The sequence below is a fragment of the Geotrypetes seraphini genome, chromosome 10 (genome assembly GCF_902459505.1).
Source record: "Geotrypetes seraphini chromosome 10, aGeoSer1.1, whole genome shotgun sequence".
Taxonomy (NCBI): Eukaryota; Metazoa; Chordata; class Amphibia; order Gymnophiona; family Dermophiidae; genus Geotrypetes; species Geotrypetes seraphini.
The window spans coordinates 141,689,991-141,830,455 of NC_047093.1; the positions used below are offsets into that span (position 1 = coordinate 141,689,991).

Consider the following 140,465-nt stretch of genomic DNA (forward strand, 5'->3'; position numbering starts at 1 on the left):
TGGTTTTTTTATATCAATGTGTTTATTTGCAGAGTTAAATTCAGCCCTGCACACTTGACAGATGGAGTAATAGCTCCACGCTTAAAACTTTATGTTTTGTCTGTGTCATGTCTACTTGTTTTAGTTTAGTGGGTACCCCAGGATACATATTATTGGCCACTTCTAGAGCTCTTTTTCCACTTCTTACTAACCTAACTGCGCAATGTTCTTTTACTTATAGCTTTTATATTCTGAATATAGTTTAGTTAAGGGTTATATGTTTAAGAAAAAGTTTTACTTTATACAGCGTTTATTTCGTGGTGTTCCCTACATATGATCCATACATTTCTGAATACATTCAGTACATCAGTATGGTCTCTCTGAAGTGCATAATAGTTATATGCAGCACGAAAAAACATATCCTTTTGGATTGTTCAATTAAGAACCTTAAGTAACTGAGTATTGTCTCTCTTTTGCCATAGCTATATCAAATACATGAATTGGTATTGTTACATGTTGCCACATTCAGTACAGGCAACATGGTTTCTCTTGTTTTCTATCTCTTATTTGGATCACATTGGAGTACAGCTGCTGAATGATATTTGGAATGCTTTCCAAGCATCTCTTTCTGTATGCACAGACATCTGGCTGCTCTCCCTTTGAGGTTCTCACGGGATGACCTTTCCCCGCCCCATGGGTAGATTTTCCCTTGATACAGGAGGAATACGTCCAAAAGCTAATTGAAATATTAGGGCTTGTTCAAAGAAACGTGTCTTGCACTTCTCCTTTCTCTCCACAGATTCCTACCCATTTTTTCCAGCCTGGTGATTATCCAGCAGCTTTCCAAGGTTCGGAAGCAGACGGATTTCCCCTTTGGCCTTCCCACTACTGTGATCGCTGTGACCAGGCCCGCTGCACTCACTGAGGAGTTTATCCACACAAGTCGCTTGAAGAGGGTTAACCTAAAACCCCAGAAGCAAGTCTTCCCTGCGCAGATTTCACCTCCTCCAGTGGAACAACATGATGATCTCATTGCAGCATTCTACCAACTTTATCATTCTCTTACTGGCACCGCTGCTGCTAGTTTTTCTCCCTGTATGGATCATTTCTAACTGGGTCTACAGGGATGATGTGTTCTGGGTCCACGACACTTTCTGCCCATACCCATTTGTAAATGACACTCCTGCTGTAAACAGCACCCCCGACACCTCTTTGCGAACACGACGTCAAGCTGGACTACTCCCTCGCAAAGGCTGTCCTTCAATTGGAATCCAGAAAAGACCGATAGTATGCTACCCTTTGGTATAATTCCAGCAGTGTGCAAGTTGCCACCTTCTCCTTTGAGTATTGTGACATTGTGGACTGTTCATCAATTGATATCCCAAGGCTGTGCCATTGGTCCTCAGAGATTCCTAAAACTAAGGACATATATATATATGTTACTGACTCACGTTGGGGGGATAAGTGTGCATTCTGGGGAGTGGTAGGGTGGAATATTGATACTGACTGGGTTTATAAACTAGAAAATACCCTGAAAAACAGTGGACCAAAATGGTAAATCACTGCTTACTTGTATGACCTTTCATAAGGTTGGACACTGTTATAGGAAAAGTGTTCCTGTACAAATTATTAAGCTTTCTCTTACTATTGACAACCCTAGACCTACTGATGAAGGTATGTACATTATGGACATGTGGTTTAAGGGTGGGTCTAGCTATCCGACCCATCAGTTTTCTTACGGGATCTATCTACCTCCACTCATCTTCTCCCGCCATTTTGTGGGGGCCCCAAAAAATACTAACCCACTGGCCCCTACATTCAATAAACTTACTGACATGATGGCTATTGCCAATCCCACTTTTGAAGATATTGTGGCTGTTGAGGTAGGGTTTTCAGAACGTAACCTTTGGTTAGAATGGATGAAATTCACTGCTGATCAACATAATAAGAGTAATTGTTACATATGTGCTCAAGCTAGACCCCATCTAGGAACCGTACATCTGGACCTCCCTCCTGGTATCCAACCATGCTTTTTTGGGTTATTTACCTATCCTCTTTGTGCACTGCAGTGTTCTAAATACCCTTTGTTGCCAGGACAGCAAAAGCTTGATATTGCCGTTACCATCTATAAGGGCAATTACACATGTCATGTTTCTAATCTGACACAGAGTAGTTTTGTAGGTAATTTACCCCCAGGTTATTGTTCTGTCTTGGCTCATAGGTATGCCCCATTGTTGCTGCATCAGATTTGATATTTACTGGCTTTATGGAGACTTTTGGCTCCCTGTTAAGCTACCCAGCCAGTGGATAGGCCAGTGCACTTTAGTTAAGGTTACTATGCTCCTGCATATTTTTCTGAAAGGCATCCTTCCTATTCACATGGTTTTTCCTTTTATTTGTCTCGATATAAATCTGATCACATGTATACATAGATATTATAGGGGTCCCAAGAGGGGTTCCAGATGAATTTAAGGCCCGAGCTCAGGTTAAGGCTGGGTTTGAGTTCCTTATTCCCTTTATTACTATTAATAAGAATGTTGATTGGATTAGTTAAAATTATTATAATCAGCAACGCTTTGTGAACTATTCTAGGGACGCCTTGCAAGGTATTACTGATCAATTAGGCTCCACTTCTCAGATGGTTCTCAAAATCATATGGCCCTAGATATGATTCTAGCTGAGAATTCTGTTAAATTCTCCTCAGTATTTTATGCTGTTGTACTGTTCTTTCTGACAATATAGGTCCTCCTATGGACATTCAGAAATTAGCAGACCTCTTTGCTGAGCTCAAATGTAACTCTGATTTATCTAATTCTTGGGATCAGCACTTTAGTTGAATGCAGTGTTGGGAAAAAAAAAAAAACCTTTTTATTGTTATAATCTCTTATTATTTGCACTCTTATCTTGACTGCTCATGTACTGTGTTATTCGTATTACAGCTCCTAAAAAACCCCTCCTTGAGAGACATATCTAGAGTATCACTCCCTTCCAGCTCATGCTGTGTATTTATGACGGAATTGAACGGACACGTATCAGAACTTTAGTAAGTGTCCTTAGGCATATGTTGTTTAAAGATGCAAAGGTAGGCCCTGTTTATCTTTCCCTTCTTTGAAGACGGTATAAGGACAGGAATGTTTAAACAGAGATGTTGTAAAGTGAATTCAATTGTTTTGTTAAGCCGTATTTACAGACAGACTTAGATTAGGGGCTCTGCTGGTTAAGGCTTTTTCTGACCCTCAGTGGACTTCAATCTCCAGATAGGAAAAATGCTGATGTGTTTAAAGTTTCATGTGACCTGTGTCCATATATGGTTTGCATTTACGTCACATGCTGACACATGCTGACAAACCTGATTCGTATAAAAGATGTGAAACTCATAATAAAATTTGGACATGTTTTGGAAGACGATTTCTGGTCTTTAAGATGTGTCCCCAGGTACCTGACTTCCAAATGACAGAGACAGAGAAAGTATGGGGCAGGAATTGGGACCTAAATCCTTTTCAGGTGGGACCAGCAGCAACAGTTAATCCTCCTGCTGACCCACTCCTCTCTCAGCGGGCAACACTCCCCCCAATGCCCCCCCTTTAGAGGGAGCCACGCACAACAACATGGCGCGTTCCAGCAGCATGCCATGCACCCAAACAACGGAGCAACAAGCAACACACCAGCCTCCAGCCACGCCCCGAGTCACCACCCACAAAAATAAATAAATAAATAAATAACTAAAAAAAAAGAAAACCCACAAACGAGGACTCACCCCAAGTCCCTCCAGAAACTCACAGCCATTCTCAAGATCCACGTGGGTGGACAACAAGTACCCAAGACAGAGTACTACAAGGCCTGAACTACCAGTACCAGTACTTCACGCAGGCAGTGGCGATTCCAGTGCACAAGAACCTCCTGGACTGTAGAGACGAGATTTGGCTGACTCCCTCTTCTGGGCAACCAACATCAAGGAGACTGGGACTGAAGTACCAGATCTTTCCGGCCCGGGGATTCGACAACCCGCAGCAGCCATACATGGACATTGCGGTAGCCTTGGCGCTTAAGAGAAACAGGGCAGCACGACCCCCCCCCCCTCAAATGCCCCGTCAGGGAAGGACCTGAAAAACCCTGGATTCCACGGGGGAAAAGACCTTTGAGGGCGCAATGCTGAGCACACGAATTGCTGCGCTCCAGTTCCAGACGCGGCTTTATCAGGAGGCCAGTGAAAGAAAATAAATAAATAAAATAAAATAGGGACTCCAGCTCACCACTGAGCCAGTCCACACTGGCAGCAGTCTGTGCCCCAGCACTCGCAACAGTAACATAACTGCTACGCAAACAAGCACTGGCCGAGGGGCAGTGGCATCCAAGGGCAACCCTCTACCCAAGACAAAAACAACCTTGACCACCCTCCGGCCCAGCAGGATCAGATTGTCTGCGAAGGCTTGGCCCAGGATCACTATCGACCAGTGGGACCTCAGCATCATCAAGCAGGGATTCCGAATTCGTCTCCACTCCCGCCCCCCCACCGAGTGGGTGGGGTACCCTCCATCTGACGACCCAAATTTCTTGCAGCAAGGAGAGGACCTGCTTCGGCAGAATCAATAGAGGTAGTGACGAACAGAGGAGATCACCAAGGGGTTTCTACTCCAGGACCCCCGCGTCACCATGGACAAGGACAACGCTCGTTCCTGGATCTCTGCAAGCTCAACAGGTGCATACACAAGGTCCAGATGCACTCTCTGGGTAAAGTCTTGGCCCTGTTACAGTTCGAGTATTGGCTAGTATCCCTGGACTTACATGATGCATACACTCACGTGCCCATGCACCCAGCCCACAGGAGGCATCGTCGCTTCTAAAGCCAAGACAGACGCCTCCAGTACAAGGTCCTACCCCTTGGATTCTCAATGGCTCCAAGAGCGTTCACAAAGTGCGTGGCAGTGGCACATCAAGTTTCAAGTTTCAAGTTTTATTGATTTTGATATACCAACCATCAAATTAATATCTAGCTGGTTAACAATCGAATTAAAAAGATAGGGAAAATTGAGAAAAATAAAAATGTGTGAACATTTAATAAAACAAACAAACAAACGAACAAACAATTACCAGACGTACTGGAATGTGAGGTTAGAATAAAGGGATGGGTAAAGTTACATATTAAAGAAGAAGAAAGGAGATAGTAGGGGTTGGGTAGTACATAAAGGGAGGGGTTGCTTTGTCAAAGAGATTGTAGTGAAAAGGAAGAAAAAGAATAATAGTTCTAATGATTATTAAATGCATCACCGAATAGGAGAGTTTTAAGACCAGTCTTAAATTTGTCAAGTCGAAGTTCATCACGGAGATGATGTGGTAGGGAATTCCAAAGAGTAGGTGCAGTTACTGCGAAGTTTACTTTCCGTGTGTAGTAGAAATCTTTTAAGGAGGGGATGAAAAGAAGTTTTTGGTCAGTTGATCTTAGTGTGCGTGGAGAACTTTGAGGAATAAGAAGTTTATCTAGGAACGAGGGCAGATGATAGAGTTTTATTTTAAAGGAAAGTAAGATGATTTTTTAGGTGATGCGATGAGTGACAGGGAGCCAATGTTCTTTTTTTAAAAGAGGAGTGACATGGTCATATTTACCTATTTTATATATAAGTTTTATTGCAGTATTTTGTATTAGTTGTAGGCGTCTGATTTCTTTTTGAGGGAGACCATTAAGGAGTGAATTGCAGTAATCTAAATGGGAAATTACTAATGAATGAACCAGAATAATGATTGAACTGGTTTCTAGTACAGAAGTTAGAGATCGAATAATACGTAATTTAAAAAAGCAGGTTTTAACAATTGAACTTATATGGTCATGAAAAGAGAGTTCCCTGTCAATAGTGACGCCTAAAAGATATCCTCGCCTTCAAGGGGTGTGCGTCCTATCTTATCTCGACAGCTGGCAGCTCTGACAACAACCATAACCCTCCTCCAAGAACAGGGGTTCCTCATCAACTACATGAAATCTCACCTGATACCCACCCAGGGGATATCGTTCATCTGGGCAGTCATCGACACCACACAGACCAAGGCCGTCCTACGGGACTACCAGATCGACGCCATGACATCCCTGGCCCAGTGCATTCCTGCCAGCAGCTCATCGTCAGCACGCTCCCTCCTGTGTCTCGGCTGCGGTCTTTGTTGTCCAGCACACCAGACTATACATGAGATCCCTGAAAGGGCACCTCAGACGTCACTGGGACCAGTGTACCCAGCCTCTAACCACCCAGATACCCATTCGCCAGCCCATACACAAGACGCTTCACTGATGAATGGCCCGAGATAACTTAGCGAAAGGGAAACCAGACCACCATCTCACCAGCTGGTGGCCACCATGGATGCCTCCAAACATGGAGGGGGGACACACCTTCTCGATCTTCGCACAGGCGTCCTCACTCCATATTTACATACTGGAGCTCAGGGCCATAGGGAATGCCCTTGAAACCTTCAAACAATGGGTGACAGGCAGGGCAGTCCTCACCCAAACAGAAAACCAGGTGGCCATGCACTATATCAGCAAGCAGGGAGGGACAGGGTCAGCCTTGCTATGCAAGGAACCTTGCCGCATGTGGGATTCACCAACTCTATTCAATGCCCCATCCAGGCAACTTACCTCCCGGGGGAGCAGAACGACCTGGCAGAAAGCCTCAGCCACCAGCTGGATCCCGATGAGTGGTGTCTCAACCCAGCGGCGACGAAGAAGATCTTCAGTACCTGGGGCACACCGAGCATCGACCTGTTTGCAACCGAACCGAACTCAAAATACTCAACCTTCTGCGCAAAGAGATCAACCCATCGCCGTCTCAGCCCCGACGGTCTGTCTGTGAGTTGGAACCACGGACTCTTATACGCCTACCCGCCATACCCTAAGTCCTGCAGAAGATCCTTCAGGACAGAGCAACGGTGATCATGATTGCCCTGTCTGGGCCCCTGCAACTATGGTTCCCGTTCCGGCAAGGGATAGCGGTTCACCCACCTCTCCCCCCTCCCGATCAGTGCAGTTCTCATAACACAATGCGGGAACCTTACCCTCCACCACGACCTGCGTTCCTTAGCCCTGACCGCATGGATGATGAGAGGATGAACCTACCACAAGACGTGGAGCACACTCTTATGGCAGCCAGAAGACCTTCAACCAGAAAACGCTATGGGTTGAAATGGAGAAGGTTCCGCTACCGGTGCACAGACACGCAGCAAGACCCCTACAACTGTCCCATACCGGACATCCTGCAGTACATACTGAGCTTATCTCAGTGGGATCTAAAAACCACTTCCATCAAGGTCCACCTAAGTGCAATTGCGGCATACCACACTGGCCTAGACAACAAACCAGTGTTGAGGCATCCAGTAATCACAAAATTTCATGAAGGGACTGTTCAATCTGCACCCACCGGTCAGACCACCACCGCCCGGATGGGACCTCAACTTGGTGCCGCATCAGCTCACCTCGACCCCTTCAAACCTTTGGGGTAGGCAGATCCCGTATTCCTGGCCGGGAAAACCCTGACCATCGTGTCGGCCGACAAACTCCTCCATGAGAACAGGGTGGTACCCAGAACCCACCCCCGATTCTTGCCCAAGGTGGCTTCAGCATGCGTCCCGGCACTCTACATCTCCCCACAGGGAGGCACACAGCCATCTCAGAAACACCTCCTGGACTGTGTGCGGGCCCTGACTATGCAGCAGATTAGACAAGCCTCAATTGTTCGTCTCCTACGACCAAAACAGACCAGCACTTCCGGCCACCAAACGCAGGCGCTCGTACTAGATATACAAGTGCATCCAATTCACCTATAGAAAAGTGCAGCATCAACCACAGGTGGGAGCCCACGCCCACCAGTGCAGAGCCATAGCCACCCCAACGGCTCATCTGCACCACACACCAATAGGGGACATCTGCGATGCAGCCACTTGGTCCTCCATGCACACCTTCACCAAGCACTACTGCCTCGACATAGCATTCCACGCTCCAAATGCATTCGGCCGAGCAGTCTTGGAAGTGGCTCTTCCCTCCCGGGAGGGACAGCAACCACTAGCACAGCCTTGACAAACACTGATCAAGTAGGGTGTTATAAATATCGACAAACACTGATCAAGTAGGATGTTATAGATATTGATTAAGTAGGTCTTCCAGCACTCATGCCTAGACTGAATGTGGAATAGGCAAGTATGAATTCTCATATGCAAGTACGAATTGTCACTGTTGACCAGTTGGTTTTCTCACTGTTCATTGATTGACATTGACCAGTTTCGCTGTTCTGTGAGTTAAGTAGGTCTTCCAGCACTCCTGTCTAGACTGAATGTCCAATAGGCAAGTATGAATTCTCACATGCAAGTACGAATGGTCATGTTGACCAGTTGGTTTCTCACTGTTCATTGATTGTCATTGACCAGTTCACTGTTCTGTGAGTACTATTACTCAGTTAACATAGCACTTTATCTAAAACCTTGTTTCCACAACTTCACCTGCTTTGCCTGATTACCCTGCCCGGCTCGGCCTCCACAGCCAGGCGAGGGATGCACAAAGCGCTAAGGCGCAGGTCCAGTCGGTACATCCCTCGGCTAGGGAGTCACCCATATGTGGCTGACTCATCCTGCTTGTCCTAGGAGAAAGTGTAGTTACTTACCTGTAACGTAGGTTCTCCGTGGACAGCAGGATAGTCAGCCACACAACCCACCCGCCTCCCCATACGGCCGACCCGGCCACAGCTAGGAACATCCTGGGGATTAGGGGGAAGCAGGAGGAAATGGGTAGGGCTCGGGCATGCCCAGTGGGGCCCGGGCACTGCACGTGCTCAGAGAAAAAAAAAAAAAAATCTCTCTGAGCTATTGGACAGCTTATCCGCAAATTGGGAGGTGTTGGGACAACACCCACATGTGGCTGACTATCCTGCTGTCCACGGAGAACCTACGTTACAGGTAAGTAACTACACTTTTCTCCACTGCGAGCCTGCAGCTGGTCTTCATTGCCACCTTGAAAGATGATTTGGGGGTGTTGGCTGTTTCCCCTTTGCAGATTATCAATCAGTTTGTCACATTCATCCTTTGGTGTATGTCATGTGTTCTGTTGCAAGAAGCCAAAGAGATTCATGCCTTGAGCTCTGAAGAACTAATGACACGGGTTTGTCCACATCACGTGTCATTCTTTAGTGTCTGTCTATCTCATCCTCAGTCCTTCTACACTAGCATTCTTCAATGCAAGACTTGAGGGTCAGTGGCTGTGCCCAGTCATACTCTGACCCTTCCCTCTCTCCTTCAAGAATGACACGGGAGTGGTTTCCCGTGGTTATCTGCGGGGACAAGGACGGTGACAAATTCTAGAGAATGACACAGTGACAGAATTTGTCCCCGTGGATAACCGAAGGAAATCATCCCATGTCATTCTTAAGTGTCTATCTCAACCTCAGTCCTTCTCCACCACAGTTATCCACGGGGACAAATTCAGTCACCGTGTCAAATACTTTCTTCCTCTGATTCTGCATAGGTCACTCAAATTTGAGGGCAGAGCCCCGATGCACCCACAAAATCAGTTGAGTTGTAACAATTAATTATTGGTATTAAAGAATGACATGGGATGTTTCCCAGCCACTGACCCTCAAACCTTGCCAAATATGCTGGCCTGAACTACAACCAATCACCTACCCACTGACACTAGAGTGTGATAATCCTGTGGAGATGTTTTGGGTCTGGTGCCCTGGAGTGTCGGAGTTCTGTGGAAAGATTATATTTCAGTCTTGAGGATGGGCTGTAAGCATTAAGTAGAATACCACAGCTGCTTGTACGGCATGACAGAGTTAGACAGCTGGCGTAACCCCTTTAGGAGATCTCTCATTCTCGGGCAGAGGCCCCTTGATGTTCGTCAGCTGCTTTCTGCTTGCTGTCTTTGTGAGTAGGAGGTGGAGGGCAGAAATCCACTGGACGGATTCTGCGTGTCTCAGCAGGAATGTCTGTTTATTTTTCTGTTGGGATGGCCAGGCAGCCTCTATCTGCACAGAGACCTCTTATCGTAAAGAAAGGACCTGTTTATTTAGTCCTGCAAATTAAAAAGATAAGCCATACGTTCACAATAAGTCCTCCCCAAGAAAAGGCTAAAGTTTCAGAGTTATATCTGGGTTCCAATTCAGCTCCCAGCACCATCTTTTAACATATTCCTCTCTTATGGGGAGAGCTTGGTGGGAGGTTATAGCGAGGGCTAGCTAAAGACATCTTAGTGCCTGAACAGCACAGGCCACGTGAAAACATTCCTTCGGTATTGTCCATGGACTCTGAAGGTCATCCTTAGCTTTATCTGACCTCTAAAACTCATCATTGTTAATAATAATAATCCATTTATATACCGCAATACCTTTCAGGTTGTGGTTTACAAAAGAATTAAGAAGACTGTACATGCACAGTAGATTATAAATTCATTTATAAAATTTATCACATAAATGAGTCTTCAACATCTTTCTAAAAACCTGATAGGAACTAGAACCTAATATCAACTTACTAAACCCCTCTTTTACGAATGCATAGTGCGTGTTTTACCGCCAGCAGGTGCGGTAACTGCTCCAACGCTAAAACCTGTGCTATGCGTTCGTAAAAGACGGGGTAAGACTCTTGTCCCAGTGCGCCACTTTATAGGCTAAGATTCTCTGGAAAAATCGCTTTTAGGAACAACCTTTAACTGTAGGAAACGAAAATATAGTAATTTTACGCAATGATGGTTTTCTATCTGCAGATTTGAAATGGTCAATTAAATAAATTGGAACCAGACCATACAGTGCTTTTGTAACAGAAACAGCCCATTTAAAAAAGTATCCTTGCTTCGACCGGAAGCCAATGATAGTACTTAGTCACATGAACAAATCTTTTCAAATTAAAGATCAAACGTATTGAATTGTTTGGCTACTGCCCTTTAAAACAGATTTCAGACAGGTCTTGAATACATTTCTGAAGGAATGTGTTCTATTCCTGGTCTCTCTTCTTCCCAACACTCCACCCTCACCCGTAAAGAAACAGGTGACATGAAAACTCCCCAGAAGGAGGAAAGCAACATAAGAAGTAAGTTTAACTGAGAAAAGAGCAGACCCACAAGGTGAAGACACTTTAACTCAGTGGTCTCAAACTCAAACCCTTTGCAGGGCCACATTTGGTTTTGTAGGAACTTGGAGGGCCTCAGAAAAAAATAGTTAATATCTTATTAAAGAAATGACAATTTTGCATGAGGTTAAACTCTTTATAGTTTATAAATCTTTCTATTTGGCTAAGTCTTAATAATAATATTGTAATTTATAGCTAAAGAGACATATGAAACATAGAAAGATAGAAAGATGACGGCAGAAAAGGGCTATAGCCCATCAAGTCTGCCCACTCTACTGACCCACCCCAATAAGTCTAGATGCTAGTGACTCATCCTACGTAGGGATCCCACGTAAATGTCCCATTTACTCTTAAAGTTGAGCACGCTGGTGGCCTCGACCACCTGCACCGGAAGCTTATTCCAGTGATCTACCACCCTTTCCGTGAAAAAATACTTCCTGGTGTCACTACTAAATTTCCCCCCTCTGAGTTTAAGCGGATGCCCTCTTGTGGTCGAGGGTCCTTTGGGGAAGAGGATGTCATCTTCCACCTCGACACGTCCTGTGATGTATGATCAAGAAACTGTTTTATTTTACTTTTGTGATTATGATAAACATACCGAGGGCCTCAAAATAGTACCTGGCGGGCCGCGTGTTTGAGACCACTGCTTTAACTCCTGGGTGACGTCTGTTCTATGACTTCCTGTGGGCACTGCCCATGTACAACTGAACTCTCTGATTCACTGCTACAAATATGTTCAGTTTTAAAAGTTAAAAAGCAATTTTTCCTTCACTCAGCTCAAGATGTGTTCTGTGGTACATTTCACATCTTTCCCCAGCAATATGTCAGTGTACAAGAATGATGCCTTGGGTGCAATATGCATTTTTCTCTTCTCTGAATCCTAGTTCATTTTCCTTCTTGTACATTTAGCTTCTGCAGTGAGGAAGTGGCATCTAATGCTTAGGATGTGTTTTTATTTACAGTAAAAACTTGGATTGCAAGTAACTTGGTTTGCAAGTGTTTTGCAAGACAAGCAAAACATTTTATTTGCAAAACTGTTTATTGGTCAGAAGCACAATCAAAAACCACCAGGCAGAATAATACAGCATAGACCAAATTTCAAAACCATAAAAACCTCCCCCACCCCCCACCCAAAAGAAAAAAAAAAAAAAAAAAGGGAATATAAAGAAATAAAAGACATGGAGCCTGCAGATACAGGGGACACAGGGGGATAAAGCAACTCACCCCAGGGTCACATACAGAGTCAGTGACCGAGCTGAAGCGGACAGGGATACACAGTGGATACAGGGATACAGGATCAGTAGATCTGATCCTTAGTAACCCATCTGGCTACGGGCCTCAGCCCTTCCCTCTCTCCAGCTGCAGGACTGGGTCCCAGACTGGTAAGAAACACGCATTCCTTTCAGTGATTGTCAGAGCTACAAATGGGAATGTGTGTGTGTTGGGGGGAGAACCTCCAGATTTCATAGTAATGGGTAAGCACAGCTGTACCACTGGAAACAGGGCAAGAAAAAGCAGCACCTGTTTGAAGAAAGACAGACAGCAGCTGTGAAAGTGATCCCCACCTCCCACCATCACCACAAGACCCTGGAACAACTCGCACCAGCCTGAGGAGAGTTCAAAGTTACATGAGGCTGTGGTACTGGCCTGGGGAAGACTCAGCTTGGGGCAGTGAGTGTGGGACCTGGTAAGCCCCACTACTCCTTGTGTTTACTCTCGGAGACCGTGGTAAGTGGTCTCATTTAATTATATTTACTTATTGTCTATTTTATGGGGGCCCATAAATCTAAAGAGTGAGCTACAGGGAGGACTCCACTCTGGACAGTATGTGTGAGAGCTGTGCTGTGAAAAGGGGAGGATTCAGCTCGGGGCAGTGAGTGTGGGACTGGTAAGACACTAGCACTGGGGAGGACTCAGTCAGGGCACTGAGCGTGGGACCTCTGTGCTGCGACTGCTAGAAGGCTGACAGGAGCTTACCAGGAAAGATGAAGCCAGGCGAGGCACTCAGAGAGATTAAATATCCATCACCCCAGGAGAGACTCAGCCAGTCCCCACCCACGGTCACAAATGGAGTGGAGAGGTACTTTTGTTTTCCTACCCTGAAGGAAAAAACACAGGCCGGGGACAGAGAGAGAACATTGCGTTCCAGCCCTGGCTGCGCTCAGTTACCCTAGTCCTAGAGACCCTGGGGTGCAGCAACTGTTCTGGTTTCAGTTCTGGTAGTGATGTCCTAGGACTCAGGGTGTTTTGAGAAATGAGGGGATATTGTGTCCAGAGTGGGTTTAAGTTTTCTTTTTGAGATGTGGCGTGTATCAGGTCCCAGAGAGAGATTTGTGCCCAGCTAAAGAAGTTGGGGGGGGGGGTCCCTGGCATATGCCCAGCGCCTCTCAGCATCTGGCATATGCTCCTGACCCAGATCCATCCTACTTCCGGCTCAGTACACCCTGCTTTAGAGCTGCCAAGCTACTCAGTTCTAAGAGGGAGACTCTGGCCAATCCTAGTTTTAAACTTCCATCCCAAAGCATTATGGGATTTGTTGTCCCTGACCCTAGCCATTGCCATCCTCACTACAGATCCGACAGTGCCTCAGGAAATCCAAGACTGGTCTGAAATCTCCCTTCTGAAGCTGGGTACTTGGCAGCTCTTGTTCGGTGGTGGCATGCCGTTGCCTGGACTGCACTGTCCCATATCGCCTGGCTATGAATGGGGCATTCAGCCTCTCCTCAGCTTGGTCTCTGACCCCTGACTTGTAGATATCCTGTTGGAGGTGGGGGGAAGCATTCCCCAGATTGCTGAAGGGTCCTTGTTCTGCAGCCTCCTACACACCAGCCATCATCGCCCTCTATCCAAATGATTTCACCTCTGACAGTGAGCTTCCCCTCAGCAGTGTCCTGAGAGAAAGACTTTGACAATGTGAACTTCCCCTCAGCAGTGTCTTGAGAGACAGACTCTGCCATTGCCACTGCCCAAGAGACACCAGCTGTGTGTGAACCTCTCTGCAGTAGTGTCCTGTGAGACTCTAGAAGCGTGAGCAGTGCCCTGAGAGACAGATTTCCTGCAGCGTGACCTTCCCTTCAGCAGTGCCCTGAGAGAAAGATGCTAGGAGTGTGAGCTTTTTCCTCAACAATGTGAACTTCTCAGCAGTGCCCTGAGAAACAGAGTGTGACCTGCCCCACAACAATGTCCGAAGAGACTCCAGCAGTGTGAACCTCTCCTCAGTGGTGTCCTGAGAAACTCCACCAGTGTGAGCAGTGACCTGATAGACAGATTTCCTGCAATGTGAGCTTCTCCTCAGCAGTGTCCTGAGAGACACACTCTAACACTGTGTGCCTCTCCCCATCTCTTAAGCATTTCTTTTCTTGGCTGTACATCTGTTTGAGTTTTCTGGCAGCTGGTGGAGGGACGAGAGGCAGTGCAGAATCCAGAGCGGGGGTGGAGAGAACCAGTAGCAGAGAACAATCCGGGGCTGTGTGCTGGGAACAGACGGCTATCTGACCTTCACACTCTTGAGTTGCCAGAGAAATACCACTTCCCTAAGTCGAATAGCCAGAGAAAGACTTGGTACAGTTCGCACAAGCGCATTCCCACTCTGAACACCCACCCCAGCTCCCTCTGTCACCTGCTATCAATGCCCACTGTGTTACTCTTTGGATTTGTCTTTTGAAGGTGTGTGAAGTGAAGAGCCATGTCAGAGGTGGAACGACCCCGGAGTGGGCTCAGTGTAGCCAGCAGCGTGACTACCATCTCCTCTATGACCCTTGAATCAAAGGTAAGTGGCAACTTCGGGGAGGAGCGGGAGGGTCTGCGTTAGACATGCTGGGGCCCAGAGCAGAAATTTGCAAGGGAACCCCAAAGCCTATCAGCAGGCTGTACTGGCTTCACTTTTGGGCAGGCTTAGGGGCCCTGCTGGCAAGGCAGCTCAGGGCAAATTTTTTGATACGCTTTACTGCTGTTGGCTTTTTTTGGCGAACTTGATACACACAGGCATCCCGTTGAGATTCTTCATTTTTTGTGGCATTTTTTAGCCCCCCCTATTTTACCATGGACCCCTGACGACGGTTTGTCCGAAACACGGACCGTGTCGGGTCCCTTTATTGGTAAAAGGGTTTTATATATTGTGTTCTTGTCATATTAAAATTTGCCTGCATCTTTTACACAGTCTGCAGTTTTGTTTTGGTAGCTCAGGGCAAATGCCATGTTCACCAGCTCTTGGGGGGGGGGGGGCAGAGGGGAGGTCATTGGCAATCAGAACATAATTTCCCTAGATGATGTGCAGTGTCAAGGTGTGGGTGAGCTATGCATGCCCAGCACTGGTCAGCATCCTTCCACCTCTCAGACAAAAACTAGCAATTTTGGTTCCTGCCTGTTGAAGAAAATTGTAACCTTCCAAACCTCACTGCAGTTTTCCTTAGACCTAAGTCAGAGATAAGATCCGCTGATCTCAGTTCCAGCTGATAAAGAAGACCTAAGCTCCCAGCCTTACTGCAGTTTTCCTGCTAAACCACAGATAAGATCCATTAATTTCAGCTCCAGCAGATAGAGAAAACCACAACCTCCCAGCCCTCACTACAGCTTTCAGGAATGTTTTATGTGGGCACTTATGGAAACAATAAATAGTGCAGATTTTTGGCTGGTTCTCAGTTTAGGGAACAAGCTACTGGCCACATTGGATTACCCTTAGAATTTAAGTAAGGAGGCTTCCACTCACAAAGCTCTTTTTTGTGAATCTTTTGGACCCATGGGAGTTTAAAATGATAGGCCAGCGTCTCTATGTATTATAGGTATTTGTGCTGCAGGTCCCTGATGTTATAGTTTAGGGTTTTATATTGTGTCTCTCGTGATTGTTTTGAGTGTGGGGTCTTCATCTTGCTTATTTTCTTGTAGTTCTCTGTTTTGTGTTATGTAATCTTTTGGGGTTTGTAAAACCGCTGTAACGTGAGCAGCGTGGTGGTACAGTAAATTCTTGAATAAACCTAAATTTCCCTCCCCCCCTCCCGCCAGTCTATCCGATCAGTGAAGAAGGTGCACACCTTTGGGAAGAGGGAGAACGCCATCAAGAGAGACCAGAATGCCCCAGTGGTGGTACGCGGATGGCTTTGCAAGCAGGTACAAGGCACGAGCCGCTCCTGTGTCCTCATGGGATGGGGGGAGTACTTTGCTTTCCTCATTTTTATATTCTGTCTACACCGATTGCAGGTTCGGGGCGGATTACAATAAGCAAAAAGAGGAGAATATAACAAATATCATCTAATCAGAATCATACAATAAAAACAACTTAAAACACAATTCAAGGAGAAGCACACTTGTATTTTCAGAATGACATAGTCTTGATTGTTCCGCAGAACTAAGCACAAACGTATGTTTGCATTACTGAAACTGAGTGAAGATTCCATAATTTACCAGACAATAGGAAAACAGAAAAAAAATCTATTTTTAAAAAATCTGATACCCGTAGTAGAGGAAAATTTTAGTTTTAATTGATTATATGTAACAGAATTAAAGTGAAACCCCGCCCCCCTGCCCACAGACCTATACAAATATATTGGGGCCTGGCCATGAAGAATTTTGAAAATAAAACTCAATTCTGGCCTCCAGTGGTAGGCAATGAAGTTACATATAACAATTCTTACTAGCGGTAATTCTATCAGATTTTTTGTGTGAACAAATCTAGCGCTGTGTTTTCGACAGGGTGCAACCTTTTAAGTAAATATTTAGGACAACCTAAATAGCTAAAAATATAGTATTTACAGTAGTCCAATTTTGATAAACTCAGCGCTTGTACTATAAGCCGAAATCGATCTTGGCTAAAACACTTACAAATTCGTTTGTGGTTGTGTATGGTCCAAAAACAATTCTTACTAGATAGACTATCTGTAATTCCAGAGATATAGTCCTGATACAGTTCATCCTGCCCTCTCCCCCACCAACGCACACACACACACACACACACAAACTCTGACAGAGCTGGAGAGGAAAGTGAAAATATCAGTTTGAATAGGCCTGGACCCAGCTGATCTATGTCTGGTACTGTTAAACTTTGCACTCTCCACCCAAAGGAGAGCCATCTCAGCACTGGCATGAAAAGCCAAGATAAATAATTCAGAAGTTCAGGAATGACCTGTGCAGAAGAGTTTACAATCTCACTTAGGATGGGAGATAAAGGGGGTAGTCCACAACCAGAAGGCATATTGGTGGTGGGATTTGAATCTGGGTTTCCTGGATTCTCAGGGCTTTGTTTAGGCATGAGGTCACTCCTACATCCTCTGAGGTGGGTCCCAAGGGGTCAGTAGATGAATTTAGGGGTGTGCGAGATGAAAATGTTTCTTGAAAGGGGTTTTAAAAGAATCTTTTCTCATTTCGGGTGGGGGGAAGTTTTTTTTCCTATTCTTTTGGGTTGAAATCAACATAGTGACCAATGGGGTTTTCAGGCTATCCATAATAAATATGAATCAGTTAAATTCATGCATATTCAATGTGGATATCCTGAAAAACCTGATTAGCTGGGTGTGCCCTGAGGACTGGGATGAGAAGCGCTGGACTAAGGCATAATGCATTCACATAGTGAAGGGAGAGGATGGGGTTAAACCAGATGTGAATCTCTGTGCCCCCTCTCCAGTGGGATAAAATTTGAGGAGCAGGGTGTCTGACATCTCACTCCACTAACACCCGTCTGTGTCCCCTGTAACAGGACAGTGCAGGCCTGAGGCTCTGGAAAAGGAGGTGGTTCGTCCTGTCCAATTTCTGCCTTTTCTATTATCGAGGTAAGCTCTTCCTCCTGCATGTTAACCTCCAGACATGCCCGGGTTTACCCTGCCTTCTCTCTCACTTGATGTGCAAGCAGTGGCATCGCAGCACATTTGCTGAATTTGGATTTTTAATTTCCTATCTTTCCAAATCCGATCGTGAAGCAAGTCATGCCCCATATTTCCACCTGCCAGAGGGAAGGAGGTCCAGGGCATCCTGGGCAAACCTCAACCCTGCTCTCCAGACCCCTAGCCTATCCCCCTCATCCAAGATTTTGATAAATAAACTCAATGATAATGATTGTCTTGCAATTATCCTATAAAAAACATAATCAGAAATCATACCTTTATTAAGTATTAAATTTTGCTCCTCCCCTCTTCCCCCCTCCCCCCCGTTTGCAGGAAGTTGCTACCCTAGGTGACTGCCTAATTTTGCCTAACTGTTACACCAGCCCCAAAGAAGGGGAGGAAAATGTGTAAATAGAAAAAAGTCTATAACTTTTGGGGGTGAGGAGGGTGAAGGCATGCTAAGCTTGTCCTGGCGCATTCTGAGACTTGTAGTGTTCATGTGCAACGAAAGGATCATGGCCTACAAACTTTCTTCACAGTCTTAGGCAGTTTTGAAGCCATGGTTTGCATGGGAGAGGTGAGATGGAGACTTCCACAGCTGACTCTCTCTTTTTCCCATCCTGTAGACAGCCGTGAAGAGACGGTGCTGGGCAGTATCCTGCTCCCCAGCTATGAGATTTTAGCAGCCAGCACCAAGGAGACCAAGAATCGCAAGTTCGCTTTCAAGGTGAGAAACCGAGTGCCTGGGACTCTTTCCCACCACTGGGTCACCTTCTGCTCCTCTCCCCTATCATGCTGCCAGGCACTACACTCTACAGGTGGTTCGTTGCACTTGATTCTGAAATTCCAAATTACCAAATATTTTTGTTTCATGTTAGGATATAAAGTTGGTATCAGAGAATCTGATTATTACTATCATAGTGGATAGGAGGACAGAGGATATACAGATTCATTGGCTTTTGGTTGGGGTAGGGGTGGGTGGGAAGACAGGACAGGAGATAAAGCTGAAGTTTGGCAGCTAAAATTTGATGCAAAGAAATGCAAAGTCATGCATTTGGGCTGCAAAGACCAGAGGGAACGGTACAATTTAGGGGGTGAAGAACTTATGTGCACGACGGAAGAGGGGGTTTTGGGTGTGATTGTATGTGATGATCTTAAGGTGGCCAAACAGGTTGAAAAGATGACAGTGAAATCTAGAAGGATGCTAGGTTGCATAGGGAGAGGTAGGGCCAGTAGAAAAAAGGAGGTATCGATGCCAATGAATAAGACGCTGGTGAGCCCTCATTTAGAATATTGTGTACAATTCTGGAGGCCGCATCTTCAAAAAGATATAAAAAGAATGGAGTCGGTCCAGAGAAAGGCTACTAAAATGGTGTGTGGTCTTCGTGATAAGACATATGGGGACAGACTTAAAGATCTCAATCTGTAAACTTTGGTGGAAAGGCGGGAGAGGAGAGATATGATAGAGACGTTTAAATACCTACATAATGTAAATGCGCATGAGTTGAGTCTCTTTCATTTGAAAGGAAGCTCTGGAATGAGAGGGCATAGGATGAAGTTAAGAGGCGATAGGCTCTGGAGTAATCTGAGGAAATACTTTTTTACAGAAAGGGTGGTAGATGCGTGGAACAGTCTCCCGGTAGAGGTGGTGGAAACAGAGACTGTGTCTGAATTCAAGAAAGCCTGGGATAGGCATGTGGGATTTCACAGAGAGAGGAAGAGATAATGGCTACTGCAGATGGGCAGACTGGATGGGCCATTTGGCCTTTATCTGCCATCATGTTTTTATGTTTCTATTTCCAGAAGGGCAAAGATAATCGCCTTTCCTCTCTGCCCCCAACCCCACCCCATCTACACTTTCGCAGGCAGAGCACCCTGGTATGAGGACCTACTATTTCAGTGCTGACACCCAGGAGGACATGAACAGCTGGATCCGGGCTATGAACCAGTCAGCGCTGGCTGTGGGCGACAGCAATAACAAGTAAGGCCGATGCAGTCCCTCTGCTTCCTGCAGAGAGGAAGGGGATGCAGATGCTGAGTCTGTGTTCTATCCACCATTGCCTGCTGACACTTAAGTTTCATAACAGTGTTGGCTATAGAGAAAGTAACCACTCCCTCCCCTGTGTGCTGCCAGAAAGGCTGATACACTTTTTTAAAGCTGTGAAGAGAGGCAGAAATAATAAAAGCAGAGGAGGGACAGCCTTTATGAACTGGAGTTTATTTATTTAAAGTTCTTTAAGCTATGTTTGGGTAATTGTAACAACGGTGAAACTAAGGGGTTCTTTTACTAAGGCGTGCTTCAATTTGAACGGCATGGACAACATTGTGGCAGGAATGAATTGTCTGTCAGCAATTGTGAGTTGCAATTGAAGCAGGCCATTCAGGCAGGGTTCCCTGAATGGAAAACTCTTAATACTCAGTACAGTATGGAATTTTTATGTTTTCAGGCGGACTTTCTGGGTCACCAGGCTGCGCAATGGTATAAAACTATTAATGATCTGATTTTAAAAAAGCCTAAAAATGGTCTTAGGGATATTTGGAGCATTGAGATTAAGCATCAGATTTCAGCATCTCAATGGCCACAAATTTGGTCTTGGAGAATGAGATGTACAATATCAGCGTCTATGAGGCAGACTTGTTTTTTTTCTGTTACATAGAGCTTTTTGGACCCCAGTTAGATTACAAAAATGAAATAGTTTCTTGTCTAATAGATGCTGGCATTGTAATCTGGATGTAGGGACTTTGGATCATCTTTTGTATTACTGTCCCCCATATCTTAGCCTTTTGGACCTCAATCTGGGATCAAATAAATTGTTTATTGGAAAATCATGTAGCGTTATCATATGATACTGTGATATTTGGAATGTCCGTGAGAAAAAAGAGTCAGATATCATCGAGTAACAATAAACTTTTATTGATCATGACAGGAGTTGCCATCCAACATATTACTAATAACTGGAAAGACCACAGTAGACTTAATTTTAATTTCTAGTGGAATTCGTTGTGTCACTTATATAGAATGGAAAGATCACTGGCGGTACAGAATAGAAAGTATAAAAGTTTTATAAAAATATGGGAGCCATTAACATCTTTTTGTCTTGATTATATGCCATTTTTCTATTAATTATACACCCCTTAGTGATGAAAGAGGGCAAGGGTTTAATGAGAGGGTTTATGATCTTATAATGAATAATGGGCTTAGAGGGAGGGTTGCATTTATATTTAGAAGATACAATGATAAGATGTTCAAGTGGTCTAATGAATAGTGTTTATTATGATTTCTGTACACTTGATGAAAGTTTAAAAACGAATAAAGAATGAATGGATCAATTAGTGTCTCCTGACAGTTTAAATATTTCTCAATTCTTGGACTCATCGAAGGATTTTATAGCCAAAAGAGCAACACTGTTGGTCACTTTCAAAACTGACATAGAAAAACAGGACATTCTTAAATTATATTTTTTAAATAAGAATGCCTTGTTTTGTGGTCAACAGATAAACGTCTTTCCAGATGTCTCCAAACAAACACAATACAGGAGGAAACAATTCCTACAACTCAAGACTCGAGTCTTGGGTGTAGGAGCTTCTTTTTTCCTTAAATTCCCATGCAAATGTTTGGTGACATATCAAAATGTTAGATATGTTTTTGTAGATCCAGCTCATTTAGAGAATTTTCTTCAAGATAAAAATAAAGTAAATATATTACCTGAAACTAATACAGAGATTGAGGTTGAGTGAAATATAGAAGTTCTTTCTTTTGCCTGACTTGAAGGTTATTGAATAATTTCTTGTTAAAAATTTTTTTTACTTATTATTTGGTGATGCCAATAGAATAAGCAGCCCTCATATAATGTGGACTTGAATTAGATTTTCTTTTATTTTGATGTATTTTCCTTGATTATTCATTTTCATGGAATTGTTATAAGTTGTAACAATTGAATAAATTTATAAATATAAAAAAAAAAAAGAATTAAAAAAAAAAAAAAAAAAAAAGTAATTGTGAGATAAGTACTCTTTTGTTCATGATAACACTGGACATTTTTTCACATTGATTCAGTATTGAAAGAGGACATTTTTGGGAGTTGATATTACCATTTAGGACTTTATAGCATTTTTGCACATAATACACTGGAGAGTTTAATATCGATGAATGTTTTGTGTTTTTGCACATTTTCACAAAATTTACAATGGGTCCAGGGATGTTACACCTGTGATAAAACCCTGTTGGGTTATGCTCTCTCAACTCCATATTACAGGCTGGTCCTGATTGTGAGTTGTGTAAACTGAGGACCCATCACCATGATTTAAATTATTAATATACAGTGGTGCCTCGCATAACGAACGCCTCGCACAGCGAATGCTGCGCACAACGAACTTCATGTCTTGCTTCCTACAACGAACTTCGTTTCACACAACGAAGTCGCCCGAGCTGCATCCTTCCGCGCAGGCACTGCGCTTAACTGCCCTCTCTCCGCCTGGCTCCCTGTGCAGTGGCGGACCGTCGGCTCGCAGGGGCCCGGCGCCTACTGCTGATGCGTTGGGGGGGGCGGAGCTACTCTCGCCGCTTCCCCGATGCTAGAAAAAAAAAAATGAACAGTTAAGTCCCAGTTTTTGCCGCTGAGACTCTGCCCTCTCTCACTGTAAAATTAGACTCTACTTAGTCTGTCTTTAAATTTAAAAAATGTGTGTTGTTTTAAAAAACAATTATGTTTTTAGATGTATCTAAATAAAAATAATAACAAAAAATGTATCTTTTTTTATGTCATCTTAGCATATTTTATGCTACAGAACGAATTATTTTTTTTAACATGTATTGTTATGGGAAAACGCGTTTCACATAACGAACTTTTCGCATAACAAACTTGCTCCTGGAACGAATTAAGTTCGTTGTGTGAGGCACCACTGTATATAATTATTATCGTTTAATGTCTGGTATTCATTCTTGATGGTGATCTCCCAGTGTATTTGTTATTTATGGGAGGAATTTTTTCATATCCTATATGATTTTAAAAGCCAGCAGAAGGGTTTTGTATGTGTTGCCGTTCTGTAGCATCCAGAGCAGCGAGCTGATGCTCACTGAATGCTTTTGCTGTTTTCTCCCTATAGGCTCTCCTATACCCTCCCAGGCAGGACCAGGGGTCTGCCTCTCAGCTGTCCCCCACTAGTCACCTTCCATTCAACTTACCAGGACTTCCAACCCTGTAGCCTGGCCCCGAGCTGTGAATATGCAAGAAGTGCCGAATCACTGGAGATTGCGAATCTCTCTGAGTCCCAGTCAGTAGAGCAGGATGAGTCTGGTACCAGCTCAGGGCAGGGGCCTACTCAAGATGCTGCAGCCCCCCTGTCTACCCCTATTAACGGGTCTGGAAAAGTGGAGGCCACGGCAGAGAATGGAAGGTGCGAAGCAAGCAGAGCACGCTGTGCGACCCTTTTATTAATATCAGCAATTTGTATTAATAATGATTCTTTTCTCTGTATCTTTCAGCTCTTATTACCCCAGGATCCCAAGCAATCAGCTTTCCCAGGGCTTAGATTATCCCCATGACAGTTACCCTTCCCCTCCCATCCCCAGGGCCCTCAGTCCACGAGAAGCCCTTTCCCCACCCCATATGTACAGCCTGGAAGGGGCAGAGAGGGACTGGGAGAGGCAACAGGACAGAGCCCCAGCCCTATGCTCAAACTCCATTTCCGGCCACCAAATAGCCCCACATCAGTACCTGAGGACCTACCCCGAGCCGCCAGCATCCCCTCCCAGCGAGAGAACCTCCGTTATTAGGCCCTTGAGGTCCTATTCCCTCCCCACCACACCTTCAAATCTCTCAAGGCCCCGGACCCTGACCACCTCTCCATCGACAAGAAGGAGTGAAGCTCTCGGAGCAGTGGCTAGAAAGGCAGCACTGTTGACCCCCAGGCTGCACCAGAAGGCCAGTGCGTCTCTTGGACACTGCCAGGCAGTCTCCTGTGAGGAGCTTTCTCTGATGGACTCCCCAACCCTAAACAACCGCTCACTGACCAGGCCCCACACCCCAGTTGGACGGGTAGACATCCTGCCTGACAGCGAGATGGTGCTGAATCCTGCTTCCAGTAACCACGGCAAAGAGCGACTGGCCGACAGCTCCAGGAGCCAGCTGGGGACATCTTACACAAGGCCTCAGACCCCGTCAGACCGGTATGATGTCCTGCCCTTTGATGACCCGTATCTGTCCCTGGCGAGACCCGTGGGACATGTGGGAAGGTACTCCAAGAGGTTACATGTCTTGGCTGTGGCAGAACAGGAGCGACTGGCAGGAGGGGATAGAGCAAGTTTCCCCCACAGGATGCAGCGAGCTTCCAACAGCAGGCTGCAGGTGATTGGCAGCACCCCGGGGAGGAAGGGGGGATGAGAGACAGGGGACTAAGCAAGCCCTTGGGACAGACACGTAGACACGTATAGATTCCCAAACACAGAGAATATGACACATGTACACATGCATGTCTAAAATTTCACTGGGGTACATATAAAGATAGAACCCCCCCCCCCCCGAAAGTCTGAGCTAGGGAAATGGGCAGATCGAGGTGCAGGTATCAGTATATGTTTTAATGAAGTGACTTTCTGGGGTGCAGAGGGGACCCCCTTCTCCTGAGCCCTCTATCCAATTCTACCGAGGGGATGGGGCTGAAGTGTAGTCTTGGGGAAGGATGGCCATGTGTTGCAGCTTGTGTCGACTTGGATGAATTGTAAATGTGTACTACCATTTGGGGGATCCCAGACTAGAGTCAGCAGGCTGAACGGGGTCCTTCATCGCCAGGGAATGCCAAGTCTAGAGTCCCTGGGAGTTGAAACCAGGTCTGGCTCAGCCTGCCTGTAAGGACCAGAGTCCTCAAATCTTGGGCCTCTGGAACTGGGACTGGGGTGCAAATGAAATCTTACCGCCTCCTCCTATATGTCTCCCCAGGTCTCCCATCATCCCATCTCACCCAGTTTCTCCCAGTTACCGCCTCTGCCTCCGATTTCCAGCCATCCCACATCGCACCTGACACCTGGGAAGCGGCTCTCGCTGTCTGCTCTGGTATGGTCTGGGTCTCTTTGTTTTACAGATGGTAAAGGCTGGGGGTGGGGGCTATGAACTGAACAGCACTGACCGGCAGGAACGGGCAGCTGACCTATATTCTCCGCTCTCTCAGGCCCCCGGATCCAGATCATACACAGAGAGGATGCTGCAGCTGAGCCGGAGGACAGAAAGTGACGTGGATGTAAGTGACGCCCAAAGGGGTCTCTCGTTCACAAGGGAAGCTTTGAAATGACCAAAAAGGAGGGGGGAATACATTTTGGGTGTTTGAGGGTCTCCATCTAGGGTTACCAGATTTCCTCTTAAAAAAAAAAAAAAAAAAAAAGAGGACGTATGACCAAGTTGACAACTATGAAGCATCATAGACTGGGTTGGTTTCACCCATCTATACTATCTCTTTGTCTGTGACCTAAAATGTACTGTAACTCTTCTACTTTACACCCGATTTAAACGACCGAGTTGCCATGTATTACCTCTGCAAAATGCATTATCTTCTGTTATATGTAATAACTTCTGTGATAAGTATTATCTTCTGTGAACTTGAAGTATCATAACTCTTTACTGTTACTGTAATATACTCCTATCCTGAAATGTAATTCTACTGGAACTGCCCAGATATCTTCCATAATGTAATCCGCCTAGAACCGCAAGGCACAGGCGGAATAGAAATCCCTAATGTAATGTAATGTAATGTTTCTGCTCCGGTGGAAGTCATATATTGTCTGGTAGGAGTTTTTGTCTATAAAGGTGCCTGCAGGTCTTTAGTGTTGTATCCAGAACCTGGGGGGTAGGGGGGAGGATGTGGGTGAGACTATAGTATGTTTTCTTGCTACGTTGGTTGCCTTGTTTCAAAGAGTCATGTAACAACTGTTTTGGTCTGTACTTGTTTCTCTCTGTTGGTTTGAAAATATTTCAATAAAAAATATTTTAAAAAATAAGAGAACACTTGGCTCCGCCCCAGCCCCACCCTGTTCTGCCCCCCATCCTTGCCCCCCACACAAACCTCGTGTCTCCTTCCCCAAGCTCGGGGCCACGTCTGGAGGACCTTTGCGCATGCACGAATGTCAGCGCGATGACATCATAAGCATGCACGTGACGTCATCAGGTCGATGTCTGCGCATGCACAGAGACCCTCCAGATGGGGGCCCCGAGTTCAGGGCCTTCCAAAACCCGGACAAACTGCTGGGTGTTGGAACTCCCTCTGAGCACCTGGACAGTCCTCTAAAAAAAGAACGTGGCCGGGTTTTCCCAGACTTCTGGTAACCCTTTCCGCGCCCCTATCCTCCAGAAGGCATTCTCCAGAATCTATAGAAAGCACTCAAAACCGCTTTGGGTGTGCTCTCAATTTACACATGTAGTTCAATTGAGTAATGAGCCAATTAACAGCAGTAACAATTACTAGCAGGAATTGGCAAAAATGTGGATTTGTTAGGTGGAGCGTCCTAAGCGCTATTCTATAAAGAGGCGCGTGCTGGAAAGGGGACATGGCCATAGGAGGAGCATGGCGGGTCAAGGATGTTCACTAAAGGTGTGCACGCAGTTTTATGGAATTGGGGGGGATACGTGCAAGCATTTATAGCAGGATTCATTGGCGCAAAGTTTCAAGTTTATTTTTAATTTGATATACCGCCTATCTATAAGTCTGGCGGTGTACATGCATAGTGAAAATAAATATAAGTTAAAATGTCTTAAGTAGGCTAGTGGGTGGGCTAGCGAACCGTAGAGAGGAGGAGCCAGGCCCATAAGCCACTCTTAACTACTTGCGAGCCCACCAAAACCCTACTATAGTGGCTTATAGGTTCTACCTGCAGCCATAAGGGCTATTGGGGTGAAAGACAGGTGGGTATAGCAGATATCGGGGGAGTTCAGGGTTGTGGGAAGCAAGAGGGTGACTCATAGCCCCCCCTTTTGTTTTTTAGCTCCGGCCGCGGCAGTAACAGCTCCGACGGTCATAGAATTCCTATGAGCGATGGAGCTATTGCCGCTGCTATAATCCGCACTATGGTTTGTAAAAAAAAAAAAAAAAAAAAGTGGGGGTTAATTGTCAACAGTTTCCTGCTCTCTTTCTCACCTTTGCCCCTCTCGCCCATCTTCTCTGTATTCTCCCTCCCTCCCCACCCATTGTTCTCAGGCACTGCTGACGAGATTGTGTGGCCAGGACAAACTCTTGATAAACTTGGAAGGGGACTGGGGCCAGCTGCAAGCTGAGAAGGTAACCATATCCCCCACCCTAATTGTGAGATACAGAGAGAGGGGGGTGGAGGGTTGAATGGGGGAGTCTCTCTTTGCGCCCTTGCTTGGGAATCCACGTTCAGCCTTGCAATGTGATCCTAACCTTGCCCAGGGTGATCCGCTGGCGAGTTGATGTGAGGGGGGAGATGACACTGCACCATCAAAGTCTGCCGTGGGAGAGGTGTATTTTGACACATCCGAGGAGCAGGGATAGCCAGTCAGAGCGCTTTTTCCCCCCTCTCCCTCCATCCTCCGCCCTTTTTCAAAATGCCCTCTGGTTGCTGTGCTGACGCTCTCTCCTGGTGTTGGCAGGAGGCATTGGAGAACGCTCTGGACTTGACACGTCTGCACCTAGAGGAGCTCCAGGGTCGGGAGCCTGAGCTGATGGAGAAGATCTGGGTTCAGCAGAGGATGCTACAAGATGACCTGGTCCATGTGCGAGCCAGGATATGTGATCTTGCACTGGTGAGCCCAGTGCTGATAGAGGGAGGGAGGCAGTGCCAAGATCCCCGTCTCATGCCAGAGGTGGGGAGGTACAAGAGAGGCAGGGAGGAGAAGAGATTGGCCCAAAGCAAGGAAACCAGTTGCTTTATATGTAAAATGAAGGAGTTCAGAATTGGAGGTGGTTAGAATCCTAAGCATCAGCTGATGAACCAACATCAAAGATAAAAAATATCCTAATTTAAAGATAGATGGGAGGGGGGGCCGGTAAAAAGGGATAGAGGGGACCTAAAAAGAGATGGAGGGGCAGGGGCTAGCAACCTTTTTTCAGCAAAGAGCCAATTTATCCAAAATGCTTGACCCATTTTACAAAGAGCCGCAAGGTGTAGCTTCTCTTCTCTCCATCCCTTTGCAGGTCTCTGCACTTCTCATCCCTCCCTCCCTTCACTGCCTGTTGCCCTCCCCCAGCTCGTAGCCAAGGTTCTCTCCACTCTCCAGGCCCAGACCTTGTAATCTCCCTCCCAACCCCACAGTTTCCTCCCCTCCACTCCCCCCCCCCCCACACACACACATACCCTGGGTCTGCTGAGGTACTTGGTGGTCTAGCAGGAGTCTTTGTGGCAGGAGCATGGCCTTCTCGTTCCTGCCTCCTCAAGGCTGCCGCGACCTCTTGTGGTAGCTCATGCTACTACAAGAAATGCTGGGGACAGCTGCGAGAGTTTGCGGCAGCTGTTTTAGAAGGCAGCTGTGAGGAGGAAAGAACAAGTGAGCTACATTCCTGCCACAAAGACCCCCACTGGACCACTGGGTACCTCGATAGGAGGGGGGTGGGGTATTGTGAGGTTGAGAGGGAGATTAAAGGGTCAAGGCCTGGAGAGCTGCAGCCACATGCAAGAAGAGCTGCATGTGGCACAGGAGCCACAGGTTGCTGATCTCTGGGATAGGGGAAGCATTGCAGAGAGAGAGATGGAGGGAGAGAAGACACATGGGAAGTACAGGCATGATGAGAAATCCCATCCCAAGCCTTTGAGTGCAGTCTTATCTTTGGGTCCACTGGATCTCTGAATCCCTTACTCAATTGCCCTATTCTCCTGCAGGAAATGGAGGGTGCATGGCAGGAGTACCAAGTCCTGGAACAGGAGCTGCATGCCCTAAGAGATAGCCTGGAGCATCTCCAGCAAACGGGACACCCCCAGGTACTCATCTGCAACCCCACCCCCATACCCTGCTTGAAGTCCTCTCTGGACACATCTGTAGAGATCGACGTGATGGTGGTACAGCATGCCTCAAGGACATTTGCTGCTTTGTGTCATGGTAAAGCATTCATGGGCTGGAGAGAGAGATGGGGCTATCATGTCCCATCTTGAGGCATGCCCTCAATTCACAACTGCTTCCTTCTCCTTTCTCAGGAGCAGGTGGCAGCCCGGCGAGACCTGTGGATGATCGATGACATTGTGTCGGGTCTCAAAGCCAACAAGAATAACTTCCACATGGTCCGTGAGCATGCAAGACCCCCCCGTGAGTACACTGGTGTTTGTTCTGCTAAGCTAAGTAGAGAATGGCACAGGGACAAATTTTTCTCCGTTCCCGTGGGAACTCATTTCCCCATTCCGTCCTGGCGAGTTCTTTTCCTGTCCCTGCCCCATTCCTGCAAGCTCCGTCCTTATCTGCACAAGCCTCAAACACTTTAAAATCATAAGTGTTCGAGGCTTGTACGGTTAAGGCAGAGCTTACAGGAATGGGGCAGGGACAGTGACAAAACTCATGGAGATGGGACGGAGAAATTGAGTTCCTACTGGTGATATGCTAAGATCATTGTAGATCAGATTATTGCATGGGGAATTAGTTGAGATCCCTCTGGGCCCAGTTTGGGAAAGGGGGATTTATTGAGATCACTCTAGCTCAGATTAGTATATGATATATGTAAACCGCTTTGATTTGATATTATTGAATGAGAGCAACCAAGAAAGGGACTTGGGGGTAATGGTGGACATGACAATGAAGCCGACGGCACAGTGCGCAACAGCCGCTAAGAAAGCAAATAGAATGCTAGGCATAATCAAGAAGGGTATTACAACAAGGACAAAAGAAGTTATCCTGCCATTGTATCGGGCGATGGTGCGCCCGCATCTGGAATACTGCGTCCAATATTGGTCTCCGTACCTTAGGAAGGATATGGCGTTACTCGAGAGGGTTCAGAGGAGAGCGACACGCTTGATAAAAGGGATGGAAAACCTCTCATACGCTGAGAGATTGGAGAAACTGGGTCTCTTTTCCCTGGAGAAGAGGAGACTTAGAGGGGATATGATAGAGACTTATAAGATCATGAAGGGCATAGAGAGAGTAGAGAAGGACAGATTCTTCAAACTTTCGAAAAATAAAAGAACAAGAGGACACTTGGAAAAGTTGAAAGGGGACAGATTTAAAACGAATGCTAGGAAGTTCTTCTTTACCCAACGAGTGGTGAACACCTGGAATGCGCTTCCAGAGGGCGTAATAGGGCAGAGTACAGTACAGGGGTTTAAGAAAGGATTGGACATTTTCCTGCTGGAAAAGGGGATAGAAGGGTATAGATAGAGGATTACTGCACAGGTCCTGGACCTGTTGGGCCACCGCGTGTGCGGACTGCTGGGCACGATGGACCTCTGGTCTGACCCAGCAGAGGCATTGCTTATGTTCTTATGTTCTTATGTACCATAGTATACCAAATTCCTCTCTCTTCTCCGTTCCTTTCCATTAGAACATGTGGGATTGGTGGAAGCCAATCTGGATCATTTGAAGCATGGTGGTATTAGGTTCAGATCACTCTGGATTAGGTTAGAACATGGGAGGATGGGCTAAGATCACGCTGGATCAGGTTAGACCATGAAGAGCTGAGACTGGATTGGTTGAAATTACTTTTTAATTTGAGGGTGAAACAACAGACTTGGTCACTTATGTATTGACCTGTTGTCTTTTTCCTCTGGGGATGGGGTTTATTCTGCAGCATTATTCATCCCAGCCACCCCAGTCCTCGATGAGCCTTTTGCTCCTCAGAAGGGCTTCCTGCAACTGGCAGACCTGGAACCACCCGCCCCGAGAAAAAAACCCAGGGTAAGAAGCAGAATCTCCATTTCTCCACACGGGTGGCGCAATTCTACCCTCCTACCACTTTCCATCCCCTTTCTCTCTTAACTCTTCCCTTCTCTGGGTCTTTCACAGTGGCTTACCTCAATATCATTCTTGAGATGAGGAGGGTCACTGTATGATTCCTCCATTGGATCTCCTTTCCATGATCACCACTGGTATCTTTGTGTTTTGTGACTTCAGGGACCAGAAGATCATGGCAGCAATGAGTTCATGGTGGAGGCCGGTAGGATCCAGTTGGTGGAGAATACCAGACAGATCACTGGAGGAGGTAGGATCCCCAATCCCCCCGCCCCCGCTCTAGGGATGGGGCACTAATTGGGATATCTCTGGGGGTGTTAAGGTAACTTGCCAAGTAAGTGAAAGCCTGCATGAAGACAGGGATCTGTAAATGTTTATCCTCTGTCTGTTAACTCTCCTCCCACATCAGACCGTCTCAGCAAATCCAGCCAGGGTCCAGCTTCCAACTGTGTCTCTCTTCAGCCCTGCAGCCTGCTTCCTGGAAATACCTGTCCACAGGTAGATGGAAATCCCGATGCTAAGGTGAGAACCTTTAAAATGAGCTGGAAATGGCTGTGTCGTAAGGTGTGTCTCCTGGCTCGCAGGTGTATTATGCAGCAATGGACCTCATCCAATCCTCCGTCTTTTTGGCATTGGAGGGCTCACCTCCATGCATTAGTTCTGTGGGAGGCGCGTGAGGTGGGGGGCTCCCTTAAACGTCGTCGGAGATTTATTGCTTCTTTGGGACCCCTATTTACGTTCCTTGTCCCCTAGGGGACGCAGCCTTCTTCTTAATACCCTGGCTTAATGGTGCGCTCTCCTGGCCGGTTCTGGATCCCGGCATCTCTCTGCTCTGGGGGGGGGGGGATTGTTTATGGAGGGGTTGCCTTGTTCATTTAGGTGCCCTGGGGTCATCAGAGTCCAGACCCTGGGGGAAATTTGGTCTGTGGTTTGGTTTTCTTATTTGAGCCCTTGCATTCCTCTCCATTTCGGGAAGGGGGGGATGGTGAGTGTGACTTGCGGGATGGGGGGAACAAAAGGGGGGGGGGGTCGGGGGTTTATGGGTGGATATAATTGACACATGTTTTGTCATGCTGTACTTTGTTATGCAGATTTTTGCCTCTGTTCATTATGTTCTGTTACTTATTGTTTTCTTTGTTCTGCTGGTGTTTTCATGTCAATAAAAATTGTTTACAATCTAAAATGAGCTGGAAAAAAAAAAAAAGCCATTGAAAGCATCCATGTGCAGACAGTTTAAAATCTGTTCTCTCAGGGTTTCCGCAGCTGCCGTCGCGCTTGTTGCAGGTTTCCAGGTCTTGCTGCGTCTTGTCAGGTAGAACGCAATGTTTTAGCCTTCTACCTGACAAGACGCAGCGAGACCCGGAAACATGCAACCAGCACGACGGCAGCTGCAGAAGCCCTGAGAGAACATCTAACCCAGTTTCACAGAGATAGGGGTCACCAGAATTGTCCCCGAAGGAAAATCTAGACCAATGACCATGCTCCCCAGGCCCGCCCCCTTAACCTGTTTGTGCGTTGGAATAGCATCCACGCCTGCGATGCTTTGACATCACTTCATTGCATCTGCGTGTTCGCGGATGATGTCCCGACATCAGAAGCTTTTCCAAAACCTGAACAAAGTGCTGGGTTTTGAAAAGCCGTTCAGACCCCCGGACATGCAAAAGGAGAACATGTCCGGGGAAATCTGGACTTCTGGGAACCCTACACAGGGAGAACTTCTTTAAACTCGCCCTTTTATACTCTAGCGGGGGTAAAAAGACCAACTGATTTTCCCACCAAAATTGAAATTGGTGACCAACGAACTGCCCTGTTTCCCAGTCAGGTCAGTGGACCCACTATTTACAGAGACAACCTGCAGACCTCACAGCATACCGTGAAGAAAACCACAGCTTTCTACCTGACCAAGACGCAGCGAGACCCGGAAACATGCAACAAGCACGACGGCAGCTGCAGAAGCCCTGAGAGAACATCTAACCCAGTTTCACAGAGATAGGGGTCACCAGAATTGTCCCCGAAGGAAAATCTAGACCAATGACCATGCTCCCCAGGCCCGCCCCCTTAACCTGTTTGTGCGTTGGAATAGCATCCACGCCTGCGATGCTTTGACATCACTTCATTGCATCTGCGTGTTCGCGGATGATGTCCCGACATCAGAAGCTTTTCCAAAACCTGAACAAAGTGCTGGGTTTTGAAAAGCCGTTCAGACCCCCGGACATGCAAAAGGAGAACATGTCCGGGGAAATCTGGACTTCCGGGAATCCTACACAGGGAGAACTTCTTTAAACTCGCCCTTTTATACTCTAGCGGGGGTAAAAAGACCAACTGATTTTCCCACCAAAATTGAAATTGGTGACCAACGAACTGCCCTGTTTCCCAGTCAGGTCAGTGGACCCACTATTTACAGAGACAACCTGCAGACCTCACAGCATACCGTGAAGAAAACCACAGCTTTCTACCTGACCAAGTCGCAGCGAGACCTGGAAAGCTGCAACAAGCAGTTTAAAATCTGTCTCTTCTTGTCCCCTGCCCACCTTCTCCCAGTCTGTCTACCTGGTCATACATGTGTCATATTCTGTCTTCAAAGCTGGGCCCAGTAAGTGGGAATTCTTGCTTGCAAGGGTGATGAGCAGGGGTGCTCAGATCTGTGGCCTTTAACCATCTCTGCTTTCTCTCGGGTTGTGCTTCTTTCTCAAGTGCTGTGGGGGCAGGGAAGGAAGCACAGGCTGCCAGTTGTACACGACGTGGTTAACGGATGACCTGCCGCCAATGTGGTCCTTTTTTCCCACAAGTCACTCAGCTGGTTGGCATTTATGGCAGGGGTGGGGTAGGGTGGGGAGAAGATACTACTGCAAAACATGGCCTATCACAGCCTGTTTTGTGGAAGTATTTATTGTTAATTGTGTATGTATTGTTGATGTAATTTTATAGTTTTGTATGTAAGTTTGTAACCCCCCCTCACATTCAGGCCTACTTCCCACGACTCCCATCCATAGAATTTCACTCTCCTACATCATCTGCTTTTGCTGGCCACTGGCCAACCTGCAATTTCTCACATCTGTCTCAGCCACGAACACCAGTGTGAATGCTGTTTAACATGAAAATGCATCCTAGTGGTTGCAAATGCCACCCCTGAGGCCAGGCTCTTGTCCTCCTCCTCCTCTTCAGAGGCTACTAGGAAAATCTATATTGCAACGGTGTCTCTCTGTCCACCCTGTTCTGCAGGCCTCTCCTCCGAGCCGCAGCCAACGACAGCGTATGAGCGCTGAGGAGCAGCTGGAGCGGATGCGGCGTCACCAGGAGGCCCAGATTCCAGAACGAGTCAAGCCCCCCAGACGGAGAGTCCCACCTCTGAGGAGTCCAGTGGGCAACTGCCGGGTAAAAGATCTTCATTTTCAAAATTATTTTTCAGTTGAGAAAACCCATATGGGTCACTCTTCAGTCAGCAGAGCTCAGCGTTTTTAAAATTCTGACCACTGCTGGTTAAAATAGACCCAAATACTCAATGCTGGGCCACATCTGGGCACCAGCACCATATATTCAGGTCTTTGGCAACACCCGGAAATGATGCAGGTACGGCTAATATTCTGTGTGATGCCTGCACAGCTAGCTGAGCAATTGCTCTTTAAGTCCAACATGCCTGGTTAGCTGATTGGTTCTGCTTAGACTCTGCCTTCAGGTCATTCCAGCAGTAATCAGGGAAACCCACAGTGGTCAGAGGGGATATTCTGCAACCCTGCCTGGGTGCCACTGAATATCTGCTCCCCAACTTGCTCAGTGCTTCTCCTGCCTGCTTAAATCATTTTGAATATGGTTTAAAAAACACAGTTTGTAAAAATGCCAGGTCCTGGCACCTTAAGGGTCTCTAAGTAAGTTCTCTTACAATCAAAATTCTACAGGGGGTGGAGGGCAGGATTGGAAAATTAATACAGAGTTTTCTAGTTTGTTACTGTTGAGGCACCTAAATACACCATAGGTTATATGTTTCCTCTCGAGTTCAGATTTTCTGTAAGGTACTCTTATTAAAGTAAACCTCTCCCTCCCTCCCTCTCTCCCTGTCGATCTCTCTCCCCCATCTTTCTCCTTCTGTTTTCTATTTTTCCAGTCAAAGTTAACAGATCCCCAACCTGCAGGGTGTAATGGCACCCAGCTGGACCAGCTCACCACAGGGTCACCAGATGCTCAGAAACCAACGTTGGTGACAGTCACAGCATCCTACCTCCCTCTTGCCATGGTAGCACCAGGGGAAACTGGAGTGGCGGTGAGACTCCAGGGCCAGAGTGAGGGTCGAGTGATGCCGGTCATGTTGGAAGGTAGTCCATCATCATGCAGATGCCACCAGGAGATAATGCCAGCAGCCTCAATGGTCAGGACCAGCAACGATGACCCAGCTGCCCCTCTAAACATGTCGGAGGTTACAGTCAGTCTAAGCCAAGAAAGCAAGGCTACACCAGAGGTGAGCAAGGGGGACTTTGTAGTCACTGATGCAACATGACAGACCTTGGCAAAATGCCCCCTTCCATTAAATAGACACTTGGCCCTCATCCTTCTAAGAACTTCAAATGGGGATTTCAGTTCTTTTATTTATAAAGCAATCACTGGGTTGTTCTGTGCTCCAGCTCAGGCTGAACCGGTACCAAGTGACGCCCTCCTGCTGTGTAGGTCCCAACCTGCCTCCGGCCCCCCGGCAGCTGGAGGCCAGGAGGAAACTTGTGGATGGGATGGCAACCACGGTGCTGCAGAGCAGGTGAGGGCAGCGGACATTTCTAGGGGCTGGGGAGGGGGGAGAAGGTCAAAGAAGACTGATAAAGATCAAGAGGTCAACCCTCTTGCAAAAGAACAGTCCATTCCGGAGGGTGCAGTACTGGACATTTTTAAGTCTTTCCCTGATATTGGCCAATGCTGTCTGAGGTTCTGATTTATCAAAGGGGTGGAGGGGTTATTATTGATAAACTGGCTTCTCGGCTATGATGCTTACACTCAGGTTGGCCACTTGGCCCCCTTAGTGGAGAGGGGGAGGATTTGTGAGGTAAGAAGGAGGCATTGTCACTTTTTACCAACCGTTGCCCCTCATTCCATCCCATTGATCCCCCTCCCCTTGCAATCAATATCTTCCCCACTCACCCACCCCATTGTTTCACATTTCAGATCTGGGACATCACTGGAGAGCCACGGCGACTGCATTGCACTAGAGCAGGAGCGGGTCATCAGTCTGTCCTATGTCCTGGCAAACGAAGCCTCGCAGTTCAGCAAACTCATGACAGGTAAGCAATGTGCCTTCAAAGGGGATTGCAGCCTTGTACTCTCTCTCCCTGAGAACAACAAGGCCCCCTCAAAATATTGCTATGAGCTCATGCATAAGAGCTGCCACGCCAGTTAGACCAAAGGGCCATTTGGCTCATTGTCCTATCTCCCATAAGAACATAACATAAGAACATAACATAAGCAATGCCTCCTCTGGGTCAGACCTGAGGTCCATCGTGCCTAGCAGTCTGCTCACGCGGCGGCCCAACAGGTCCAGAACCTGTGCAGTAATCCTCTATCTATACCCCTCTATCCCTTTTTCCAGCAGGAAATTGTCCAATCCTTTCTTGAACCCCAGTACCGTCCTCTGCCCTATTACGCCCTCTGGAAGCGCATTCCAGGTGTCCACCACACGTTGGGTAAAGAAAAACTTCCTAGCATTCGTTTTGAATTTGTCCCCTTTCAACTTTTCTGAATGCCCTCTTGTTCTCTTATTTTTCGAAAGTTTGAAGAATCTGTCCCTCTCTACTCTCTCTATGCCCTTCATGATCTTGTAAGACTCTTATCATATCCCCTCTAAGTCTCCTCTTCTCCAGGAAAAAGAGTCCCAGTTTCTTCAACCTCTCAGCATATGAAAGGTTTTCCGTCCCTTTTATCAGACGTGTCGCTCTCCTCTGAACCCTCTCGAGTAAAGCCATATCCTGAGTAGATGCCCAGAGGACATTTACAATAAATGGGTTATATGTGGAAGTGTCTGTTACATCTTTCCAATATCCACTAGTTAAGGATTTGGGTGTGCCCTGAACCCATGTTGACACCTCTACCAATGATTTTGTAACTTACCTTGAGTTCATTAGGAACAGGGTATGACAAACCAACATGTATGATATTTGAAATTGACGGACCCTCCATAAACAAAAAAATTAAAAAAACTTTCAATCCAGGAATTTCCATGTTTATTTATTACTTATATACCGTCTAAGTTGTTTTTACATTCAGGTACTCAAACATTTTCCCCTATCTGTCCCTGAAGGCTCACAATCCACTTAATGTACCTGGAGCAATGGAGGGTTAAGGAGCAGCACAGGGCTTGAACCCACAAGAGGCTACAGTTCTAATCATTAGGCCACTCTTCCTTTCTAAGATAAGGTGTTTTATAATTAAAGTTTTTAAGGTATACAGTGGTTGAGTGGAACGGACTCGACATGTGCTGTGTTTCAGCACAACAGCCTTTATCAGGAGTCCAATAAACATACTTATGAGCCAAACTATGAATAAAAAGAGAACAAAGCGTGATGGATGAATAAATACGCTAATGTAAAAAAAAAAAAAAAAAAAAAAAAAAAATGTAGATAAAAACGCAGGACAATTGTGGTATGATAGAAGGAAAACCAATTTCCAAATCTGCATAGTACTCTACAAATCTGTGAGACGTATAAGACATGACCACTGTGAAGAGAAACCTGTGGAATGATCCATAGAGATCACACATAAGTCATCAATGCTCTAAGACAGAGAGTGCACACCGTGCGGTTAAATTTCTCAACAACTTATTAAAACAGAAAGACAAAGCCTACCCAATAAAGGTGTGTAATAGGGTAGACACCCTAGAGAGTGTGAGAGATCTAGCAAAGCTTAAAGAATGGTCCAGAAATTGGAAACTAGGATTTCATGCTAAAAAATACAGGGTTATGCACTTGGGCTACAAAAATCCAGAATGGTATAGTATAGGAGGTGAAGCACTTCTGTGAAGGAAAGATGAGCAGAATTTGGGGGTGATTGAGTCTGATGATCTCAAGGTGGCAAAACAGGTAGAAAAGGCGACAGTCAAAGCTAGGAGGATGCTCAGGTGCATAGGGAGTGGAATGGCCAGTAGGAAAAAGGAGACCCCCCACTTTTAAAAAGATATAAACAGAATGGAGTTGGTCCAGAGGGCCGCTACAAAATGAGTTAGTGGTCTTTGTCAAAAATCGTATGGGGACAGACTTAGAGTCCTCAATATCTATACTCTGGAAAAAAGGTGGGAGAGAGGGGATATGATACAGACATTTAAATATCTCTGTGGCATTAAGGTACAGGAGGTTAGCCTTTTTCAAATGAAGGAAAACTCTGGAAGGAGAGGGCATAGGATGAAGTAACGAAGTGACAGGTTCAGGAGTAATGTAAGGAAATACTTTTTTCCCAGAAAGGTTGGTAGATGCGTGGAATAGTCTCCCAGTGGAGATGGTGGAGACAAAGACTGTGTCACTCTGAATTCAAGAAAGCATGGGACAGCAATGTGGGATCTCTTTGGGAGAGGAGGAGATAGTGGATGCTGTGGATGGGCAGACTGGAAGGGCCATTTGGCCTTTATCTGCCCTCATGTTTCTATAACCATAAAGCTCTTTGACCTCACAATGCAAGTGTTAAGAGCCTTAGCCTATAGGGAGAGGAGGAGATAGTGGATGCTGCGGATGGGCCATTTCATCTTTATCTGCCATCATGTTTCTATATTTCTATAAAGCTGAAAAAAATATTGAAGCAATCTTCTATATGGCAAAAACACACAGATGCAAAAAGGGTGGAAAATGATAAATAATACATTGAGCGAGAGCGTACGTTACTTTACATTACATTTATCAATTTCTATTCCACCATATCCTTACAGGTCTAGGCGGATAACAACAAGAAAAATCACAAAATCATAAATTAGCATATTTCCTAAATAGCAATTTTTAATCTTTTCATCCGAAAGACTTTATAATCTGGCGTAGAAAGTAAAATTCTGAATACAGTTTCTTCCAGTTTTAAGGCTTCCTTCTAGCATGTGTAATATTAAATTTAAAAAACTAACATGTGAGAAGATACTAAATGAAAGGGAAGTGTTTATACAGTACCAGCAAAAAATAACTTATGCAATTTACAGACATAAAGTATGAGAACTGAAAGAACGAACCTTGTGAAAAGTGGGTGACCGCTAACCACAATATCACAGGGTTCAACCTTACTGCTATTTCATGAAAGGTTTGCCAGTAGGAAAAGTGAACATAAGAATAGCCTTACTGGGTCAGACCAATGGTCCATCAAGCTCAGTAGCCCGTTCTCACGGTGGCCAATCCAGGTCACTAGTACCTGGCCAAAACCCAAGCTGTAGCAATATTCCATGCTACCAATACAGGGCAAGCAGTGACTTCCCCCATGTCTTTCTCAATAACAGACTATGGACTTTTCCTCCAGGAACTTGTCCAAACCTTTCTTAAAACCAGCTGGGATACAAATATTTTAAAAACATGTTACTGATATTGATTTTTTTTTCAATGGTCTGTATGGATTTTTATATTCTTTCTTAATTATTTATTGGACTCAACAAAAGCTATAGTGCCGAAACACATCCTGTGTCGAGTCCATACCACTCTACCATTGTACATTATAAGGTGTTTTAGAAGGAAAGTTTTTATCCTGACCCCCAGTGACACTAAATTCTTCCAAATTCCCCATGGCAAGGAGTTCATCAGTCTATTTGCATTGCATAAAAAGATGAGAGGCAGTGGGATAAAGGCACAGCTTTTCATGCCTTGGCTCATGTTTCTTATGCACTCTGCTCTGTGAATTGATATATAAAGTCATTTTTTGTGGCCTGAATTTAAAAATCTGTATCTCCCTTCTTGTCTCTTGCAGCCAGAGCTTTAACTAATGATTCTAGCACCGAGAATGACTCCTGGACACTGGAGAGATCCAAATGTTGGAGGCCCACTTCACAGCAACCTGACCCACAGTCTGGAGCCACAATCCGTCCTACAGAGGCAGAATATGAAAACTTGTACAGTCAAACCACAGAAAGCGACCCTCAGCTTTTCCAGTGCTTGGATGGCATTAACAGCATTCCCGATGAGGAGGGTCCTAAAGATTTTGATGCTAACAGAGGCTATTGCCAAGAGCAGATTATGGAGAAAGGAAGCAGGGGTCAGGAAGGCGCAGTGATGGGGGGAGAGTTGGACCAGGTTGCTAAATGGGTCTCAGAATGCAATGGAGAGGGTGGGCCTGGCAGTCTCCATTGGGAGGATACAGGCCCTACTTGGATGAAATTAGACAAAGCGCTTGGGTACCTGAAAGATATAGGGGAACACCCAGTCCGGGTCACCCTACTTCAGTCCAGCTTCTAGCGGGCTGTCTGATGAGCTGTGAGAGAAGAGGGGAACAGAAGAAACAGGTGTTTGAGAGGGAGTGTGTCTGAGAGAAATTTAGGAGGGAGCAAGTTTGAGAAATGGGAAAAATGAAACAAGTAGAGAAAGATGGACAGAGTGAGAGTGAGAGTGTGTCAGATAGAGAAAGAGAATGTGTTAGAGTTTGAAAGAGGAAACGTGAAGCAGAAAGGCAGAAAGTGTATTTGAGAAAGACAGAGAGAGAGGATGAGGCACATATATTCTCCATTGTGAATGAAAGATAGAGGGGTTGAGGTAAACCATTTGGGGAGAGGCTTTAATTACCAGGGAATAAAGGTGCAACTCTTTAGGAAAATGTGAGATGGGGAGGATTATAAGAAAATAATAAAATGGAAGTAGTACTGGAGGAGAGCACATACTGTATATACAGTATATAGAGGAAGTGTGTTGAGGCTGCTCTAGATCTGAGATAGGCCAATTCCCAACGTGTCATGAGGACCGACTTTGACACCTGTGATCTAGGGTGTTCAAAGCAGAGTTGCCGGTAGAGAGGTTCAACACAGAGAACGACGGAAGCAGACATGTGCTGTGGGTTGTGGCTTTTTTTTTTTTAATGATAATCTGAGGCAGTGGTTTCGGTACAATGCCTTTCATGATGTGTGCTTGCCAAGTTAAAGTGAAAGAGAGGAAATCAATAGCAAGAAGACTTCCTACTGTGGATAATGTTTCTGGGTCATGTGAGATGAGCTGGTCCCTGGTGTGCCTGTTCCCCTGTCACATCCAAGAAGGTGGAAGGAACACACCTTGAAATGATTCCTAACTCTAATCCCATTTGCTCAAGGATTGGACTCACAAGCAGAACCAGTGGATGGAAAATTTGTATAGAGAATAAAACCTCATCCAGGTGCTGACCCTGAGCCCAGGGCTGCTGGAGTCAGTGTCTCCGCATTTGCTACTGCCCTCTCTGATGGCTTGTTGGCCTCTAGCACTTCACCCAACTTCCAGACAACCTGGCCTTTAACATTTTGCTGACAAAATGGTGTTTTTCTTAGTATTGTAAACAGTGATTGGGGAATAAAAGGCTTTCGCTCCCCTCCTCACCTGTCCTCCCTCCAAAGTCCTTTATCCTGTGTGAAGATGGAGGGAAGTTGGTGAGAGAGGAAAGACGGACAGAGGCAATTTGGACAGTTCAATACTCTGTTTCTTATACATTTTAGTTTCTGTTGCTGAAATAAATCAGTATTGTGTGTTGAAAAGTGGTTGTGATATCAAATATTTTCCATGGAATGGGAATTGGGATTTGGCTGGAGAGAAGCCTCATCCTGGCCCTCCCTGAATGAACTCTGTCCCAGGAGTGATGAATCCCCTGGTGCTGTGCCAGCTGGTGTCAACTGGGGGAGGCTCTTTGGAGACTGCTGGAGGATGAAGGATATGGGGCAGAGCTGCCAAGCTCCTCATTGCAGGAGGGAGGCTTTTTGGCCAGTCCTGGATTTGAAGAGCTAGAATCAGGGCCTACAAAAGGACACTTGCTTAAATCCAGTACTGGCATAAAGGTGTCCCTCCTGGAACAGGTAACTTGTCTGCACACACAGCTGCCCCTCACTGTGTTGTCTACAGGTAGTTTCAGAAATGCCAAGTTGCCCAGTTCCAGCTGTAGGCTTTTTGGCCAGTCCTGGGATGAAACTTCCGTCCCAAAGCAGTGTGGGATTTGTAGTGCCTGATCCTGCTCAGTGTGCAAGTCCCACAAGGCATCCCATGATGGAGGTGGTGAAAAATCCAGGACTGCCCCAATCTCCAACCTGGAACTGAGGAATTTGGCATCTCTCAGAGTTTGTCGTTCTCTTCCGGACTCCATTTCCCGTCCTGCCCCGGGCCTTCGAGTCTGGGCTGGCATTTTGCCGTCCCTTCCGGACTCGGCTTCCCGTCCTGCCCTGGGCGGACGTTTCCCGGCGCTTCCGGACTCCATTTCCCGTCCTGCCCAGGGCCTCCGAGTCTGGGCTGGCATTTTGTCGTTGCTTCCGGACTCGGCTTCCCGCCCTGCTCTGCGGCGCTCAGCTGATTCCTCGTGATCTGCTCCGTCCAAAGTCCTCGCTCATGGCTTCAGCTGCTGCCGCCGGTCGGCGGTACTCGGAGCGCGTTGCCCTGGTGACGGGCGGCACTGGCGGCATAGGACGGGCCGTGGTGCGGCTCTTCGGTGAGAAGCTGCCGCCCCCGGGGCGCGCGGCAAACAGAGGTGGCACGCGGGGAGGGGGAGCTGCAGAGCACCCTATGGGGTCCCTGGGAGCAGTTGGACGGGTATCTAGGTGTCTGGGGGAAGATGGATTGTTGTTGTCCTGGGGGGACGGGGGGTGTTGGTGTTTATGTCTGGGAGGGGGGGCAGGTGTGGGTTTCTGTCTGGAGGAAGGGAGTATATGAGTGTTTTTGTCTGGGGGAGGGAGTGGGTTTGAATCTGGGAGAAAAGGGATGGGTGGGGTGGGGTGGATTTGTGTCTGGAGGAAGGGAATATATGAATGTTTTGTCTGGGGGAGGGAGTGGGTTTGAATCTGGGAGAAAAGGGATGGGTGGGGTGGGGTGGGGGTGGATTTGTGTCTGGAGGAAGGGAATATATGAATGTTTTGTCTGGGGGAGGGAGTGAGTTTGAGTCTGGGAGAAAAGGGATGGGTGGGGGTGGGTTTGTGTCTGGAGGAAGAGGGGGAGGGTGGGTGCTTTTGTCTGGGGATTGCAACTCAGTTCTTGTATTCTCAGGGCTGCAGATGACTCTCTTGGCGGGGGTGGCTTTAAGCCTCAGGATTCTGTTGACTGGGAGAGTGTCCTATACTGAAGCTTCTTCCTTACTCTCCCATTTCTTCTTCTCTTAGTTCAGAATGGAGCTCGGGTGGTGACCTGTGCAAAAGGTAAGCTTTAGCTCTCCCTGTTCCCGTCAGACATATATAAACCCGACCATGGAGCCTTCCCCTTGACTGCCAGGATCTCCATTGAGCTGCAGTGCTTTACTGGTGGGTGTTCTGATGTATTCAGTTTTGTAAATTGTTGTTATAATTTTATATTTTGTTCATTTTATAGAATTCTTTGATAATTGTTAGTTCCAGATTAATGAATCCGTTTACTTTATTTTGTTAACCCACCTTGAACCTGTATTTAGGGATTAGGCCGGCCTATTATAAATACCCGCCATCATCATCTTTCTGCATCATTTTGGCTGCTCTTTAACTAACTGTGGCAAAGTTCCTAAAAGTCTTGACTCCTGCAGAGTAAATCTGGAAGAGGAAGCACAAGCTGTGGAATTCTACCTGGGTGCTCATGTATCTCTGCTCTGCCCCCTAGTGCTGTAGTAATAGATGGTCTCCTCTTTACCTTGTTTCTGCAGAGGAGGCGGCAGGAGACCTGGAGAAGGAGATGAAGGCTATGGGGGTTGGGGAATGTTTTTATGTCACTTGTGATGTCACCAAGGAATGTGACATTAAGGTAAGCAGCTGTTCTTAAGTCGGATTTGTATGTAACTCAGAACTTGTAGATTTAAAGATTCTTGCTTCTTACCTCTGCTTCCAGCTCACAAAAGGGCCAACTGTCCCTACCAGTGTTCCCTCTAAGATACAGCATGCACAACCACACACTGTTCTTAATATGGCCGTACATCATTCCTAAACCTGCTACAGGAGAAGCGTAGGAGTCTATGCCACTGGAAATATTGTTCAATGAAATCAAATGAAGCTGCGACTGCATTCTTAAGTATGAGTCATACTTAAGTCGGGTGTCTGTAATCCTATCAACTGTTGTCCATATTTAATGGTTTAAGAACCTTATTGTAAACCACTTTGAATCCTTTGTTGAAATCTGCGGGATATAAGAAATTATGGTATGGTATGCGAAGGTGGCTCTGTGATACAGTGGCTTGGTGGATGGAAGATAATGTAGCTTGGGTGAGTTTCTCTGGTGTGTTCTAAGCCAGCAAAATATCAGCTTCTCTTGTCTTATTCTTCAGTTCCCTTTGTAGATTGATCTAATGCATTTCAGTCACATACATGTTTAAGTGAAGTAAGAAGGGTGAGGTTGTACGGAAATAAAAGATCTGCACCTTTAATTATCGCCCTGCTGCCTTGTGTCCATTATAACAGTGCTTCAATTGTATGCTGTATTCACGCTTTGTGTATCAGTGTGATGCCTGTATGGGGATCGGATGACAATCCTCCTTCAGCTTTCTGTGCTGTAGTCGTGCTTTACATATATTGGTGTGATGCCTGCATTGGTTTCTGATGATATCTCGCTCTTCAGCTGTCCATGCTGTTTTCAGGAAGTGTGGGGAGCCTATCGCTGCAGCAGCACCACCTCCCATCCTAGATTTGTAGGGATTTAAAAATGTTAAAAAGCAATCTATGAGCTGTGGTATGAAGTGGAAGGTGTGGTACCACAGTATTTTTATGATAACGTGGTTCATGGCACTGCATTCAGAGTTATCAGGATTCCTTCTCTCAAGTTCCAAGTTTATTAAAAATTTGATTTGATCATTTATCAGATTTCTAAGTGTTGTACAATGCCTTAAAATTGGGGATAATACATACAGCATATTTGAACACAGCACTAACACGACTTGGACAAACACTCAAAACAAGGTAAGGAGGGGAAAGAACTACAATAGTCACAGGACAGGAAAACATGGAAGGTCTTAGGGGGAATGTCCTTAGAGGGGGCAAAAAAATAATCTTAAGATCAGTCAAGAGATTGGGAAAAGGTAAAATGCAAAAGAGATCCTCTAAGGGGGCCTTATATTACATGACATTAGTGACTTCTATTCCGCCTGTACCTTGCAGTTCAAAGCGAATTGCATAAGAAGATGGTTGGACATTTCCAGGAGATTACATACTAGAGGCTTTGAGGAGTAATTGGGAAAGATAGCAAGAGGGGAGGGAGACACCGGAGAGATTGCGGGGAAGGGAGGGAGAGCTCTAAAGATAAAGAGAGTTAAGAGGACTCTAAAGATTTTTTGAATAGCAGAGTTTTGAGATCTTTTCGAAATGATTTAAAGTCTCTTGTTGCTGTCAGCAGGTTGGAGATAGAGGGGTCCAGTTTCGCTACCTGCGTCGCTAGGAGGGCGTCATACATCTTCTTGCGCTGAGTTCTCTTGAGTGGTGGGTAGGAGAATGGGGTCTGGGTTCTCCGTAGTCTGGTTTAGGCGGTTGTGTAGGTAGATAGGTGCAGTTCCGTTTAATGCTTTGAATAGTAGACAGTAGAATTTAAATTGAATTCGGCGGGCTCTTATACTTCGAAAGCGTCTTTAAATAAGAAACTTTTTAGGCTTCCTTCCAATCTATCTAAGGATGTTTCCTCTCTCAGGTAAGCTGGTAGGGAGTTCCAGATTTGTGGAGCTCCGTAGTCCTCACCTGAGCCCTGATTGTACTTTGATCATAACCTCCGATTTGTGTCCTCACTTCCTTTGCAGAGGCTGGTCGAGGAAACCCTGAAGAGGTTTGGACGACTGGATTGCCTAGTGAACAACGCAGGCTGGCGTAAGTTCATTCACCCCTACGCCTGAAGTCATCCCTGATCCTGCCCATTAGACAGGTATCCTCAGGGTTGTCTTTCTTTCCAGATCCCCCAGAGCAGATGATCGATGATACCAGTGCTGATGACTTCCGTGCCCTCTTAGATTTCAACCTGCTCAGCTGCTTCCTGACGGCCAAGGTGAGTCTGTACTGATGCCTCTCACAGCACTTGAAGAGTTGAAAAAAATGTGAAAAATATATTAACCCCCACTGAAACAGATCCTCACAAGGTTAATGTAATAATTTCAATGCCTAGGTGAAAGAAAAGATCTCAGAATACCACCCCTTTGGTTATTCAGTGGTAAAGGGTATCTTTCATCGATCAGAAACCTTGCGAGGATCTCTCTCAGCACTCACCCATCCATGTTTCCCTTCCCTCACGACCATCTCCACACTCTTTCTTTTCCAGTACTCCTTACCCCACCTGCGGAAAACCCAAGGCAACATCATTAATGTGTCCAGCCTGGTTGGGATCATCGGGCAGAGCCACGCTATCCCTTATGTCTCCACTAAGGTATTGATGGATAGCGAAGTTTCTTATCTGTAATGGGGGGTTCTCTGAAAACAAACAGGGAAAGCAGCCACACTAGCGACATCTCTGACACCAATTCCTCAGCTTGAATCTGAGAAAACATGGCACGGTCAGGGAGGGAGAGGGGACGACACCCTGTGCTGTCAGAAAGCTGAGGGCTGAAGCATTACTGTCTTTATAGTGGACACTGTGTGTGAGGATGCTACCTGCCACAAAATCCCAGCTAATAGTTGGTTATAATTGCAGCACATGTCCCATGCTTGCCTCATAAGAACATAAGCAGTGCCTCTGCCGGGTCAGACCAGAGGTCCATCCCGCCCAGCAGTCCGCCCCCGCGGCGGCCCAACAGGTCATGACCTGCCTTAATCACCAGAAGGGGCCCCCTTGCCCCCTAGGTTTCTCATCGAAGTCCTATCTTCCCATCAATGTCCTAACCCTCCGGCCTTGCACCTGCACGACCTGGTGAGCTGTCTATACTTATGCAACACCCCAGCACCTCCCTCAGTACCCCACGATCCCCTTTTCCCTCAGGAATCTGTCCAATCTCTGTTTGAATCCCTGTACTGTACTCTGCCGGATCACTTCCTTCGGGAGCGTATTCCATTTGTCCACGACCCTTTGGGTGAAGAAAAACTTCCTTGTATTTGATTTGAACCTATCTCCCTTCAGTTTCCCCCTCGTACCTGTCGTCCCTTTTAGTCCTTAAATGAGTTCAGGTCCTTGTTTTTTGTTAGATTCTCCTGCTTTCTTTTGAAGATAGTGTTCAACTGGTGAGTAAAGCCGTTAGCCAGCTCTTTTTTAATTCTTGCTGTGACCTTGTGTCCCTTGTTACCTCTTAAGCGAATAGGAAAAAGAGTTATGGTGGAGATACCTTTCTCCGCTCCACATCAGTCATGCATCTGACAGCAAGAACTCTGGTTCTCCAAACCTCCTGCCTCAATAAATGGTCCCATCTCATTCCCTATATACCTGTCTAGTGCAAGGATCTCTTAGATATTCTTTGGAGAAATCTTGAACATTCAATTGGGTTGTGGCCCTCAAAGACCAAGATTATCCACTCTTGTTATAGAAAGACACACACTCTGCAGACAGTGTCTCGAGTCGTACTCCACATGCATTCCCCGCATGTCTGACTTTTTCTAGCGTTTTGTCTCCTCCAGGTGGGCGTTTCAGTCATCCACTGCCCTTCCCATGAAAAATTCCTGATGTTCTTCCATCTTGTGATCCCAAGTTCTGAACTTCCTCCCACTGGCAAACAATGCACATCTCAATCATTAATATTGTTGATATGTTTGAATTTCTGTGTCATTCCGCCGTCTCTTCTTTCCTCTGGGACGGGGATCCTCGATTCCAACCCTCAAGATCCACAACCCAGCCATGTTTTCAGGATTTCCACAATGAAAATGCACTTCTCCATCCAAATTCATGGGTTTAGGACTTGTGACTTTGGTTATTCACAAGTTTCTAAACCCTGACCCACCCCCGCCTCCCGGACCTCTCCACACTACCTGGTGGCCTAGCGGTGAAGCGAGGCAGGAGCGATCTTCCTATGCTCCTGCCCCGTACTGTCTCCATGGTGGTTCAGGCATCCACCACCGTTTCCCTAGCCCAGTATTCCCTGCTGGTCCTGAGACTTCCCACTCACAACATCATATCCTGCACGGAGATAGGAAATGTTGCACACCTGTAACAGGTGTTCTCCGTGGATAGCAGGATACAACAGCCACACATGTGGGTGACGTCACAGCGGACGTTGCCGATCGGCCCTTGTCAAAGAGCTCAAAATGAACTTTAAAGTTCTGAGCTCCTGCCCTAGTTCCCTACCCACACGTAGTTATTAGCAACAGAACACCCACTATAACTTCAGTTAAATATCATAGCTTAAAATGAAATAAATAGTGATAAATACTAATAAATTCAGCATGGGTAGGGATTGGAGCCATTGTGTGGCTGTTGTATCCTGCAGTCCACGGACAACACCTGTTACAGGTGTGCAACATTTGCTTTCTCCATGTGGAGATTCCCAAGCTGAGGGTTGTATTGAGACCAGATATAACAGAGGAGGAGGTTAGCTGAATTCAATAACAGCTATTTATTTCCAGAACAGTAAACAAACATATTGCAACATATTGTACATATTATATTAAATGTGTTCTTTTGTAACTACAACAGGCAAATAATCCTGATTCACAGGTTGCTTTAAAGTCTAAACGGTAATTACATTACATTACATTAGTGATTTCTGTTCCGCCATTACCTTGCAGGTCAAGGCGGATTACATCCAAACTAAAACAAGAATTACATTCAAACTTTGAAGGAATAAAATAAGTGATGACTTAAAATTAATAAAAATGTCGGGTAGAAGAGTTACCAACAGGAAGTAGAAGTCTTTAGGAGATAGGAATAGGGTAAATTATGGGGTTTCAGATAACGTTTGGTAAATATAAGAATATTAGAGAGTATTAAGGGTATAGAGAGTGTTGGATGTTGGGTTGGGACTGGTCGTGCTGGATAGGTTTTATGTATTTTTTGAAGAGTATGGTTTTAGTATCTCTCTTAATGTTTAACAAATGTACAAGGATCACTCCAAGTTGCCGCTCTACATATATCTTGTAATGGTTCATTTCTTAAATAGGCAACAGTAACAGATTTTGCTCTGAGTTTATGAGCAGTTACTCTAAGGTTTAATGGTTGATTCTTATAACAGTATGATTTGCAATCTGATGGGCATCTTCCTCTTGGAAACTGGTTTACCAAAAGTTGAAGGATTATATGATACGAATAATTGTGAAGGACGATTTTGTGAAGATGTTCTATAAAGGTAAGTTTGAAGAACTTTACCACAGTCCAATTCACGAGGAGTTGCATTATCATTATTTGCAAAAAAATGTAGGAAGTGCTATTGGTTGGCTGTTATGAAAGGATGAAACAACCTTAGGTAAAAATCTCGGATGTGTTCTTAGTAGCACTTTATTCGGAAAGAACCGAATATACGGATGGTAGTGTACAAGAGCTTGAATCTCACTTATCCTACGTGCCGATGTAATGGCAATTAAAATATCTCACTTGGAAAACACTATTCCTAAGTCCATAGTATTCAAATCAGCAAATGGAGGGTTAATTAATGCTTCAAGCACTATATTGAGACTGGTGGTGGTAAATTTGGCCGATGCTTCAGTAATAGACCTCTCAAAAACCTAGACACAACAGGATCCTATGAAATAGGATGCTGCAATATTTGATCGTGGAATGCTACTGTTGCAGAAAGATGCGCTCTCACTGGCGAAACCGAGAACCCAGATTTGGATAGATGGAGATGGTACTGTAAGTAAAACTGGAATTGAACAAGTGGACGGATTGGTTGATTTATCAAAACACCAGGATGAAAATCTTTGCCATTTAAGAGCATAAGCTCTTCTAGTTGATGGTTTTCTGGAATGACTCAGAATCTGCTCAACCTCTAGTGTTAGCTTTAAATTGGCATAAGGCCTCCATTCAGCTTCCTTGCCATTAGTGATAGTGAACGGAGGTTTGGGTGGAGGGTTGATCCTCAGTTTTGAGATATGAGATCCGGGCGGGTCGTCAGTCGAATAGGTGGTTTCACTTGAAGTTGGCGGAGTGTTGAGAACGTTTGTCGAGGCCAATGGGGTGCCATCAAAATGCAGTGGGATCGATCTTGACAGATTTTTATCAGGACATTTTGAATAAGAGGAAGTGGCGGGAACGCATAAAGGAGGTTTTCAGACCATGTTAGGGCAAAGGCATCTTTGATTGGGGGTTGGGTATCCAAATGTTTTTTTGCACCTGCTATTGGTAAAAAAGCGGGAGTAGCTATTCTTATAAATAAGAAGTGTATTGCGGATTTCAAGTTAATAAAATTTGATTCTTTAGGAAGATGGGTACATATTAAAATGGTTCTGAGAAATACAACCCTGGATTTATTTAATTTATATGCTCCTAACTCAAATCAAATGGAGTTTTTCAAACAAATCCAACAGATATTACTACCACTGGCTGCTTCTAATTTAGTAGTAGCTGGAGATTTCAATGCTGTAATGGATCCTATTTTGGATAAAAAACCAAGTAAAATTATGAAATCGTTAGGCTTAGACAATTTGATACAATCTTGTGATTTAGTTGATATATGGCGTATTCTTCATTTTAATGATCAGGAATATTCTTTTTGTTCTCAGGTCCATAAATACTTTTCAAGAATTGATTATATATTTGTTTCTAATAATATAGCACAAAGAGTGATGAAAGCAATTATTGATCCTATTATTATTTCAGATCATGCTGGTGTGTGGATTGATCTGCAGAATGATATACCAATATATTCTAAACCAATTTGGAGATTTGACAATACTTTGCTTGCAGATATGAACTTTATAGAAGATTTTAAAGTAAAAATGAATGAATTTTTTCAAATTAATAATTCAGAGAATATAAATATTGAAATTCTATGGGATGCTTATAAAGCAACAATGAGAGGAAATATTATATCATACTCTGCATATATGAAAAAACAACTTAAAAAACAATATACAGAATTGGAGCAAGAAATTAAACTATTAGAACAAAAATTAATTGTTAAATGGGAACATGATATATTGCAGAAATTATTAAAAACAAAAGTTAAATATAATGAGATTTCTTCTCAATTTGTAAGGAAAGATATGTTCTATCGGCAGGTGCAGTATTATGGAAATTCAAATAAGGCTGAAAGATTATTAGCAAATTTTCTTAAAGCAAAAAAAAGAAAATCCAAGATTATTGCAATTAAAGATAAACGGGGCAATACACACACTAACATTAAGGATATTATAAAACAATTTCTTGATTTTTATAAGGATTTATATTCTTCTGATACTTATGAAAATAAAGAACAGGATGGATTAGAGTTTTTAAAATCATTTGTTGGACCAAATATACCGGATCATATAAAAAGAAGTTTAGAAGAACATATATCTTTAAAAGAACTAGAATCAGCATTCTAGAAAGCTCTTAGAGTTGGATCCGCTCCAGGTGGAGATGGTTATACTGTTGAATTTTATAAAACATTTCAAAATATTTTATTATCATATCTATTAAATTTATATCAGTATCAGATAAATAATGGAAATATATCAGGTACTATGGCTGATTCTGTCATTATTGTCTTGCCAAAACCAAACAGGGATCTGACAATGGTATCAAATTACAGGCCTATATCTTTGTTGAACGTAGATGCTAAATTGATTGCTAAAGTGCTAGCACTAAGACTAGCAAAAGCTCTTCCTTTTATTATTGATGTACACCAAACAGGATTTGTTGCTAAAAGACACTCTTCACATAACACTAGATTGGCATTTCATTCTTTAAATTTAGCAAAAAATATGAATGATCCAGCATTTCTAATATCGTTAGATGCAGAAAAAGCATTTGATAGAGTGGAATGGAATTTTATGTATCAAGCTCTAGAATGGTTTGGTATAGGACCTGGTTTTATTAAAATGATTCAAACGGCAGTTCAGGGATCCAAGATGGCGTCAGGCTGGACGCGCTGAGATGCCGCTCTGAAGATTTTTCTTCTAATAATTTTCAAGCGGTTAATTACTTACCCGATGCCTAAACGGAGGGGCCGTAGTGCCGCTGGTGCCTCGCGGCCCACGGCCACCCCCGCGGCTGGTGACATCGGGGAACTCATCAGACGGATGCAGGGCTTTTTTTCGGCGTCGGAGGGAGGCCCGCAGAGGAGTAGCGGCGTCAGTGAGGCCGTGGAGATTCCTCCGGGATTGGAGACATCTTTGAGCCCCGACGTTAGGGCGCCGCCCCCGCAACCTCAGCTAAGCAGCTCTCCAAGGGGTAAGGTAACCCCGGAGGTCGGGGTCTTGTCTTCCCCTGAGGCAAGTAGTCCATCACAGAGCCTGCTGACAGGAGCTCCTATGGATATGAGCTCCTTTGAAGAAGCTGAGGGGGAATCATCTGAGAGGCGAGTTAACCTTCAGGGACAGCGACAAGTTATTCAACTGGACGGTGAGCACTATGACATTTCTTTACCTATAATTTCTCTGGAAAAACCCTCAGAAGTAACTCTGGACTCACTATGGGATCTTATGGCCGGACTAGTGAAGACCATAAGTCCCAAACTTCAGTTAATTGAGGGGAAATTATCTCAACATTCTACTGAACTTAAAGAACTGAAAAATGATATGACTGCCTCTAATTCCTCTGTTCAAAAGCTTGAACAGGACATTAAATCATCCAAACAATTACAGGAAACTTTAATGAAAGACAATATCAATCTTAGAAGAAAGATGGAGAACTTAGAAAATAACTCCAGATACAATAACTTAAGAATCATTAATTTTCCTAGGCTTCCACTGACACCTCCTAGAGAAATGTTTAAAAGATATTTTCTTGAAGTTTTGGGGGCCTCAGAAGATTCATTACCTCCTTTATCACGAGTCTATTATTTACCTAATAAGATTAAATTACCAAAAAAGCCGTTGGATCAAGGACTATTGGATGTATCAGAGTTATTGGAAAAATCAGATAAAGAGGTTGTAGAATCGAGCACTTTGATTATAACAGTAGCTCTCTCTATTGATAAAGTATGGTTGTTAAAACTGTTCTTTAAAAATAGACAGAAAGAATTTATGGGTTGTAAAGTGCAGGTATTTCCTGATTTATCACGAGAGACGCAAAAGCGTCGTCGTGAATTTCTTTTGTTGAAGCCAGGTGTTATATCTTTGGGTGCTACTTTTTATTTGCGACACCCTTGTAAATGTATAGTGCATCACCGATCAGTTAAATATGTTTTCTTTGAGCCTAATCAGTTGACTTCTTTTTTAGCGCTCTCCCGATTGGAGGTAGAAAAATCATAAGCTCTATGACTATTGGTTAATCCCAGCAATCAGCCTTCCAGCTAACTTTATGAAAGAGTGTACATTAAGTTCAATTCTTCTATCTTTGTTTTATTTATAAGAAATCTTGGATCCAAATTTGAGGACTTGAGCATTTTAGTTAATACATGATTTAATGTTATTGGAATGTTTCTTGCTTTATGTAGAATTGCTAATTTGCTTTCTGTACAAGGTATTCTTGATTATATGATTTGAAAATCAATAAATATATTTAAACATAAAATGATTCAAACATTGTATAGCTCCCCTGGAGCACGATTAAATATAAACAATAATTTATCGAATAGATTTGACTTGCTAAGGGGAGTTAGACAAGGATGTCCTTTATCTCCCTTACTTTTTGATATCGTTCTTGAACCCTTATTAATTGCAATCAATCAAACTAAGGAAATAAAGGGAATCACATTTTCTAATTGGGAATTTAAACTATCTGCATATGCAGATGATATTTTACTATATTTAAGAGAACCAGGGGACACCATTCCATGTTTACTTAACTTAATAGAAAAGTTTGGAAAATTTTCTGGATATAAAATCAATTGGGAAAAATCTGAAGTTCTTCCAATTAATGTCCATTGTACCAAAGGATTATTTGACTCGTATTCATTTAAATGGAAAGAGGAAGGACTAAAATATTTAGGAATTCTTATAAAAAATACAATTGATGACACAGTAAAAGAGAATGAAAAACTTTTATTAAAAAAAATAACAGAAATGTGTGAGCAATGGAATCCTTTACATCTTTCTTGGTGGGGAAGAGTCCAAACAATTAAAATGATGATTTTGCCTGTGGTTTGTTATCAAATGAGTATGATCCCAACATTTTTCCAGGGGTCATTTTATAAAAAGTTAAACAGTGTACTTACAAAATTTGTTTGGTTTGGGAAAAGACCCAGAATCGCTTTAGCATCATTACAAAAAACAATCAAGGAGGGAGGGGTAAATTTTCCAAATTTCTATAGGTACCATCAATCCTATATTTTAAGACAGGGTATGTATTGGATCCTCCCAGATCTCATGGAAAATGTACCTGACTGGTTATACTTAGAATGGCGGCTCATGTTCCCTCTACATCTAGAACATCTAATTAGTATAACAATGCCTAGGAGATATAAAGACAACAGAATTCTACTAGATACATGGAAAACACTAAGATTTATTAGCAATATATCACCAGATCCATTGGCTAAATCATTAAATCAATCCATTTGGGTAAATTCCAGGATCAAAATTGGTGGATTCAAAATAGTATGGAAGCAATGGATAATTGCAGGTATACGATCTCTAAATGATGTTATAGCAAATGGATCACTGCTTAGTTTTTCACAATTGCAACATAAATTTGGATTGGACAAGAAACAATATTTTAAATGGATGCAATTGAAGCATGCTATTCAGGAAGGGTTCCCTGAATGGAAGAATCTTAACAATCAGTATAGTTTGCAAGTCCTTTGCTTTCAGGCGGATTTTATAGGACACCAAGCCGCTAAATGGTATAAGATTTTATATGGATTTTTAAACAAAAAAAAGAGAACAGGACTTAGGGACATTTGGAGTATTGAGATAGGACAGATAATTTCTCCATCTCAATGGCAAAAATTTTGGTCCTGGAGAATACATACTACAAGGTCAGCATCTATGAGCCAAACATGGATGTTTTTGTTACACAGAGTTTTATGGACCCTTACGCGGTTACAAAAAGTAGATAGTAATAGTTCTAATAGATGCTGGCATTGTAAGATAGAAGTGGGGACATTAGATCATTTACTTTTCTTTTGTCCTTGTATTAATACTTTTGGGAAATCAATTTGGCCCCAAATTAATAATTTATTAGAAAATCATGTTGGACTCTCATATGATACAATATTATTTGGAACAGCAATGAGAACTCAAAGTCCGATATCTGCAAACAATAATAAACTTTTGTTAATATTGACAGGGGTCGCCATTCAGCAAATTACTCAGAATTGGAAAGATTACACTAAATTAAATTACACTTTCTGGTGGAATTCAATTTGTCATATATACAAAATGGAAAAAGTGATGGCATTACAACAGGGGTATATTCATAAGTTTAATAAAATTTGGAGACCATTGACTAATTTCTCTAATGATCAGATATCATAGCACATGTATAGAGCATATAGGGGGGGTGGGGAGGGAAAACTTTTGTAAGTTTATTCTGATATAAAATTCTGATAAAGGGATTTCTTTACTTTACAATATAAGAATATTTATTAGTAATTTCAAGTGTTTAATACAACTGTTTGTATTACATATATTTCACTTGATGTAAGAAATAAAAAAGAATAAAGATTTATAAAAAAAAAAAAAAGCTGTGAACTGACGGAATCTTTGAACAGAAGTGTGCATTTTCTATTGTATGGGGATGCAAAGAGATCTATCTTTGGGACTCCTAACTTTCGAATGATTAAGGAGAACACAACTGGACGCAGGGACCATTCGTGAGGTAGAAGATGTCAACTGAGGGAATCTGCTAACGATTGTCTACTCCCGGAAGGTATATTGTAGAAAAATGTTGCCAGATCCTCATTGCCTCCTGACTATTGCTGCCTGATTCAGGAAAAAAAAATTCGATTCGATTCAGCCTATTGAATCGATTTTTCGATTCGATTTTCCTGCCCAATTGGGTGTTTGTTTTTTTTTAAACATCCTGGTGGGTATATTTTATAGCCTCTTCACCCCCTTTGCCCTCTCCTAACCACACTGGCGCCGTGATGCAAACAAAATAAACAAAAAAGATTTTTCCTCTCTCTGTTAAATCCTAGTTCACGTTTGCGGTCTAACACCAGCTCTGGCAGGATACACGTTTCAAATCTGACATATTGTAATCACAAAACAGAAAATAAAATTAGTTTTTCTACCTTTTGTTGTCTGGTCATTATTCAAATCTTGTTAGTTACCTGATTGTCCATCTGAACTTGCACTACACTTCTCCCTCCGTATTCGCAGGGGATGTGGGCGGACCATAGGCGCGAATATGGAAAACCTGGAAATAACTTTTTATGTTATTCGCAGTTTTCAGAAAACGTTTTTATTATTGAAACCGTGAATAACTTTTCAGGGCTTGGCGCAGAGATTTCAGTACTTGGAGCAGGCAAGCAGCGATTCCCAAAGAATTAAGGGCTTGGAACAGGCAAGTAGCGATTCGCAAAGAATTTAGGGCAAATAGCAGGCAAGCAGCGATTCCCAGCGATTTTCTCCATGCATGCTGGGAAGAAGCCTTTCTCTCTATGGATGCTGGGAAGCAGCGTTTTTCTCAGTGCACACTGGGAAGCAGGAAAGCAGCAATTTTGTGGGAGAAAGTATGGAAGCAGAGATTTTCAGAGTGAATGGTAAGTGATAAACTTTTTTATTGGTACAGTAAAAGGAAAAATAACTTTAATGATGATGTAATTTGGGGGGGGCGGAGTCAGCAGCCGAAAAATTACAAATAAGTGAATCCGCAGATATGGAAACCGCGGATGCGGAGAGAGAATTGTACTTTGTTTGCTAGTTGAGGCAAGAATACTTTCAGAGCATAATATACTGCTCAGATCTCCAGACAATTGATGTGATAATGGCTCTCTTTGAGGGACCAGAGGCCTTGAGTGTTGAATTGAGAGGTATGCACCCCCCATCCTTTGTGGGAGGCATTCATAGTGATTGTTATTTGTGGCTTGGGAGCATGAAATAACTTGCCTCTTATGAGGATGTTGGATTGGCGCCACCAATTCAGGGCATTTCTGGTCTCGTCTGTCATTGGAACAATATCTGAAAGTTGTTGGTGATATTGGTTCCATTTGGATTTTAGGTCCCACTGAAGAGGATGCATGGATTAATTGTAGCAGGGTGATCTGACGAGGCATTGGTAGATAGGCTGACGCTAAGGGAGTTTACAGGAATGCTCCTATGTACTCCAGTGATTGTGTCGGTTGAAGGACTGATTTCTCGTAATTGATGAGAAGACCCAAGCAATTCATGAGATGGATTGTCTTTGATAGGGATAGCTGTACTGCCTGAGAGAATGGAGCCACTATAAGCCTATCATCTAGATAAGGAAATATATTGACATCTTGTTGGCTTAGATGTGCTGTAACTACTGCCATGCATTTTGTGAATATTCGAGGCACTGAGGAGAGACCAAAGGGTAGCACTTTGTATTGGAAGTGCTGATTGTTGCACTTGAAACGAAGGAATTGTCAAAATGTTGGGCAAATTGGAATATTTTCATAGGCATCTTTGAGGTCTAGAGAGATCATCCAATCGTTCCTGCGTAGCTGGGGAAGAATAGTGAAAAGTTTATTCATCTGGAATTTTTCTTTGAGGATATGAAGATTCAGGCCTCGGATGTCTAGAATTGGTCTGGGACCTCCCTTTTTCTTTGGTATTAAGACATATTGGGAATAAAATCCCTGATCTGTAAGGGTACAGGTTCTATGCAGTTTTCTTTTAGAAGGTTGGAAATTTCCTGACTTAACACCAGAAGTTGTTCCTGAGGCATCTGATAAATTTGCAGCTTGCCAAATTTTGGAATTGATGTTAAGCGAAGCCTGTAACCATTCTGGATTATTGACAAGACCCACTGGTCCATCGTTATTTTTTTTTTTTTTAATCAATAAATGTTTATTGAAAAAATTTGTTTTTTTTTTTTTCCTTGTGAAAATATACAAACCAGAATATAAATATCAGGGACAACAACAAATGGGAAAGCAAGCATATAAAAAAGCTCCCAATTCACAAAACGCTCCCCCAGCAGTACAAACAGTAGAAGTTGCTCCCAACAAATCCAATCAGCCCCCAGTATTTATCGTTAACCAGAACTCCACAATACCCCCCCCCCACCCCACCAACTCCATGACCCTCAGAGAGGGACTCCCTGTGGTTTCTTCAGGGAAGTCCCCCTGTACACAATCCCTCCCCCCTCAGAAAGAAGCTCAATGTAAAGATTCGATTTTTGCTAATATTCTTGTCCAAGTCCTGGTGTAAGTATAATAGTACCCATGTCGTTTTGCAATAGATAATTCCATATGAAAAATAAACTGAAGCTTCAAAGTCCAATCCAAATGAGTAGGTGCCAGTCCCTGTTTCCAATGAGCAGCAATCAAGCATTTTGCTGCCGCCAAACCCCGACGTCGGAGCTTAGTCTGCCAAGAACATTGACTAACATTATAAAGGCCTAATGGACATCCCTGTGGAGAAAAAGGCAATGAAATCTGTAACAAGTGTGATAAACATCCCACAACAGTCCTCCAAAGGGGCTTTAAAATTGGACAATCCCACCATACATGTAAAAAGGTCCCCCTAGCCACCCCACATCTCCAACATAAGGCAGATACATTAGGAAACATATGATGGAGACGGTCAGGTGTGTAATTGGTCCATCGTTATTTGAGACCACTGAGAATGAAAAGGAGGTCAGACGACCTCCCACTGGACCTATTTAAGATGAAGTTGGGCCAGCATCAAAAGTTTGGTGCAGGTTTCTGTTGAGAAGTTGCGGACTGTTTTAATGGTTTTCTTTCCCTTGGCCTTTGTCTATTATTTTGTTGATACGGTTGTTTGTTATATTTGTATCTGCTATAATTATAATGTTGGTTATATCTTTTAAAAGGCATTTTAGTACCATAACGATTGTAGGACTTTTTTTGTGGAATGAATTGCTGCTCTATATTTCCTTGTGCTAGACCTTGCAAAGTAGTATTGTTTTCCTTTAATTCTGAAAATATTGCCTCAACCTTTTTGCCAAAGTTTATCATGAGCATCCTCTCTGATGCGCGGATCCAGGCCATACGTCTCCCTGCAATGGCAGCTGCTCTTGACGCAGTGTTATATGTGTCAGATGAGGTGTGAAGTAGATATTTAATGCACTCCTGAAGGTCTGGGAGCATGGTTGATTGTTCTAGCTGCTCAATTAGCTCAAATAGGTATTGAGTAATGTGAAATTGATGATTGGCAGTGCGGCATACTAACATGGCGTTTTGAAAATCTTTTCTAGAAACAAGGTCTAGAAGCTTGCGGTCCCTGCCAGGTGGAGCATTGGTGACACTATGGGTAATTTTAGCACACTTAAGTGCTGATTCTATAATAACAGAATGCTGGTGAGACAGCTGGAGTTTTTTGTGTCCCAATGCTGACTGAACTTTATATTTAGTGTCTATACCTTTCCTTGTAGATTGGGATGCAAGAGGTTCCTGCCAGATGGCCGTCTGATGCTCTAATAGATGCTCATGCACAGGTAATGCAATGAGTATCTTGGGTACTTCTAAATGCTTTAAGGCAGGGCTGCCCAAGTCCGGTCCTTGAGATCTACTGGCAGGCCAGGTTTTCAGCATAACCACAATGAATATGCATGAGAGAGATTTGCCTGCACTGCCTTCTTGGTATGCAAATCTCTCTCTCATGCATATTCATTGTGGATATCCTGAAAACTTGGCCCTGCCAGTAGATCTCAAGGACCGGACTTGGGCAGCCCTGCTTTAAGGTATTTATTTCTGGGATCAGGCTTGTGTGAAATTGGCAAGGCTAATTGTTTGGCCACTTTTTGTAGGATAGGAGGTGTCCTCTGGTGAATCCTGGCTTTCTGGCATAGGCGGAGAAGGGTCAGATAATAAGTTTGGAGTTGTGACTTGGTCTGACGAAGTTTGGGGCGGCGAGTCAGATGATGAGTTAGTGACCGGCAGTGGAGTTACCGTGTCGGATGGAGGTGGTTGATTCTCTTGAAATACTTTGGGAGTGATAGGTTGCAGAGTTGCATTGGGAGATTGCATACCATAGTGTGACTCTAAAAATTTCCTCCATAACTCGGGTAATATTTTTGTTATAGAATTAGAATCTATTTGATGTTGCTGTAAAGGAGTTGACACTAAAGGGTCTGAAGGTAAACTGTCATAGCCCAAAAGACATGGAGGAGACAATGACAAAGGCTGAGGAGACAATGATAGGTGTTTCTTCTTTTGTGCACACTTCCTCTTAGGAGGTGAAGGAATTGGATCAGAAAGAGAGCTCTTTGTGTTTGCAGCAGAATCTGAGTCTCCAGTTGCAGAGCTATGGTGTCTACTGCTGCTCCTGACGTGGTGGGAGGAGTCTTTGTTTGTGTAGTCCCTCCTCCTGATGACGTCCAGTATGGTGAAGTCCCTCCTCCTGATGATGTCGACGTTTCTCTGATTGATGCTTCTGCTGCTGCTCTGCTGGATAATGATTTGCATGGGTTCATAGACAACGGCGCGAAAGACAAAGGTGCGTCCGGACAATTGAGCGCAGCGCGGAGGCGCGCGCCTCTCTAAATTACAGTTTTTAGGGCTCTGACGGGGGGGTGGGTGGGGGGTGAACCCCCCCACTTTACTTAATAGACATCACGCCGGTGTTATGGGGGGTTGGGGGGTTTACATTTTACTGTAAACTTAACTTTTTCCCTAAAAACAGGGAAAAAGTGAAGTTTTCAGTAAAATGTGGGGGGTTACAACCTCCCACACCCCCCACAATGCCCCCACAACGTAGCACGATGTCTATTAAGTAAAGTGGGGGGGTTCCCCCCCCACACACCCCCATCGGAGCACTAAAAACAGTAATTTAGAACGGCGCGCGCCTCCGCGCTGCGCTCAATTGTCTGGGCGCGCCTTTGTCCTGGCGCGCTTTTGACCTGACACCATTTGCATGACGTCGATAGTCGGTGTCTTTCCGTTGATTGACGTCTTAATTGAACCTCTGACGGATAAGGATAAGCATGGTGTCTATGACGCCGATAGCCTTGCTCCCTATGACGCCTTTGCTCCTCTCTTGGATGACGCCGATGTCCCGCAGCTGCTGGGTGGTGCCGGCGTCGGTATTCACAGGAGTCTGAGTCTGAGCTTGTGGGCCGTGAAGCACGGTGTGCGCGATGCCGGCCGGCGTCTTTACTCACTTCCCCCTGCTGTAGATTAAGCTCTGGAGGTAATTTTTGCTGTGATGGGGGGTCACATTAAAATTTGCCGACCTTGTGGGCAGAGAAGATGAAGCGCACGGGCGAGCATAAGCAGGGTCTTGGAGGAGGAGCTTCCATTCTCTCTAGCCTTGCGTGCTCGTTTAGTTAGAGCATCACACTGCAGACACGAGTTTGAATCGTGCTGCAATCCTAAGCACTTGAGGCATTGTTGGTGCGGATCTGTGATAGACATTCTTGCCGCACAAGTTGAACAGGACTTAAATCCTGGTTTCTTTTCTGTTGTAGACCTCACGGGTATGTTTGAAATCGCGGCTGCAATTAGGCTAAAAACGCAGTTGAAACTGCTTATAATAGTGTTTAAAATTGCAGGTAAAACTAATAAAATGACAAGGGCACGTTTGGCCGTCTGACCGCTGTGGCGGTTAGAAAATAACTGAAGCTATAGTGAGTGTTCTGTTGCTAATAACTACGTGTGAGTAGGGAACTAGTGCATGAGCTCAGGACTTTAAAGTTCATTCTGAGCTCTTTGACAAGGGCCGATCGGCAACGTCAGCTGTGACATCGCCCACATATCCTGCTTGTCCACGGAGAACTTCTTTTATCTTTTTTTCTCTTCCTTTTATTAAAACCCTTGGGGGATTTTTCTCCTAATTTTTATATTACCAGGACCTAGCATTACTGGCTCTGGGTCAGGGCTGTGCGTTAGGGTTGCCTCCGGGACCCTGTGGATCACAGTATGTGTAGGAGCTAGTAATACACCGAAGTGGTGTTTTGTGAAAGCGTGTGTAAGTCAATTACATTACATTACAGATTTCTATTCCGCCATTGCCTTTCGGTTCAAAGCGGATTACAAAAAGAGTTCTGGAAGAAGGGTTACAACGTTAGATCAGAGAAGGTTTCCAAGAGAGGGAAAAGTAGGATCTGGGGTTAGGGAGGGGATGGTAAGAGGGGGGTTAAGCTTTATCATGGTATTAAGCTTTATTAAGGGATTTCTTGAAGAGTATAGTTTTTATTTCCTTTCTGAACATCTTGTAGTCTGGGGTTGTTGTCAATAGATTGGAGACTTGGTTGTCTATCTTCGCTGCCTGAGTGGCCAGTAGTCCGTTGTATAGTTTTTTCCGTTTTAGTTCTTTGATTGGGGGGGTAAGTGAATGGGGTGTGTGTTTTTCTATGCCTGGTAGAGGTGGTTTGGATGAGGCGGTCGTTTAGGTAGGTTGGGCTGTCTCCATTTATAGTTTTAAATAGCACATTGATGCAAGAAGAGAGCGGTTTGTAGGGTATTGTACATTATGGACGCCTGCAGTTACTTCTGGTACTGATGCTGGCTTATGCCAGTATTCAGTAATGGAATCCAGCTGCCTAAACGGAGGTGTCCACTTAAGAGAATAGACCCTAAAGTGATCGCATTAAACACCAGCTGTAATGCCTTTTCTGCTGGAGCCCTGAACGCCACCTCTGTAGAACGCTGATCCCCAGCTAATCATGGAAGCGTAAGCCCTGGCCCAGATGTTCAACTGGGGACCTTCTATACTGCTATTGAACTATAGTACCAGCTCTGAATCTCCCTATTCATTGGAAAAAAAAAATATTTCCTGTGCCTTTTTTCATACCTTCAAGTTACAGTATTTGTCTCGATCCTGTCCAGGGTATAGATACACCAGGGTATAGCTATCACAGTTACTATTTAGGCTGCTGGCAGTGTTTTAAGAGGAATGAGCTTGCATTGGACCATGTCGGAATGAGGCGACTCGCAGTTTTGTGGCATTCATTTTTATATAAAAGCTTCTCTTTATTTACAGGGAGCCATCACAGCGATGACAAAAGCCATGGCCGTGGACGAAAGCAAGTATGGAGTTCGTGTGAACTGGTGCGTCTGCATCTCAGGGCCACGCTCCCTAGGTCTGTTTATCTATATCACTGCTACATATAATATAAAAATCACCCTCTGACCAGACCAGATGCTGGCAGCCAGTGTGGGATATTTGTAAGTGCCTGGAGATGGGGAAATGTACCAGTTCGGGAATGTTTGGCCGCACTTTCAGGGTGTGCCTTGATACCGTGCGGCCTACACAGAGCACTAAGCTCTGCAACTCCAGAGAGAAATGCAGTGGGGAAGGAGGAGGGAAAGACAGGTGAATAACTGAACATTCATGTATTCTCCTAGCATCTCTCCTGGGAATATCTGGACCCCAATGTGGCAGGAATTTGCCTCAAGTGCACCTGATCCTGCGGCCATGATACAGGGTGGCAAAGATGCCCAGGCAAGTAAGGTGTGGGGAAGGGTAAAGCCTGGAATGGCCACAGAGAGAGGTGGGGAGAATGAGAGATTAAAGCCTGGGAAGGGAGTGAGGGGTAGAGTCCGTAGATTTAAACCAGGGATCTCAAAGTCCCCCCTTGAGGGCCGCAATCCAGTTGGGTTTTCAGGATTTCCGCAATCCAGTCGGGTTTTCAGGATTTCCCCAATGAAAATGCATGAGATCTATGTGCATGCACTGCTTTCAATGCATATTCATTGGGGAAATCCTGAAAACCCGAATGGATTGCAGCCCTCAAGAAGGGACTTTGAGATCCCTGATTTAAACTGTTTGGAGCTGGAACCGATCATCATTTGTCGCTGTCTCTCTCCCTGTAGTCTCTTTGACTTTGTCTGTCTGACTTTCTCTCTCAGCTAACAGGCCGCATGGGGACCCCAGAGGAATGTGCCCAGGCTGTCCTGTACCTGGCAGCTGAGGCCACCTTTTGCACAGGCATCGATCTGATCCTGAGTGGGGGTGCCGAGCTGAACTATGCCATCAAGAACCAGCAACGGAATCGCAGCAGCATTTACAACTGAAACTTGGGACAAGGCCCCACCTATGTGCTCACTTCTTCTGAGATTGGAGATTGGGAGCATAAAGCTGAGCTGACCATTAATGACAGATCATGACCATTACAGAAAGTGCCATGCATCACTGGCACAAAAGCCCATGAAGGTCAAATGGGTGTGAGGTCCGTGCTTCCGACTGTTTAAAGAAACAACCACTGAAATGAAGGAATGGTGGGAGACTGGACTAAACAGTGATTGTGCTATCCTCAGCCTCTTACTTAAATTAACTTTTTCTTAAACTGTACTTCCCTTATCTTACTCAAGAATGTGGGCGATGGCGATCAGGTAGCTGTGTGACCTGTAAAGTCCCTGCATTTAATCATGTCCCTCTCTGTATCAAGCCAGTTTATTACAAAATTAAAATGCTTTTTTTTCCATTCCTATGTCCAGCCTTTCGCAATCCTCTCTTTCAGTATGGTTGGTCTGTGTTGTCTGGGCTGTGATTTCTCCCTTTTGATTTAGTGCTGTTCCAAAGTGTAGCCTGCAGCTGGTAGCCATGTTTGTTTTCTCAGCCTCTACAGGTAGTGATTACTTTATGGGAAACATTGAAAACATATGATTAGTTCTGCAAATAATTTGTTTCTTAAAAGTGTATTGGCAAGACAGTTTAACACAGGTTGCAAGAGTATCGTGCTGGCAGGGGGAGAGAGAATATAGTGTTGATTTTTCTAGCTCTTTTCCCCCCACCCGCCCCAAGCTTGGTAGGTGTTGAGGATAGCTGTAATGACCAAGTGAGAATCCTATATAATAAAACCCTAAGCGCGCATGCACACTTAGGGTTTCGTGTTCCCTGCCGCCGTGGTGTGTGATCCGTGGCTGTGTTCCATTTTAGAACCCGGCGGCAGGGAACACTCTGGCCTCTCCCCTCCTCCCGCCCTCACTCACCAACTGCTGCTGCTGGAGGAAGCGCAGGCAAGCTCTTTCCCAGCGGCACCAGAGCCGCATCATTGCCGGCCGCCGTGGCCGCCGCTGCTGTGAAACTGCCCAGTACTGCTGCTGACGCCGCTCTTCAAAGGAGTCTGGTGAGGATAGCGGAGGCCTGTAGCAAACTTCGCAGGCCGCTCAGCACCTCAGTAGCACGTTTCCTCTGATGTACGCGATCGCGTCAGAGGGAACTTGCTACTGAGGTGCATAGCGGTCTGTGAGGTTCGCTACAGCTGGCCGCTATCCTCACCAGGCTGCAAACGAACATGCTGGACAGGGGGAGCAGGTAAGGGGCGCTGATGGGCCGGGGAGCAGGGAAGAGGGACAGGGGGAGCACGGAAGAGGTGCTGATGGACAGGGGAGCAGGGAAGAGGGACAGGGGAGCACGGAAGCGGTGCTGATGGACCCAGGGGGAAGGGAAGAGGGACGGGGGGAGCACAAAAGAGGTGCTGATGGACGGGGGAGCAGGGAAGAGGAACAGGGGGAGAACAAAAGAGGTGCCGATGGACTGGGGAGCAGGGAAGAGGGACAGGGGGAGCACAGAAGAGGTGCTGATGGATGGGGGAGCAGGGAAGAGGGACAGGGGGGAGCACAAAAGAGGTGCTGATGGACTGGGGAGCACAGAAGAGGTGCTGCTGGACACGGGGGACATAAAAGGAAGGGAGAAGGGCTACTGCTAGACAGGGGGAGCTGGCAAGGGGTGGTGGTGGACATCGGAGGAAAAAGAGAAAGACAGACAGAAAGCAGCCAAGGAGAGATAGAGAAAGACAGACAGACACATCTATTCTAGCACCTGTTAATGTAACGGGCTTAAAGACTAGTCTTATGTATAATATACCACAGAGACAGCCCATACCACATGAAGACATAGATTGAATAAACAGCAAAACTGGTTTGGGAAACAGGTCTTGATGCGCTGAGGTAGAAAGGATGGGATAGCAATTTTGGAAATTCATATATCCAGAGGGGGGTTAAATGACCATGGATGCTTTAGCCTTTTTAGCTCTCTGCACCTGCCCAATCCAAATTTATTTACTTAGGGGAACATAAAAATGAACAGCATTACCTCATATTGCAGGCGAAAGAGCTGGGTCTGCTTAAAGTTCCTATGGAAATATGAGGAAAGAAACAATGAGTGCAGGAAAGGTGATCTGTATTGTATTTTGTTTTGGGATGGAGGAGGAAACGGTTTTGTCAAATGAACACAGGCTGACATCTATCTATGTCCTGGTATCCTCACTCCCTGTCTGTCTAATCTTGCTGAGGGTATTAGGATTGTTTGATGTAATTTAGGCCTCTCCTGAACTGGTGGGAGGAGAAGGAGGTACTGCTTTGGCACAAACTCCCTTTCCAAAAGAGAGCCGCCAGGAGATTTCAGGTCGGATTAAGAAACAGCTTTCACCTTGCTGTGCCCCGGCTCTTGGTGAAGCCGCCTCCCTGACCTGACAGCTTCTCACACACACACAGCAGCACATGGCCCTGTGAGGGGCGTGTTCCCAAGCCCTCTGCTCACTGGTCAACGCAGGAGGGCGGCGGCCCGCGCGCGGCCGCTGATTGGTGGCTGCAGGGGGCGTTGGGGCGGGAGGCGGAGCCGCAGAGGGCGAAGTGGCCAAGGCGAGGCGGTAGTGCTGTGGGGGGGAAACAATAGCCTGTGGCACCGAAATTCCCGAAAGCGGCGGCTCTTAGAGCGAGGGGTGGCCCCTGTACCCCAAATCGGGCTGCTAAGCGCCTCGTTTGCGTGCAGATTTGATGCAGGAGAAATTCCAGCGCCCCCACCCCACCCCACCCCCACACACAGCCCAGCACTTTCCTGGAGTTTACCCTGTGTAGGAGCGTGTGTGCAGCGTGAAAGGTGTATTTGTAGTGTGTGGGTGCATTCGGGAGTGGGGGTGCACCGCATTTCGGATATCTAGTCAGGGAGCGTGTATGTAGGTGCAATTTTGGAGGGAAGGGTGCAAAAGGTTGGGGGGGGGGAGGGAGTGCATCCTTTTTGGAGTGTGCGTCATGCGATATATCGTAAATCTGAGGCGGGTTGCGACAGTGCGCGTTTGATTTGGGAGGTTTTTTGTGTTTGCTTTGCAGAAGGTACACGCGCGCTGTTTTGGGGGAGTTGGTTACTGTGTAGTATACTAGACCGGGGGGGGGGAGGGGTGTTGTATAGTGAAAGCTGCACGGCTGCTTACTGGGTCTAGCGTGTAAGGTGCGGGGGGGGGGGGGGGGAGAGAGAGGTAAGGTTGTGTGAGGGTGGGCGGAGGCGTTGCGTCTAGAGGCGATCGGGGCTGCGGGTCGGAACTGGGAGCTCCGGGACGCCGTTTCCGGCCGGGGCGGCGCACACTGACTCTCCGGCTGGGGATGGAGGCGGTGGCTGTTGCGGCGCGATCTGTCCTCCCGCGCGGGGGAAGGAAGGTGAGATCATGAGATTAGATTTGGGGGGTGGGGAGATTGCAGGGGGAAGATGATGGGATTGGTTTTTGGCACTGGAATTAGTTTTGGGGGATGGGGAGGGGAGATGATGATGGACTTAGTTTTGGGGAAAGGAAGAATGGTTTTTCAGGGGGATACTGTAGGGAAGATAAAGGGGGGGGGTGATGAAATCAGTGAGATGACAGGAAGTGGGGAAGCCAGGTGTAAGATAGAAGGGGGTAGGGAAAGGATGGGGAAACGGAGGGCAGCTCCCTGTTTTGAGGGGGGGAGGGTGTGAAGGGGCGGTGGAAGCTTTCTGGGACTAGTGGAAGAAGGTAAGAGGTATACATGATGGAGGAGGAGGGGCAGCAATTTGCAAGGGTCAGGGGGAGTAAGATGAAACATTGGAGAGAGGAACTTAAAGGAATCTATTTTTAGCTCATTCCTATTATCCCACCAAGATCTTCATCCCGTCCCCTGAACCCTCTTTTCACTAGTATGAAGAAGAGCTGTTTTCAGCTGTCCATGCTGTATTCACACTTTATCCTAGTCAGACAAGGGATGGAGGAGGCAAAGTGCTGCTCTTGAGCTTTGCATGCTTGTACACACTTTGCCCCCATCCCTCGTCTCACTGATGTCAAGCAGAGCGGCTCTTCAGCTGTCCGTGCTGTACTCACACTTTGTGTATCAGCTTTGAGGGATGTTCACCCCGAGGACAGCACTTTCTTAGCTTGAATAGCTGGATGTGGTCTGAGGTGTTTGGACAGTCTCTCGCTTGCCTGCTTACATATTTATGTAGTTTCAAGTTTATTAAAACTTTGCCATGCTGCCCTAAAGCAATAACTTTCAGAGCGCTAACATAAAATATTAAATAGCCTTAGATATAAGCAGAGAAGTAGAGAGGATCAGAAAAAGAATGAGTAATCCAGACAGAAGGAAATGGGAACGCCATTTGATATAAGACATTAGAAAAGGGTATTGAGTAACAGTAGTCATTAGAGGGCTAGCCACCATAGCGGAAATTCTTTAAAATAAATTTGCAGCAGTTAAACGTGAAAGGGATCTTTAAATAATAAAGTTTTAAGAGCGGTTCGTAAGTCGGAATAAAAGGGTTGCAGTCTACATTTCAGGGGGTACTGCCACTACTTATCATTTCTATAGGGCTATTAGACATACGCAGCGCTGTACGTCAAAAACACAGCAGAGACGGTCCCCGCTCAGAAGAGCTTACAGTCTCGTCAAGACAGACAAACTGGGCAAGAAGGTGTAGGGCCTATAACACTGACGATCTGGAAGTGAGTTGAAGCATAACAGATTTGGCGACGAGACGGCACCTGTAGCAAGTCAGCCTGTGCACATCTTGGGGGATTTAGAGGGAGTGTAAGGAATTAAATACCGAGAGAGATGAAGAGGTGTGTTTTTTAATGAGCCAAAGAAAGAATTTTGAAAGCGATCCAACGTGTAACTGGAGGCCTCTAAAAGGGATGAGACCTGATCGTATTTCTTGCCACCTGTTATTAATCCTGTTGCTGTATTCTGAATCAGTTGAGTTGACATTGCTCCGAAAGAGTTATATAATAGACTTTTACAGCAGTCTAACTCATCAGTGATGAGAAAGTGAGTAAACACACAGAGCGCTTATTTTGTAAAGAGGTGGCAGATAGAGGAGATCTTTTTGAGTTTATGAAAGCAGGAGTTGAACAACAGAGGAAACATGAGGCTGGGAGAGAGTGGTGTCAAATATGACTGAGCACTTTCAGCGTTGGCTTAAAAGAGGCAGGCAGTCCTGCAATAGTTATAGCTAGATCAGGGATGTTTGAGGTGTTTCTAGTGGGTAGCATGGCCTTGGATTTATTCTTGATGGGAAATTAAACATTAGAAGAATAACATGAAATCCTGACAATTTGTGCTTTAACCGCATGAAAAGGCGATGGTGAAAGCTAGAAGGATGCATAGGTTGCATAATGCATAGGGAGAGATATGGCCAGTAGGAAAAAGGAGGTATTGATGCCTCTGTATAAGACTCTGGTGAGATCTCATTTAGAATATTGTGTACAATTCCGGAGGCCGCACCTTCAAAAAGATATAAACAGGATGGAGTTAGTCCAGAAGAAGGCTATTAAAATGGTGTGTGGTCTTTGTGATAAGGCATATGGGGATCTCAATCTGTATACTTTGGAGGAAAGGCGGGAGAGGGGAGATAATGACAGAGACGTTTAAATACCTACATGGCGCAAATGCGCATGAGTTGAGTTTCGTTGGAAAGGAAGCTCTGGAATGAGAGGGCATAGGATGAAGTTAAGAGGTGATAGGCTCAGAAGTAATGTAAGGAAATACTTTTTTACAGAAAGGGTGGTAGATGCATGGAACAGTCTCCTGGAAGAGGTGGTGGAGACAAGAGACTGTCTCTGAATTCAAGAAAGCCTGGGATAGGCACGTGGGATCTCTTAGAGAGAGAGGAAGAGATAATGGTTACTGCAGATGGGCAGACTAGATGGTAATTTGGCCTTCATCTGCCATCATATTTCCTATGTTTCTATAACCATAAAGCTCTATGACCTCACAATGCAGATATAAAGAGCCTTAGCTTATAGGGAGAGGAGGAGATAGTGGAAGCTGCGGATGGACAGTTTGGCCTTTATCTGCTGTCATGGTTTAAGTTCAGCTATCTTGTTTTGTGAACCACATAGAACTGTAAGGCTTTGCAGTATACAAATAAACTGTTCTGTTCCTCTGCAGGGCTGGGGTGTTGGGTTATTTATTTGTTATTTATTCTTTAGATTTAGCTCACAACCTCAGGGCAACCTACGTTTAGCTACACCAGGGTATGTCTCTGTCCGTGGAGGACTTAAAATCTAAGCGAGTGAAGTGACTTCGCCGGGGATCACGAGGAACAGGAGTGGGGTTTGAACCGACATATGGAAAGTGAACTGCTTATCAAGAAAAGTTTCTGAAGAGGTAGGGTGCGGTGCTGTGACTCGGATGCCTTTGCTGTGAAGGACAACTCCGCCCCTGAAAGCATGCTGGAGTGATAGCAGGTGGAGCGTGTCCTGGTTACACAGACACCGCACCTCCCCTCCTTCCCTCTGGGCACGGGAAAATACCTGCTGTAACTGAATAGAACTCACCTTGAATTACTACTGAAAAGATGTGAGCTGATTCCATTAACCAAACAAAGCACAACAAAAATGGCATGCTTTGTACCAGCAGAAGATGGGATGAGGGAGCAAGGGAACTAATGCCCAGAATCTTGTTTCTTTGCTCGCATACGCAGCAGTATGAAGAGGAGGCTGCGTCCAACGCCTGCTGCCTCTTTGTTGACGTGGCCTGCATTAGAAAGAGATGAGATTGAAGTCCACTGGGGATTTCCAAGTCCCCGCTGGTTGAAGATGCCGATTCTACACTGTTTGTTTTGGACTTAGCAGTCCTAGGAGAGGGCCAAGAGCATTGGGGGAGGGGGGGAGGGAGGTTGAGTGAGACAGAGATGGGAAAAGCGGGATTGGAATGGTGGGGTAAGAAAGAGAGGTGGTTGGGGAGGAGTGCGGAAGGGTTAAAGATGTGGGAAGGCATGTGGAGTTGGACAAGAAATCCATGGAGTCGAGTGTAGTTCCCCCCTCCCTCCATTCTTTCAAATCCCGCCAAACCTTGCTATGCACTTCTGTGACACAGCCACACCCCCACACAATCCGTGAGGACCTGCAGAACACAGGAGTCCTATTGCATCTTGACAATGCCATGAGACTCGAAAACACTTAGGAAAGATGGATTTTCCCTTCAAGAGAGACGTCACGCTACTGTCTTATGCACTGAAACAACTTCTCTTGTCTTCCTCACCAAAACTGATTTGCTACTGGAGAACTGCCACATCCCAGCTCATGCCTAAGAGCCAACCTCATCAGTGATGTCACAATAGCTTCTTTGTGCTATACAGTACTTGGCTCACATAAGAGCTGCCATACTGGGACAGACTGAAGGTCCATCAAGTCCAGTATCATGTTTCCAACAGTGGCCAATCCAGGTCCAGAGTACCGGTCAGAAGCCCAAAGAGTATCAACATTCTAGAGCTGAGATTGTGATGTCATGTTGCCAAGTTTATTATTGATTTGATATACCACCCTATCATTTATTTCAAGATGGTTGTACGATAAAAAATTAGGGTAATACAGATAATATATCATAAAAACTCATTAACATGAACAAAAAACAATACACACCACTGGACAAACAGGTACAAATGGAAAGGAAGGAGGACCCTTAACCCTCATTCCCCTGCAATAAACCAACTCCCGCTCTCCCCCTATTTTCTCTTCCCCTCCCCCCTCCCCCCCTTTTGTTTCTCTCTCCCTCCCTCTTTCCGGCCAATCCAACCTGTAACTCTGATAAATTTCTGCTAAAATGTTCCAACATTTCCTTCCTCGTTGCTTGTAACTCCGACAAAATGTTGTAAATCCGTGTTCAGATTGGATCTTAATTAATTGATGTGAACCGCGTAGAACTCATTGGGTATGGCGGTATACAAGAACATAATAATAATAATAATAACTACAATAATGTTAAAGAAAAGGAAAGATACAAGGAAAAGAACAATGCAAATGTTCAAACTTGGAAAGCGTCTTTAAAAAGAAATGTCTTTAGAGATGACTTGAATTTCTCGAGGTTTGTTATCTCTTAATGCGTTCGGTGCTGAGTTCCAATGGGTTGAGACGACTACAGTAAAGATTGCATTTCTTCTAGTATTTATATAGTTCAGGGATGGGATTGCTAATAGATTTTGATCAGAGGATGCCTCATTCCGCTAATGCTTAAGAGCCAACCTCATTAGTGATGTCACAATGGCTTGATTGTCCTAGACTTGGCTCACATAAGAACATAAAAGCTGCCTTACTGGGACAGACCGAAGGTCCATCAAGCCCTGTTGGCCACTGTTTCCAACAGTGGCCAACTGAGGTCTCAAGTACCAGGCAGAAACCCAAAGAATAGCAACATTCCAGAGCTGAGATTGTGATGTCATAATGCCTCATTCCACCAATGCCTAAGAGCCAACCTCATCAGTGATGTCACAATACTTGGCTCAAATAAAAACATAAGAGCTGCTGTACTGGGACAAACCGAAGGTCCATCAAGCCAAGTATCCTGTTTCCAACAGTGGCCAACCCAGGTCCCAAGTACCAGGGAGAAATCCAAAGAGTAGCAACATTCCAGAGCTGAGATTGTGATGTCATAATGCCTCATTCCACCAATAAGAGCCAACCTCATCAGTGATGTCACAATGGCTTGATCGTCCTATACTTGGCTCACATAAAAACATAAGAGCTGCCGTACTGGGACAGATTGAAGGTCCATCGAGCCCAGTATCCTAAACTAAACTAAAACTTAGTTTTTATAGACCGGGTCTTCAACCAAAAGGAGCTCTACTCGGTCAACAGGCCCCTAAGTACCTAGCTAGATCCCAAGTAGTAAAACAGATTTTATGCTTCTTATTTTAGGAATAAGCAGTGGATTTCCCCAGCCATCTTAATAATGGCCAATGGATTTCTCTTTTAGGAAATTATCCAAATCTTTTTTTTTAAACCCTGTTAGGTACAGTTATTTGGCACTGTCAGCTGGGGGAAGGGAGGTGCAAGGTTGTGCTTCAGCACGGCCTGTACTTTTAGAGCCTGTGCATTGCTCAGTTTTCTTTAAGCTCAGGCTGACGCAGGAGGAGGTGGGCAACCCTAGCAGGGGAAGCTCCTCTGCATGCTGGAGATGTGCAGCCACATTCTTCTCTCTCCCCTCTAAATTTTGCTGTCCTAGGCAGATGTTTTGTCAACTTCGTGGCGGGGCTGCAGTACTCCTGAATTCAGGAATCATTTGAAATATCTAGATTGGCCATTTCAAATTCTTCCCTAGATGTTTGCAAACAACATTTCATAGAATAGAGCCTGAATACCATGCAGGAAAAACAGGTTACGACGTGCCAATGAGATCGTTCAGATCCAGATTTAGAAAGTATCTTTAGACTACTACTATTCATTATTTCTATAGCGCTGCCAGACATATGTAGCGTTGTACAGAGTCACAAAGAAGACAGTCCCTGCTCCAAAGAGCTTACCATCTAAACAGACAAACAGGATATCATGGATCCAGTTAAGGGGAACAGTTAATCTACTGGCTAGGTTGGAGGGCAGAGGGGAGTACGGGACAATCAAGCCATTGTGACCTCACTGATGAGGTTGGCTCTTATTGGTGGAATGAGGCATTGTGACATCACAATCTCAGCTCTGCTTCCCAAAGACTGAAACTCTTCACACTTCTACTGGGAATTGTTTCTATAGCGCTATCAGACGAACGCAGTGCTGTACAGAGTCACAAAGAAGACAGTCCCTGCTCCAAAGAGCTTACAATCTAAACAGACAAGACTGACAAACAGGATGTCATGGAAACAGTTAAGGGGAACAGTTAATCTACTGGCTGGGTTGGAGGGCAGAGGGGAGTACAGGACAATCAAGCCATTATGACATCACTGGTGAGGTTGGTTCTTATTGGTGGAATGAGGCATTATGACATCACAATCTCAGCTCTGCTTCCCACTACTACTATGAATTATTTCTAGAGTGCTACCAGACACATACAGCACTGTACAGAGTCATAAAGAAGAAGACAGTCCCTGTTCAAAGGCGCTAACAATCTAAACAGACAAACAAGATGTCATGGATACAGTTAAGGGGAACGGTTAATCTGCTGGCTGGGAGTAAAGGACAATCAAGCCATTATGACATCACTGGTGAGGTTGGTTCTTATTGGTGGAATGAGGCATTATGACATCACAGTCTCAGCTCTGCTTCCCAAAGACTGAAACTCTTCACACTACTACTAGGAATTGTTTCAATAGCGCTACCAGACGCATGCAGCGCTGTACAGAGTCACAAAGAAGTCAGTACCTGCTCAAAAGAGCTTACAATCTAAACAGACAAGACAGAATGTCATGGATGCAGTTAAGGGGAACGATTAATCAGCTGGCTGGGTTGGAGGGCAGCAGGGAGCAGGGTTATGGATTGAAGGCTATATCAAAAAGGTGGGTTTTCAGTCTGCTTTTAAACCAAGGAAGGGGCTCGGCGGACAAATGGGTAATTTATTCCGGGCATAGGGGGCAGCTAGATTAAAGGAACGAAGTCTGGAATTGGCAGTGGAGAAGGGTAACGTTAAGAGTGACTTATCTGAGGAACGGAGTTCTCTGGGAGGGGTATAAGGAGAGAGGAGAGATATTGAGGGGCAGCAGAATGAACACATTTGTAGGTCAGCAATAGGAGCTTGAACTGGATGCGAAGGTGGATAGGGAGCCAGTGAAGTGATTTAAGGAGTGTAACGAGGTTGCTAGATTCCTTATGGCAGTTATTAAAACACAGACCCAGTGGAATGCCTTTCCTAGCACTGCGCACATCCTTTCAAAATCAGTTAAAAGCTTGTCTATTTAAATGTATGTATTTATTTAAAACTACAGTAAAACCTTGGCTTGCGTTCCAGAAGCATGCTTGTAATCCAAAGCACTCGTATATCAAAGCAAATAACGGAAACTCGGACGATTCATTCTACAACCCCAAAACTTTAATACAAAATACCATACGTACTTGGCAAGACCTCGCTCATTTAGAACAGTCGCTACACTCCCGCAGCGTCAGAGAGAGAAGAACCATCGGCTCAGTTGTGATGATGTGACGCGTGTATACTGTATGTACTCGTATTGCAAGACTTTGCTTGTTTAGAACAGTCGCTACACTCCCACAGCGTCAGAGAGAGAACCATCGGCTCAGTTTGTGATGCATGGATACTGTATACACTTGTATTGCAAGACCTTGCTTGTATATCAAGTTGAAATTTAATAAAATGTTTTGCTTGTCTTGCAAAACACTGCAAACCAAGTTACTTACAATCCAAGGTTTTACTGTATTTCTTACCCGCCTAAAATTAAATCTAGTTTACAAAAAAAGGACATTCATAATCATTTAAACAAATCAGCGGGCATTGTGTTTTACTCCCCTGAGAGGATGTGAGTGTCACCCAGCCTAAGGAGTTGAAATATGATTTTTATGAATACGTTGTATCTGTCTTTATCGTTTGAGGGTGTGGAACAGATTAACGTGAAATGATTCTTTGCTCTTTCAAAACTACAGAGATATAAGGGGGCGCTCCATGAGTTACATAGTGGCACATTGAAAACGAGTATGAGAAAATGTTTGTTCACTCAATGAATAGTTAAGCTCTGGAACTCCTCGCTGGAGTGTGCGGTAACAGCGGTTAGCTTAGCTGGGTTTAAAAAAGGTTTGGACAAGTTCATGCAGGAAAAGTCTGTAATCTATTGAGCAGACATGGGGGAAGCCACTTCTTGCCCTGGGATCGGTAGAATGCAATGTTGCTACTCTTTGGGGATTCCTCATGGAATGTTGCTTCTCTTTGGGGATTCCTCATTGAATGTTGCTACTCTGAGGATTCTGCATGGAATGTTGCTACTCTTTGGTGATTCCGCATGGAATGTTGCTATCATTAGAGTTTCTGCCAGGTATTTCTGACCTGGACTGGCCATTGTTGGAAGCGGGACACTAGGTTGGATGGACCTTTAGTTTGACCCAGTTTGGCAGTTCTTATGTTCTAAATCTATATAGTTTGAAAGTGCTGTTCACCACTTTGTCCAAATTTTGTTTGTAAAAGAGCTGGAATCAAATTTACGAGGGGACAGTCCATGAAATTACCCTTCTCCCAGTCCTTTATTGGGGGGTCCTGATATCGGTCCCAAGTATCGCCAGTGGGGCATTATTGCTCAGTTTTCTCTAGTGGTGGAGCGCCCTTCTCTGCCGTTTTTCTTAGTATGCTAAATCCCCTGACCCCTCTTTTCCACCATCCCCCTTGTATCCTCTCTCTGCATCAGTGCCCCCTCCCTTTCCCCCTCCCCCTCCCCCCACTTTTACTGGTGGGGAATCATCAATTCAAAGAAAAGTTTACAGATTGTACTCACGACAAGCCCAGTGGAGGAAGGGCGATTCAGAATTTATCCTCTGACTCGGATGCCCCACTCGAGAGATGCAGAATATGGGTTCTTCTTTTGCTGTCTGTCTAGAAACTCCGATTCCCCTTTTGTCCCCAGGCGCAGCAACCTGTTACTGAGGGTCACATGTCTTCCCCCCCCCTTTCCTTCTCCTGAGGGTGGAGGGCAAAATCCAGTGAAAGAGGAGGCTGGGAAGAGATCTGATTGGATAGCAGGGGAAAGATTCTCCCTTGGGTACAAGGTTTCCCTTTCTCAGCTGATGTAGCCCCTCCCCCTGCTTCTCTCTTTATCTTTAGGATGTGCTGAGCGCAGCAGAAATACTAGTCCGAGGGTCGCCTTGGTGTTCTGGTGCCAGCTGAATGTCAATGAGCCCTTCTCCCCCCCCCCCCCCCCTAAAGTCCCCCGGGCCTTTCCCTACAGTCTTTGATGCAGAGTTACACAAGGGGGGCCTCTGCTGTTTTTAATAAATCCACCCCCCCCCCCTTAGATTGTTTCCCTTTTCTCTGTTTCTCTGACCAGCATACTAGTTATTCATTAATGAGACTCAGACTTTCAACCCCTCCACCCCTCCCATGTTGGCAGTCTGTGAAAAAAACATAGCGGCTCCGGGCCAAGCCGCCTGGGGGTGACCTGTGTGCACCTTTCGAAGACGCTTTGGATTCACAAAGCACTGGCAGATTTCATGGGGAGGGTGGGGGAACTGATACATGCAGCTTACCCAGAGTGACCTGGCACCGCTTTGGACCCCCCTCCCTCCCCCCTCCTTCCCCTTGCCTCCGACATTACTAAATCAAATTTTCCCTGCCTTAGGTTTTCTCATGGTTCCTCCACTCGGCTCAAGGGCGACTCTGCGGACCCTGGAGATGCCTCAGCTCCAGCTTCAAGGTAACTGGGGGGGGGGAGGGTCTGGCGAGATGGCAACGGGCATTTGCTGGCGTTAGCGGCACTGTTTCCCGTTTCCACAACAGTTAGACGCCAGGGCCCGCACTTAGTGTGAGCCGGGTGCTAAGCAGCATCCTGTAACCTCAGTGCATGTCTCACGTAGTGCCTGATGCGAGGAGACATGCGTGGCAGTGGCGCAGAATGCTGTAAATTATGCGCCAAGGTGGCGAATTTAGGCCCATGCGTTTGTGCCTGTTGTTGACTTGGCATAAGCAGTGCATGTAAATGACGCGTAAATCCTGACCTAAATTAGCGTTCCTTAATGAAACCTGGGCACCCAGATGCTTCCTAGAATGAGTGCGCTGCGTTCTGGCACCGTTTAGAGACCATCTTTAGGGTGGATTGTGGCGTTCGTAGTGGCGGTGCTGGGGGCAGGGGAGGTAGGAGGGGAGCAGAGCAGAGCCCGTCCACCTCACCCCAGCTTGGTCCAGAGGATTGAGGCCTGGTGCTGTCCTGTTGCATGCAGGGAAATGTAGTTTTGATTTTCCCTCTGAACAAGCATGTGGTGGAGAAACAAGATGAGACATAGTAATGGGGGAAGGCAGTCCACCACTGGTGTCCTTTTGATGGGGGCTCTGATACCCCTCCTCCTCTCCGCCCCCTGTGTTTTCCCACTCCTCCCTTCCCCGGTGCTTCTAGTTCATCGCTGCGAGCAACAATTGCAACCACGTCGTCTCTCCCGCTGACGGCACTTTCAGGTGCCGCGCATATGAAGTGACGTCGGCGGGAGAGCCGACGGGGTCGCGAGGAGCATGTTGATCTTGTTGCTCCTGGTGGTGAACAGTTAGAGGTGTGGGGGAAGGGAAGTGGGGGAGGGGCAGCAACTTCCCCGGGCGCCTCTCACCCTTGCTACGCCACTGACAAGACTGGTTTAGTCTTTTAGGAGTGAATTGGAGCAAGATGGCCACCCCTTAGAGTAAGAGCCATAGCAGATGCACACGAGAGGTACTGAAGGCTAGCTCTGTACAGCTTAAAGCTTCTCTCACTAGCCCTGGACTCAAGGACCACAGAGGCTGTCTATATTAGTTGCCAAATGGACCCCTTTTAGATTTATATTATACATTTACAGTGATAGACAGACTCTTCTACAACCCGAACTAGCCTTATAAGGCTAAATTCTTTTCCCTTCCTCATTGTTCTTACCTTGAATGTTCCTTTTCTTTTAAAAATTGTAATTCTTTCCCTTTTTCCTTTTGTTTCTTGTAAGTTAGTATTTGTATCAGCATTGTCTATATCAGTTGTCTCAAACTTGTGGCCTGGGGGCCACATGCGCTCGCCTGGTACTATTTTGAGGCCCTCGGTATTTTTATCATAATCACAAAAGTAAAATAAAACAGTTTCTTGATCATGTGTCTCTTTAGCTATAAATGACAATATTATTATTAAGACTTAGCCAAAAGGAAAGATTTATAAACTACTGTATAAAGAGTTTTACCTCAAGCAAAATTGTCATTTCTTTAATAAGACATTAACTATTTTTTCTGAGGCCCTCCAAGTACCTACAAATCCAAACTGTGGCCCTGCAGAGTTTGAGTTTGAGACCTCTGGTCTATATGTTCTCTTTTATGTACCTTTTTTAAAAAATGTAAATCGCTTAGAAATTGTATAAGCATTTTTATCAAATTTTTAATAAAATGTGGAGATCCCCCCCGCACAGCACTCTTAAGTCGCCCTGCTTCTCTTTCAGGCCGCAGACATTCAGATCGAGCTCAGCAAGCGCCCGGGAAAGAAGCCGGATCCCAGCAAGCTGGAGTTTGGGAAGCTCTTTACAGACCACATGTTGACCGTGGACTGGAACGAAGAGAGGGGCTGGGGGAAACCTCACATCAAGCCATTTCAGAACTTGTCGCTGCACCCTGCCAGTTCCGCCCTGCACTACTCCGTGGAGGTATTTGGGGAGGGGGGGAGGGCTACTGAATTTGAAAGGAGAGGGTTTGCTCTGAGAATCAGATGAAACTTGAAATTCTGTCGTTAAATGTGGTAAGATCAACAAGAATTCGTCAATCTGGGCTGTCGATACTGTGGAATTTGCTGCCAATTGAAATTAAGCAGTCTTCAGACGGGATGCAAGTTTGAAAACGCATAAAAATGATGTTATTTGTGAGAGAATATAAATGAATTGAGTTTTTCTTGACTTTTTGGCAGGCAGACCTGGTTGTTTGTTTTTTTTTTTTTTAAGTTTCTTTTTTTTAAAATTCTTTATTCATTTTAAAACTGACAAACACATTACATTACTAATAAAATATACAGCACTTGACATTCTTATACATATAATCCATTAAAGTAGAAATTATAACCCTTTCCCCCCCACCCAACAATTCTTCAACAGAAATCCAATCATTAAATAAAAATATTAATCATCCAATTTCCCTCCCCCTCCCCCCAATAAAATACATGTATCCATCAGAAAGGAAAACAATGTTCATTCATTACAATAATTCTCTAATGGCCCCCAGATCTTTATAAAGTTGTTATAATTACCTTTCTGTACAGCAATTGCTCTTTCCATTTTAAAAATGTGACAAAGTGAATTCCACCAAAAAGAATAATTAAGATTTGTATAATTTTTCCAATTAGCCGTAATGTGCTGAATTGCTACCCCTGTCTGGATATATGAATAAAAAAACCAAAAAATGGTCTTAGAGACATTTGGAGGATTGAGACAAGGCAGCAAATTTCTGCATCTCAATGGCCATGAATTTGGTCTTGGAGAATGAGATGTACAATGTCAGCATCTATGAGGCAAACTTGGTTCTTTTTGTCGCGTAGAACTTTTTGGACCCCTGTTCGTTTACAAAAGTTAGATAGATCTAAGTCTAATAAATGCTGGCATTGTAATCTGGAAGTAGGGACATTGGATCATTTACTTTTTTACTGTCCCTGTATTAAATTATTTTGGAATTCAATTTGGACGCAGGTTAACCGTTTACTTGAAAATCATGTTGCTTTGTCTTATGATACTATTCTGTTTGGCATGGCTATGAGGAAAAAAATGTCAAATTTCATCTTATAACAACAAACTTTTTTTTTTAAGTTTCTGTATATAAAGTTCTGTATGAAGAAAAAGTGTACACGTATGTTTTAATTGTATGTTGAATATTTCTTTCACTTTAGTTATTATAAATGCTGTTATGTAACCCGCTCAGAACTGGGGATGCAGCGGACTATAACATTTTTAAATAAATGAACAGCACAGAGTCCAGACAATAGAAGACTCCCCTGTGCCATTCCTGAACCAACCCTCATGCCTTCCCCTATCAGCTCCGTCTCTGCTTTGCGTATTTTGTTGTTAGTTCCTGTGCCGTTCCTGACCCAACTGCTTGGATTTCTACGGACATGCAGTCAGACCCGCAGGCTGTGTCCTCTTGGTGCTACTTCACTGTACCAGTTCCGACCTCTCTCTTGTTTCTTTCCATCAGCTCTTTGAAGGTATGAAGGCTTTCCGAGGGGAAGATAGCAAGATCCGTCTCTTCCGACCTATGCTAAACATGGAGAGGATGCTTCGGACAGCACTGCGATCCTCTTTGCCGGTGAGCGTGGGTTTGAATGCCTGTGCCAATGAGTGTGTGCGCGCTGGTTAGCGAGCCAGTGATCATGTAGGTGTGTTTGGAGATGGGGGAGTGCGAGTAAGGCTGACGCTCTCTCTCCTCTTCTCCACCATTTTAACAGTCCTTTGATAAGGCTGAGCTCCTGGAGTGTATCCGGAAGCTGGTTGAGGTGGATCAGGACTGGGTCCCGCACTCGACAGATGCCAGCCTTTACATCCGCCCTACCTTTATCGGGACTGAGGTACTTACAAAGTAGGAGCCCCGAGACTGAGCATCAGCATCAGCAGCAGCATCACAATCACAATATCTGATGCCACAAGAAGAATCAGTACACAAGCAGAGGCATCCAGACCCCTTCTCCCATTCTGCTAAAGTAGGGTGATCTCTCACACCCTCACTCCCTCACCACTGAGGATCCTCTGTGCCCATTCCAGGCTTTACCCCTTGCTCCCTCACCACTGAGGACCCTCTGTGCCCCTCCCAGGCTTTACCCCCTGATCTCTTGGGATCCTCTGTACCCCTGCCAGGCTTTGCCTCTCACTCCCTCACCACTGAGGACCCTCTGTGCCCATCCCAGGCTTTACCCCTTGCTCCTTCCTTCTTTTTCTAAGTCTGGGCAGCCGGGGATAGCTAACTCCCATCCTCCATGTCTGTATTGGTAAGATCCTCACGGTGACGATATAATCTTAAGACGTGTGTTTGGTGATTCATTTATTCTCTGCCTCTCCACAGCCAACACTAGGAGTGCACAAGCCCGGCCATGCTTTGCTGTATGTCATCACAGGACCAGTTGGACCGTACTTTTCCACTGGCAGCTTCAATCCTGTGTCTCTCTTCGCAGATCCCCGCTTTGTGCGGTCCTGGCTGGGTGGTGTCGGGGACTGCAAGATGGGCGGGTGAGTAGTTTGCCGTGTGTTGTTCGGGGCTCTTAGAACCAGAGCACCCTCTGCAGAGAGTGAGAAGAATGGAAAAACTGCGGGTTCGAGGGTAAGGAAATGGTCTGCCCTTTCCCACAAAACCTCTGCGGAGTCCAGGGTCACCTTTACCGAGTCAGTGCCAGAGCTGGGGGTTAGGCCTCTCCTCCTGGAGTTGCTCTTGCAACCCTCAGACCCAGTTTCCTTCTCATGTTCTCTCTCTCTTTTCTCCCCCCATCTGTCTTCTCAGGAATTATGGCCCCACAATCTTTGTACAAAGCGAGGCAGCAAAGGAAGGGTGTCAGCAGGTTCTCTGGCTGTACGGGGAGGACCATCAGCTCACTGAGGTTGGCACCATGAACATCTTCCTGTACTGGATCAATGAGCTGGGAGGTAAGGTGCAGTGGGACACTTTGCCCCCCACTCCATCCCCCTATACATCTGAGCCTGCAGGAGTGACCACACCCAGTGGCGTAGCGAGGGTAGGAGGCACCTGGTGCGGTGGCGCTCCCACGTGCCCTCCTCTCCACCTCCCCATTCCTTCCAAACACCCCTCTCCTTCTTTGCCCTCCCTTTCTCTCCCTTAGCTCTTTAAATCTTCACCAGCAGTAGCGCCAGTGTTGACTTTCCCTCTAACGTCACTTCTTGGCCCCCTGACCCGGAAGTGATTTCAGAGGGGAGCCAGTCCAGTATAAACAGCAGGCCGGGGAAGTTGCTTGTGATAGTGAAGATTTAAAGAGGTAGGGGGAAGAAGGTAGGGCATGAGTATGGCGTGGGACGCAGAAGGGTGCCCAGCAGTCCCCCCCTTACTAAGCCACTGAGGAACCCCCCTCTACCCTATTCCCCTATACATCAGAGCTTGCAGTGGCACACCACTCCCCACCCCACCTCGTTCCCTCATTCCTTCCGAACCCCGGTAACAGAGCTGGGAAGAATTCAGAGGCAGCGAAGGTCGTAGTGATCAGTTCTCTGAGTGGTCTACACAGATGGGTCTAGGGTAGAGGCGTCCAACCTCAACACTTGCCAGGTCGAGTTTTCAGAATTTCCCAAATGAATATGTAAGAAGTCTATTTGCATACAATAGAAGCAGTGCATGCAAATCCCCTGGGGAAATTCTGAAAACCCGACTGGATTGTGGCCCTCGAGGATCGACGACGTTGGACAACCCTGGTCTAGGGCAAGGTAATATACAGGCGGACCAGATCGATGCCTAGGACCTAGAGTCAAGAGGGAGGGCCACAAACCAGTCAGTGTTTGAGCAGTCCGGTTTAGGTTTCCTGTATGCCTGGCCAAGGTGGTCTGACTAAATTCAGCCAGTCAGGTACGTTAAGGCTCAAATTCTGTATAGGGTGCCGATGCCAATCGCATGTCAATCAACACGACAGCGTCCTCTAGAGAATTGCGCCTCCGCAAAAGATAAGTGCTGGAAATATAGGACAGGGTTTTCCGGGCCTACATTTCTGGCACCTTTGCTGTGAATCGCACCCGTGCAGGTGCTTTACGGTGCCTAATGCCACTTGTGGCGTTAAGTGCGGTAAAGCACCTGCGCAGGCGCAATTCCGGTGCCTTTTATTTGGGCGCTTTAAATTTGACCATTTTTCACCATTTTAAATGGCGTTTCTCGATTAACTTGGGTGCCTACCTGCACCTAAGTTTCACCGCTTTTATAGAATATCCTCCTAAGTGGCTACATTTGAAATCCAGGCCTAGGAGCGTCTCTCGCCCAGTCACTTTTTCCCACTTAACATAAAAGCCATGCTGGTACAGATCAAAGGTCCATCACGCCCAGTTTCCTGTTTCAAATGGTGGCCAACCCAGGTCCCAGGTCTTTTCCCTTTTTTTTTTCTTTCATTTTCCCCATCCTTTTGTTTTTACCATATATGTCTCTCCTCTGAATTTTAAAAACACTTAATTGTAGTTCTATTCCCTCTCACCTTTTGTATTAGTTGGTCTGTATATCCAATTGTCTACCCTATTATTTTAAATTGTGTATAAAAATAACATCACGGCGGACCCCTCTCAGGATTGTGCTCCCGCCAAGCCATTCCCTAGAGATCACATGGGCAAGGGAGTTAATTTTATGACCACGCAGCTCGGGCTTTTGGATATCTGGCGCTTATTCCACTCTACGGAACGTACTTACACGTTCTACTCCAATCCCCATAATCTTTATACACGTCTTGACTATTTCCTGCTCTCTCCCTCGCTGCTGCCCATAGTCAATGCTGTGGAAATCGTGGAAGTTCCTCTATCTGATCACTCTCCTGTGGTACTCTCCCTACAAATCACCGCTGATTCTGCTGACCGGACTTGGCGTTTCCCTGGATACCTCTTTAAAGATCTTGCTTTTTGTAGATACCTTCGGGAAAAGTGGCTGGATTACTATAGTACCAACTATGCCCCTGACCTTCTGGGAGGCTTCCAAGGCGGTACTGCGTGGTTTCGTTATTGCTTGTGTTGCTGGGAAAAAAAAAGAAACTGGAAGTGGAATTGCTGATGTTATCGGGCGAGTTGCAACAGTTACGGAGGCGCCACCAGGGGACCTTGCAGGATGCTGATCGTATCCGCCTATGTGCTCTTAGACAACAGATAGATGCGATTGTCACCCAGCGAGCGGAGAGAGACTTGTATTTTCGTCGCTATAATCTCCATCGTTGGGGGGGGGGAGCTGGCAGGTTACTGGCCTGCTTGGTCCGTCCTTATCACAAGCGTCAAGTCATCACGGCTATTACCTATCTCCAGGGTCACACTCATACGACTGAAGCACACATCCATCATCAATTTGTGATGTATTATAAGGATCTACATAGTAACATAGTAACATAGTAGATGACAGCAGATAAAGACCCGAATGGTCCATCCAGTCTGCCCAACCTGATTCAATTTAAATTTTTTTATTTTTTCTTCTTAGCTATTTCTGGGCAAGAATCCAAAGCTTTACCCTGTACTGTGCTTGGGTTCCAACTGCCGAAATCTCTGTTAAGACTTACTCCAGCCCATCTATACCCTCCCAGCCATTGAAGCCCTCCCCAGCCCATCCTCCACCAAACGGCCATATACAGACACAGACCGTGCAAGTCTGCCCTATAAGATCTGTATGCTTGTCGGCCTTCTGAGGATGTGGATCGGGAACACTTTTTTAGGAATGTCCTCCTCCCTAAGCTCCAACCGTCCCAGATTCAAGCTCTAAATGCTCCCATTGATCACCTTGAGGTGGAAATGGGTATTAAGGAGCTTAAATTAACTAAATCTCCAGGGCCAGATGGTTATGGGCCAGAATACTATAAGATTTTGTCCGACGTCATCTCCACCTCTTTGGCGGTTGCTTTTAATTCCTTGCATTCCCAGAAAGGTGTGGACCGCTATAATCTGGCACATGTTCTTTTGTTGCCCAAGCCGGGCAAGGACCCATCTCAGGTGGGTTCTTACAGACCCATATCACTTCTTAATCAAGACGCCAAACTGCTCGCAGCATTGCTCGCTAAACATCTGAACGCCTACCTCCACCTTCTTATTCATGAGGATCAGGTGGGATTTGTACCTGGAAGATATGCCTCTATGAATCTTACGAGAGCTTTGATGGCCATTTATTCTTGCAGGGGGGAGATAATCAGGCGGCTATTGTGGGCCTTGATATGGAGAAGGCGTTCGATAGCATCTCTTGGTCTTACCTTTTTTGGGTTATGGGTCAATTTGGATTGGAGGGCACATTTTTGGAATGGATGCGTAGTCTTTATTTTTTGCCCCAGGCTAAGCTTTTTGTTAATGGACACCTTACTTCGTCATTTCCGCTTGAACGAGGTACTAGACAGGGGTGCCCCTTGGCCCCGCTTCTTTTCCTCCTGGCTATCGAACCTTTGGTGGTTAAGATTCGATCCGACCCTTTCATTCTTGGTATCAAAGTTGGAGCCAAAGAGAGTTGCATTAATCTATTTGCGGACGATATTCTGTTATATTTGGAAAAAGCGCCTTTACATTTACTGGTGGCTCTCTCTCTTGTTAGAGACTTTGGGACTGTATCGGGCCTTCGGGTTAATTGCGCTAAATCAGAACTCTTGCCCCTGGCTTCTCATAGGCATGAGCACTGGCATGACGCTCTTCCGATCCCCCCGGTTTGGAAACCCATGCGCTATCTTGGAGTCTATTTGAGCACCCAATCTCATCTCCACTATCAGTATAATGTTCTCCATCATATTGAGGCTATCCGTAAACTTTGTGAGAAGTGGAAAGATTTGCCGCTTTCCCTTTGGGGTAGAGCGGCGTTATTCAAAATGGTTCTCTTACCGAAACTTTTATATCCGCTTCAAACTATCCCGCTCTGGATCCTGAATAGAGATGTCCAAGCCTTTTGGTCTCTTCTTCTTTCTTTCCTGTGGCATAGCAAAAGGGCTCGAATCAGTTTCGCTACCTTATCCTTGGACACCAGGCAGGGCGGCGTGAATCTTCCTGATATTCGCATGTACAATGTTGCTTCCTTGATGCGCTTTGTTCATGAGGGCATCTCAGGCCATTATAGGTACTCTCCCTCAGGCTGGTTCACTGAATGGTGCGCTCCTCATTCCTTTGTATCTTTGTTGCATTTGTCTCCACAGTCTTCCCCGGGGGTGGATTTCCGATTTCCTCTTCTGAAACCGCTTGTGGTGGCGGAAAATGCAGCGGCGGGCTCCGCAGGCTTCTCCCTTCTTGCCCCTGGTGGGCAATGTTGATTTCCTCCCGGGGATGGGTACATCGGGGTTTCAACTATGGGAGTCCCAGGGATGTGTCAGCATGCGACATCTCTCTGATGAGGGCACGGGGACTTTCCCCACTTTTACACAACTGCAGTCCTTTTGGGACTTCCCGGCCACGCACTTTTGGGCCTACTTGCAAACCAGACACTACTATTTTTCCCTGACACGAAGGTGGGGAGAGCAATGGGCCTTTGGAAAGATGGACACTTACTTGGCTCTCTTACCTTCTCAGGCCAATACCTTGTCCACTTGGTATAGGCTCCTCAAAACTGCTCTCCCCCCTCTTATCTGCCTAGGATTTTGGCCCAGTGGTCTCGTGATTTGGCCCTTGACTATACCAAGACCCAATTTTTGGACTTTTTTACTAACCTTATTCAATTCACGGGATCTATGGACCTCCGGGAGATGCAATATAAGCTCCTGCATCGGGCTTACATCTCTAGGGCTAGAGGACATGCCATGGGATTATGGGAAGATGCTACTTGCTCTCATTGCTGGAGGGCGATGGGCACACTGGTACATATGTTTTTGGAATGCCCCCATTCGACTCTGTGGCTCCAGGTTCTCCCCTTTCTTGATGGCCTACTTGGCCGGACAATACCCAGGTCTTATGGTCTCTTGCTTCTGGGTGACCTGGGGGAGGTAGCCGCTGTGGGGTTTGCCCTGCCGTACCAGAAGTTCTTATACACTGCACTCCTACTGGTGAAAAAGATTTTGCTTTTACACTGGGTGGAGGTGGTGCCGGCCTCCTTTAGCCAGTGGCTCCATAAAATGCGGGAGCTAGCTACATTTGAACTCCAGACCCATGTGGCTCCTACTGGTAGAGATAAAACAATGTATGTTTCCCTGTGGAGGGCATTTCAGGTTGCGGCTGACTCCGCTGTATCCGTTACCCTGCCCTAATCTGGTCCATTTTGGATCTAGGAGGTCTACTTTTTGGGATATCACCCTACCGGCCTGGCCGGAGGCTCTCGAGCTCGGATGTTTGTTGTTTGTTTGTGGTGTGCTTGGTGTGTGGATGTTGTGGTTTGCGTGGATTGCTTGCGCTGGATAGTTCTGTACGATGGATGGGTGGGAGACTGTAGTGTGCGGGGTTTATACTTTTGATAAAATGTTTTTGCAGTCCTTGTTATCTTTAGGAGGTTGCTTTTTGGTGCGCCTACTAGGACCCGTTTTGGCAGGGTTCTTCTCTTCTATTAATCTGACTTTGTATTTATCCCTGGTGGCCGTTTCGATTACACCTCTCCTGTTGTAGGGGCATTTGTATCTCTCACTGTTTTACTCTTTGGTCCTCTGCCTGGACCTTGTTGTTTGTATTGACTTCTTTCTCAATAAAAATTATTTGCAAAAAAAAAATAAATTGTGTATAAAAATATATGTTTATATTTTATTAATTTTTGTATCTCACTTAGTAAAACTAAATAAGCGACTCATCAAAGTCAAATAAAACTTGAAACTTGATAGATCCCAAATAGTAAAACAGATTACCGTATTTTTCGCTCCATAAGGCGCACTTTTTTCCACCCAAAAGTGCGTCTTATGAAGTGAAGGTAAAAAAATTTAAATCCCCTGCATAGCTGTAACACCCCAAACCAACGAGCAGCAGCTGCACCGCCCTGTTAAACACTGCTCACTGCCCCCCCCCCTGTACAATTGAAAAAAACACCCCCCCGCATCGCACCACCTTTCAGCTTTGCTTGCCGCCGCCGCCCCCCCATACAATAAGAAAACGCCCCCCGCACCGCAGCCACACTACCTTTCTGCACCGCTCGCCCCCCCCCCCCGGGTCTGGTACAATTGAAAAAAAAACACCACCCTTCTGCACCGCACTCCCATTCAGCACCGCTTGCCTCCCCCCTATGGAATTACAAAACAAACCCGCCACCACTGCCATACCTTTTTCCAAGCCTGGTGGTCCAGTGTATATCCCTCCCTCGACGGCTCTGTATTACTTCCCGGCACACGAGTCAGGAGCACGGCAGTCAAGGCCAAGCTTTACACACTCCTGCTTGGGCCCGCGCCGCTTTCTGAATGGCTGGTGGCAGTTCTCACGGAACCCCCTGCCTGCCTGCCACTAGGCCTGCCTGCTCTGTTCCCTGTCCCTGCCCGCCCTGTGCCCTGCCCCAGTCTACCACTAGACTACCAGAGGGGGGAACAGGGTACAGAGCCTGGCAGGGAGGGGGGGGACAGGGTGCAAAGCCTGGCAAGGAGTGTGAGGTTGGGTGCAGAGCTTGGCAGGGAGAATTTTGTTCAGAATGTTTTTTTTCTTGTTTTCCTCCTCTAAATATAGGGTGTGTCTTATGGTCAGGTGCATCTTATGGAGTGAAAAATGCGGTATATGCTGCTTATCCTAGGAATAAGCAGTGGATTTCCTCAAACCATCTCGACTTTTGTTTTAGGAAATTATCCAAACCATTGTACCCACTTAAAGGACGATAGTGTTCAAATGGGTAGACTGATGCAGCTAAAACCTGATTTTAGCCAAATTTATATTTTTTGACAATTGGTGCCATGTTTTAAATTTATTTCTTAACTTTTTCTTTAGAAAAGGAGCTCTTGACCCCTCCACTGAATGGAACGATCCTGCCAGGAGTCACCAGGCAGAGTTTGCTGGACCTGGCCAAGAAATGGGTACATGTATGAGAGGCTGGAGGAAGGGGGCGCAAGGATGTCATTAACAAGGAGGGAAGACGGCTTTCTAACAAGGGGAAGGGACAATGTCCTTATTACTGGGGTTCTCAGGGAGAGAGACTGCTCCTTTAACAGATTTACAAGAAGAGGAGTGCTCTTATATCAGGGACTGTGATATGGGCATGCACTCACAGCAAGGAGTATCATGGGAAGGAGAATGTCCTTAGTACAGGGTCTCTCAAGGAGTGATTGTGTTCTGTGGTAGAGGAGAACTCTTAAATCAGAGGCTCTGACATTGGAATGTTCTTATAACAGGGTTATATCATGGGAAGGAGAGTGTACTTATTACAGGATATCTTGAGGAGAGATTGTGTTTCTATAATAGGTTTTGCCAGATACTTGTGACCTGGGTTGGCCACTGTTGGAAGCTCATGTTTTCAAAAGGGGATGCGCTTAAAAGATATAGCAGAATCAGAAAAGGTTCAAAGAAGAGCAGCCAACATGATAAAGGGGATGAAACTCCTCTCGTATGAGGAAAGCCTAAAAGGTTAGGGCTCTTCAGCTTGGAAAAGAGACGGCTGAGGAGAGATATGATAGAAGTCTATAAAATCCTGAGTGAAGTAGAACGGATACAAGTGGATCGATTTTTTTCACTCCGTCAAAAATTACAAAGACTAAGGGACACTCAATGAAGTTACAGGGAAATACTTTTAAAACCAATAGGAGGAAATATTTTTTCACTCAGAGAATAGTTAAGCTCTGGAACGCGTTGCCAGAGGATGTGCTAAGAGTGGATAAAGGCTGGTTTAAGACAGGTTAGAACAATTTCCATAGTCTGTTATTGAGAATGACATGGGGAAGGCCACTGCTTGCTCTTGATCGGTAGCATGGAATGTTGTTATTTGGGGCTCTGGAATCTTGCAACTCTTTGGGGATTCTGTATGGATTGTTGCTACTATTTGGGGGTTGCGGAGTCTTGTTACTCTTTGAGATTTTGGAATTTTGCTACCATTTGGGTTTCTATTGGGTACTGTAAACAAGCTAGATGAACCATTATGTTAAATCAGGGGATCTGACTGGGAATGTCCTCATAACCTGGGGATTGTGAGCTGGAGAATGTCCTTATTACAGGTTCTCTCAAATAGGGATGGTGTTTCTATAAACAAGAAGGGAGGGAGGGCGCTCTTAAATCAGCGGCTGTGGCACAGGAACATCACAGGAGGGAGACTGTCCTTAGTACTGGGTTTCTGGAGGGGCGATGATCCTCTAATGGGTTTTTGGAAAGGGGAGCACGTTTAAATCTGACATGGGAACTAGAGAATGACACGGGGAAAAAATCTGTCCCCTTCACTGGCCCCTTCACCGCCCCATCACCACCATTCCCTTCACCACCCCGTCAGCGTCTCGCCATCCCCTTCACCGCCTCAACCCCGCAGCATCCATACAAGCCTCAGTACTGCAATATTTAGCTTATTCCTTCCTTATAAATCAAAGTTCTGGCTGCTAAACTGGAGAAAGAGATGTTCATCTGGCAGGGCTTTGTTTATAAATTTTTATCAACACAACTAATATACTACTTTATCCTAAAGCAAAAAAAAGAAAAATAAATAGAATTTTTTTTTTTCTACCTTTGTTGTCTGGTTTCTGCTTTCCTCATCTTCTCATTCAATTCCTTCCATCCACTGTCTCTCTTCTCTCTGCGTCTTCCATTTGCTCTGTTACTGTGCCTCTCCCTTTCTCCCCCCTCCTCCAAATTGGTCTGGCAACCATCTTCTTCCCTCCGTTCCCCCCATAGTCTGGCATCTTCCCTGTCAGCATCTTCTCCCCACTCTCTCTTCCCCATTTCCCTTCAGTGTCTTCTCCCAATCTCTCTTCCCCATTTCCCTTCAGCGTCTTCTCCCCACTCTCAATTCCCCATTTCCCTTCACCGTCTTCTCCCCACTCTCTCTGCCCCATTTCCCTTCAGCGTCTTCTCCCCACTCTCTCTGCCCCATTTCCCTTCAACGTCTTCTCCCCACTCTCTGTTCCCCATTTCTCTTCAGCGTCTTCTCCCAATCTCTCTTCCCCATGTCCTCTCAGCGACTTCTCCCCACTCTGTTTTACCCGTTTCCTTTCAGCGTCTGTTCCGCTCCACCCCGCTTCTGCCATTCACCTGCGCCCCCCCCCCCCCCCGGACAACAGGCCCAGTCCAACATGCAAAAGGAGTGTTTCCTGCTTGGAGCCCACAACTGTGCCGACAAACCTCCCTGCCCTTTACCTTCGTGGCCAGCGATTTCTAAACTGCCTTCTTACAGCAGCCGGAGCATTGAAGTTGCATATGGCTTCCGGAAAGGTCGTCTCTGATGCAACTTCCGGTTGCATCAGAGATGACCTTTATGGCAGCTACACGCAGTGTCAACGCTCCGGCTGCTGTAAGAAGGCAGTTTAGAAATCGCGGCCACGAAGGTAAGGGGCAGGGAGGGAGTAGGGAAATGTTGGGACTGGGCGGTGGCAGCAGCAGCGATCAATAAGGAGGGAGGGAGCGCGATAAATGACTGCGCGCGTTCCCTCCCTTAACTGCAGGGACAAGGCCATTCACCGCTCCATGGGGCAGTGAATGACATCCCCGTAGCCACAGTTTTTTCCCCACCGTTTTGGCGGGTTACCAACGACTACCTGTGGCTAGCCGCGGGTAACAGCCACCGTGTCATTCTGTAATGGGAACATCATAGGAGGGAAATGTCCTTATTACGTGTATTTCTCAGTGGAATGGGGATAATTTTACTATAAGAGATTTTCAGAAAGGGGATCTGACACGGAGTGTCATGAATGGGAGAATGTTCTTAATATGGGGTCTCTCAGTGGGTTTTTGGAAGGAGGTGTGCTCTTAAGTCCGGGGCTCTGACATGGGAATGTCGTGGGAGGGAGAATATCTCTAGACCAGGGGCTCTCAAGTGGCTCTCGGAAGTGATGACCACTTTTTCTCTCTCCCCAGGGAGAATTTCAAGTGTCTGAGAGGGGTATCATCATGTCTGACTTCATACGGGGACTGCAGGAGAACCGGGTCAAAGAGATGTTTGGCGCGGGGACCGCCTGTGTGGTTTGCCCTGTGAATCGTATTCTCTACATGAAGCAGGTAAGCTTGAATACCTGAATGTAAACCACTTAGGCTGTAAATACTAAAAATAAATAAGTGAGGCTGGGTGGCATGTGATCACTGGCATGTGTGTGGGGGTGGGGTGGGGCGGGAGGTGGTCCGCCTGTTTTGCCTGCTCTCCAGTCGGGGTCATTTAGACATGCAGGAAACTTCTCAGAGCACTGAAGCACACGAGGGCGTTCTTTTTTTCTTATTAATGTTAGGATTTGTAAAACCACCTACTGGAAAAGCTCAGTGTGGGAGCTCCAGGTGTTTGATTGTTCTCATTTATGGGTAATTTTGCTCCCCTTTTACTCAGAACTATCACGTCCCCACCATGGAGAATGGACCAGACCTGGCCAAGCGTTTCCTGAAGGAGCTCAGCGACATTCAGGTAATTCAAAGGAAGGTATATTTCCTGTAGCTGGAAACAAGGGGGGCACTGTGGACACCCACCATCTCCCAGGACCCCAGCAGGGTGTTCTAGAGGTTCTGTCCTTCATTTCTAGGACACCCACCATCTCTCAGCAGTCCGGTTTGAGGTGTAGCGAGGACACCCTTCATCTCCCAGTGTTTTAGCACCTGTGCCCAAAGCACAACCTTAATATTAGGGGGAGGGACAGGGATATGGTGTGGTTTTCACCTCACAAGGGGGCCTCCCTTGCTATTGAGAGGGGAGTGGCTGGTACCACAGATACTCTCACTGCCCTCCATCACTTTCTTTTTTTTTTTTTTAACTTGAAAATCTTTATTAGAATTTTGTTGATATACAAGCAAAATGTGGCTATCATATCACAATCACCACCACAGTATGTAACAAAACAGAAGAACAGCAGAATCAGAAATCACAGAAAAGCAATAACAAAATATCATAGATAATTAGACATCCCTTGCATTGAATCTCAAATCCCCCCACCCCTCCCTAAGAAACTGAAACATCCAAAGTGGACAACTCCCTGTTGTTCCTTCAGGTAGTCATCCCCACATCATCAAGCCCCCAAATCCCCTTCAACCCCAGTAAACTTAAACCAAAGTATCAATCTTGTCCATAATAACAGTCCAAGTTCGAATAGATGAAAAATAGTGCCCATGCAGTTTGGCAATGGAAAGTTCCATGGTACACATATGATGAAATTTCAGAGACCATTCTAAGATAGCTGGTGCCTCAGATCTCTTCCAATGACTAGCAATTAAACATTTAGCCGCTGCCAGACCCCAACGGCGAAGTTTAGTTTGCCAAGCATGTTCACACACATTATGTAAGCCCAATAAACATTCCGTAGGTACCAGCGGGAGCACAAATTGTAACAATTGTGATAAACAACCTACAACACGTTTCCAAAAAATCTGCAAAGGAAGACAATCCCACCAAACATGAAGAAATGTTCCCAAAGCCCCCCCACACCTCCAGCACATTGCAGAAGACCCCGGATATCTCCATCACTTTCTAACTACTCCTGGCTTCTGTTCTCTTGCTGTAGTGGGGAGCGGGAAGGGCGGTGGGGTGTGATGTGGCAGACGGGAAATCTTAGCATGGCTATGAAGAGTGAAATCTTCCTGGTAATGCCCACAAGAGGGCAGCACTGTCTAGGAAAAGGGGTCAATGATGCCCTGGGAGCTCAAGTCCCCTCTGCTATCACTGTTCCATGCTGAAGCGCTCTTAGATTCTCGTGCCAGTTGTATGGGTCCAGGGATGACCCCCTCCAGCTGCCAGGCAATATCGAATAAGTCCAAAACCTTGAATTGGGCCAACTCTTCTCCCACCTTCATGGTAACTGGAAAGGCCTGGGGAAGAAGTTCAGCAGAAAATTGGTTGGGTGCCCAGTGGTCAAATGTCCTGCCAAGCTTGGAAGGTATGAGAACACACCGGTCCCTTGACAAGAGTTTGCCATCTGTTTTACACAACTGCCTGGCTCAGTTCCATAGCTCACAGCAGATGACCTGGACTGAAGATGAGAAGTCAGTGCTGTCCCTTCCCCACCTTTTCCTGACAGCAGTCCCTCCACCCCCTTATCGGGACAGAGAGCACATAACAATTGTACCCCTCTTGCCTGAGGAGATGGTGGGTGTCCCCATCTCTCTCTCTCCCTGGTTCCACCTCGCCCCCCCGAGAAGAGGACAAATATCAGCAGTCCTAGGATGGAAAATCTCTAAATTCAGGATGAGACAATCTCCCTTATTTTCCCAGTGTGGACACGCTTGATATCTGGGGAAGGTTTCCTCCTCTGACCCTCATTCCCAGTTTATTAGTAGGCACTCGGGGGTGGGGGTCCTTACTTGGCCACTGAAGCTAAACAGAGGAGACCCACCTTTCCCTCCCCATTCCCCTTCCTAATGACTTCCATTTCTCTCCCTTCCCTGTTCTCCCTGTCTCCTCCTTTCTTTCTTATTCACTCTCCTTTCCTTATGCCTCTTCCTGTGTCCTCTTGGCACTGCTTTCTTGAAAAGTAATTCCTGGGAGCTCTCCAGCCCGCTGTTCAGGCGCCAGGGAACATTCATCTTTTCAAGAGCTTATGTTGACGTTTCCCAGATACCGTCACATTGCAGTGAAATTGCATTGTCCTTCCGGCAAATGCCTCCCCTCCCTCCCCCACTTTCTAGTTTTTCCTTTCTGAAGCAAGAGAAAGAAAGTTCATACAGAAAGCAACTGGGGGAATGACCGGCCAGTACCGAAATCCCAATACTTGGCTCACGCTCAAGACCCAGAGGGTTAGTAGCCTCGGAGAATACACATAGCCACTGGGTTGAAATTAAAGCTTTGCATCCATTGGCCAATGATGAATGGATAAGTATGTAAATCTCTCTCATGCATATTCATTGAGGTGGTTCTGAAATACCAGCTGGTTAGGTATCTGTAGGAGAGAGTTAAGAATCACAGTTTTACATGATGCCTGACCATGTTTAATATCTATATTTGATTTGGCCTCAGTAAACTTACCTGTGACCCATTTATGTCCCTTAAGTACACAAGTTCTCTTCTTCCCCCCTCCACATGCTCCCCACAAGGGACAATGGTATAGGGAGGCTGTGCTGGGGAGTTGTGTCCACAGTATTTGATTTTTGGGGTGGTGGGTTTAGGGTTGGAGTTGGTGGACTATTGGTATGCATATTTGTATTTATCTGTGCAGATTGGCTTGGGTTCACTGCTAGAGGCGACTGAATGCATAAACACCCCTGGGTGGTGAATCCTGTCTTTTCCTACCTCTTATCGATTTGGATTTTTGTTTCTCTTAACACCCCCCCCTTTCATTTAGCTTCTCACCTTTCCTCTCCCTTTCTTCCACAGTATGGACGGACGGCAAGCGATTGGACGCATCTTGTTTGAGCCATGCGCTCTGATCCTCGCCAAGCATTGGTGGATCCAGGAAGCAGAAACCTGAGTTTCATGATGTTCCTAATATATTTTTATTTATACAGGATTGGTGGTAGCAATGGTGGAGGAAGTGGGGAGGGGGATGACCCCTGTTTTATTACTAGTATTTCAATAGGGTGAGAGAGTTTGAGGGAGCTCTTGGGTCACTATCTCCTGTATGGTCCTGCAGCAGGACTGTGTCTTTCAATCTATCTTTGAGCACATGCCGGGCCCTGACGGTTTTCTTGGTGTAGAACTGAAATCAGCTTCCAGAGATCAAACTGTTAGCTGCAAACCAAGGTGGGTGGCTTTTTAAGTCTCCTGCAGTGCAGAACTTTCAGCCATCCTAGTTTTGTTTTGGTTTTTCCTTTCAGCCAAATTTAGATTTGATTTTAAATTACTAGAAAGATCTGAGTTATGGTTAATTTATTTATTTGATACACTGCTTATCCAAAAATGTCAAAGCGGTTTATATTATCATTCAATAAAACACGCCAGACAATAAACAAAAAAGAGAACAGAAATGGCAACTGGGCCTCTAATTGAGTCTTAGGCTAACTGGGAAAGGAATAATCAGCAAATAGAAAATTTTAAACCAGATCCTGTATCTGAGAGGCAGCCAGTGAGGCATGGTAAAGAATATTTAGAGGTGAATTCTGAATAAGACCTAGTTGTAACCTCCATGTTCAAGATGAGACGTTATGAATATGTAAGTTTTTAAAAAAAGAGAAATCTTTCCCCTGTGAAAAGGGCAAAATGTTCACTGATGCATGTGTCTGTATTCCCTACCTCCTCCTCCCATGCAGAATTTAGCACGCGTGAATCTTAAATGGAATAGGTCACATGGGAGGAGGGGAGATGGCTAGCTTTTGCTGGCTTCTAGCCATGGAATAAAAGAGACCACAAAGAATCTCTGCAGATGGTCCAACGCCGGCCCTTTCACTCCCTGTGCCTGAGAGGCAGATCGCTCTATGTGTTTGGGAGGTGATTGAGGTGGGGGAGGAGTGAGCTGCAGACCCTGATCTTAACCAGTCTTCCCTCTTTTTATCTAATGTTATTTCTCTGTTTGTGTATCACACTCTGGTTGGGTCTGGGGGATCCGGTCCTAACCTGTGCTGGGCTGTAAGCTCATAGTGTTACATTTTCTGATGATTTATTTTGGGCTGGGGCCAGGCTGGGCCCCCCTACTCCACCCCCACCTACTGCGGCCTTTGCGAACAAAGTTCAGCAAAATTGAAGCGCTGAGAGCAAGCTGACATTTTTTGATGGGGAAAGGATTAGAAAGGTTTTGGGGGGCCCTTTTAAGTAACTTGGGGTGGGGAACTTAAAGAAAGCATCCAATGCATGTTACAATCGCCATAATCAAGGGAAAACCTAAAATCAAAGTCAGAGGGATATCCAAACCAGCTACAATCTATCTCATAGTGCAGGAAGCCAGAGGGACCCCCTTCCTTCTCTGTGGTGACAGAAAAGACACCATTGTTAGACATATAGCCCCCCCTTCTCTCCCCCCAAAAAACAAACTCAAACTGAGCAGTCTTTTTCTGATTGGAGATGAGAGGTGGAGACACACTTCCTCCTTGTCCAATATGTTAGCTAAAGCTGTTTACCTTGTTCCTGCTCTGTGGCGTGTCAAGAGGTGATGGTCAGCCCCTTCCCCACCCTGTTCTGAAATGGGGTATCTGGTATGCACAAGGGGAGTATGACTGTCTCGCCCTAGAAGAGGTCCATCCACTGTCTGGTTTGGCCCCAGTGTATGTCAACCGACTTGGAGTGAAGCGGGCAGGAGAGGAGAGCAGGCGGTCCCTGGGTGCCGCCTGCCCCCTCCCTCCTCTCTCCTTCCAAACACACACTAGCCGAGCAAGCGGATAATTCTGTGTGATTCTCCATGACGCTTTCTTTGCACTCCCTCTGTACTGCAGTCTTCTGGAGGCTTGTAAAATTTGGAAATAAAAAAAAAATGCGAAGAACCAGACGTGCCTTTGAGTGATTTATTTTTTAACATATGGGAGGAAGTAAAGAGAAGCAGGCAATATAGTCTTGCATGCAGAAGACATCGCCCAGTACAGTGCCGCTGCATACAGTTCAAACTCCTATTACTAACCTACAAGTTTGTTCATGCCGCAGGCCCTAAGTATCTCACCTCTCTTATCTCTCCTTATACACCTCCCCGAGAACGCCGTGCCTCAGACAAATTGCTTTTATCTGTACCCTTCTCCTCCACTTCCAGTTCCAGACTTTGTTCCTTTAATCTCACCGCCCCATATGCCTGGAACAAATTGCATGAATCCATCTGTCATACCCCTTCCCTTGTTTAAAAGTAGGCTGAAAACCCACCTTTTTGCTATAGCCTTCAGTTCATAACCGTATTCCCCACTGCTCACCACCCTATCCAGATTTAACCATTTCCCCTAACTGTGTCCCCCACCCTGGCATCCTGTGTGTCTGTCTTGATTGTTTAGATTGTAAGATCACTCAAGAAGGGACTGTCTTCTTTGTGACTCTGTGCATAGTGCTGCAAATGGAATCCTGACAGGGGCACAATGAGCAGTCACTGGTGGGAGAGGCTAATTCCCCTCTTTCTGAAGTGCGATTAGGATGTTATCAGAAGGTACAAGTGGACAGGGCTGGTTTGCCCATTGGGCAAGCTATGCAGCCACCCAGGGCAGCAGCAGCTGCGGTGAAAGCAAAATAACAGTTTGTGTGGCTATTGTTTTTTACCCACGGGACAGTTCTGCATTTTTACCCAGTCATTCTGGGAAGGTTGAGGTTTAGGGATTACATGACTGCTGGGCTTGATAAATCAACATTTTAGGAGGGGCTGAGAGTTACAAGACATTAGGGGTGGGCTTGGTAGGTCTCAGATATCTTAAAGATTGCAGAGCTGGGAGAGGAGCAGAGGAAAGCCACAGCGGTGTCTCTTTTAAGGATTGGCTCAGAATGTAGTGATATCCGTCCACAAACGGTGGTAAGTTTGGGAGGAGTAACTCATAAACTTCACACAACTTCCGCCCGCCCCCTCTTCCTTTTCATGTCCCTCCTTAGCCGCTGCAGGGCCGGTGTCTCCAACATCCACTGGCCTCTTCCTGTTCTGTTGTGGAAGCTCTGCTCTCTCCCGACGAGAATTCAGCAACACGGCTCTGCATGGAACAGGAACGTAGGAAGATCGCTCCTGCCCCGCCTCACCGCTAGACCACCAGGTAAGGGGTAAGGTCTGGGGGTGGGTCAGAGCCAGCCAAAAATTATTTGCAATTTTTCCCTATTCGTGGGCCGGCTCTGCCCCTAACCCCCGTGAATAGGGAGGGAGAAGTGTAATTACATAGACCCACTTCATTTTCTCTTGCATTACCTAGAGAAAAGGTCTTTGGATTCAGAAAAAAAGTTAATAAAGGGCTTTGATGCAACACAAAATGGAAGTGGTGACAGCAAAGGCAAAAAACAATTTTCAGTATTGAAAATATTTTTTTTATTCTTAAATAATAATAATAATAATAATAAGCTTTATTTTTCGTTACCGCCATACCAATGAGTTCTAGGCAGTTTACATCAAGAAAAGCTGGTCAATCAGCGATCTTATAAATGCACAACATGACATCATAAATACAATACTAAAAGAATTAAGATATGAATTTATCAAACAAGTAGGTTTTCAGTATTTTTCTAAAAGCATGGCAAGATTGAGCTTGAGGAATTAAGATACTCCACCAGGTGTTCATTTTACCAGCCTGCAATGCTAAAGTTTGATCAAAAAATCTTCTATAACGACAAATAAATAAGACAATTGGACCACAGGTCTTTGACAATAAATAGACACCGTAAAATAATAATTAACATGACCTTGACAACAGTAGACAGAAAAAACAGTAGTGCTGGGTTCAAGATAAGAACACGAGTTGCCTTACTGGGATAGAGCAAAGGTCTATCAAGGCCAGTATCCTGTTTCCAACAGTGGCCAACCCAGGTCCCAAGTACCAGGCAGAAACCCAAAGAGTAGCAACATTCGAGTTGAGATTGTGATGTCATAATGCCGTATTCCACCAATGCCTAAGAGCCAACCTCAACAGTGATGTCACAATGGCTTCATTGTCCTATACAGTACTTGGCTCACATAAGAACATAAGAGCTGTCATACTGGGACAAACCAAAGGTCCATCGAGCCCAGTATCCTGTTTCCAACAGTGGCCAACCCAGGTCCCAAGTACCAGGCAGAAACCCAAAGAGTCGCAACATTCCAGAGCTGAGAATGTGATGTCATAATGCCTCATTCTACCAATGCTTAAGAGCCGACCTCATCAGTGGTGTCACAGTGGCTCAATTGTCCTATACTTGGCTCACATAAGAACTGCCGTACTGGGACAGAACAAAGGTCCATCAAATCGAGTATCCTGTTTCCAATAGTGGCCAACCCAGGTCCCAAGTACTTGGCAAGATCCCAAAGTTCTAATTTGCAATGATTCCTGGATACTTCCTCAGCCTCTGGGTGAAGCCTGAATTCTCTAATGATCCCAGACAAATCTGTTTGTGTTATGCATCACATATAATATTAATATATATAAATAAATATAATACAAAGAACAGCAAGAGAGAGCCAAAATATAACATTCTAAATACAAATACTCAAATTTCCCTACTTGAAAAACTATAAAAATATCAAGAAATAAATAGGAGGAAGGATTTTTGGCAACAAGGGTGAACGTTATTCCCACAAACATATATGTCGACGGCATTATAAGAACCCCATTCCCTCGCTACCCCTTGTAAAGAAGGGGGTCATACCTGGGGCACAAGGAGGTGAAGGCAGAGGCTTCAAGTTAGACCTGGAGAGGGTGAAATATAGAAAGTCTGTAGCACCTCTGCTCCCTCCCCCGCCTCCCATCGCCTGGGGGTAGAGAAATGGCAATTGATACCCCCATGCTATGTCCTGGTCTCCCCAAGATGAGATCCCTGTACTTGCTCATCCTTTTACCTGTCCCGTAAATTATTATTGTTGAAGGGTAACTAGACCCCCCTGGGGACTTTCAGATGTTCGTTACCTAGGACAGAAAGGGAACAGGTGGTTTGGCCTGTAATTATAGTGCCATCTCCCAGGGGGCTAACAGTTCAGTCCAATGATTATGCCCCCCCTCCCCCCCAGGTATTCTATTATTAGGAGGAGAGAGGAACACTGGCAGGTTAGCAAAGTAATTATGGTGTGTTTTTGAGGTTGGAATTCAATTCATTAATTATAGTTCCTCCATAAGAGTTTCCACATGCTCTTTTGTTGGGGGGAGGGTGGTGAGAGTAGGGTTTCCGTATGGCTCCAGAAAAAGGAGGACAGATTGAGACATCTGGGTTGTACTTCCATTGCTTTCAATGTCTCAAGTCATCTTCCTTTTTTTCTGAAGCCTTATGATAACCCTAGATAAGAGCCATCAGTTACAATACCACCCCTCTCCTCTCCGATGGTAGTCCTGCAGCAGCTCCTGCTTGGGCTTCCTGTTCCATGTTGACTGTGCAGCTTGAAATTTGGCCACGTATGGAAACAGATTTCTCATCGGAGTCCTCGAAGGCTTTTTTTTTGGATGGGTGCAGAGCTCAGCTCGCCAGGCTGGGGCTGAAAATGTCTCTTTGCTGCACCATGTTGAAGGGGTCCTCTAAGCCCTCGCGCAGGCCATTCTCTCCCAGGCCTTCGAAGGAGTCGAGTGACAGATAGGCAGCCTCTATGGGCACCCGGTTCACCAGTGGCAGGAAGTGTGAGAGGGGAGGCAGGGCTCTGCCAGTCCAAATTCCACCCGTTCTAACATCGCTGAGGGTCAGCGGCATGCGGTGCTTTTCCGAGAAGTACAGGTTATAGCCATCGGACAGGGGGACCTCCCGAAAGTGGCAGTCAGTGTCGCTGTATACCTCCTGGGGAAGAGGGAAGAGAAAGGGGTAAAGCATGAATTTACATAAGAAAATTAAAACTGTCATAGTAGGACAGACCGCAGGTCTATCAGGCCCAGTATCCTGTTTCCAACAGTGACCAACCAAGATTCTAAGTACCTGGAAAGATCCCAAGGAATAAAACAGATTTTAGGCTGCTTATCCTAAGAATAACCAGTGGATTTCACCACATCCATCTTAATAATGGCTTATGGTTTCTCTTTTAGGAAGTAGTGATCCAAAGCATTTTTAAACCCTGCTAAGCTGACTGCTTTTACCACATTCTCTAGTAACGAATTCCAGTGTTCAATTACAAAACAGCAATTTTATTTTTCACAAGGTGAACGGACACGTATCAGAACTTTAGTAAGTGTCCTTAGGCATATGTTGTTTAAAGATGCAAAGGTAGGCCCTGTTTATCTTTCCCTTCTTTGAAGATGGTATAAGGACATCTATGTTTGTCTTTCTTTCTTTGACATGAATGTTTAAACAGAGTTGTAGTGAAGTGAATTCAATTGTTTTGTTAAGCCGTATTTACAGACAGATTTAGTTAAGAAGCTCTGCTGGTCAAGGCTTTTTCTTACCTTTTGGACTTCAATCTCTAGCTAGGAAAAATGCTGATGTGTTTAAAGTTTCATGTGACCTTACGTCACATGCCATCACATGCTGGCAAACCTGATTCGTATAAATATGTGAAACTCATAATAAAAGACGGACATATTTGAAAGATGGTTTCTGGTCTTTAAGATGTGTCCCCAGGTACCTGACTTACATATGACAGAGACAGAGAAAGTATGGGGCAGGAATTGGGACCTGAATCCTTTTCAGTTGGGGGCTTGTCCGCGATGGGCAGATGATATCACCGGTATTTTGTGAGTATTTCTGAATTTTTTCTGTTCTTTAATACTCACTGGGTAGTGGTGACCTGTACCCACCCCTTATTTTAAGTTCAAGCTTTGGGTTCTATTATGGAGTTTTTTTGGGAAAAATCTTGGGGTACTTTCGGTAAGCGCCCCTCATATATATAAGCAGCTGCCATTCTTTCGGGAAGAATGAAATTATTTATAGAACCCCCCCTGCCCACTCTGTCATTTGTAAGGTTAAAACTTTTATAGAGTTTAAGATTTTATTGTCTCTTATTACTGTACCTCGCTTATAAGGTAAGATAAGCGAATATTTTTGCATTGTTATATGGGTTTTGTAATGAGTCATAAAGGCACTTACTCCTAGACAAATGAGACTTGTACGGCTGTGTGTGTGTATGACATTTTTCCTTCAGCTCACATCTTTCTGTGTCACCAATGTTTAATACTGAGGTAGGACATGCTGTTATGTGGAATGAATTGAAAGCGCTGTTTGAATCAGTCTAAGATCTTTCCCTTGTAGTTTGTACACAAGCATTATTTCTTGTCTTCCTTTTGATCCTGCCTAATTTTGTGCGTTTAAAAAATTCCGTTTTAGAGGTTTTCTTTCTTGTGCAGAGCAAAGCTAATCTGTTCTTTGCTTTCATTATCAGGGTCTGTGCATGAATGTTTTTGTCCCTTCCCCCAGACTTCTCTGTTTGGGCTTCCACTGACCCCCTATAGTGCTTCTTTGAAGTTACTCATTCTTGGTTTTATAAAGCAGTAAGGTGAGATTCCACTGCTTGTCTCTTGACTTTTCTCCGGCATTATCAAAACCACCATCTCTTCTTATAATACGCCCATCGCTCTTGCTGTCAAAGCTGATGGCATTCCCTGTTTCGTCCTAGATTTTCGGGCTGTTAATGTTTTGGTAATTCTCATTGCCCTTATGTTTCTTCCACCATTCCATCGGCAGCCAATTATTTTTTTCTGTCATTATCCTAAAGAATGCTTTATTTTAGTCCCTGTTGGTGAAGCTTTTCAGCTCCTTTTTTGCCTTCACCTTTAAGCAACAGTATACCTAGTGTGGAATGTCCTTCGGGCTATTCTACAAGTCATGCACTGCCCTTCATGGTCATATTCTCATTTTGTACAACTTTTTGTGTTCCATAATCCAGGAGATCTGTCAGGCTGATAGTTTGTACCTTTTATAATGATTGTCTGTGTGTGGTCACAAGGTGTCATGAAATAAACTGCACTGGTGTACATCTGAAGTGAAATACCTGGGTTTTGTCCTGTCTCATGGTCAGAGGAAAATCTGCACTTTCTGCATTGCTGCTGTTCTGGGTCTGCCCCCGCCCAGCTACCAAGAAAGACATGTTTACTTTTCTTGCTATGATTGGTCACTGCCGCCAATGGATCTCTGCTTGTTCCTTCTATGACCAGATTTTGAGACAGACCCTGGTTTCTGAAATGACTGCTCTTATCAGATGGACTTATGAAATGTTGGACATTTAAGATGTGCTTTGGTTTCTAGCTCAAGTTTGGGTTTTCCTGCTTATGCCCACATGTTTTATCTCTTTGTTTGGGACTATTGTAACACCATGAAGGGAGAACATGGCGGTAAGTTACGCTCTGTTGCCTTTTTTTATAGTCACTCCTGTTCAAGTTCCCTGGCTGCTTGTGCTATGGTGGTAGAGATGGTTACTTTTCTGATCCTAGGTCACCCCATTACCCTTCATACTTTTCACGATGTCCAAGCCCTTCTTTTAAATAGGCTTCTGGGTCTCATGGGTGAACAGGATTCTCTTCCTCTCTTTTTTCACAGCTTCCTCTGAATTTGATGCCTGGCGTTTGGCAGGTGCCCAAAGCCGCCCTTTTGGACGGACTTTGGTGCAAAGAGGGGAAACACTGGATACCAGCTGCTAGCTCTCCCTTATTCATTGCCCAATATAATGGTATTGGTTATCGTAGTGCTCGCTCGACATTTTAACTTCTTGCTAGTGATATTTTCATTCTTGACCTTTTGCTCCTTGATACAGAGATATATAGCTCAATAATTACAGCTGGCACGGTTGTGAATTGAAAATAAATTGGAAAATACAATTCCTTTCTAGTGTTTTAGCTGAAATTAGGATGTTGCTAATTTAAAATGGGTTTTTCCGGATTTATACATAGCCATCCCAGATCCATTTTGGCACAGATATTTCTAATGTTTTCCACGGGTCCTCTTTATCACTGCAGAGATAGAGACGCTCCAAAGAGACATTAGCTTTATGCCTTTTTCCAAATATGAGATGGTTATGATATACATTATTTGTTGTTTTGGTTTTTTTATATCAATGTGTTTATTTGCAGTTAAATTCAGCCCTGCACACTTGACAGATGGAGTAATAGCTCCACGCTTAAAACTTTATGTTTTGTCTGTGTCATGTTTACTTGTCTTAGTTTAGTGGGTACCCCAGGATACATAATATTGGCCATTTCTAGAGCTCTTTTTCCACTTCTTACTAGCCTAACTGCGCAATGTTCTTTTACTTTTAGCTTTTATATTCTGAATATAGTTTAGTTAGGGGTTATAAGAAAAAGTTTTACTTTATACAGCGTTTATTTCGTGGTGTTCCCTACATATGATCCATTCAATATACATTTCTGAATACATTCAGTACATCAGTATGGTCTCTCTGAAGTGCATAATAGTTATATGAAGCACGAAAAAACATATCCTTTTGGATTGTTCAATTAAGAACCTTAAGTAACTGAGTATTGTCGCTCTTTTGCCATGGCTATGCTAAGTGAATGAATTGGTATTGTGCATGTTGCCACATTCAGTACAGGCAACATGGTTTCTCTTGTTTTCTATCTCTTATTTGGATCACATTGGAGTACAGCTGCTGAATGATATTTGGAATGCTTTTCAAGCATTTCTTTTCAAGTATCTCTTTCTGTATGCACAGACATCTGGCTGCTCTCCCTTTGAGATTCTCACGGGATGACCTTTCTCTGCCCCATGGGTAGATTTTCCTTTGATACAGGAGGAATACGTCTAAAAGCTAATTGAAATATTAGGGCTTGTTCAAAGAAACGTGTCTTGCACTTCTCCTTTCTCTCCACAGATTCCTACCCATTTTTTCCAGCCTGGTGATTGTCCAGCAGCTTTCCAAGGATCGGAAGCAGACGGATTTCCCCTTTGGCCTTCCCACTACTGTGATCGCTGTGCCCAGGCCCGCTGCACTCACTGAGGAGTTTCCTGTTTGGATCCACGCAAGTCGCTTGAAGAGGGTTAACCTAAAACCCCAGAAGCAAGTCTTCCCTGCGCAGATTTCACCTCCTCCAGTGGAACAACATGATGATCTCATTGCAGCATTCTACCAACTTTATCATTCTCTTACTGGCACTGCTGCTGCTAGTTTTTCTCCCTGTATGGATCATTTCTAACTGGGTCTACAGGGATGATGTGTTCTGGGTCCACGACACTTTCTGCCCATACCCATCTGTAAATGACACTCCTGCTGTAAACAGCACCCCCGACACCTCTTTGCGAACACGACGTCAAGCTGGACTACTCCCTCGCAAAGGCTGTCCTTCAATTGGAATCCAGAAAAGACCGATAGTATGCTACCCTTTGGTATAATTCCAGCAGTGTGCAAGTTGCCACCTTCTCCTTTGAGTATTGTGACATTGTGGACTGTTCATCAATTGATATCCCAAGGCTGTGCCATTGGTCCTCAGAGATTCCTAAAACTAAGGACATATATATATATATATGTGTTACTGACTCACGTTGGGGGGTTAAGTGTGCATTCTGGGGAGTGGTAGGGTGGAATATTGATACTGACTGGGCTTATAAACTAGAAAATACCCTGAAAAACAGTGGACCAAAATGGTAAATCACTGCTTACTTGTATGACCCTTCATAAGGTTGGACACTGTTATAGGAAAAGTGTTCCTGTACAAATTATTAAGCTTTCTCTTACTATTGACAACCCTAGACCTACTGATGAAGGTATGTACATTATGGACATGTGGTTTAAGGGTGGGTCTAGCTACCATCAGTTTTCTTACGGGATCTATCTACCTCCACTCATCCTCTCCCGCCATTTTGTGGGGGCCCCAAAAAATACTAACTCACTGGCCCCTACATTCAATAAACTTACTGACATGATGGCTATTGCCAATCCCACTTTTGAAGATATTGTGGCTGTTGAGGTAGGGTTTTCAGAACGTAACCTTTGGTTAGAATGGATGAAATTCACTGCTGATCAACATAATAAGAGTAATTGTTACATATGTGCTCAAGCTAGACCCCATCTAGGAACCGTACATCTGGACCTCCCTCCTGGTATCCAACCATGCCTTTTTGGGTTATTTACCTATCCCCTTTGTGCACTGCAGTGTTCTAAATACCCTTTGTTGCCAGGACAGCAAAAGCTTGATATTGCCGTTATCATCTATAAGGGCAATTACATTTGTCATGTTTCTAATCTGACGCAGGATAGTTTTGTAGGTAATTTACCCCCAGGTTATTGTTCTGTCTTGGCTCATAGGTATGCCCCATTGTTGCTGCATTAGATTTGATATTTACTGGCTTTATGGAGACTTTTGGCTCCCTGTTAAGCTACCCAGCCAGTGGATAGGCCAGTGCACTTTAGTTAAGGTTACCATGCTTCTGCATATTCTTTCTGAAAGGCATCCTTCCTATTCACATGGTTTTTCCTTTTATTTGTCTTGATATAAATCTGATCACATGTATACATAGATGCTATAGGGGTCCCAAGAGGGGTCCCAGATGAATTTAAGGCCCGAGCTCAGGTTAAGGCTGGGTTTGAGTTCCTTATTCCCTTTATTACTATTAATAAGAATGTTGATCGGATTAGTTAAAATTATTATAATCAGCAACGCTTTGTGAACTATTCTAGGAACGCCTTGCAAAGTATTACTGATCAATTAGGCTCCACTTCTCAGATGGTTCTCAAAATCATATGGCCCTAGATATGATTCTAGCTGAGAATTCTGAAAAATTCTCCTCAGTATTTTTGTACTTTTCTTTCTGACAATATAGGTCCTCCTATGGACATTCAGAAATTAGCAGACCTCTTTGCTGAGTTCAAATGTAACTCTGATTTATCTAATTCTTGGGATCAGCACTTTAGTTGAATGCATAATCTCTTATTATTTGCACTCTTGTCTTGACTGCTCATGTACTGTGTTATTCGTATTACAGCTCCTAAAAAGACCCCTCCTTGAGAGACATACCTAGAGTATCACTCCCTTCCAGCTCATGCTGTGTATTTGTGACGTCATTTACATGACGTAAGAGGGGAATTGAACGGACACGTATCAGAACTTTAGTAAGTGTCCTTAGGCATATGTTGTTTAAAGATGCAAAGGTAGGCCCTGTTTATCTTTCCCTTCTTTGAAGATGGTATAAGGACATCTATGTTTGTCTTTCTTTCTTTGACATGAATGTTTAAACAGAGTTGTAGTGAAGTGAATTCAATTGTTTTGTTAAGCCGTATTTACAGACAGATTTAGTTAAGAAGCTCTGCTGGTCAAGGCTTTTTCTTACCTTTTGGACTTCAATCTCTAGCTAGGAAAAATGCTGATGTGTTTAAAGTTTCATGTGACCTTACGTCACATGCCATCACATGCTGGCAAACCTGATTCGTATAAATATGTGAAACTCATAATAAAAGACGGACATATTTGAAAGATGGTTTCTGGTCTTTAAGATGTGTCCCCAGGTACCTGACTTACATATGACAGAGACAGAGAAAGTATGGGGCAGGAATTGGGACCTGAATCCTTTTCACAAGGGAGGTGCTGTTGTTTCAAACGAATGTCATCTGCTGATAAGAATGCACACACTTTTCCTGATAGAATGTGCATGTGCAGGCATTCAAACCAGCACCACTCTGGGTTTCATTTTAACCACATGTTGGAGAGAGTTAACGGAACCTGGTCCCTTAAAACCCAAGAGGTGGTTAGGGTTGCTCGTCTACTTTGATGCCTCTGGAGGGGGTGGGATGTGCAGGAAAGCGAGAAGCTGTCTCGATCAGTTCTTGCTACACCTCTTAACTTGGGTTTCCACCTGTCTCCATGCCATAGAGAAGAGGCTGACACTGCCCCCCCCCCCAACACACATCTATTGCATTCTGGGACTTGTAGTTCTGCAATTACCCCCTGATTCCTCCCACTAAAACAGGGGTCTCAACCCAGTCAGATTTTCAGGATATCCACAATAAATTTGCATGAGGAAAAATTTGAATGCACTGTGCTTTCCAGCATTCAGTGGGGAGGAAAGATGTCTTCTGGCTGGGCACTTTTCCTGCTCACAGGGCCATACTGGGGCTGGTGGAGACAGCAATTGAGTAACTTACCGATCCAAACAGGCTTCCTGTAGCGTCCATGCAAAGGTACCGCAGGCTCTTCTTACCCCTAATCACCAGAATGCTGGGCTTCACTGCTTTAATTTCTAGCAAGCCTAGGGGGAGGAGCAAGAGACATTAGAGGGCCATTTATAACATGTCACCTATTCACAGCACAACTTAAATATACAAAGTCACCTAGAAATACCAACACAGATCCTGCAGAAATCACTGGTAAAATGAACGTGCAAACATTTACACGCGTCCCAACCTGGCTGTAGGGGACACCCTTCCCTCTGAACCAGTACCGACCCAGTGTCCCATCAGCGTGTTAGGGGATTCTCTCCCCTCTGAACCAGTACTGACCCAGTACCCCAGCTTGGCAGTAGGGGGTCTCTTTCCCCTATGAACCAATAGCGACCTAGTGTCCCAGCATGGTAGTAGGGGATACCCTCCTCTCTGAACCAGTACTGACCCAATTTCCCAGCATGGTGATAGGGAACACTTTCCTCTCTAGTCCAGTACAAACCCAGTATCCCATCATAGTGTTAGGGAATACTCTCCCTTCTGACTCAGTATAGCCCCAGTATCCCAGCATGGTGTAAGGGGATTCTCCCCCCTCTAAACCAGTACAGACTGACAGATGTGATGGGGACAGTTTTCATCTAATGAAATGCTAACCCCGCTGTCTGGCCCAGGAGGCCCAAACCACTTACTGTAAATGTTCTGCTCCTTGGTTCCTGTGACCTCTCCGTCATCGGCGATCTGCAGGTGGAGCTGAATATTGTCATCTGCCGTATACAGATGCCTTAGCCTCACCAGATCTGAAAACTGGAAGAGGGGGTTGGCGTCGTGGAGAGGGAAAGCCAGCGCCCTCCTAAGGTGGGTTACTTCCAGGACCACAAAGATCCAGAGCCAGCCCAGCGCAGGTCGGTCGAAGGAGGTCCTAAGCAAAAACAGCATCTTCCCTGGCAGAGGTAAGCATGAGGAGCAGAGGCCGGACAGTTTTGTGACAGCTTTGCGTGTAAGGAACTCTGGCAAGGCAGGAATCCCGAAGCAAAGTAAGGTCTGAGCAGCTGCTTAGGAGTGCAATGAGTATTGAGGACAGACACTTAATTTAAAACACTGACAGATTTCTGCCAAGGGGAAAGATGCTGGATCTTCTCTGGCCCTTTCAGTCTTTCCGCTTTTTAATCTTTTCTAAGATAAAATGCTGAAAAATATATCCTTCCTGCTGGCAATTTCACTGCCTGCCCCTCACTGCCTCAGGGTCAAAGTTATCCTTGAAGGGAGGAGCACTCACGTTTTTCTCCCTTTACACTGTCTAAACAGTTCCAAACGGACCTGTATTTATATGTGAGTCTCACTCTGTAATATTGCTTCCTTTGCCAGCCTTTTCCCTTTTCTGAAAAACTTTTCCCCCCTATTGGCCATCCTCTCCCCGGCTGTGAGTCACGATGCTGTGACCCTGGAAGTGGCCTATGTATAACGCAACTTCTGTTTATAAGTTAAGTGGATCGGGAAAGGGGATTTTTGTGTTTGTATGTGTGTACGTGTGTGGGTGTGCTTCGAACTTCCAAGATGGGTAGTTGCTGAAAATCCACTGTGTCCGCCCTAGCACTTGTTGGCTCATGCCAGGATGGTCCAGGGGCAGAGCCAGGAGTTAACTTGGCATGTTGGAGCACCCAAAAGGCAGTTCTAACCTTTCCCACCATGTAGGTAAAGCAGTGAATAACTGCGTAACTTCCAGGCACTGCCGATGAACCAGATGTTCAGGCCTAGGTTCTATAAAAAAAAACAACAACCCCATCTTAAGTTTGGGGCTGAGATCGGCACACCTAGCCTCATAGGTATTACATAGTGGCTGTAATTGCAGGCGCATAATTCTGGCACGGTAATTTTCATAAGGCAGGTTTGCGAGTTCAGTGTGAACCGAAAAAAACCCCCACACACCAAAATGTTTTTTTGTCGTATCTTTCACAGAACTCGGCCGACTCTTACGAAATTTAGTGTGTCGTATCCTGAACGAAGTTGATGTAAAAGTAAGAAGCATCACACAGCCACTGCTGTGTGTCATTGAAGAGAAGACCTCCAGCCTGCGGCCTGTCTGGGTATCTGTATAAATATTTGTGTTTGTATTTTCATACAGAATGTTTCTGACAAGTGGGAGAGAGAAATGAATAATTCTTTTAGTGCCGAGTGATGAAACTTTCCTCATGCTGCCGCTGGAAAGGAAGCGAACCCACGCCACGCATCACACAGCCACTGCTGTGTGTCATTGAAGAGAAGACCTCCAGCCTGCGGCCTGTCTGGGTATCTGTATAAATATTTGTGTTTGTATTTTCATACAGAATGTTTCTGACAAGTGGGAGAGAGAAATGAATAATTCTTTTAGTGCCGAGTGATGAAACTTTCCTCATGCTGCCGCTGGAAAGGAAGCGAACCCACGCCACGGACTGGCCAGCTGATGTCTTATCGCCTAGGACAGGCTGCTCCAATTCAACCCTATCTCCCTTTTCCTAGAGGGCCATCCCTGCACTTTCCTTAGGGGAATGACAAGTCCCAGAATGTTACCAGGACCTTAAGGACCCAGAGCCATATGGTGTCCCTGACTGGAGATATTTTTATGAGGGGAGAGCTCCCCAACCTACATCTGCCAGATCATAGTTCAGGAGCATGTATTTTTTTTTTCGGGGATATGGCAGAGGAAAAGTGGCAGAGAGGGAAGGGTTCCTGACCAATTGATACCCTCCTGCCAAGAGCAGTGCCGCCCTTACCCCCATCCCCACATACAGGGCAGGATTAACCAACAGGCCAAGTAGGCAAGTGCCTAGGGCCCGAAATGGTCAGGGGGGCCCGATGAAGGAGGGAATTAACGTTGTTTTCCCCAAATGGCGATGGGCCCCTCTAGCATCGATCGGCAACGCGGGCCCCTCCCAATCGGCAACGCGGCCCCCATCGACGGAAAGTAAGACAAGCAAGCAACTGTAATTGTGCAAGCGGTGCTGCTTGCCCAAAGCTTCCCTCTGACGCAGCTTCCTGTTTCCGCCTGGGCGCATGGTGGGGTGGGGTGGGGCAGGGAGCCCAGTGTACTTGTGTGCCTAGGGGCCCTCAACAAATTAATCCTGCCCTGCCCACATATCCTTCTCCAGTCAGGCCTGGGTATCAGTGCTCTGGAGCAGAGGAGAGCAGAACACATTTCAGGCCACATGCGAGAAAGCCAGGTAAAAGCCCATGGAACCACACATGAAGATAGCCAAACTGTGAATACAACAATGATTTCTGAAGAGAAATCACAGGGGAGGAGATAGAAGACAGCACAGACAACTGCACAGAGTAGTCATAGGAGAAAGAAGGACCTCGGGGAAGGAGATAGACGCTGAGCTAGCCAAAGCATGCAAACAGCACAAAAGGTGCAGAAAGATTTAAAGGGAATTATTTTGGAAACAAGGGAGATAGCCTTACAGTACAAATCATATTCTTTCCATCCTAAGAAAATGTTAAAGATAGAACCAGAGGGAGAACCTCTGGGAACAGAATAGTGTGGAGACCTAGGAATCCAGGCATTGGGGGAGGGGAGGGGAGAAGGACTAGGAAGGGTGTCAGCATATCTCTGAAAATTAAGCTATAAACAGCAGCTGTTCTTAAGCACAAAAAAAGTGGTGGGGGACTCTGGGGGGGGGGGGGAATGTAAGGGGTAGGCATCATTCTTTCCTAATCTCAGAGCAGGCAGAAGAGGACCTTAGCCGAGTGGGAACAGGCAGGGCCTCTGGCCAGGAAAAGGTGTAGCTGCCCTGGACTGTCTTGTCTACATGTCAGTGCTGTGTTTGTACTTAATACGTTAATGTGATACGCTTAGGGCTCTGATATAAATATTCTTTTAGCTGTCTGTGTTGTATTCATGCTTTAGTGGTGTCAGTGAAATGCCTGCATGGGGAAGAGCAGGGTGAACCCTGGTGACAATCAGTGAAGCAACAACACCTTTGAGGTACACTTAATTTTATACTGACGGGACCAATTAAGTAAGAAAGAGAAACTTGAAAAACCATTAACACAGATTCCTCCTCAGGAATTAAATAAATACCAGACAGAAGAATGTGTGTCCAAGGTGAATAAAGAGCAGAATTATTTTCACGCGCATAGAAAGATTTCTTAAAGTGAAGTTTTTTGAGGCTTCTCTGCTTTGTCTCTCCTTCATTTCACAGAATCACCAGCGAACAGGAGCCAAGAGATAACGCTGACCTAATCCCACAAGCCAGTGTGATTTTTAATGCGTCAAAGGTCTTGGATGTGACCTCCAAGCCCCCAGAGCACATGCGACCCAGTCCAGTCCTCTCAGAGGTCTGTGAAGGATGCCAGTCCAGCTTGCAGGGAAAAAAAAAAGTGGTGGGCCGTACCCGTGTGTTACAAGGAGAGGTATCAGGAATAGAGGGAATCACGCTGTCTTCCTTGCGGGAATGGGTGAGGCCTCGCCACAAGTCCTGCATTATTCAATCTTGGAGGATATGACTTCCGGAAGGATAAGGACCATTACGAGGAGATCACGCGACAAGGAAAACTCTGTATGCCTTAATTCTCCAACCTTTATCATTCATTGAGGAAAGATCTGTCTATCTCATCGTATACAAGCCCAAACTTGTTTGATTGGAGCACTGTTTGGCATTACTTCATCCCATAAACTTCAGGAAATTTGTAATTATACTGGGTGACTCAGCAGATTGAGGGAAAGCCAGTCAGGAAAGATTTGATATGTAATGTAATATAACTGCTTTCATCCAATGTTACTAAGACTATACTCATTCTGTTACTATGTCTTACCCTAAATGTCATGTACCCTCCTGGAAATGTCCAGCTTCTTCTTATGTAATCCGCTTTGAACCGCAAGGTACAAGCGGAATAGAAATCACTAATGTAATTTTCCAGGCTCTGTAGTGGGAGGGCATGTCTGTTCATGTGCACACAGGGAAAAGACATCAACCAGTGCACAGGTAGAACTGGCATGCCAATAAGTTTCCTGGCAAGTCAGGACCGCTGCTCAAGGAAGCTTGAGCTCTCCCTCTGAAATCACTTCTTGGTCCCATGACCAGGAAGTGACATCAGAAGGAGAACTGAAGGCGGTGCAAGAGGCCACTAGGAGATGCTGTTCACTGCTGCTGAAGATTTTGAGGAGGTGTGTAGGCAGAGAGGAGGAGATGTGCTGCCCCCCCCCCCCCACGAGGTGCCCAAGGCGGTCCTCCCTCACTGCCCCCCTCCCTATGCCACTGGCCCTATGGAATTTCTATCCATAAGGATTCCATGATGCCGTCTGTTTCATGCAGAATGTTTACTTTGATTCAATTCTCTGTTAATATAGAGCACAATTCCCTCTTACCCCCATTTGATCTGCTCTATCATTGCAATATAAGTTGTGTCCATCTAATAATACTCTTTTGATCATCTCCCCAGATCTCATTGATCTCTGAGTTTTAGTCCTAAACCAACGACTCCCCACTCCTCCTAGTTTATAAATTCTCCTTCAGCTCCCACAGTACCAGTTTGTTCCCCAATATGTGGAGAGTTTCTGATTGGTGCCCCCGCACCCCCCCCCCCCCCCTGCTTCTCCTTCCAAGGTGACAGATGGAAAAAGAAATGTCTCTACATAGCCAAACATTAAATTCATTCCCTATGAGGAATAATTCCACTGCCTCTCAGTCACCAAAAATGCCAAGCTGGAGATTTTGGGACAGTCCTGGACTTCAGTCCACTCTATCCTGGTGCATTATGATACTTGCAGACACTGATTTTAATGGGCAAGATCACGCAACTGTTTTGGGATGTAAGTTTGAAACCAGGACTGGCTGCAAAAGTCTCCTTCCTGGAACTGAGTAATTGGCAGCTCTGTGGCACGACTCCTCTTCTGCTCTCTCACCTTTCCCCTTGCAGCACAATTTTGTGATTCCTGTCTACAGTTCATCCTTCAATCTGGCCTGCTCATTCTAACTATCTTCAATAAATGTTTCTTAATCAGTTTTTCATGTGATTTCTCTTGTTCATGTGACTTCCATTCAAGTGGAGTAAGGAGATGGCGTACGGAAGGACTGGGGAGCTGCCTAGTGATGAGATCACAAACAGGATTTTGCTCACAGTACAGTGCCAAAACAGCACTGGCTTCACTGCTGAATTATTTACATGAATTGGTTTTCAAAAGCTTTAATACTTCAGTTTGATTTTAAGTAGTTCATTAGACCATGAATGATTGCTTAATTGCCTGGAAGCAACTGGTATTTCTGCTGAAGAACTTTCATGGTTTAAAGGTTTCTTGCAAACTCATTCTTATCAAGTTCAATTTGGTAATTCACTTTCCAGTAAGTGGAGTAATCTTTGTGGTGTTACTCAAAGTCTCCCCCTCCCCATCTATTTAGTCTAGATTAATTCCCTTGGGAACAAAATTATAGTTATGTGGATGACATAAGCAGTAACATAGTAAGAGGGGGGAGGACTGCCCCAGGTGCCCCCTTGGTGCGGGTACTGACACCTTTCTGCCCCCCTTCCCATCTCCCCCGTAACTCTTTAAAATGTTTGCCAGCGCGAGCAACTTCTCTAGGCTGCTGCTCGTGCTGGCCTGGCTCCCTCTGAAATCACTTCCAGGTTATGGGGCCAGGAAGTGACATCAGAGGGAAAGCCAGCGCAAGCAGCAGGCTGAGGAAGCAGCTTACGCTGGTGAAGATTTAAAGAGGTACAGGGTGGGTAGGGAGGGCATGAGTGTGGCGGGGTTTTGTCATGGAAGGAGCGGGGGAGGGGGGGAGGCACGGAAAGAGTGGTAAGGGCGGAGAGGAGAGTGCTGTGGGGGCCCCACTGCCTCGGATGCCTCCCATCTTCACAATGCCACTGGACACAACCATTGTGATTCCAATCTCTATCATCTGCAATTCTTGCTTTTGAGCAGTGGATGAAAGAGTTTAAATTGAAACTTAACTCAGATAAAACAAGATTCTTTATTGCTAATCTATTAAATAAAATTAATGAAGGGACTTTAAACTGAATGGAATTTCTTACCCCATTAATTCCACCATTAAAACTGGGCGGGGGGGGGGGGTTCATTTGGATCAGAATTTATCATGGGGTACACAATTAGAAACATGACGGCAGATAAAGGCCAAATGGCCCATCGAGTCTGCCCATCCGAGAGATCCCACATGCCTATCCCAAGAAATTGCGAACTGTTAGATCTTATTATGATACCAATTCCTTTAAGTAATTAGTACAATTTTTGATTTTGAGTAGTTTGGATTATTGAAACATTGTTTAATAGATTAGGTTTAAATAGAAAAGGTTTAAAAACATTTTTTAATAGATTACATATTATCCAAAATACTGTGATTCCTTTGATTTTTAATTTGAAGGAAACAGATCGTGTGACACCATAATATCGAAAACGTCATTGGCTCCCATTTGAAGCGAGAATTATATTTAAATTTGGATATATATATGTTAGAAAGTTACACATGGCCCAGCACCAGAATATCTGGTTGAGCGCTTTGGGTTTCTAGATTCTAGACATCCGTTATGAAATTTTAGATTTTTCTTTTCCTTCTTTACAGGGATGTTTGCATAAAAGGAACTTTCATAGATTATTATCTTTTCAGGCTGCGATTTGGGGCAAGGAGCTAATTCCCCCCCCCCCCTCTTTTTACAAAACCGCACAAGAGGTTTTTAGCGCAGGCCGGTACGCTGAATGCTCTGTACTGCTCCAATGATCATAGGAATTTTGTGACCATCGGATCAGCGCAGAGCATTCAGTTTGCCGGCCGGCACTAGAAACCTCTTGTGCTGTTTTGTAAAGGGAGAGGGAGGGAGGTCTATTTCATATCAGCATTTTAGGAGGATAGGGAGCCCCCCCGGGGGGGGGGGGGCGGTGGCTCCCCCCCGCTCCTTCCACGCCACACTTATGCCCTCCTTTCCCACCCCTGTACCTCTCTAAACCTTTGCTAGTATGAGCAGCTTCTACAGCCTGCTGCTCAAGTTGATGTTCCCTCTCCCTCCTGTGTCACTTCCTGGCCCCATGACCCGGAAGTAATTTCAGAAGGATCCAGGCCAGTGCGAGCAGCAGCCTAGAGTAGTTGCTCGCACTGGCAAAGATTTTAAAGAGGGAGGGCGTTAGTGTGGCATAGGGGTGTGGAGAGATACCAGCAGCAGTCTACCCCCCCTGGCCTCCTTACTACACCACTGAGAGTAATTGTGTTTATCACTGTGTTTGCGCAGGTTTCTTCTATTGTTAACCGCAATGAACTGCAAGGCTTTACGGTGTACAAATAAGGTAGGATGCAGGTGGCACCGCAGCTGTAAATTTATGCCAATGATTAAGCGATTATACCTGTATTCTGAGGAATGACCACAGGAGGACAGCACTAAGCTATTAAATATAGCTCTCTCTAAGGTCATAGCTCCCTCGTGTGGCACTATCCAGAATAGTACCTATAGATCTAAGATTTGAAATTCAGCATAAAATTTCTTTATATGCATTTTTTAAATTTATATATTTATTTGGTTGCTTAGCCCATCCTCCCAAAAGAGCTCAGAATGGGTTACAGATCAGCATACATAGTATAATTAAATAACTGCATAGCACACACAGATACTCTTACAATGAAAGATGTTAATTTTCCTGGTAACAGACTCATTCAGGTAACAATCTAGAAGTCAGAGTCTATAATTGCAGTCCAGTTCATGTGAAGTTTGATAATTTTTAAAGAGTTACTCGGCGTATGCAGTGCCAAGACAAGAAATGCACAAATCAAGGAAAGCCTGGGCAAGCCCAGTTCAGCGATGCTCAACCACCAACTCCTATGATGGGAGGTTGTTGTGTTTTTCTAAAGAACAGGTTAGAGAAGCATCTATCTGGGAGATTTTACATATAGGGATCCAGCATGGAGGCAAGGGAATGCAAGTTTCTGCCCCAGCCCTATTCTTTAAACATCCCCATTGTCAGCTTCCAGCTCCTTTACAATACCAACCAGAGCTCCAGCCACCTTCTCCCACCTACTCCTTTTTTTCAGCCCCTAGTTCCCTTCTCCTATTTGATCTCTTTTGCCTCTAAAGTGTGGCTTGGACCCTGGTCCAATGAAATCAGTTCAACCCACCAACCAAACCCCAGTCCAGAAGACCATTGTACATTTTTTCACCCCCCCCATTCAAAGTCACGCTCAAACCCCCTTCCTCCTCCATTTCACCAATGCTCAGCAAAGTCCGAGTTGACAAAAACTTCCCTGTCCCCTCATCATCACCTCCCCCCTCCCCTGCCAAAAATAAGTAACCTTAACATACCAACAAAACCCAAGATGGTTATCAGAAACGCAGCAGCAGAACAATTTCACCCCCCTCCCAATGCCACTTATTTTGAGAAGTGTGGACTGATTTGCGACACATTGAAATTTGGTGAATTTTTACCCATTTCTACTAATGTTTTCTTTGCACTCCCTCCTTCTGTTAAACCATGGTCACATCATTGAAAGGGGGGAAAAAATCTCGCACAATGCCACCTCAAAAACTTCACATCCAGAAACTCTCTCCCCCTCCCCAATAACTTCACAAACTCTCTTTAAAACTCTGTTCCCGAGATCTCTCCTGAGCCTTTCTATTGTACTACGCATGCAGAGACACAGAGTTTCAACGTAGTGCGCATGCGTTACGAAGGGTTTTATTATAGTGGATGCTGATCTGTAATTCGTTTTGGGCTCTTTTGGGAGGATGGGCTAAACAACCAAATAAAAATATAAATAAAATGAATATAAAGAAATTTTATGCTGAATTTCAAATCTTAGATTTATAGGTGCTATTCTGGATAGCGCCATACGAGGACGCCAATTACCTTAGAGAGAATTATATTTAATAGCTAAGTGCTGTCCTCCTGTGGTCATTCCTCAGAATATCGTCTAATTGCTTAATCATTGGTATAAATTTACAGCAACGTTTACTGCACTCTACCTTCTCTGTCCCTCCTCAGACTGGCCAGTTAGCTGGAGATCATCTACCTTAAACATTCTGGAATTTATTTTTTACCTCTTGCTTATCTATTAAAACATACAAAGGGCAGTACAAGGATGACAAATATTCAGTATATTAACTCCTTGCTTCTAAGATCTTAGAGACGTGCATTTTGTGTGCAATGTGCCACATCTGCCAAATTGCCCAGATCCAGAAGGAAGATCATAGGTCAGTTCTGGGTTTCTGTCAGCCTTATCCTTGATGCCTTTGATTTTCAGCACAAAACCAGGACTGGCCAAAAAGGATCCAGCCTGGAACTGGGCAACTTGGTAGCCCTGGGTTCGCTTACCAGACTTTAGGGAATACTCCACAGCTTCTGCACAGCACAGGCTGTTTCAGTAGCCATCCTGAGGGCTGGTCTAGCGAGTCTCAAATGTGAACGTGGATTTGCTACTCTATCCCAAGTCGACCAAACTAATCCAGTCCTGAATTTTATCCCACTGTGTGCAGAGACTTGTTCTAATTCTCCACTGCTTTTTCTTGAGACAATCAGCATGGCATTTAGTGGGGATAAAAGGTGGACTGGATCCATTTGTTAACTAATCCAGAGAGGGAAGGAGACTTAGAATATTCCTGTGTTTCCACTGCATTTGAACTGGGTCATACAGGACATCACTGTCTCTTGGCTAATGAGGCTAACTTCCTTGGGCTGGACAGCAGTGGCACCAGGTCTTCAGGGCAGTGGGAACCTAAGCAGAAGTGATGGGAATGTGCAACTGACACTCCTGCAGTTTGGAGAAGAATACAGTTCTTCAGAAGAACATCTTGCTGTTACATTTTTTTAGAGAGGGTATTTCCTAGATTAAATGGATTTCAAAAATAAAAGGTGAATTGATATTGGGAACTCTGATGGGCCAAGCCTGAACCGCTGAGGGGTTTCCTGTGTGTTTCCACTACACCTGACCCGTTTCTGTTCGCAATGATAATTATTAAGCAGGGAGCTTATCCAGGCACAGGATTTTGCTGGTGCCTCCTGAGAAGAAGCATGTCACAGAATATTTGGGGTGGAAAAGGGGAGTATAAGTGCATCATCTCCTATCCACCGCCCTCCCCAAAATTCATTCCTATGGGAGGGGCGGGGCATGAGGGGCTGGGCCATGGGCGGGGATGGGGCATGGGCAGGGCTACCACCATTCATTCCTATAGGAGGGGAGGGGCAAGGGCGGAGAGTAGGTGTGGGTGTGGTGTGGGCGGGGCTTAACCCAGAAGTGAACGCTGATTGGTCGATCCTTATCTCTGACAGCTGTCAATCATTTTGACATGAGATGTACCCATTATACTACTTATGTGCTTTATAAGAAAATATAATAATGTGTTTTATAAAGTTTATAAGCATTGCTGGCCTACCCGGTGAGGTGTTCCTAGTGGTGGTGGCAGCAGCGTGTCAATGTGTTGAGAGGAAGAGGTGGTCTGGGAAATTCTGCTGAGCAAACTCCGGGCCCATTTCCACTCCCCAGTTAGTCCATTCCACTCAACTAGTTCACACACTGAGTGGGTCTTTGGATGTTGTGCCTGGGTAGTTGTTTAGGGATCTCTTCCAGTGGTTTGTCAGTATCTCCTTGTGGTTGAAGGAAGGAAACTTTGTTAACCTTAGCATTGACCTTCAGAATATGTTTGTAACAGCGCTGCTTGTGTGGCATTAGGCTATGTAGTGATCGAAAGAAAAAACCAGACCTTTGCACATTTTTGCACTATATGGTGGGTGTATGAGGAGATTCACATTTCCTGCACAGCTAAGTCCGTGTGAAGTTACCTTGTGCTGTATTTGACATCTAGCAAGGTCTCTGTTTGGAAGGAAAGATCTCAGCTTAAAAATGAAGTGGCCAGAAGTTATGGTAAAAGCAGATAGCATAGCTGGTTTTAAGAAAGGTTTAGACAAATTCCTGGAGGAAAAGTCCATAGTCTGTTATTAAGACATGGGGGAAGCATCTGCTTGCCCTGGATTGGTAGCATGGAATGTTGCTACTTTTTGGGTTTTGACCAGGTACTAGTGATCTGGATTGGCTACCATGAGAATGGGTTACTGGGCATGATGGACCATTGGTCTGACCCAGTTAGGCTATTCTTATGTTATGTTCTCATCTGTAGGGGCCTTTGTTTTCACTTCTGATTTTAATGTATTTTTTTCTGGGAACTTATCAGTGTTTTTTATAATGGGAACAAAAATGGAAGAGAATTAATGTGTGTGGAATGGGGGGGTGGGGTAACTAATTTCTTCAGCTAAATAATTCAATCCACCTCAACCAGACATAGGAAAACTCACGCACCATTCACACACCCTCCAACCAAAAACGTCAAAAGAAAAACAGTTCGACAACCTCCTAGTCATTCGAGCTGCAACACTCGACCCCCAACTCTACAACCTATTGTCCTCGACCACAGACTACAAAACCTTCAAAAAAGAAATAAAAATCCTTCTATTCAAAAAACACATAAAACTGAACTAACACAATCAGAACTGTCCCAAGGATCACCTGCAACTACTCCATATGTACTTCTGATGTCATGACAATTCAGACAAAATTTATGTTATGTTATGGTAAGTTTGGAATAATGGTTACATATATGAGGTTCAATAAAAGAAAATTTTCACTGCCTGTTTCTATTATGACCATTTATTCCATTTCATGGTTATTACAAAAAATATTTTTTTTACATTGGGGGGGAGGGTGTCAAAAAATGATGGGCCTCGGGTGCTACATACTGTATCCAATTACTACCATCATATAACTGACCTAATTTCCATATACCTAAGGCTTTCCTTTTTCCAATTTTTTTCCAATTTACTGTGTGATGTTGAATTTTTATCTCCGGATTACACCATAATGACACATGCAAGGAGGAGTTCCATTTAGCAGCTAATAAATTATCAATTACTTTTACAGTATGTATTGCAGTTTCCAATATGTGATCTTTATGATTTAAAAATCCAGAAGATGACACAAAATGGAGAAGATCCAGCTTAATCCATTCATATAGTTCTTGATCAGATTTAATCCAAGGGGAGATGCGAACTACACTTTCATTATGTAATATCCAATGAGAACATTGTCTAAGTAGGAAAGCATAATGATATTCAATAAAGTTCGGAAAGTTGACTCCACCATTCTGTCTATTTTGTTTCAGCTTAAAAAGTGCAATTCTAGATACCTTATTCCACAGAAATGTGGTCAAAAGTTGATCTATTTTTTTGTAAAAAGTAAGTGGAAATAGTATAGGTAACATATTGAGAGGATATAGAATCTTTGGAGCAATTACCATCTTGATGGACTCTAACCTACCCCACCATGTTAAATTTAAAGGGTTCCATCTTTTGGTGAGTATTGTAATCATTTGTATTATGTCATCTTCTGCAAACTTCATTGTATCTTCAATTGTAGGTCCGAAATGAATACCTAAGTATTTAAATTTATCTTTTGTCCATTTAAAACTATAATCCGTTAGGGAGTGCTTCATAACGTGTCTATTAAGGGGCATCAGTTCAGTTTTAGATGTATTAAGTTTGTCCCCAGAAAATTTGGAATATACATTAATGAATTCTAATAAGGGGTGAAGGGATTGAGGATTAGTATAGATCAAAACGTTATCAGTGTACGTAGACATTTTCATTTCTAATGAACCACAGGGAATCCCAGCAATTTGAGGACAATTTCTTATACGAATTAGTAAGGGCTCCAGAGCTATATTAAATAGCAAAGGCGATAATGAACAGCCTTGTCGTGTACCCCTGGTGGGTTGGAAAGTCTCTGATGTAATATCATTAAGTTTAAGTGAAGTTGTCGGTAACGTATATAATACCTTAATCATTGCTATAAAAGTATCTGTAAACCCAAACCACGAGAGGGATTGAAACATAAACTGCCATTCTACCCTATCGAATGCTTTTTCAGCATCCAAGGTGAGTGCTAAGAATGGGTGGGTTGAGTGTCGCGCCTGTTGTATAAGAGAAGTGAATAATCTAGTATTGTCACTGGCGAGTCTCCCAGCCATAAAGTCATTTTGTTCTGGACCTATCAATTTAGGAAGCACTTTTTGGGGTTTATGGTAGGTTTTCTTGAATTTAAAGAATGTTATTGATTAGGGGGGAAAGGGATAAATTCTGATATGGATTTTAACAGAATATTAAGTGTTGCATTTGAGTTTAAAATGTTATAAATACTGTTACACTTATTGTCAATTTTTTAAAAAATGAATAAAGAATTGGACGCACTTTTTGTAGTCATTCCGCTAATATTTTGGCATAAATTTTTGCATCAACATTGATAAGAGACAGAGGTCTGTAATTTTGAATTTTTAAGGGGTCTTTACCCAGCTTTGGTAATACTATGATGTTAGCTTCAGTAAAAGTGAGTTCCACAAAGCAACAAATCCAAGATTTTACAACATCCAGTGACCCTTGGCGATTTATATAATCCGTTTTTTCTACTATATATATTTCTTTTGTGACATATTTTTCTTGTGTTTTCTACCATGGACCCCTGATGAAGGTTGTCCGAAACACGGACCGTGTTGGGTCCCCTGTTTGGTAAAAAGGTTTTTAGATATAATTTGGTTGTCACAATAAATTTTGCCTACACCGTTGTACATATCTGCAGTTTTGGTTTGTTTGTTCTTGTTAGCTTCAGTAAAAGTACCTACTACATTACCAGTGGAAATAAAATATATATATATATATTTTTTTAAATTGTCTTTATTAGCAATTGCAAAGGGAACATACAACCAGGATCAGAACAAGCATAACAAACAGAGCTGGCACAGAAAACAACACTAGAAAACCATGACAGCAAATGTGTCATAAAACAGGAACCCAATGGCTGGATGCCCAACACAATTGACATTTTTTTGAAGTACAAAACCCTCCAATCAAACACACACAAACCCCAAGCACTCGGCCTCAAACCACAACAATCAGACAGCAAACACTCCACAGTCATACCCCCAAACAACCAAACACCCAAATGCACACACACTCACGCTCACAAGTGCAATCACCCGGTGATGAAAAAAAAAAAAAAAAAAGAGACTCGGACCCCCTTCCTTGATTCTTCTTTTTGGTGGGGCTGTTGCTTGCTTTCTCTTTTTTTTGTTTGTTTCATAAAATAATTATACAGTTGGAGAAATTGAGGAACAATGATATTTTGGAAGGTGGTATAAAATTCTACAGTATAGCCATCGGGACCTGGGGATTTTTTCTTCGCCATTGCTTTCAAAAAGGATATAATATTTTCAGACGTAATCTCGTCTATTAAAAATTCATTGTCTGTTGGGGTTAGCCGTGGTCTTTTGATTGAGTTCAGAAGGAACTCATCTGAGTTATTATTCTTTAGTTCTGTAGAATATAAGGATTCATAAAATGTTTTAAATTCATGTGTGATTTCTTTGAGATCCGTTTTCAAAGCACCAGTTTTATCAAGAATAGCGTATATATGAGATTTTTCTTCTTGAATTTTTAAATATTTAGCCAAAATATGACCACTGTTGTTGTTATTACTATGATAGCAGGCAGTTTGCATAAATATAGTATTGCCTGCTTGGGTACTCAGTTGAATATTATATGCTAGTTTTGTTTCTTTGAGTTTAGATTTGCATATTTTCAGATTGTGATTGATGTAATATTTCTAAATTCTTTATTTTATTTTCCTGATCTGTTAATTGTTTTCTAGATTGTTTATTTTTTCCTAGCCTGGTATGCTATTATTAATCCTCTAATATATGCCTTACAGGCATCCCACAGATTGGGCCAACTTGTTTGCATAGGATTATTAAGATGAAAGTATTCTTTTAACGCTGCATCTATGTATGTTACAAAATTAGAGTCATCTAGAAGGGCATTATTGAATCTCCAAGAATTAACTTTGGGCCGCATCACTATACCTTCTAAATGTAATTCTATTGCAGCATGATCCGATATCGAGATCTCGTTTATTTTGGCAGCTGAGATGTTGTTGGACATATTTTTGCTAAGAAGAAAATAATCCAATCTCGAGTACGAATTATGAGGCGGGGAGTAGAATAAAAATTGTGAGTCTGTGTTATGCAGGAGCTTCCAGGAGTCTACTAGATTTAGTTGTGAAATCATGTTCTGTAAGCTATGCCAAGCCCTAGTTATTTTGTAGGATATGCTGGATCTTCTATCAATTGAGGGTTCTAAGATTAAATTAAAATGTCCCGCAATTATATAAGCTTGGGAAGCTTCGTCAATGGCTACTGATGTAAGGTTATCAAAAAATAATGGATCATCAATATTTGGTGCATATACATTTATAACAGATAAAGTTTTGGGCATCATTATTGCTTTTCTTTAATGATCATCTCAACTCAGGTAAAAAAATGTTTTTTTAGTCTTCACATGTTGAGGAAAGTGAGATTCTGCTTCCGCCAACAACATTTTGCTGTCCTTCTACAATACTAACTAGTATTTTAGCCCGTTACATTACGGGTGCTAGAATATATGTCTGTATATCTTTATTTCTGTTTCTCTCTCCCTCTCGCTGTCTGTCTCTCTCCCTGGCCCCCTTTGTCTGTCTTTCTGTGTCTCTCCCTGCCCCTGTGTCTTTCTTCTTTTCTTTCTATCTATCTGTCTCTCTCCCTGCCTCCTATGCAGCAGCATTTCTCTCCCACCACTTCCCTGTGCAGCAGCCACAGCAGCATTCCCTCCCCCTCCATTTCCCTCCCCCCACACCACTTCCCTGTGCAGCAGCAGCGTTTCCCCTACCCCCCTTTCCCTTCCCGCGGTCTGGCCGGCTCCCTTAGTCCCTTACTGCCCCCCCTTCCCTTCCCGCGGTCCCGACAAACCTTCCGATTCCAGAAGCGTCTGCAGCACTCTACACATGCTGCTTCAGGGCCTTCTACTGCCCAGCAAATCAGGGCAGTAGAAGGACCCGAAGCAGCGTGTGTAGAGTGCTGCACACGCTGCTTGAATCGGAAGGTTTCAGGACCCGCAGCCCTTGCCGGACCCGATGTGAGCTCTGGGGGGGGGGCAGGCTCAGCCGGAGCAGGAGGAGAAGCCTGGGAGCCAGGAATTAAAGTCCGTTGGGGGAGGGGAGGAGAGCAGCTCTTCTCCCTTCTAGCTCCGGTCCGGCCCCCGCTGACGTCACCCTGGCCAGTTCACACTCCGAAGCCGCGGGGGACGCGGCGCTGTATGGCCTCTTCTTTCTGCTGCCGCGAGCGTGGGCCACATGCATGCGCACTCCTATTTGCGTGTCCTTACAGCGCATGGAAAATGGGAGCACGCAGGTGGGAGTGCGCAAGTGTGCTGAGGGCTTTATTATATTAGATATCCAATATTGTAGGTCCATAACCAGTGTATTACTGCTAATTATTTTCTAGAAAGTATATAGAGAAGAATATCACTGTCAGCTAGAAGTATAATGTAAAACACTATGGGATACATATATTTGCCAATGGGGGTGTGCCAATTCCGCCAATTCCGAATAAGGAACAAAGTGAAATATATGCCCCACTTCGAAGAAAACAAGTCATTTACATAGACTACAAAATTAATTGCTGAGATAAAACATTATATATGCGAGTCAATACTCATAGATGTGTTTATGTTTCTGATAACGGTTGGTTTGATCAATAAACTTTTGATATTAGAAGACTGAAGTAGTATAACCATCATCAATTACATTTTTTTTGGTTTGTTTTTTTGCTAAACATAGATCTGAAGTAGTGAAGTATATTGAGGAGTGTGTGGCGCAGTGGTTGGAGCTACAGCCTCAGCACCCTGGGGTTGTGGGTTCAAACCTCGCGCTGCTCCTTGTGACCCTGGGCAAGTCACTCAGTCCTCCATAGCCCCAGGTACGTTAGATAGATTGTGAGCCCACCGGGACAGATAGGGAAAATGCTTGAGTACCTAATTGTAAAACCGCTTAGATAACCTTGATAGGCGGTATATAAAAACCTAATAACCTTGAAACTTGATCTAATGTGACAGATACTATTATGAGCTGTAATGGTAGGAATAAACTTAAGACATCCGCCCATTTTATCTGCTGAGGTATTATAATTCATTTGGAATAAGGGATAATATGATGATGATGATATTATGAATAGCTATGGAAATTCGCAATATTAAAAACTAACCAATAAGAAATTCAAAGTGGAATAATATAAATCAATGAGATCTAATTATTGCAGAACATCCATATATACTAAGGGGCTCATAATCAAAAGAGAAAAATATCCAAAAACCATTCTAAGTCGGCACTTGGACGAACATTGTCCAAATACGTCCAAGTGCCGATAATAAAAATGGGTTTTGGACTTATTTCTAAATGACCTAGGCCTTCATAGTGTCGCTGAACGACCAAAGCTAAATGGGGCGTTTCAGGAGGAGTGTCGAGGGCGGGAGCTGGGCGGGACGTGGGCCGGCTTAGACTTAGTCATACAGCATGTATAACCGAAAGTTATATAGCCCAGGATCAACGGAACTTGGACATTGTGACTTAGACCATGTAAAACATGGTATAAGTCACAAAAACCCACCTAAAGTCACCAGATAAGCACTGCAAACACATAAAACAGACCCCCACACACTACCCCAGTGATCACCAACCCCCCACCCCCATAAAAATATTAAAATTCAGCTTCCACACCATCATCACCTGGCAGCCTGGCATAGAAAAGCCTAGTCATCTAGCACAGAGGCGGCTTAAGGAGGGACTCATGCCCATAAGCCCCTGTAATCACTGCACTGATACTTAAACATGTGCACTCCCTTATACACCCCCCCAAAACCCTTTTTTACTGGCATATAAGTGGCTCCTGCAGTCATAAGGACTATTAAGGTGGTAAATAAGTGGGTCTAAGGGATTCTAGAGGTGGTTTGGGGGGCTCAGCATGACTTACAAGGGAGCTGTAGTGAGGAGAAGCCATGGTACCCTTTTTGTGAAGTTCACGGCAGTGCCCTGTAAGGTACCCCACTATTTAGGTGCCATGTCTGGGTGTTGAGTCCATCACTTTGCAGACCCCTCCCACGTCCAGCAGGGCTTGTTCTAGGCGTTTTTGACTTGGACAAAAAGTTGGATGAAAATGTGGTATAAAGATGGATGATTTAGCGACTTGGATAATCAGATCAGCAGGACGTAAGTTAGACGATTTTCGAAACAAAAAAAAATTTTGGACGTATTTTTCGAAAATGTGTTCTAGGCTGTTTTTTACTTTGGACGACTTGCGACTTAGATGAAAACGGACTTAGACGTCCCTTTCGATTATGCCCCTCCACGTGCAGATAAGTTTTATAATATGAATACATGGTAAAAGGGATCATAATATAAATAACTAAAAACCTAGTATTATCAGATTTCATAATAATATTAGTATGGATATGAGAACAGTGATTAGACATAGCTGATATAACAAAAAAATTTGTAATTAGAAAGAGTAAAAATCAATGAATTAATATCCCATAAGAAAATGGATTTGGAAGTTGTCTTACAATGAAATTGGCTATCCTTTTGTCTGCTAGCAATAAAATAAGTAATTAATGAATTTAAATGAATAACACATAACAGTAAATTACAAAGGACAGACATATATTGGGAAAATAGGAAATTGAATACATTGACCCTAACTCATAAATATATTGGGTAGCAAATATATAAGCATATTGTTAGCAGTCTAATAAATGATGATTGCAAAGATCAAAATAAACTAAAGACATCCAACCATAAGAATCGCAACAGATCATTAATATCCACTTAACTGCCAACAACAAGAAAATAAATAGGAAGAAGGCAACAGTACGGTGATAAAGTTAATGAGATTCGGGTGAATCGCTAAAATATTTACAATATATAATGTGTGGATAGACAGAATAAGCATATTACATCTGACTAACCTTATCACATAACGATCTATAGCATATTATATATTCAATAAAAGTGGGAGAACGAACAAGGACAATACTGGAATTCATGAGATTAAGGTGGACAACAGACAGACAGACCCACATAACTAACAGAGAACAAATAAAATAATCAATGCGCTAAAATAATCAATGCGATGAAATACAAAGAACAGGACACAATACAGTTTAAGGAATCAAGGCACAGCAATATAATGAAATGCCATCAATCCATTTGAAGTCCATATGGAAGAAATTGTAAGGATTTTTTCTGTGTAGACATAAGTAGTGGTAATGATGGTTTGCTCTGGCGGTGGCAATCAATTCGCACCATACTCCACGTGGCTCTTGCGGCCTAGATATCCAAAACTTCAACTAATATAATTCAGTAAAGTTGCCCTTAATGACGATAGGGAATAATAGGAAGATGAGACGAATGACGTTTAATTCCAGATGTGATATGAGTAATAATAGTAGGCTATAGCTAGTGCTTTGTAAGGTGATCTGAAATAAACAACCCAAGTTTACCAGTGAATTGTATGGAAAATGCTAACAGTCAATTCCGAATATAGGTAATATAGGACTTCATTCTGCATATACTTCTCTGCCAAGCGCAGTGATTAAGATATAGCTGCGAAATCAGGTGGTGGAATCAATCTCTGGTGAAGAAAAGGAATTAGACATTGTAAACCTTGTCAATATTTGATGGTCGCATCTCCTCAATATAGTCAGCTAATGCAGCTGGATCTGTAAAATCCTTGGTATTGTTGTTAAGAGTCACACGCATTCTTGCAGGATATAGCATACCGTACTTACCATTAAGCTCCTTCAATTTCAGGTGGTACGCTAACATTTGCTTTCGAAGTTGTGCAATACGTTTACTGAAACCAGGTACGAACAGTATATTAAAGCCTTCTAATTTTAAGGTAGACTTAGCTTTTGCTCTAGCCATGATCTCTGGGATTTGGCTGTAACGGAGCAGTCTTAGCACAATCGGGCGAGGATATCGGGCATTGGTGATCATGTGAGAAAGTCAAGAGTTGTGTTAATAGGAATAAATTATCATGATGGATATGTAAAAGCTAGCTAAAAATCACAGTATATAGTTCATAGCAGAGTAGTAAATAAAATCATGTATTGAATAGACAAAAGCATTTCATCTGAAGAGAGAATTAAAATAAAGAAAATCAACATCAGTGGTGGAAGCAAATAAAATTTAAAGACAATTAAAAACAGACTAATATAATATATCATGAGTTGTGCAAATAGTTGTAATACTATAAGACGGGTAATTAAGCAATCAACAGTAGCATTTATGCAATACTAAAAATTAATATAATAGAGATAAGGACAGCACATGCGTTGGATAGACAAGTAGGATTTATCACTGAGGAGATCTAAAAAACATGCAGTGTCAGAGTACAAAGCAATAATAATAAAAAATATAATAGCGATACCATGAAATGGATAAGTTGATTCAGGTGTCCTGGATGTAGGTAAGATGTATTGTTATAAATATTCGTATTGAAAGGTTATCTGGTAGAAAAGAAAAAGGAAAGATGAAGGGCCTGAGAAGAAATCAAAAAGAAAGACCAGGAGAAGTGGTGATATATAACCATAATCAAAAGGCTATGTAATACAGAAAAGAAGCACAAAGTTTATTTAGAGTAGCAGCATGGCAGCAAAATTCATAAACATGATGTAGTAAAATTGAAGGACTGTATGAATAGCAGGGGTAGGAGAGAGTTTAGATATAAGGAAAAATCAATCACATATCCTAAGGATAGTGCATAAATAGTTAAGGTAAAAAGCCAGGATAAATTAAATTTGTTACAGAGGAAAAGCTACAATCCATGTCAAAGAAATAAATTTCTTGTAGATAAAGGAAGCATAGACACTTAAAATTGAGAAATAAAATTAATTGGGGGAAAAAGAGAACACTATAGTATTCTGTTCTGTCGTAGTACAAAAACCATCTCGTCATAGCTCAGTAATTAGAGAGTGAAAAAGGACTAAACAACAAAGAGGAGAGGGAGAGTATAAGTTAAGAAAATAAAGAGTAATCAAAAGAAAGAGATAAAAATTAAGCTAAATAAATCATAAACTGGACTCAATGAGGCTCACAAAACACATATTGAAACAGATCATCTAATAGAAAATGGAGTCGGGACAAGCGCGGAAAAGACACTTAAAGCAAGGGAGAGGAAAAAGCATGTTAAAATGGCGGCGAGAGCACATGTGAAAACTATATGTAAACATCATTATAGGAACAACTAGAACATTTCATAAGAGTAAGAAAAAATTACAAACAGCAATTTAAACTCAGATAAACTAGAAATAGTCAAAAGCGTTGAAGAGAGATAATACGGCAACCGGGTCCATAGCTATAACCAGATAGGAGCGGGTGATTAGGGACGAGACAATCAAGTTCCCAGTCCCTGTGATTGGATCTGGTCAAGGTGCGCTTGCAGAAGATCAGGAGAGTCAAACACTTTTGTGGTGTTATTGATAGTGACAACCATGTGCGCTGGATACTGCAAGCCATAATGAGCATTCATAGATTTCAGTCTCGGTTACATAGCCAAAAAGGACTTCCACTTTCTGGAGGTGGTTTGAGCCAGATCTTGAACAATAAGAATCTTCCTTCCATCGATGACAAGACCAGTGTGTGATCTAGTGGCAGTGAGTATTTGAAGGGCTTGCGGGAAACGCAGAAGCTTAACAACGATCGGGCGTGGGAAGGGTTGGTTCTGGCACATTCTGGATGGGACCCTATGCGAGCATTCAATATCAATTTCACAGTTAGGGTCCGTTGCAGGACTTTAGGCAACCATTTCATCAGGAAGGTGTTCATATCTGTTCCTTCAATTCCCTCTTTCAGGTCAATGATACGCAGGTTGTTTCTACGGCTTCGGTTAGCCAGGTCTTCCAGGTCCTGCTCAAGTTTTTTGATGCATTTGTCTGTGAGGCTCTGAGATTGGGCTAGTTCCAGTGCTGTAGCATCGGCACGAGATTCAAGCTTCTCAATTTGTAGTTGGAAATTTGATAGTGAGGAGTTGATCTCTGCCACATCATCCTTTAATTCTTTTGTGGTGTCAAAGTGCTTAGTTGTAAGTTCCTTGAGGGCTCGAAGCTCATCGAGCACTATATCACTAGCAGTTTCATGGCTACACATCATTCTGTTCTTGTTTGGGCTGAGAACTTTTCAGCAGCCCCTCGTACTATGAAAAGGTAATCTGAGACCACAAATTCTCTTCCGCCAAAGTTAACGTGCAAACCTAAACCAGAAAGAAATGTTATGGCAAGACCCAAGGTGAGCTGTTCATGAAAGGAAGTTCTCAAGCATCAGTTTAAACAGTTCTATAAAGGAAGACAAGCTCAAAATTCCTCAAGAGAGATACAACAGCTTCAGCAACATTTATAGGTAATGTTGAAATTGTTGCTGTTGAAGGGACATGTCCCTCGATACTATACAGGCAGGCATGAATCCGCATTACAAACTAAACATGTCAGCTACAGATATAGCACACTTGTACTTTAAAAGGAGATTGCCAAAAACAAAATCTTTATTGAGTGAAATTAATGTAATGTAATTTATTTCTTATATACCGCTACATCCGTTAGGTTCTAAGCGGTTTACAGAAAATATACATTAAGATTAGAAATAAGAAAGGTACTTGAAAAATTCCCTTACTGTCCCGAAGGCTCACAATCTAACTAAAGTACCTGGAGGGTAATAGAGAAGTGAAAAGTAGAGTTAGAGGAAAAATAAAAATAAAATAAACATTTTAACAAGACAGCATTGATCTAAATATTTTGGAAGGTAGAAGAGAGGAGAGAAAGGAATAGAAGCAGAAGGGGGAGCCGTTGAACAGTATAATTCTGGAGAAATTTAAATGATAGAAATAGAACAAAACAAAGACAAAAGGCAAAACAATAGATAAGATTAAAGATAAATCATAAGCTGGAAAGAAAAATAAAATAAAACTTTGTCTTCAATCCACGGTTTCAGCGTCAGTGATGAAGTGGAGCAAGTAAGTTTAGGAGGAGCGATTGACGTTTCCAGAAAGGGCTTCTTCAGGGAAGAGACTTGGCAGATAGTCCCAGGATGCCTATGTCTCCTCCCCTGCGATGTTCTCCCATCCATGCATTCCCTCCCAGACACACTGCCCGTGCCCCAGCCGCTCCAAGGAGGCTGCCCCAGATGAGGCCCACGGTGAATGCAGGATTCTCTCCTCTGCGGGAAAGCCGCCCGGAGCCGACAGTCGATCTTCTTAGCGGATTGCATGGGGATATTGAAAAGGGATATTGAAAAGATGCTTTATCGCTAAAATAATAAAACCACATTTACAGCATTGTTGAACTAACCTGGGACCTGGGCCAATAGTCTGTGTAAAACCTCAGCCTCCCTCCTACCAGGATTGACAGCAGTGTATTGCAAATTGTGTGTGTGGCGAGATTCTGGGTGTGTCGTGAGGAGGAGAGGTGCCGGGACCGGCTGACTGTTTGCAGGATGTGCTTTTGTGGCGCCTCTCCTTCTCTTCGCATCACTCCTCCTCCCGCACCTCTCTCCCAAAGGTATAGTAATAGCAGGCTCTGCACATATACAGAGATCAGTTTGATGATGTCACACATGTGTGTGACATCATCACATCGATGTCCACGCATTTCTGGATGCGCTCCAGCCACGGTACTGAGTTTAGTGTGCTGTGACTTTAGAAAGTTTGCAGGACACTAGTTGATAGGGTTCACCAGAGAGGGTAGAAGAATACGACCCCACTTAGATATGACACCATGTGATACTGGTAGATACAGTCTTTATCTGTATACCGCCAATACCTCCATGAAGTTCACAGTGGTTTACATAAGTAATTATGGTGATACAAATTAAAAACTAATGTTACAATATTTAGGAATTATTAGTAACAAATTCATAAAATGGATAGGTCTTTATGTCTTTTATGAAACATTTAAAATTAGATTGCTGGTTAATATTAGTTGGTAATTATATATGGAATTAAAAGTTCTATTGCATCTAATGTTCCTATTGACTGGATACCGAAAAGTATCACTTCTTAGGTTCAAAGATGGATTATTAGAAAATTTTACGAGATGTGACATATAGGGGTCCTTTTCATTAAGGTGCGCTAACTGATTTATCGCGTGCTAAATGCTAAGACAGCCATTATATTTTTATGGGCATCTTAGCATTTAGCATGCACTAAATCATTTAGCACACCTTAGTAAAAGGACCACCCAATCAAGAGTTTCTCCAAACCGTATTTTAAATAGAATAGAATTTATAAAATATTCTCCCTTCTATAAATAGCCAGTGTAATTCACGTAAATAAGGTGTAATCTTATCACTTTTTTCCTATGTTCATCTACTATTGGGTTTATTCAAACCTTTCGGGCCCTGTGACTATATGAGATGAGAATGATATCCCAGCCAATATTGAGAAGACTGAAGGGTCATCGGAATATGTTCCGGTAAATCCAGATTGGAAGCGATTGAATAAATTGCCCGCAGTGCTGAAAAATACCCTCACTTTCGGCCACTGCTCGCTCGCCCTCGTCTGGAAATCAGAGTAAGTGAGGTGATAAAATTTTGCAGAAGACACAAAACTATTTGAAGTTGTTAAACCATATGCAGACAGTGAAAAAATTGCAGGAAGACCTTAGGGAATTGGAAGACTGGGTGTCCAAATGGCTGTTGAAATTTAATGTGGACAAATGCAAAGGAATGCACAAAAACCGCAGTTCTCCACTGGAAGCGATCAAAGGGACATGCAAGCCAAGCTACCGCCCTAGACAAAATAAAAGAGCCTCAGGTTACAGGTGAGCATAAAAAACTCTACCAACCACATCATTGTCAGTAAAAACCTTTTGTCTGACTGTTAAGCACTGAAGCAGCAACATAAAAATGAATTTTTTGTAGAACTCTTGAAAAACCACTTCCAACTACAGCTAAATGTTTAAAAGCCACCATATCACAGTAATCTAACCGCTTCCTCAGGGCATATCAGACTCTCACTTTTGCTGAGTGTATTGTGGTGCGTTTCACAATGTGTATCAGAATTCCACTGCACAATTCCTCACCCCGTAGTGTGGTTTTAGCAACCTGCATCACCCACTGCTATATCCAGTACTGAGACTCTCACACACAGCTCTGCCAATGCACCTCATTCCTGCCCTGCAGCACCTCCTGCTATGCCAGTATTGTACTGAGAATCCCCTCACACACAGCTCTGCCAATGCATCTCACTCCTGCCCTGCAGCACCTCCTGCTATGCCAGTACTGTACTGAGACTCCCTCACATATAGCTCTGCCAATGCACCTCATTCCTGCCCTGAGGCACCTCCTGCTATACCAGTACTGAGACTTCCTTCCCACAGCTCTGCCAATGCACCTCATTCCTTCCCTACAGCACCCCCTGGTATTCTAGTACTGAGACCCTCACACACAGCTCTGCCAATACACCTCCTTCCTACCCTGCAGCACCTTCTGCTATGCCAGTACTGAGACTCCCCTCACACACAGCTCTGCCAATGCACCTCACTCCTGCCCTGCAGCACCTCCTGCTATGCCAGTACTGTACTGAGAATCCCCTCACACACAGCTCTGCCAATGCATCTCACTCCTGCCCTGCAGCACCTCCTGCTATGCCAGTACTGTACTGAGACTCCCTCACATATAGCTCTGCCAATGCACCTCATTCCTGCCCTGAGGCACCTCCTGCTATACCAGTACTGAGACTTCCTTCCCACAGCTCTGCCAATGCACCTCATTCCTTCCCTACAGCACCCCCTGGTATTCTAGTACTGAGACCCTCACACACAGCTCTGCCAATACACCTCCTTCCTACCCTGCAGCACCTTCTGCTATGCCAGTACGGAGACTCCCCTCACACACAGCTCTGCCAATGCACCTCACTCCTGCCCTGCAGCACCTCCTGCTATGCCAGTACTGTACTGAGAATCCCCTCACACACAGCTCTGCCAATGCATCTCACTCCTGCCCTGCAGCACCTCCTGCTATGCCAGTACTGTACTGAGACTCCCTCACATATAGCTCTGCCAATGCACCTCATTCCTGCCCTGAGGCACCTCCTGCTATACCAGTACTGAGACTTCCTTCCCACAGCTCTGCCAATGCACCTCATTCCTTCCCTACAGCACCCCCTGGTATTCTAGTACTGAGACCCTCACACACAGCTCTGCCAATACACCTCCTTCCTACCCTGCAGCACCTTCTGCTATGCCAGTACTGAGACTCCCCTCACACACAGCTCTGCCAATGCACCTCACTCCTGCCCTGCAGCACCTCCTGCTATGCCAGTACTGTACTGAGAATCCCCTCACACACAGCTCTGCCAATGCATCTCACTCCTGCCCTGCAGCACCTCCTGCTATGCCAGTACTGTACTGAGACTCCCTCACATATAGCTCTGCCAATGCACCTCATTCCTGCCCTGAGGCACCTCCTGCTATACCAGTACTGATACTTCCTTCCCACAGCTCTGCCAATGCACCTCATTCCTTCCCTACAGCACCCCCTGGTATTCCAGTACTGAGACCCTCACACACAGCTCTGCCAATGCACCTCCTTCTTACCCTGCAGCACCTTCTGCTATGCCAGTACTGAGACTCCCCTCACACACAGCTCTGCCAATGCACCTCACTCCTGCCCTGCAGCACCTCCTGCTATGCCAGTACTGTACTGAGAATCCCCTCACGGCTCACACACAGCTCTGCCAATGCACCTCACTCCTGCCCTGCAGCACCTCCTGCTATGCCAGTACTGTACTGAGAATCCCCTCACACACAGCTCTGCCAATGCACCTCACTCCTGCCCTGCAGCACCTCCTGCTATGCCAGTATTGTACTGAGAATCCCCTCACACACAGCTCTGCCAATGCATCTCACTCCTGCCCTGCAGCACCTCCTGCTATGCCAGTACTGTAATGAGACTCCCTCACATATAGCTCTGCCAATGCACCTCATTCCTGCCCTGAGGCACCTCCTGCTATACCAGTACTGAGACTTCCTTCCCACAGCTCTGCCAATGCACCTCATTCCTTCCCTACAACACCCCCTGGTATTCCAGTACTGAGACCCTCACACACAGCTCTGCCAATGCACCTCCTTCTTACCCTGCAGCACCTTCTGCTATGCCAGTACTGAGACTCCCCTCACACACAGCTCTGCCAATGCACCTCACTCCTGCCCTGCAGCACCTCCTGCTATGCCAGTACTGTACTGAGAATCCCCTCACACACAGCTCTGCCAATGCACCTCACTCCTGCCCTGCAGCACCTCCTGCTATGCCAGTACTGTACTGAGAATCCCCTCACACACAGCTCTGCCAATGCATCTCACTCCTGCCCTGCAGCACCTCCTGCTATGCCAGTACTGTACTGAGACTCCCTCACATATAGCTCTGCCAATGCACCTCATTCCTGCCCTGAGGCACCTCCTGCTATACCAGTACTGAGTCTTCCTTCCCACAGCTCTGCCAATGCACCTCATTCCTTCCCTACAGCACCCCCTGGTATTCTAGTACTGAGACCCTCACACACAGCTCTGCCAATACACCTCCTTCCTACCCTGCAGCACCTTCTGCTATGCCAGTACTGAGACTCCCCTCACACACAGCTCTGCCAATGCACCTCACTCCTGCCCTGCAGCACCTCCTGCTATGCCAGTACTGTACTGAGAATCCCCTCACACACAGCTCTGCCAATGCATCTCACTCCTGCCCTGCAGCACCTCCTGCTATGCCAGTACTGTACTGAGACTCCCTCACATATAGCTCTGCCAATGCACCTCATTCCTGCCCTGAGGCACCTCCTGCTATACCAGTACTGATACTTCCTTCCCACAGCTCTGCCAATGCACCTCATTCCTTCCCTACAGCACCCCCTGGTATTCCAGTACTGAGACCCTCACACACAGCTCTGCCAATGCACCTCCTTCTTACCCTGCAGCACCTTCTGCTATGCCAGTACTGAGACTCCCCTCACACACAGCTCTGCCAATGCACCTCACTCCTGCCCTGCAGCACCTCCTGCTATGCCAGTACTGTACTGAGAATCCCCTCACACACAGCTCTGCCAATGCACCTCACTCCTGCCCTGCAGCACCTCCTGCTATGCCAGTACTGTACTGAGAATCCCCTCACACACAGCTCTGCCAATGCACCTCACTCCTGCCCTGCAGCACCTCCTGCTATGCCAGTACTGTACTGAGAATCCCCTCACACACAGCTCTGCCAATGCATCTCACTCCTGCCCTGCAGCACCTCCTGCTATGCCAGTACTGTACTGAGACTCCCTCACATATAGCTCTGCCAATGCACCTCATTCCTGCCCTGAGGCACCTCCTGCTATACCAGTACTGAGACTTCCTTCCCACAGCTCTGCCAATGCACCTCATTCCTTCCCTACAGCACCCCCTGGTATTCTAGTACTGAGACCCTCACACACAGCTCTGCCAATACACCTCCTTCCTACCCTGCAGCACCTTCTGCTATGCCAGTACTGAGACTCCCCTCACACACAGCTCTGCCAATGCACCTCACTCCTGCCCTGCAGCACCTCCTGCTATGCCAGTACTGTACTGAGAATCCCCTCACACACAGCTCTGCCAATGCATCTCACTCCTGCCCTGCAGCACCTCCTGCTATGCCAGTACTGTACTGAGACTCCCTCACATATAGCTCTGCCAATGCACCTCATTCCTGCCCTGAGGCACCTCCTGCTATACCAGTACTGATACTTCCTTCCCACAGCTCTGCCAATGCACCTCATTCCTTCCCTACAGCACCCCCTGGTATTCCAGTACTGAGACCCTCACACACAGCTCTGCCAATGCACCTCCTTCCTACCCTGCAGCACCTTCTGCTATGCCAGTACTGAGACTCCCCTCACACACAGCTCTGCCAATGCACCTCACTCCTGCCCTGCAGCTGTTATTCCATTCATGCAACCCCACCACATGTAGAGAGCTCTGTCGTTGTTCGTCATTCGTTCAGCCTAATCACTGTTCTTTGTTCACTCCTTTCCTCTTCCCTCTCACAGGTATACCTTTGCTTCTTCTCCTTCTCTCTTTGTCTCCTCCTCTTTCTCTGCCGCTCCCCTCCCTCTCCCACAGGTAGATAACCAAGGCGGTGTGTAGCAGTTACCTTCCTTGGCTATCCTTAGAAACCGAATGTTAACGGGAACTGAAAGGGGATAAAAATAATCTTATTCTCAGTTAATAAATGAAAAAGCGAAATGTGATCCCAGCTGCTCTGAGGCAAGTGTTCTGGGCACTGAAATCCCTCACAGCCTCTTCCTGTGTGATGCTTCTGGGGCTGCGCTACCTCCGTCTCCACCCAGACCTGCAGGCAGTACAGTGAGCCTCTCTCCTCCTTAGAACCACTAGGCAATCGCTGGAAGGTACGTACTTGTTCCTCCTGTGTCCCCGTCCCTTGATCAGTCTGCTGCTGGCACCCCAGTGATGGGAAAAACATCAAATGGGGGGCTGAAGATGACCTTGGGTTGACATGGCCATGAGCCAGTATCGAAACACTCACGTAGCCATCCTGAAATGCCAGATGGGTGCCCCAGCTCCGGATTGGCTACGTATTCTCACCCTGGGATTTTCCATAAATTCTTCCAGGGTCCTGCACTGTCCAAATAAAACGTACCCCACTAACTTCAAAAACTATAGGGAGGGGCAGCCAGGAAAGCGTCATAGTACAACAGTAAATAACGGCAGATAAAGACCTGAACGGTCCATCCAGTCTGCCCAATAGTTATTCACATTATAAATGGTCTTTTTTCTTTGATATTTCTGGGCCGTAGACCGTAAAGTCCACCAGGTACTATTCTTAGCTTCCAACTCTCAGACTATCTTTTCGCCTATCACTATTAGAAGTCTTTACTCAAACTTTCTTATTTCTAACTTATATCACGTATGATAACTTGAAACCCGGTCTGGGCTCTTTTAGAAGGACGCCAGCGTATCCGAACCATCTCGTCATTAGCAGGATACAGACCGTAAAAGTCTGCTCAGCACCGTCCTTATATTCCAGATTACTGGAGTTCCTGTCGAAGCCCTCCCCAGCCCATCCTAAACCGAATCACCATATATGGGGCACGGACCGTGCAAATCTTCCCAGCACCGGCCCTAGTTCTCCAATTTGTACCTTTCGTTTTCCAATTAGAGATCCTCTGCGTTCATCCCACGCTTTTGGGAATTCTGTCACCGTTTTCCTCTCCGCCACCTCCCTCGGGAGGGCATTCCAGGCATTCACCACCCTCTCCGTGGAAAAAAGAATCTCCTGACATTACTCCTAAGTCTGCCTCCCCGTAACCTCAATTCATGTCCTCTGGTTTTACCATTTTCTAGTTTCAAGTTTATTTTAAAATTTGATCAAACGCTTATACAAATTTCTAAGCGATGTATGTAATAAAATTATGGGGAAACAAGAAAGTTAAAAAAAGTATGAACAGAGACAAACTTAAAACATAGACATACGGAAAAAAAGAGAATGTGGATTGAACTACAATGGTTTAAGAAAAGTGATACAAAGAAGGGTTTAAGACGAAAGGTATATAGGAATTAATGGTTAATGGTTAAGTTTCATAGGTGGTTAGATAAGCTGGACCTAATGGTTCTACGTTTCAAACGCATCCTTATAAAGAAAAGTTTTTAAGATTTGGTTCTGTATTAATACCTTTTAAATATTTAAATGTTTGTATCATATCACCCTTATCCTTTCTCTCCTCTCCTCTAGAGTATACATTAATCAACAGAAAAGTAATACATACATTAAATGGAAAACACAAATGAGGGGTAATAAAATCTGAGAGGAAATAATTTAATAAAATGGGGAGAGTTTGTAGATATGGTTAGAGATCAAATGCATCTTTGAATAAGAGAGTTTTTACATTGGATTTGAATTTATTTAAAGAGGGTTCTTCACGTAGGTACGTGGACATTGTGTTCCATAGTGA

At 44.8% G+C, this 140,465-nt stretch overlaps 4 protein-coding genes and 1 long non-coding RNA gene across 13 annotated transcripts; 3 read left to right on the plus strand and 2 right to left on the minus strand.

Annotated features, from left to right (window-relative positions):
• Nucleotides 1-12,576: 12,576 nt before the first annotated feature.
• On the plus strand, nucleotides 12,577-41,366 carry PLEKHA4 (pleckstrin homology domain containing A4). Of its 6 annotated transcripts, none has more exons than XM_033959881.1 (22): nucleotides 12,577-12,757; nucleotides 14,737-14,839; nucleotides 16,072-16,176; nucleotides 17,759-17,831; nucleotides 18,509-18,609; nucleotides 19,748-19,863; nucleotides 22,989-23,279; nucleotides 23,368-24,229; nucleotides 24,818-24,931; nucleotides 25,047-25,115; nucleotides 27,063-27,143; nucleotides 27,476-27,628; nucleotides 28,702-28,800; nucleotides 29,014-29,122; nucleotides 30,591-30,697; nucleotides 30,914-31,001; nucleotides 31,161-31,273; nucleotides 33,974-34,126; nucleotides 34,854-35,204; nucleotides 35,368-35,495; nucleotides 35,897-36,012; nucleotides 39,650-41,366. In XM_033959881.1, exons 2-22 carry the CDS (start codon nucleotides 14,756-14,758, stop codon nucleotides 40,132-40,134), a joined length of 3,798 nt encoding a protein of 1,265 aa, XP_033815772.1. In that variant the 5' UTR covers nucleotides 12,577-12,757; nucleotides 14,737-14,755; the 3' UTR covers nucleotides 40,135-41,366. The 6 variants fall into 6 exon arrangements, with proteins under 6 accessions (XP_033815772.1, XP_033815770.1, XP_033815769.1 ...); XM_033959879.1 differs by lacking the exon at nucleotides 12,577-12,757 and adding an exon at nucleotides 12,997-13,150; XM_033959880.1 differs by lacking the exon at nucleotides 12,577-12,757 and adding an exon at nucleotides 14,494-14,631.
• Nucleotides 41,367-42,146: 780 nt separating this feature from the next.
• On the plus strand, nucleotides 42,147-64,284 carry HSD17B14 (hydroxysteroid 17-beta dehydrogenase 14). Of its 3 annotated transcripts, none has more exons than XM_033960122.1 (9): nucleotides 42,147-42,328; nucleotides 42,993-43,028; nucleotides 43,502-43,599; nucleotides 45,572-45,638; nucleotides 45,722-45,813; nucleotides 46,084-46,188; nucleotides 62,835-62,934; nucleotides 63,200-63,296; nucleotides 63,704-64,284. In XM_033960122.1, the coding sequence occupies exons 1-8, from the start codon at nucleotides 42,229-42,231 to the stop codon at nucleotides 63,271-63,273; spliced, it is 672 nt and encodes a 223-aa protein (XP_033816013.1). In that variant the 5' UTR covers nucleotides 42,147-42,228; the 3' UTR covers nucleotides 63,274-63,296; nucleotides 63,704-64,284. The 3 variants fall into 3 exon arrangements, with proteins under 3 accessions (XP_033816013.1, XP_033816012.1, XP_033816014.1); XM_033960121.1 differs by having other exon boundaries at nucleotides 42,229-42,328; nucleotides 62,835-62,902; XM_033960123.1 differs by lacking the exon at nucleotides 42,147-42,328 and having other exon boundaries at nucleotides 42,992-43,130; nucleotides 62,835-62,902; nucleotides 63,704-63,955.
• On the minus strand, nucleotides 57,964-76,383 carry LOC117367523. Its single transcript, XR_004540784.1, has 3 exons — nucleotides 76,218-76,383; nucleotides 70,357-70,555; nucleotides 57,964-58,303 (listed from the first exon to the last, which is right to left on the minus strand). It is a non-coding gene; the product is annotated as an uncharacterized LOC117367523 (long non-coding RNA).
• Nucleotides 66,465-97,452, plus strand: BCAT2 (branched chain amino acid transaminase 2). Of its 2 annotated transcripts, none has more exons than XM_033960120.1 (11): nucleotides 66,465-66,677; nucleotides 77,058-77,132; nucleotides 78,877-79,077; nucleotides 80,609-80,719; nucleotides 80,859-80,978; nucleotides 81,470-81,633; nucleotides 81,902-82,044; nucleotides 88,927-89,012; nucleotides 91,987-92,127; nucleotides 92,447-92,521; nucleotides 95,414-97,452. In XM_033960120.1, the coding sequence occupies exons 3-11, from the start codon at nucleotides 78,967-78,969 to the stop codon at nucleotides 95,450-95,452; spliced, it is 990 nt and encodes a 329-aa protein (XP_033816011.1). In that variant the 5' UTR covers nucleotides 66,465-66,677; nucleotides 77,058-77,132; nucleotides 78,877-78,966; the 3' UTR covers nucleotides 95,453-97,452. The 2 variants fall into 2 exon arrangements, with proteins under 2 accessions (XP_033816011.1, XP_033816010.1); XM_033960119.1 differs by lacking the exon at nucleotides 66,465-66,677 and adding an exon at nucleotides 67,092-67,231.
• Nucleotides 97,453-100,411: 2,959 nt separating this feature from the next.
• Nucleotides 100,412-109,766, minus strand: FGF21 (fibroblast growth factor 21). Its single transcript, XM_033961926.1, has 3 exons — nucleotides 109,307-109,766; nucleotides 108,603-108,706; nucleotides 100,412-101,365 (listed from the first exon to the last, which is right to left on the minus strand). The coding sequence occupies exons 1-3, from the start codon at nucleotides 109,551-109,553 to the stop codon at nucleotides 101,054-101,056; spliced, it is 663 nt and encodes a 220-aa protein (XP_033817817.1). The 5' UTR covers nucleotides 109,554-109,766; the 3' UTR covers nucleotides 100,412-101,053.
• Between the last annotated feature and the right edge of the window lie 30,699 nt (nucleotides 109,767-140,465).

Excerpts from the sequence above, each read along its gene's own strand:
- FGF21 (XM_033961926.1), bottom strand. The coding sequence starts at position 109,553 with ATGCTGTTTTTGCTTAGGACCTCCTTCGACCGACCTGCGCTGGGCTGG. Across the intron at positions 108,707-109,306 it reads CAAGGAGCAGAACATTTACA|GCTTGCTAGAAATTAAAGCA; the intron begins GTAAGTGGTTTG and ends TCCTCCCCCTAG. Across the intron at positions 101,366-108,602 it reads CAGGAAGCCTGTTTGGATCG|GAGGTATACAGCGACACTGA; the intron begins GTAAGTTACTCA and ends CCTCTTCCCCAG.
- BCAT2 (XM_033960119.1), top strand. The coding sequence starts at position 67,178 with ATGGAGGCGGTGGCTGTTGCGGCGCGATCTGTCCTCCCGCGCGGGGGA. Across the intron at positions 81,634-81,901 it reads GGGGACTGCAAGATGGGCGG|GAATTATGGCCCCACAATCT; the intron begins GTGAGTAGTTTG and ends CTGTCTTCTCAG. Across the intron at positions 89,013-91,986 it reads TGGACCTGGCCAAGAAATGG|GGAGAATTTCAAGTGTCTGA; the intron begins GTACATGTATGA and ends CTCTCTCCCCAG.
- HSD17B14 (XM_033960121.1), top strand. The coding sequence starts at position 42,229 with ATGGCTTCAGCTGCTGCCGCCGGTCGGCGGTACTCGGAGCGCGTTGCC. Across the intron at positions 43,600-45,571 it reads CCAAGGAATGTGACATTAAG|AGGCTGGTCGAGGAAACCCT; the intron begins GTAAGCAGCTGT and ends CTTCCTTTGCAG. Across the intron at positions 63,297-63,703 it reads AGGGTGGCAAAGATGCCCAG|CTAACAGGCCGCATGGGGAC; the intron begins GCAAGTAAGGTG and ends TTTCTCTCTCAG.
- PLEKHA4 (XM_033959881.1), top strand. The coding sequence starts at position 14,756 with ATGTCAGAGGTGGAACGACCCCGGAGTGGGCTCAGTGTAGCCAGCAGC. Across the intron at positions 14,840-16,071 it reads CTATGACCCTTGAATCAAAG|TCTATCCGATCAGTGAAGAA; the intron begins GTAAGTGGCAAC and ends CCCTCCCGCCAG. Across the intron at positions 30,698-30,913 it reads CCCCGAGAAAAAAACCCAGG|GGACCAGAAGATCATGGCAG; the intron begins GTAAGAAGCAGA and ends TTGTGACTTCAG.